The sequence below is a fragment of the Corvus moneduloides genome, chromosome 19 (assembly GCF_009650955.1).
Source record: "Corvus moneduloides isolate bCorMon1 chromosome 19, bCorMon1.pri, whole genome shotgun sequence".
Taxonomy (NCBI): Eukaryota; Metazoa; Chordata; class Aves; order Passeriformes; family Corvidae; genus Corvus; species Corvus moneduloides.
The window spans coordinates 5,061,285-5,174,896 of record NC_045494.1 but is presented as its reverse complement, the minus strand read 5'-3'; the positions used below and the strand labels follow the sequence as shown (position 1 = coordinate 5,174,896).

Here is a 113,612-nt window from a genome sequence, read left to right as displayed (position 1 = left end):
CAGTGCACCTTGGTAAAAGGACCCCTGAACAGTATAAAGATTTTTCGACTTTAAAATCGCCTTGCAAATTGTCTTTGCTAAAGAAAATAATCACACTAAAAAAAAAAAAATCTTAGTAGTCTATTAACCACTGGGTACTTGGTTTGAAAAGAATCGGACTTCTAGGCCACATAACTGATCCCAGTGATGGAAACAACCATTAGCAGAAATATAAACATGGGTTGAGATTTTTTTTTTTTTTTAATAAGGCACCCATCAAGGTATTTTCAATACAAAAACTAAGCAGCTGCATAGTCCTTCATAAGCCATAAAATAAACATTTTATCGGTGAATGCTAAGCTAAGAACACATGCCAAAAATTGTATTGCAATTGGAAAATGGAGAAACTCAGGTAGTGTATCATTAGCTCTGTTTTGTCTTGGTTGGCTTTACCTGGAGTGCACCGTGTGGGGTCAGCCAGTGGTCAAAACAGCACGAAGAAATTGGGGGCCACCTTTGGAAAAATGTAGCAAGTAAAAATCAGTAATTTGTAGGTACAGACAACAACAGGATATCCTGACAGCCTCGAATTTAGGCTATTTGGGATTAAACCTGCCTGTGTAGCATGCCTGGAGTTAAATTACTGCTCCTGTTGTGTGAGACCGAAAACAACAGCTCCAGCACCCTGCTTAGGTACTCTGCTCAGCTTTGCTGGCTGGTCTATAAATTGGGAAGAGTTATTTTGGCTTTCTCATCTAGGAAATTCCCATGTCCTGCGTGTTGGGAATGCAGGGTCTGTAACTACACACAGAGAGGCTTCCTTTTGTTCCACACTTGCACTGACCTACCCATAATTTACTTCATTCAGTGCTAAGCAGTGAAGCAGTGCAGGTTTCCTGTCCTTCTGTGGTGTTGAAAATGCTGTTTCTTTCTGTCGAGTTGGGTCAATAATGGTAAAAACACAAGTAGTTGTGCTTAAGTTGATATTCCACCCAAAACTAATCTTGTTACTGGTGTTTCCCAGTGCCCCCATTACTTTTACATCTTCTGTTCTATCTACTCTTCTTTGCTGCTTATTATATTTCCTAAATATATCTATTTTTCTTTATTCAGCATAGAAGAAACATTCTGTACCACATCTGCATATGGATTGGCAATCACCCTAATCTTTGTGTCACTCATCTGTATCTCTGTAATTAAAGGTTTCCACTAACCAGCAATTTGGCCGTCTGAGGCAACGTTGGTACGTGTACAGTCATTTAATAATCCACGGCTTTTTTCCTTGCTTAGGTGACACTTAAAAACTCCTGTGCTGTTGCTATCACACCCCTGCTCCAGTCATGAACCGTGTGGCATCTATGGCATCCCAAGGTTCTCCCAAGCCCTGCTCAGCCATGCCCTGAGTATGTTCCTGTCACTTGTCTCTGGTTCTGCAGGGCCTGATGGTCACAATCCCCAGTCTTTGTGTTTTAGGTTGTGCCAGTGCAGTTTTATTGATTTGAATGTACTTTGGACATTCATCAGTTGCTTGTTTTAGGCAGATAATTTAACAAGACACTGGTCAGTGCACCTAATAATAGATCATAGAATTATAGAATATCTTGAGTTGGAAGAGACCACAAGGATCACTGAGTCCAACCCCTGGCTCTGCACAGACACCCCAACAATCCTACCCTGTGCCTGAGAGCGGTGTCCAAACGTTCCTGGAGCTCTGACAGCCTTGGGGCCGTGCCCATTCCCTGGGCAGCCTGTTCAGTGCCCCACCACCCCCTGGGGAAGAACGTTTTCCTGATATCCAACCTAACCCTCCCCTGACACAGCTCCAGCTGTTCCTGGTCCTGTTCCTGGTCACACACGTAATAGATACAGTAGATACATAAAGGGAGAACATGACTGTTCCTCAGGCAGCTTTTAATTCTAAATATTGGGCAGTTTGTGCACATAATTTATCTTTATTTGCGTCGAGTAAATATTTATAATAATTTATATCTGTTGATGGTTAAAAGCTGACTTTTGAAGAAAGAGTCACAAATAAACACAGATGGTAAAGCTTTGTAAAATGCGATCCAAAAGAAAATCCAGATGAGAAGAAGGGAGGTACAGGTGCCCACAGACACCTGAAGGGTGAAGTTACTCCTGGAAGAATGCATTTCTTGCACAGCCTGCATGGGCTGAAGGCCTGAGCAGGTGGAAAGTCAACTGTGCTTGAACAAGGATCTCAGTGTGAGTGGGGAGGAAAGTCTCATCGAAGCAAAAACGGGGCCTGGGAGTCTTAGTGGATGACAAGTTGACCATGAGCTGGCACTGTGCCCTGGGAGCCAGGAGGGCAGTGGGATCCTGGGCTGCATTGGGAAGAGAGTGACCCTAACCCTCTACTCGACCCTGATGAGGCACATCTGGAGTGCTGTGTCCCATTCTGGCCTGCTCAGGACAAGAGAGACAAGGAGCTGCTGGAGAGGGTCCAGCAGAGACCACAAAGATGATTTGGGGTCTGGAGTATCTCTTACGAGGAGAGTCTGAAGAGAGCTGGGCCTGTTTGGTCTGGGGAAGACTGAGAGGGGATCTCATCAATGCATATAAATATCTCCAAGGCGGGTTCCAGGAGGATGGGTCCAGACTCTTTTTGGTGGTGCCCAAGTGACAGGAAAAAGAATAATGGCCATAAACTAAAACACAAGAAGTTCCACCTCATTGTGAAGAAAAACTTGTTTCCGTGGAGGGTGGCAGAGCCCTGGAACAGCTGCCCAGGGAGGCTGTGGAGTCTCCCTCTCTGGAGACGTTCCAAACCCACCTGGACACGTTCCTGTGCCACCTGCTCCGGGTGACCCTGCCTGGGCAGGGGAGTTGGACTGGGTGATCTCCAGAGGTCCTTTCCAGCCCGAAGGATTCTGTGAGATGGTGAGAACGAACCCCACTCGCGGTGGTGATAGCGCTGTCACCGTGGGGTGACACCCGGCAGAGAGGCAGAGGGAGCTCCGTGGGAAACGCTCGCGTACCCTACAGCCTGTTCCCTTAGACACGGGTGGGACCCCCCGCAGCCGGGACCCCTCACACCGCGGCAGCGCCGGGTCCCGCTGCCCCGAGGGAACCGCCACACTCGAACGCCCCGAGCGGGGTCAAACATTCAGGCTCATTAACATCTCCTTAACACATTCCTCCCGGTTACCGGGGAGACGCTCCGGCCCCGCGGGGGGGCTCGGGGGGTTGTCCCGGGGTTCCCCCCAGTACCGGCCGCGCGCGTGCCGGGGCGGGGCGCACGGGGGGGCGTGGCCGCTCCCGGGGAGGGGTGTGGCCGTCGCGCCAATGGCGGGGCCGTTACCGGGCGTGACGTCAGCGGCGGCGGCGGCTGCACGTGGGCGCGGGGCGGGCGGGCGCAGAGCGGCGCAGAGCGGGCGGCGGGAGCGGCGGCGGCGGAGCAGCTGCGCGGCGGAGGGGCCCGACCCGCGCCCGGTCCGCGCCCTGTCCCGCGGCCCCAGCGCCCCTCGCCACCGGCGCTTGGCCCGGCCCTGCGCCCGGCTCACCCGCGCCGCGACAGCGGCCACAGCAAGGGAGAAGGAACCGCTCGCCGCGCAGCTGCCCCCCCGGGCCCCCTCCCTGCCGCCGCTGGCAGCCCCCACCGACCATGGCGCGGCCGCTCCCGCTGAACCCCCCGTTCCTGCCGCCCACCTACGGCGTGCTGAAGTCCCTGCTGGAAAACCCGCTCAAGCTGCCGCTCGCTCACGAAGACGGTGAGGCTTCCCCGGGACCCCTCGCAGCGTGCCCCGGTCCTGCCGTCACTTGGGGTCCGCGGCATCGCTTTCCCCTTTTCCCTTACCTCCGCCGCCCCCCCTCCCACTCCCCCGGGTTCTCCCCCGGCGATGGAGCCCCGGGACGGCTCGCTCGGCGCGCTCTGCGGGGAGCGGCGGCCGCCCCGGCCCGATGTAACGGGACGCGCTCGGTGTTCCCATCGCCGGTCCTGGGGAATGGACGCCAAGGGCGCTTCGTGCCCCGGGTAAAGGGGGCCGGGATCCTCATCCCCATCCCAGCCCCACAACAAACCGCGTCCCCCGGTTCAATGGGAGAAAGTTGCGGTTTCCCCGGGAAGCGGCGAGAGCCCGGGAATACGCGCACCGGCTATGGCGAACGGATCCAGCGCGCACGAAAAGCAGAAACCAAGGGAAGGTCGGGCAGTTCCTGTCTCCTCGTTTTTCCGAGTTCCACTGCCAAGCGACTCGCAGGATTTCACCGGGGCTGTTGTGTGAGGTTAAAAATAAAATGCTGCAAAGGCTTGGTAGCTGACAGGAAGCTTTATGAGTTCAGATTCTTGCAGATCTTGCAGAGAAATCAGGCGTTTCCCTTATAAAACGTGCACTGAAATCACTGGAGGCTGTAGAAATGAGGAAGCCTCAGTTTAACTTTTTCTTTGCGTCTACATTTGAATATTTTGTTGCTTCTTGTGCACATCAAAGCTGTATGCTGTCAGTTACTAACTGTGTGTTAGTAACGTTTAGAAGTGTGGAATTTGAGGACTACTTTGCTTCTGCAAGGTCTAGCAGGATTGGGACCTTAATTTAGAAGAATTACAGGTTAACAGATCCCAGGGATTTTAGGCTAAGACTGTTCCTTTTCAACAGAATATTTGAATAGCTTTCAGTTTGCTGGAATACTTGAATGTTCACTTTTAAGTCTGTTGATTACTTATTGAAGCTGACATTCAAAGCTGTGCATGGAGTGGAATTGTTAACTCAAAACAGAGGGCAATCTCAAAAATGTGGTTGGATCCAGCAAAGGTGCTCGGTGACATGACCCCTCGATTCTCTTCCAAGTAGAGTGAGTCAAAGGAGTTACTTTTTGAAGGGAATATTCCTTTCTTACACCTGAGAGTACAGCAGAAATACTGGAAATAGTAGTAGCTAGTGTTTTAATTACTGAGCTCTTACGTGTTTGTTATGTGTTTTTGTTTAAGCATTCGGTAAAGAAAAAGACAAAGAGAAGAAGTTAGATGATGACAGCACCAGTACCACAGTCCCTCAGTCAGCTTTCTTGGGTCCAACATTATGGGACAAGACACTGCCATACGATGGAGACACTTTCCAGTTGGAATACATGGACCTGGAAGAATTCCTCTCAGAAAATGGCATTCCACCCAGCCCAAACCAGCATGAGCCTAGCCCACACCAGTCAGGTCTCCAGCAAGCTACCTCAGCATCACCTTCTGTCATGGACCTCAGCAGCAGGGCTTCTACTTCAGTCCATCCAGGCATGGTGTCGCAGAACTGCATGCAGAGCCCAGTCAGACCAGGTAAATCACCCCTTAGAACTTCCCTCTGGAATTTGGCGTGAGCCCCTCCTCCCCACTGTAAATCACTGCTTCTCCCTGTGCAGCTGACAGGCAGTTTAGAGCCCAGAGGATTGCTGTCACTCACACTCCAGCAAATAAAAACAGTAGCTCCAGTTATAGCTAACCTGCTCCACCAGGATTTTGGTTTAAATTATCTAAGGAAAGCTCTGGGAATTCCAAGGAAACTTGGCTATCTTAGTTAGTAATCTTAGCTGTTAGCAAGTCAAAAGACCACAGACAGAATGGCATAGATGCCACAGTGTTAAATGAGAAGGGAAAAGGACTGTGAAAGAGAATATTCCTTCAGCCAATATTTGATGTGAGAACACAGGAGTGGGCAGTTACTCTGGAGTTAAAGGTTAATGCTTCTTACTTGAAATTTTGGCCATAATTTTACTCTCTACTGAGCTAAAATTTGCCACGGGATCTGAGTTTTGGAACGACATTATAATCGTGTTTAAATTGGCATAAACTGAGTGTAACTCTGACCTGAGTTTATAACTTGCATCTGCAGTCACCTTAAGCTTAAGAAAACACCATGGAGTCCAAGGCCTGGTTGTAATGCGCAATTCCAGCCTGTCTGATGTCTATGGAAGTCTTCTATTAGTTTATTAGCACTTGAGATCATCCCTTTAGAGACACCAGTCCGAATCCAGAGTAACTGCTCTGGCTTGACACCAGCATGGCTGAGATCATGGGCAGTGGAAAAGCGTCAACATTGAAGTTTGGGAAACGTGGAGCTTTGCCTTTTTCCTTAAAAAAAAAAAAAAAATACAGAGAGTGACTTATTTATTGTGCTCCTCTGCTCACATGAGGTGTGCTAGAGCAAAGTGTGCTCTTGGCAGCAGGAAACCACTCCTCTCCCTTCTGCTTGATCATTTGCCATGCTCAGCGTGTGAAGTCATTGTCAGAATCATCTGATAAGGAGGCAAAATAAATAAATAGAGGGGCAAAAGTTGTGGAGCAGGATGAAATAGAAATGTCTTACAAGTCTGCAACATTCCTGTCTCGTTAAAAAGAAATAAAACATCCCCCAAAGCTCCTCAAACCCACCAACAAACTCCTTGGCCCCCCCATCAGAAGTGTGTGTTTAGTCATGGATTTCGTTTACTTAATTTTACTTTGTGTGGATTTGACTTTGCTTTGTGTTTCAGTTTCAAGGCTTTTCATGGTTAACTGATAACTTATAAGGGTGTCCAAAGTTAAAATATATTTGGAGTAGGCAAGAGCAGAACATGACCCCTTGCTTTTTCTGAGCCAGCTTTAAAAATAGTGCATATGTGCTACACCGTTTTCTGTCACCTGTGCACACATAAAATTAAAAGCAGATAATCTGTCCGCAGTCTCTTTTTTTTCAGAGGAGCCTGGTAGTGAGCCAGGCTTTTAATGATCACCTGTCAGAATTTATTTGTAATCAGCTGTCTGTTTGACTTTTCAACTCATCGATTTTTTTTTCAGTTTTTCCTGAGCCCTTTGCAGCTCAGGGTTACAAACTTATCTCAGTGTGCACTTTTTTACTGTTGTAAAGGATGTTATGTCTCTTGAGGTAGGATAAAACATCTAAATTTGCAGGTATTTTTCCCAACACCATCTTGCCTTAACAAGAACAGAATTTTTTTGTTTAATGTGTTTTTTGGTTTTTTTTTAAAAGGGAGCTCATTTCACTACTTAAATAATATATTCTTGTCCCCCATTACAGATAGGAACTGTGACTTAATGAACAGTAGTCTGGTTTATCATCAGGTCGTTGAAATTTTTACATGCTGTCATGTGAAAATATTTCTTTGACAGTCAGTACTGAAGAGAAGACCATCTCACAGTTTAGTGTTTGAGCAAGTTTGAGAATATAACAGTATATATTTTTTCTAAAATTTAGTAAAAGTAAAAATGAGCATTTAAGAGTTGTCATAGAAGTGCCAAGGCAAATGTGCCGCTTTGAAAAAGGGAGGTAAATGTTAAAGTCATTGTAGTGGAGCCTGTTGGTTAATATAGCTTAAGACATTTAAAATAGATTTTTTTATTGTCGCATAAAGAAAGGTTTTTTAATTGGTGTGAGCTATCATTCCAGTATGCATAGTATTGTGATTTGTGTTACTGTAATAAAGCAAAGAACAAGTAGTAGGAAGTCTACAATTTCAATACAAATTAATGTGATCTTACTACTTTCAGGAAAATGAATGTTTTAGGTGATAGTCATTCTAAAAATATTTCATTGGTGTGTTTTCTGAATTTTGCCTTGCAATGGGAGCCTGTTTGAGCGCATGGGGCTGGAGGAAGGGTCCAGTCCTGTGCTGCTGCTGTTCGTCTTTAAATGGCTGTGCAAGTTTGGCACCAGGGCTCATGTGCAGGTGGTCACAACTCCCACCCTGGCTGTGCCCTGTCCGGGGTGGGGGACATTCTCCCTGCACATGGAGCCCCAGCTGTGACTCTGTGACTTAGGGATGTGGTGCCCCACACCCCTCAGCCCCGGGGATGGTCCGTGGGAGAGCAGCATGAGGAGATTTAATTTTGTGCATGTGTTCCAGCACAAGCCTTATCTGTCCGTGGGAGTGAGTGGTGTTGCCCAAACGTGTTTTGTGCCATGTCTGGAAGAGATCAGGAGATCTGCACTGGCATTCCCTGAGTGTCATCAGGCTCAGCAAAGCTGTGCTGACCCTGACTGTGAACGTGACATTACCAAAATCCTCACTGATTTTCCTTCCCCCTGCTAAAAACATAATGGCAACAAAAAGGATCTGTATGAATATAACTTAATTCTGTATTTCCAGCTCAGATTGTCTGGTCAATGAAAAGATGTTCAGGCTCACCAGTTTATCATCTGCAAAGAACAAAGCAAGCACCTACTTCTCATATATTTCTGTTCAGGGAATGTAGTTACAGGAATTTCTGGTTTTGTTTTGATGAGGGACACAGGGTAATGACTTGCAAGAGTGAAACCATGTATTTATCTTTCACAGTGCTGGTTTTGTTAATAAAAAATAGTATTTTGATTTATTTTAGCATTGCAGACCAACATTCATTGTCATGTGTAGATGCATTTAAAACTTCTGTTTTGTCTTTGTATTGGATGCCGGTAGGTTGGTTGAAATCTGTGGTCTCCTCAGAAAAAGGTTTTCAGATTTTTTTGAAGCTTTTAAAGTAACCCATTACTGCAAACACACTTTTGTGGTTCTTCATCTATTGCACACCTCATGTAATCTTTTGGTGGAATGTCAATCTCCATTTAAATGCAGAGTCCTTAAGGAGATCTGGAGTAATTTTTAGCTGTTTGTATGTAAATGGAGGGTACATGCTTTGTAGGTAACTAGTTGGTTGTTGCTTTTTACCTGGCTCTTTTCCCTGTGTATCCCTGATGGAGGTGATTTGGGCAGGGTACTGTAAAGGGTTTGAAAGGTGTGAATTAGAGAATCATCAGCTAGACCTGATGGAGAATCCAAACTAGAAGGTTTTTGGGATTTTGTGGTTTAGATCGGAATTTTCCGTTTGCCACCAAAGCCTTGGATGTGGAGCTGTGTCACAGGGATGCTTCTGGCACAGTGATAACCAGGTGTTGTTTCTGCCTTGCTTCAAAGGAGGACAGGGCTGTTGGGGGCTCTGAGAGAACTCCCTCCTTCTTTGTGTTCTCTGGTGGTGGTTTTCTGTCTGTGTTGCCTGCATGGCTGGGTGCCTTAGACTACTTGCCAAAGTTTATTTAAGGAAAGAAGAAAAAAGAAAAACAAGCTTTGTAATCCACTGCAGAAATATACCTGTGTGCAATATCTGCAAGTCTTCCCTAAAAAAAGTAAAATTAGAGGCACATTAATCAAAAAACTGAGAATTATTTCCATGTGAAGCACACTTACACCTCCCACCCCCCCCCAAAGAACACAAAGATTTTTATGAAATGCTGTGGTTTATTTGATTAGTCCAGATATTCCATCTAGAGTGCAGTATCCATTACCTCTGGCTTCTTACACAGGCACTGAGCTGCAGTGACTGACACCAGCTACCATTGGGTGGGTTTCAGCGTTTTTTTGAGCTCTTGTTTGTGATAGGCATGGCAGCCAGCTGGGAGAGGCTTGTTCTTGTTCCATGCAGCCTCATCCCGGGATGGCTTGGTGCCGGGGCAGCCCCCAAAGGGTGTGTGTGCAGCACTCCCTGTATTGCAGCCTTCCTTCCCCTGCATTTCTTAACTTGACCTCCTCCTCCTCCAGCACAGCTTGGCAGAGTGAAGGGCAGCATTCCCGGCTGCCAGCTTGTGTGTGGAATCCTCTCCTAAGCTTTAATCATTGTTTACAAGCAGTCCCTGGGTGTTGCACGAGCCCCTTCTCTCTCAGAGGCCAAGGGCTCTCTACCTGCAGCACCCAGGAGGGAGCTGGGAATTTCCTGACCTTTGGTCTCCCACGTGACGATGGGAATGACCAGCTCCACCATCCCAAGGCTGGTACCAGGAGCTGCTCTTCACATTGAGCCTCACGTGAGGCTCCGGGTGCCTGCAGGACCATGTGCTCCAGGCACGTGTCCCTGCCCTGTGCAGCCAAGCTCAGCCCAGCTCCGCTCCTGCCTCTGCCAGCAAGGGCCCAAATTGCACTGAGACGGAAAAGCTGCGCCCTGCACTGCCGCTGCCAAGGAAGTGCACTCTGCGGGCAAGCCTCGCAAAACTGCTTTCTGGATCAAAGGGAGATGCAAAATATATTCAGGCAAATATTAAAAATAGCCTGTCACATGATAACGGGGGGGAAAAAAGTGCTGAACGCACAGGCTTGTTAAGGCTGGAAGCAAGAACACTGTGTCTCCTTCAAGAGAGCTAATTTTAATATTCACAGTTAAATGTTGATTATTGGTTAAATAATTGCTTGACTGCGTGAAAGAACTTGAAGTTAGTTCAGAGTTCAAACAGTAAACAGCATGCAATAATCTCGGGTGTTAGGCTGTATTTTTAAACATCCCTGGCCCGACTCTCCAGGTCTCATAGTGCATTCCATACAGGGAGAGCTCCTTGTGCAAGGAAGGGCTATCCAGACTTAGGAAGAGGGCACATGCAGGGAACACGTAGGATTTGGCTGGGATTTTTTTGTCCTCTTAAAGACATTTCAAGGATGTCTTGAGTGTCAAGCTTGTTACAGTTACTTAGAAAAGTACAATGTATTTTTCAGAGCTTTGCTTCCCATCTCAAAGTGCATTGCAGAGTGATTGAATGGTTCTCAGTGCAGTGATTTGATTTAAGGAGCGAGTACGCCCTGAAGTCTTTCATAAAACAATACATTATAGTGAAGAGAGAAGACCTCATCAGGAGATGTATACAAAGACACTGATATTATCTGATTAGATGAAGCTACATTAAATTGTTCAATCTCTACATATTTTTATGAGAGCAAATTGGCAATTGTGGAAGCTGCAGTGGCCAGATTCTGCCAATTAATCTCAGCAATAAGTACTTTGCTCCTCATGTGGTCTCCCTGATTTCTGTATTGCTCAGCAGGTAGGCAGCTTGTTGACTGCTCTCCGTCACCTCCCAGGTGGAGCAGCAAAATGTCACCATTCACTCTCTTGTCATTCATCTTTCTGGAATTTTTTTTTTAAGGGGGGTAGCAGCTCTCAGTGGCCAGTGGAGGTTTTTACAGGATGAAAGGACTTAGTCACCATCAGGTCACCATTAGGACTTTAGTGCGTTATGAAATCAGAAGTTTGGTTGCCTGGCAGTACACTGTGGAGCTGTTTAGTTTTATCACACAAAACGTGAGCATAGGTTTCTTTTTTTTTTTTTCTTTAGTAAAGTCTTCCTTTCATAACAAAATATATTTTCAATATTTTGTCTGAATTTCACTGAAGACTGGCGATCAGAAAAAAATATTTCAGCGAAGTTATTTCAAGAAAAGCTGTGGGTTGATCTCTTCTACCTTAAGCAGATAATGAAAGCTCTGAAAAAAAGCATTTACTTAAACCTCGAATCTATTCCACTTAATGGACTAAGTTATACATAATCACTTGGTGTTGAAAATGAGTGTAAAATCCACAACTGTGTCAAAATGAATGTATGACAAACACGTTTTTTGTGGCTTGTATACTCATTTTTTTTTAAAACAAACAAAAGTTGATAAAGAAGCTCTCTATCAAAAAGCTGAATTTTGTCCTGAGAGCTTGAGAGCTGCAGTGTGGAGAGCTAACACAGGTGGGTAAGGCAGCATGTGTCGCAGCATTTCTTTTCTTTTTTCTTTTTTTTTTTTTTCTTTTATTCTGGTGCTCTTCACAGCACTTCAGCTTTGCATGACTGAGGTGCTATCCATCAAGTTTTAAACAAATGCAAAATATTGTTCAGCCTCTCACATTTCTGACACACCTAAAGCTGTGATACAGTTCTGCTTCTCCTGTCCCATTCTCTCAACTAAGTTATGCCAGGGCTAAGTTTGGCCCAGATTTTTGTTGTGCACCCTCCAACACCATTGCTTAGCTTGTCTGATGTGGCAAGCTCTTGCTTCAGGGTTCTCTGCTCAACTTTGAGAAACAGCTCTAGCTCTTCATCCCACTGGCATTATTCTCTTGTTCATATTACTTGCAATTTAATGAAAACAGGCACTGAGCATCTTGGAGCTCTTTGTTTTGGTATATGGCTGTTGTAGGAGAAAATAAAAAACTCCAAATTGCATTAGGGTTCTAGAAAACTCAGCTTCTTGTTAGCTGGAACACAAATGTAGATTACTACACAAAGCAGGAACCACAGTTGTGTTTCCTACGAGCAGAAGCTACAGTGAACTGGAGCAATAACTCACCTGTCACCAAATGTCATCCTTAAATATGTAGGTGTATAAGCAGAGAAGCAAAAATACAGAGTTTGGCAAAGATTTGTTGAAGATGGAGAATGGTTTAAAAAAAAAAAAGCATTCTTTTCCAATTAGCCTGAGGGAGCTCAGCTTGCTGTAAATTCTTTGTTCTGGAACATGGCTATGGACAATAGGTCAAAGATTAAGTAATTCATTACAGAACTGGTTGGTTCTCCTGAATTTAATAAACAAATGAATGAACAGGGTTCTCTGTCCACAGCAAGATCAATTAATTTGTGTGGCAGTGATTGGATCTTAAGTTTTATTTAAAACACTTGCAAGGCCTCCCTGCTTACTTAATGTTTATGTGGACATTGGTGTCTTTGAGGTGACCTGGTCACTCAGCAATCATGGGACAGGTGAAAGCACACCAACAGAAATTAAATGTGGAGAGGAAGGAAACTGTAAATTGCATTTGGAAAGAAATGAAGGAACAATAATGTGAAACTTCAAAGCACAAAATACTGCAGAAATGCATTTAATGGAGCAATCAGTATTTTTAGGACAGCAAGATTATTGAAATAACAGCACTAAACCTTCTTGTAGAAGAGCACATTGCACAAGGCTGCAGAACATAAAGCACAGGCTCAAGGCTTGCGCTGAAGCAGAGGAGATGACTTAAAACAATTCAGTCATTTTTACAAACTCACCACTGCAACATTTCAAAATGAGTCTTATTCCAGCAAGATGTCTGCTTAAAAAAACCAGCTGTGTTCTTGGCTTAGTACTGCTTAGTAAGTAGGAACTAAGCACTCAAACCCAGATTCTGTTCCTCATCAAAGCAGAGAGGGTTAAACTGAATTTGAAGGGCCCTGCAGCAATCAGCCCTCAACCGCTGCCTCTCTTTGTACTGCATAGTGGAAATACGGATGTTGGTGGCATCTGCAGCCCCTGCAGCTGCAGCCCCTCGGTGGGGCACTGGCCCTTCTGGGCATGTAACTCCTGCAGCTCTTGCTTGCTGTGAGAGATGAGCATCGGGGTATTTTTTTGTTCCAGTTTTTCTATGAAAACAAACCAAATCTGGTCATGCCAGGTGTATGGCCTCTTGCCTGTTCCTGCTTGCTGGTTTTTGATTATATTGGCTGATTTTAACCAAATGTAGCAAGAAAGTTGTGATTTTGAAGAATTAATTACAGTTCTAAAATTTTCTGAAAATAAATGAGTGGATGTATGAGTGGATATAGGATGGGAATGTGTTGCTGAGCAGGAAGAGTAATGCAAATGTGCATTTTCTACATCAGAAAATGTACGTTAGACCTTTAAAATGCCTGATCTGTGTGAAATGCTTCTAGAAAAGCTGACACCCTTTTAGACACCATGAGATGCCAATTCACTTTGAGAAAAGAATCTGCAAGAAACCAAATTTAATTGGTTTAGTGTGTGTTGGAGGGAGGGGAGTCAAACTTTTTCCACCATTCTTCTTCCTTGGAACTCCTCAGCTTCTCAGGTTCTGTGATTAGATGAGACTCTGGGGTTTCATTTAAAAAGAGAATTTAGAAAATTAGCTGTAAGGTTTGTAAGCAAGATCTTGAAAGTTTTTATCCCATGCAGTGGAATGGTCTTGGTCCTCTCCAAAGCCAAGCACAGTTATTTTACTGAAAAATTTCCTCAACTTTTATGCATCCTTGCTGTATCCTTTTCTTCTTTTGCAGCAGAGTCACCCTAGCTCTGCTGCCTGGTTTGAAGCTACCTTGCGGTGATCTAACTTCAGATTTGTGGCTCTTATTACAGTTATTGCAGCGTCACATGCAGGCGGGCGTTCAAGTGACCTTGTGCGCGCATCCCACCGCTCATCCCGCCCTGCACACGGAGCTGGCTTGCTCTAATCTGGGAAATTTTTCACCCTGCCACCGGGGTCTGGACTGCAGCGAGGTCAGGAGTCAGAGGGGAACAGGGGAGAGTGAGAGTGGGCTAAAAATGTTGAGGGATCAAAGAGGAAAAGTGGGTCGTGGCAGGGTATGTGTGCTGGAAGGAGGGATGGGGGAGCACAAATGAGGGGAAAGATTTGTTTTCCTATTGGCTTTTCAAAGTTGTGCAATTTAAGAATTGGATTAACCTGATATTACTTTGTTTTTCTGCCAGATTAGATATGTTGAGTTTCTTGGCATTGTGGATTGTACAGTACATTGTGTGCTGTAAAATATGGGTGTGTCGGGACAGAGCTGTAGTGACACAACCCGCTCTTGGTGTAATGCAGTGCTGCTGGGTAGACTCCCCTGCTCCCTCTCCCCAACACATACTTGTAGGGCATTTACAAACCTGAGAGAACCTCTTTGTGTCCCTACATTTTGTTTCCAGCACAGCATGAAGACATTTTAGTACCATTTCTGATAAGGTAACACTTACCTGAGGTCCAAGAACCTGTTTGGTTTGGCTGTGGCATATGCAATATTAAATGTTTCTAAAAAAGAAAAAAACTGCTTGAAAAGACACTCGAGTCTCTTCCTGCTTCCTCAGGATTAAGTTGGAGAAAGTTTATTGGGAAATGCTACAATTTTTTCTGTCTGCCTTTTTTTTTTTTTTAATGTGTCTAAAACATTGCCTTCACCTTAGCTTTCGAAGAGTGAAAAAGCAGATACAGATCTGAAATAACTGCAAGTGCTGAGCTCACTGTTGTTTGAAGTATACCACAGCAGCATATCAATGTCAAAGTAAAATTTTCACAGGAGTGTATGTTTGCTCAATGGTTTTGGTTTTTTGTTTTTGTTTTGTTTTTGGTGCTCCATTCATCCTGAGATAATTTGGTTTGGGATATCCTTTTTATACACTGGGCTTGCCCTGTGAAACAGCCCAGTTCTCTCTGCTTATTGCTGGGTGAGGGTGGAGTACTAAAGAAAGGTGGCCACAATCTCAGCCCTGTCCAGCTGGGTGATCACTGCTCTGATTAATAAAGAGTGTGAAGACTTTGGGAAGTGAACTACAAATACCTTGGGGCACTGTTGTTTAATTCCTACTCTGGTTTTCCAAACTTTCCCAGGGACCTGAGCTACCCAAGCAGCTTGGTTGTGAGGGACTGACCACAGCATGGCCTTTGTCACCAGCTGTCTAAGGGCCTGGCCTCTGTATCAAGAGCTGTACACTGAAAACTGAGGAGTTCTGTCCCTCCCTGTAGTGAAGGTTGTTTTTCTTGGAAGAGAAGAGCGTAAATAACAGAGCAGGTTAATAAATTGCATATCTAGATTCTGTCATGCTCCTCAGCCATGTGTTGTTACTGTGTCTTACTCTACCAACTCAAAAAGAGAAAAAAAGCCACAGCGCTTGCTCACCAGCTGAAGGTGTTTCTGGAGTGGTAGAACATTTTTTGAGAGCAACACCAACTGAGTAAAATGGAGCAGGAAGCTGACCTTGTGAACACCTGCATCACTGAACTCTATACTTACATGAGAGAATTAGGGAAGAGTGCAGCATATTTAAAGTTAACCTGCATATCTGCCTTCTGAGGAGTTTAAACCACAAGCCTTGAGTAACACATGTTGGACAGCTGTGGTTTGGGTGTCTGCTTGAAACACCTTGCCTGTTGGTGCCTTGGCACTTAAAAAATCAGGGCATGGATTGTCCAGGCTCCAAGGCCTGATGTTGGTGCATCCATAGTCACGTGGCTGCCCTCAGAAAGGCTGTTCTTTCAGTTCGACCGTGCTCATCACCAGGTTTAAGAAACACTTTTCCAGTGTCTCTTATCTGCTCAATTTTCTCTGTGCGACATGGTTGATGTCATTGTTGAAAATTGTGGTAGTCTCTGTCTGAAAGCTGTTCTGGACACGTGAAAAGGAGTCATTAGCCAAGGAGAAGGAAAGAGCTGGAGGTGTAATTGTCAACTCGTGTGCGTCTCTGATTCCACCAGGTGCTGCACGTGTCTGGTTTATCAATTTATTCCTGTTAGAAAATAAACAAATCTCACTTTTCTTATGTACTCTGGTGACTGCTTCAGCCAAGTTGCTCTTATCTGCAGCAGGGATGTACTTCTGAGGTCTTGTGTTTGGGAGCTTTTCTTTCTGCATCCACGTGTAACCTGCTCTCAGGGATCATGTGCAGGTCTGATGCTGGCCAGGGATGCCGTTTGTCTCTTCCTAAGTCAGTTATTTAAAAACATTATTATCACTACTATCAAAATATAATACCTGACATGGGGGCAGGTGTTATCCCTCATGTTTCTCAGGTTGAATCCTTTGGCCAGGTTCTATCTCACTTCATAGATGTTTCTCTGTGTTCAGCAGTGGCTGTTCAAGGGGTGTCTGCAGTCTGAACCCTGGGGGATGTGCACCATCCATCCTGGGCCACATCCTGGCAGGCCTGAGCACCTCTGAGTCTCCTCAGTGTGGACTTCAAAATCACTCAGCATTTCACGTTTTTGAAACACTGATGAGTAGCTCCCACTCCTATCCAACGACGAATTTCCAGTGCCTTTTCCAAACCGGGTTCTCTCAGGATCTGCATCCTTGCAGGAGCTGGTGGTGTGTAACTCTAGTGGAGACCCAGCTGAACGCCGGGTGCTCAGCCCTGGGAGCCCAGTTAACACCTCATTAAAATCCACCACTGGCAACGCAAACCTTTAAGCAAACGCCTCAAGTAATTTTTTCTGCTGCCCTTCAGTTTCCAGCCCGTGGCTGGTTGTTTCCCACTTTCTCACGTTTTCCCAAGCTGCTGGTGTGTACAGTCTGAAGATCACATTTAACCAACACAAGGAAATCAGCTTGGCCCGACAGGCTTCTCCATCACGTGGCTGCAAATGTGTTCACTCTGTTCTGCCAGATTATGGTTGGCTGAGCAAAATACAGTGAAGCTCTGGGCTGCTGGCCAAGCTTTTATTTCAGTTTGGAGCTTACAGCCACATATTTGCTCTTTGGCAGGACATCCACTGGGGTATATTTGGATAGTAATCTAGCATTGTTTTGCTGCATTTTCTTCTTTTTTTTTCTTTTTTTTTTTTTTTTAATGCACACAGATAGTATAATCCCAACACTTTGTCCAGTCTGTATGAGATTTCTCAGTGTACACCGTTATGTGTGTGCGCTCAGAACTTGTAGCTGTGACCTTTGATAAATATAAGTCAAAGCAATTAACTTTCCTTTACTGAAAAATGCTGGATGTCCTACTCTTTGCCCCCTCTGTGCTGATAACAGAGCTGTGTTGTTACTCTTTCCAAGATCAAAAGCTTTACTAGGGTTTGATTGAAGTCCAATTATGGAAGGAAGTAACTGTGCTGGAGCCCTGAAAATAGCAGTAATTGTTAAAATAATAAAGTGTGTCCTTGTGTGTCTTTATAATATTTAAAACTTCTTTTGGGGTGGAAGGGGGTGGCTTTCCTCTAGCTTTAAAATGAAAATATTCGCAAATGTCTTGTGGAAATAGGAGTGTGCTGTTAGAAGAATTTCTTTTCTCTGGATTTCTTCCTTCAGTTCTCCACCCCAAGTTGCCGTCCTCAGAAGCTGTTTGCATGCAGCCTGACTCATGCAGGAAAATAAAGCTGGATTTGATTTTTAACTGTATGGGAGGCTTTGAGTTTGGGGGGGATAAAGGCTTTATGATGCAAACTCCTGTATTTCTCTGTGAAACAAAAATGGGCTTTTCAAAATACAGCGTGTTTAGGAAAGTTGGCTCTGGGTTTGAAACCCCAACATCTCCAAGGGCACACTTGTATGAAAAAGCAGTACAAAAAGACATCGTGCTTGGGGAAGGGGTACAAAACATGAGGGCAAGGGGCAATGTCTGATGGACAGTTCCTGTCATCTTCCAAAGGGACATTGCACTTCCAGTGTGTGTGGAGGGGTTTGGTTGGTTTGGTTTAGATGGATGGTATTGAGCCTTGAGTTGTGGGGTTTTGTTTACTTTATCAAAATCTTTGAGCTACGTCTGAACAGATCAACACTGGCAAAGCTGAAATACTTTTCCCCAAATCTTTATGTTGTTGTTTAGGATATAAATATGTTTTTGCTTCCTCTTAATCTTCCCTGCATCCTTAGAGAGGAGAGAACCTGGGAGAAAGCCCAGGCTCTCATCTGGAGTCAACTGCTTCAGCAAGAGCTTCAGCAAGGGAGAGCTTTGGGTCTTGATCTTAAAGCCCAGCATATCTAAATGCCTATTTGCCAGTTGTAGTGTTAATTGAAACAGTGATGTGAATAAATAGAAATGAAGATGATAATATGGACAGTGATTGCCATAGGGGCTGCTTTGGTGACTGTACAGCTGGGACAGGTTTGAAATTACTGCAAGATTTTACCAGGGTTTGGTTCTGTTTGGTTTTGCCTTTTTTTAACTCAGGTGCTTGCACACACATCTGATACAGGTAGGACAAGATAATCCTTACGTGAAAATCAATCTTTGTGTACTTTTATTTCAGCCAGCTGGACTCAAAAGCACTAAGTACTTGAATAAAACCTTTGCATTATGGATAAATGGTATCAAGTAATAAGCCCAGAGGATTGTACAGAGCAGGACTAGAATTTTCTTGGCCCCTTAAATTCTTAGGACAGAACCTGTTAATTCATTCATTTGAATTTTACTGTTGCACTCTCTCCACTGCAATAAAAATTATTTAGACTTTCTTTTGTCTTTTAAAATCATCTATTTATTCTGACTGTAAGACAGCTTTATGTATATAACATCTATAAAATACTCTCCCTTTTCAGCTCCCTGCTCTCACTGGGTTTGGATGGATCTTTGGCATACAAACTGCTTCATTGCCTTCTGGAAATTTTTAGTTATCAAAAGCCTTAGCAAGGGGCACCCTGTTGGTGTTTATCCAGTTGGCAGCTTGAGCTGCTCTCAGAAACAGCCCTGACTGATCTCGAGGAGCTGCTGAAACTCATCAAGCAGGTTCCTGCTCACCAATTATCCAGTTAAGCAGAAAGAGGAAAGGTGTTTCTCTTGCTTGTGTTTTTTTCTTTGCAAAGTTTAACTCGTTCTTCCCCAAGCCTGAGTACTTGAGGGTGTGTAACATGGCAACAGCAGCAGGGAGAGTCAGGGGTGAGAGGGGCAGAGGGGATCTCTGACCTTGCACAGTAAAATCACACCAGGATTTCATCCCTCAGGTGGGACAGACAGGCAGCTTCCAGCATAAATCTACAGCATTCTGATTCTTCGCTGAGTCCTATCTAGTGTCCCTCCACCAGCTTTTTGTCCGCATTTTAACAAATCTTAAGAAAATAAGAGATTCCCCCCTCCAACCAAACCCCTCCCTACTTCAAAGCCAATAATGAATGTTTCATCACTGCCAGAGCAAATTTGTTGATTCCCAAACACTCCGCTGTGTCTTGGTTGGAAGACTTAAATTGCTTGCATAGTAAGTGCTGGGGATAATATAAAATAAGCTCTTTCTAGTAGAGTTCTGGTTTTCAGTATATATTATAAGAATAAATAAATGCTCAGATGATAGCAGACAGCTGGGTTGTCCACATCTGACTGTCTTCTACATTGATTTTTAAGACAGCCCATGTGCATGACTTCTTGCTGGCTATCAATACCAGATGTGTCTGCTTGGAATTCAGAGGGATTGTCAAGTGACAGTGTAGTTGTAAAACAAATCATTTTGATCATGATTACTGAAAATAGTAAATGAGTGGGTAGGATAAAGTGAAGAGATATTCTCAATTCCAGTAGAGAACAAGAGGATTAATTGGCTTTCCTGACTGCCATTAACAAGCAGTGACTTGGTGAATATTTTTTTTCCTTCCTACCTCCTGCCCAAGGAATTGGCTCCATGAGCAGCACAACCCTGTGGGTTCTCTGATGTGTTACAAGGCTCCTGCAGCCAGGGAGGGAAGAGCTTCCTTCATTTAGGTTGTTTTCACAAAGCTTGTTGGTAGCACATGTGGATGCCTTGCTGCCAAATTTGTTGGAAATTGGCCAACAATTTCCCAAGCTTTTGGGAGGGGGCCGGGCAGATGTGCACAGCAGGACTGCACAAAACTCAGTTTTATGGGAAATTAGGTAAAGAACAACTGTCAGGTACTGGGGGCACTGAAATGAAGTTTGCAAAGCAATTGAAGGAACCAAAGGGCCATTTAATGTCTTAATTCTGTACATGTCCATTAACCAGGTGCATGAGATACAGTCCTTGCCCACAGGTTGGATCCACACTGGCAGATTTCCATCTGCCCAGGACCTGTCTGGAGCACTGAAGTGTAATTTGGTGACTGCACTGATTGTTTTGGAAGTGGCTGGAAATGCTCAGGAAGAAGCAGATCAAAATACTCATCAACTTAGGCTGTGGCAGAGCTTAATCTGGATGTCTGAGCTGTGCTGGCTGAGTGGTCTGTGAAATAACCTTTTTCTGTAGGTAGGGCTTTTCGTACATTTCCTGAGTAGCCCAAGGGTGTAACTGAATATTTACTACTGTTCAACATTGCTTTTTATATTTTTAAAAGGAAGATTTGTGAGTGCACGCGTTGGAATGCTTGTTAATAACAGAAGTTGAACAGAACCTTTCCATCATCAGGATTTTATTGAGTTTTGCTTGTGCACTGAACCCACAAAGACCTTTTCCAGGCAGCAAAATGGAGGCCAAAGAGGTAGAGCCAAATTCTGGGGTTACTGAGCAAGGCAACTGCAAAACTGGGTGACCACCTCATCCCTGGCAGCTTGGACAAACCCTCTGAACCAGGTAAGGGTGGGTTGGGACTTCTGCTTCAGTAGGTGCTTCTTCCAGGCTGCAGATAAGGCAGGTGAGGGCTGGGGTTGTGTTGTGGGTGGGCAAGAGCATCTGAGCTGGGTGTGAGTTGTGTGGAATGCAGGTGCATAAATAGCCTGGGCATGAGGAAGCAAAATGTTTTCACCTGTGAATAGATGAGTTACTTCTGCTGATGTGCACAGGAACACAGGCTTAGCTTCTGTAGAGAGAACACATTAAAAGTGGTATGAAACATCTTTATTGTGAGACTAGCTCTTAATTTATTTCTGAAAATCTGGAATACCATAAATCTGCCAGTGCCATTTTCTTTATTCCTTCTGCATTTGTAAAAGGAGAACAAATAAAAATGTTCTGTAAGCTTTGCTACATTTTTAAGAAATACCATTTATATGACACAGCTCTATTTTGTATAATTTTTTCATATCCAAAATACAGAGGGCTTTAGAATAGATGAAAAAAAGCTGCATATCTGAGTTTAAGATAAAATAAGATGATCCCTGTGATAGAGACAGCAGAAATGATGTGATACGACAGTTGCTGTAGCAACACCACCTACTTCATGAAAATCAGAGTTAACAGGAGTGTAAAAGGTAAAGCCCACATAATTTTCCAAGCCTATGAATTGCTGCTGCCCTCAGCCTGCAGTGCTTTCGAGCTCTCCAGTGCTTCTCCTTCCATGTGGGCACCGAATAATCACCTTTTTCCACATGGCCAACTCCTGCAGATCCCATCCTGCGCTGAGCAGGGGCACACGGTGGGAATTCTGCAGGTGACCTGGGAATAAGAGGGAGATGAAGGATTTTGTCCTGTCCTGTCCTGTCCTGTCCTCCCCCCAAATCCTCTCAAAAGCCCCGGACAACAGAGTACTGTAAGGCCTGTGCTGTCTCTGCAGAGAATGGGATGACCACCAGTGTAAAACAGAAGCCAAGCAGTCAGTTTACTTCTGTGGGACTCAGTTTGTAAAGGCCTGGTGTGTTTAATATGAATTGTTAAGTAGTTTAGACACAGAAGGTGTCAGGGATACGGGCACTTTCCCCCCTCCCAAATAAACCCAAAATAGTGGTGCTCCATACCTCTGCATCTATAAAATGCCAACTCCCATGTTTAAAAGCTCCCATATGCAGTGAATTGATCAATGATTTGCCAGTGCATATTGGCCTCAAGGTTACATTAAAATATATTATTTTTAATATATTGATATTTTAAAAATATATTGACTTAATATATTGATGGTTTTTGTCATTAATTGGCAGTGGAGGCCATGCTGTGTGTGATAGTAAGAGTAAATCTTTATTACTTGCGGATTGGGGGAAGAGTGTTTAGACGAAAGGGCAGTCTCATATGGAGTCAACTTTTTCTGATCCCTTTTGCTGACATGCCTCCTGAAGGCATCAGAGTAAATGCACTGCTCAATAAATGGAGGCAGGTTTGATTTCTGTGTCTTGGGGCATTTTAATTTCGTTTTTGACATCATTCACTATCTTCACAGATTCAGCATGCCTGTTGCATTGAGAACATGCATAGTAGTGTGTTCAGAGGCCTAGTTCAGGGCTGTGGGCAGTTTGCAGAGGAGGTCACAAGTAGGAATATAAATATTAGAATTCCAGGATTTCTTCAAGAGATATTCCATCACCAACCTTTTTCACTGCCTCTGTCTTTAAAAGATAAACCTGAAGGTTTTGGTCCATGTTGCTCTGTCTGGTCCATGTGAGTGCTGTTGTGAGCCACAGAAGTCTCTGGAGGCATTAGTTTGGGTTTGGAGGCTCCTCAGCAAAGCAGTTTCTTGCCATTTTCTGGTACTCAGTGACTCCCTCACATTTAGAAGTGAATTTACCAGTGCCCAGTGTTCAGTGCTGTAGTATCTTTTAATTTGGCTTGCTTTTTGAAGTTACCTGATTTTGCTTGTGTCTGACATGCCACCAAAACCTCCTTTATACAGCAGCTGTAAAGAAGTAGTTACAGACACAGGGGTAATGTCCATATTCAACAGCCTTTTCTCTTGGAATTTTCCCTAAGTGGTGACGTGTTCCCTTCCTTCCTCTGGCCCCCTTTTTCAGGCTACCCAGGCCTGATGCATCTGTATGGTTTATAAATGGAGATAAATGCATCAATAGAGAAAAAGCTACAACCACACACGCTTTATGTGTGCTCCTTGGGAATAAAGCTAGTATATCAAAGCAAGTTAGACCTCTGCAGTTATTGGGCTGTAACAACCCGAGTATAATTTTTTGGGTTTTGCTGTTTGTTTGGAGTTTTTTTTTCCAAAACATATTAGAGGATCCTAATTGAGGGCAGAGAGAAAATAAAATGTACTCAGCCTTGCTTAGGTTATGGGAACAGTGTGTTCCCATTCTGGCAGCTCTAATTCTTAAAACGTGATTATTTTATACAAATCACCATCTATAAATTGTCACATAAAAAGTGTGCTTCATTTTAGTGAAACGTAAAATGGAAAAAAATGGAAAAAAAAGGAAAAAGAGTAAAAAGTGACTGCAACAGTTCAGATTTGTGTGCACAGAGGAGATCAAAAGAGAAGAGGAGATTTGCAAGTTCCTGTAACTCTGCCCAGTGACCTCTTTTCCTTCAGGGATGTATTCCAGTGCTGCTGATAGCATCTGTTGTCTGTCTCTCGGGCTCCCCATTAGCTGCTGATTGGGAGGCAGAGGAAATGGACCTGTTTCACGTGGCTCTTCCATGCCAGTTGAAATCTCCCTTGACTGTGTTTTGATAACACACCCAGGCCAGCAGGGCTTGGGTACCAGAACTGGGTAATAGATCCATGAGTCATGGGTGGCATATGCTGTCAGGATTACAGGAGGGCTCTTTGCAAGACCTGTTTACTGAGAGCGTGCTGTCCTAGATAGACAAATAAACAGAACAATGGGAGAGGGACTGACTTGGTCTGGAGTGTTGAAAAGCACATTGGCAGTGGCACAGACACATCTTGAGGACAAGTGTTGTCTTTGTTTTGAGCAGAATTCCACATGAGGGCACATTTATGGGTGGTGAGGTTGTAGAGGTGAGCGTCTCCCAGGGAACAAGGGACAGGGCAAGAAGAAACAGCCTCAAGCTGCACCAGGGGAGGTTCATGTTGGATGCCAGAAGAATTTTTTCAATGAATGGGTGGTTTAGCATTGGAAGGGGCTGCCCAGGGAGGTTTGGAGTCCCCATCCCTGGAGGTGTCCAGGGAAGGCCTGGATGTGGCACTCAGTGCTTTGAGCTGGTGATGAGGTGGGGATTGGGCACAGCTTGGACTCAATGATCTTGGGGGCCTTTTCCAACCTCAGTGATTCTGTGACTGTGCTATATGAGGCTATTACCTAAACCAGGGGCTCTATGTAAAATCTACTGGTTTATTAAAGCTTGGTACACAATTGTCCAAGGAAAGGAAAGTGGATGTTTTTGTTTCCTTCAGAGCAGATTAATTCTGATGCTTCTCTGGAACCTTCCCTTTAAGAAAAGAATTACTGTACTTTCTGAGGAATCTTGCTGTATGTGAATTGCCAAGTAATGAAAATATGCCAAAGGATGTCAAGAAGCTCCAGTGTACCAGAGAATATAAGCATCTTGAACTGAAACATGCTTCTAAGCCAAGTGTAAATTAAAATTAAATACCAGTGTGAACGTTCTTCCCTGCAGCTCTTCTTCAGACCCTGTCCCCACTGAATTCCATCTTGGCTGATCAGCATCCTACAGAAAAATCAGAAAAGCATTTAGGAATGCTGTGGATTTCATGCTTTTCAAGAATTTTTAACTCCCTGTTCAGTGTCCTGGGAGCAGAATCAAACCCTCTTTTCCTCCATATAGCCCTTCTGCAAGGGAATTGTTCAGAGCAGGAACAACTACTGTCAGGCATCTTGCACAGGTAGTTTGGAAGGGAATAAAAATTGGATTTCTTGGTTGTTTTCAGAGATGAGGCCTTGTTGAGCTCGCAAGTGCTGCCTTCACACAGGCTAAAGTCAAGGAAGGGCTTTCAGAGTATGGATCTTAGAGAAGAGATGAGTCTTAAGTCCAGGAGATGTAGTGGAAGATTTTACCTGCTGGTGCCTCCTCTTTGTTTATTGCTTTTGAAGGGCAGAACGTTACTGGGCCAGCAGGCAAAGGGTATTCCATTCACTCCAAGTTAACCACAGGCAGGAGTTGCAAGTGAAGCCCTCAAAGATCTGCAAACACACAACCTGTCTTGGGGTGACTTCATGATGCTGTATCCCCTATCGCCTGCTCTATGCCAGACATGAATTGTGTGTCTTTAAGCTGGGTCCGAGAGAAAGTGGCGGGGGGGAGGGAGGAAGCCGAGTGAATTCTTCAGAGCAGTTTGTGTTTAAGGACTCACACACTCCCCACGCTCTCACCGCTGCAGAGCCGAGGGAGCACCGTCCTGCTTTTAGCCAGCTCTCAGCTCTGTTTCTCAGGAGAGAGACACAGAGTTAAAATTCTTTGCTTTTTAGCTAGCCTGCTAGCTGAGGCAAGAAAGTTTGCTGGCTGGCTTTTTCTTTTTCTCCTGAACTGTTCAGCTTTCCTCCGCTCTGGAACACCATCACCGGGAGGCCTCACACCACGGCCTGGAGGGGCCCACGCTGCACCCCAGCTCCAGAGAGAGCAGAGCCACACCTACAGAAAGGACTCTGAATCTACCAGGTTTTCTCCACAACAAGAAGGTTTATTATCTAACATTATTCTTTTTTTTTCTCTCATGGTCGTGTGCACCCTGCTTGTTAAATAAACAGCTTTTTTTTCACTTTTTTCCCAGAAAATTCTTTCCGAACCTGGGTAGGGGAGGGGCTGCTGAAACCTGCCTTCTATTAGAGGATACGTTCGTCTCAGATCTTTCCTCCTAATTTGTCTCAAACCGAGACACAACCGAAGGCCATGTGTGCAGCCTCGGATAGCAAGCCCTGTCCCTTGGAAATGCAGGCTTTAGTTACATTTTATCCTCTCTTTCCCCTTTTCCCATTTTGCCTGTGGAGCTCAGACCAGCTCTGGGCTGAATCAGGGCTGTTTCAGGAAGGAAGTGGTTGTCTGTAGGATCTTGGATCTTGACCTCATTTACTGCAGATGTGAGAGGATGCAGGGAACAGCAGGAGGAGAAGGGAAAATCTGGCAGGAAGGACCGAAGGATTTTGTCTGGAGAGACTGGACTTTGCATAAAGTTTCAGCAGAATTCTGAACAGTTAATTTGATTTTGTGGATGTGTCACACCATGTGTTTGCTTCCCTTTCTGTGAGAAGCCCAGTGTGACACCTTGGGTGGCTCTCACCTGTGTCCCACACCTGCAGAAGCCCATGAGAGAATTTGAAATGCAGCCAATGCGTACAACATTTGCTAGCCTGAGAGAATGGTGTTTTGATTTAAAATATCTGTACTTCTTCATCTGCAAAGAGAAGTGTTGCCCCTTCTTGCGTGGGAGTCTTGTTTCTGAAGCATACAGATACAGTAGTTGTCAGTGCTGGATGGAACTCCTGAAATTGTTTCTCTACAGGAGGTTGGAATAATTTATGGCAAATATTATATGGGTTTATTTGGATAAATCAAAATGGGTGAAACAAGTGTCTCCTCAAGGAGGAAAGAATCCGAGTAAGATAGTATGGGATTGGAACTTTGAAGGTTGTTGCAACCATGACTGTGCTTCTTACACAGCTCTTGCATTTAATTTTAAAAACAAATTGAAAAGCTAGGCTTTCTCATGTGCCACTCTTACAACAGGCACATTGGAAATGAGTAGAAATGGACCTGACTGCACACCACACTGTCCTGCTGCTGGGAGTGAGTAGAGGATGACACCTCACAGTAAGGAGCTGAAGGAGGACAGGGAGCTTTGCCACTGTATTGTTTGTTGAAGAGACTCTGTGGCACTTGGGAATCTGGAGCTGTGTTTGTACCATCAGCACAGTTACTCTCCTGCCCTGTTGCCTTTGACGGTGCTCTTCAACCTAATGCATTCATCACAACCTTTGCTGGAACAGCCTTCCCCTTCCAGGCTCTCTCCCTCTCATCTTTGGCTGCCAGTCTGTCATCCTCGCCTTCCTCACCTCCTTACCACCTTCTCAGATTTGAGTCCTAATCACTTAATGAAATTGTCCCCTTCTCCTCCAACTCGTCCACAGTTGGAACACGCTGCCCAGGGAAGTGGTTGCATCACAGCTCTGGAGGTTTTTAAGAAACATGCAGATGTCGCACTGAAGACATGGTTTCATGTGGAGTTGGCAGTGCTGGGTTAATGCTTGGATTCCATGATCTTAGAGGGCTTTTCCAATCTAAACTATTCTGTGATTCTCTGAAGTAACACTGACCCAGGAGCTGCCATCTCTTCCAGTGCACAGGCCACTAGCACACTGCATTGAAAAGTTTGCCAGAAATTTTTAACAGGTTCAAAACAAAGTATTTTTTGCGGAACCTTTTTCGGGAAACTGTAGAACCATTTTGGCAGAAACACAGCTGGCGCACAAGAAATACAAACAGAATGGTTGAAATCTGGCAAAGGCTGAAGGAACTGAAGACAGCATCCTCTAACGGGAAGTGTCAGATTATATTAATAAGACTACCAGTCCTGCCTGAAATAATACTGTAGAGGTCTGGAGCAGGAGGCACGCAATGCTGAGAGGGGAAATGACAATTCTTTCATAATTAAGTGCACAAGGTTTGTAAACAATGCTGATATCTTTAAAAAGTACAGATTTTAAAAACACTTTAGTGTGTCAGTGTTTTAGTGTGTGTTAAAAGCAGCGAATTATGTTGTGGTTGCATTGGGTTGAGATCCTTCTTTCTGTGGTGAGTGTTTGCAGTCACCCCATGTTCAGCAGAATCAAGTTTGTGTAAGGTAAGGAGCAGAGGAATGTCTCTGCCGGGTTGGAGCCCTGGTCAAGATACACAGATCTCCTGTTGCTTGGGAAGAAAATAAAGCTCCTATAACAACTGGTTGCATAAACACACCCAGAGGTGAAGCGTCTTCTTCACCCCAAGGCAGAGAGAGTGGTTGGGTTTGTCCTTCCAGTGTATGGCTTTAGTCCTATTCACCTAAATGGTTTAGTTTCTGGAAGACACTACAGTCTTAATAGCAGGGAAATTACATAGAATAAGATAGGATAGATAAAAGGTTGCTTAGAATATTGTGAGGAAGTGACAAGATGCTGTCCGTAGATAAACCTTGACCTCCAGAATACCCCTTTTACTTTGCTACTCATGGGGGTTTTTGCCTGTCTCAATCCCTGTGCTCTTGCTGTGTGTTCTGCAGTGAGAGAACTTCTCCTGAAGGCTGAAGCAGTTAATGCAGAGATGGATGACAGATTAGTCCAGGACAGGCTGTGATTTAGAGCAAGGGAACTATCCCAAATAGCTGGCCAGCTGCCAAGGGGATAGACGGCTTGGAAAACATACAGGGAGAGCTCTGGAGCAGCTCTGGGTGAGGATTATGTGTCAGTTTAACCACTGCACTTACAGAGCCTGACTGACACACACAAAGTACCTTCAGTTTGTATAAAGAAAAATGATTAGCAAACATATCTTATCTCTGGGCTGCTAATAAATTGAGTAAGAAACTCCTCTTTTATTTCCCTCCAATGTGTGTAAAAAATAGGGAAAAATATTTTGATTAGAACATTTTCACTCCCTTTTCTTCCTCTTGTCGCTGTTCTCCAGCTGGCTGTTGAGCTGATGAAGAGTGTAGAAGGGCTGTGAGAAGGGAGATTTTCTGAAAATCAGACACAGTTCTATGGGAGTTGAATGATTCAGAATTGCATTCCACATAATTTACCAGGGATTTCTCACAGTACAGATAAGAAGTCTGCCAAGCAGTGGTGCAGCTGAAGAGGTTATTTCCGTCTTCACTCTCCTGGGCACAGCTGGTAGGTGGGATGTTTCAAAAAGGGGAAATTAAGAGTCAGGATATGGTGATTGAACTCCCCATGATACCAGATCAGCGTTTGGGTTTTTGTAGGTATACAAAAATGCTGCTATACTTTTGAATTGTGAATTTTAATTATTGCAGGCAATTAAAAGCTGCTATTTTTTTTTACCAGCCATTTGGTGACCTAGATGACACAAGTGAATGGCCTCAGTCCATTTCTCTCTGAAAAAGGAACCACACTGAAAATATTACCATTACATTGGACTTCCTCACTGGCAGTCTCTGCCAGGAGGAGACGGAGGAGGACGACGACTGAAAGGATTAGAACAGCTAACTTTCTTTCGAGTCCTTTTTTCTGGAAAATTTTCCACCATGCTAATATCTGCCATAGCAACACCAAAAGCATTAGCAAAGGCAAGATGTTAGGGCAGCAGAACTGCTGGGGTTGTCAAAACCTGCTGGTCCCTTTGCCAGGAGACACCTGGAGCTGTGTCTGTCCTGGCATACTCCTTCTTGCTTGAGTGCAGCTCTACAAGTGGGAAAGGCTCCAGACAAAAGGCCAGTGTTGACATAGTTGTGGTCTCTCCAGGCCATGGTTGAGACACATCACTAGGGTGGTATGAGGGGAAGTTTCCATTAACAATTGTTCCCGGCTTGCTTCCACCGCCACCACCACCGTGGAGCTCTGCAGCTGGATTTCCAAAAGAGCTTAATGCTCAAGAGTTCTCATTTCAGCAACTTAAATAGAGGGGCTAAGTTCTTTCCAAAACACTTGGCAGTCATCAGCCCCCATTGAGAACAAAGCTTAAGCACATTAAACAGTCCAGCCACTTCACTGTTGTGAAAATTTGGCTGCCATTGTGAGCACAGTGTTTAAATGATGCAGAGCCTGGCAAAGGCATCTGGCTCCTGATGCTGGGCACTGAGGGGCCTTACCTTGCAGAGTAGGCTTCCTCCTTGGCTGATTGCGTGTGCATCAGAGCCTCTGAGCAGCCCTTTCTGTGGCTGTTGTGACAGCTGGGAAGCTTGGTGATGCAAGGATTAGTTGGCTGCTGGGCACATGACATTCAAATTGCTGTGCTTATTTGACCTACCTCTGATTGCGAGGAATTTAGTGCATAAAAATAACACCCCGAACAAATTTGGCAGGAGGATGCAGAGCGAAAGTGCCATGCACACCCGGAGAGAGGAGCCCGGGGAGCGATGTAACACGAGGCCATGCTCTGCACTCCTGCAGTGACAGCAGAGCCAAGGCCAGCGCAGCCCACGCTGTCATCTTGGATTACGACAAGTTCCAGCACCACAGAGATGTCATGGCCACTGGCCAGCAAACTAACAAAGACAGGTTCCTGGCTTGCACTATTGGCAAAACTTGATAGAATAAATAAAAAGATCCTGGGCGCTAGGAGTTGCCCAGCATAAAATGCTGGACCAAGCATTACTGGTTTTTCTGCCTGGGGCTTGAGATACCCTTGTTAACTCTGTTGGTCTTGATGGAGTTGCTGATCATTTGCAGGAGCATGACAGAACAGAGACTGGCAGAGGTGTGTGTGCCATGTGGGTGTAGGATGTCTACTCTTGGGGCTCCTAGTGACGGTGTTTAGACACATGGTTTGTTCAGGCTTTAGTGAACAGCATTTCCCTTGAACGAGCTTCTCACTGGCACTGGAACATCTTGTGTTTACTGAAGGGCCAGGTCTGTAGTCGTGAGAACTTCCTAGAGCAGGGGAGAGGAAACGTGTGCATGGAGGGAGCAAGGCAGGACCTTGACTGCCATGTCTTGTCCCAGATCCCTGTGGAGGTGCATCCTTCTTTATTTTGCTGTTGCATTGCTAAGATGCGATGCCTCGATTTCCCATGTTTAAAAGGAGCATTTTTGCCCTTTTTTCAGAGGGATATTGTAAAATTTCTTGAGGCCAGTGACTACAGATCTCATGTAATTGTGTAATATGGCACATTACAGATAAATGATAATATGCAAACTGATACTGTGTATCAAGAACTTCAGCAATATTTAAATACAGGCTCTCACCTGGACCAGATTTCACAATCCGTTTGACTTTCAGAAGCACCCTGCAGGCTCACCAGAAATACTATAAAAGTACTCAGAGCTCGTGTCTTGCTTAATTTTTACCTGTACTACAGAATGTGCACCATTTGTAGGTGCATACATATGTGTATTTGTCTGCAGTAAGGAATACCTGGCCGCTCCGGAACAGGCACTCACCCAAGGAGCTTTTCCTGTGTTTCGTGCTTTAAACGAGGTCGTGGGGCCCATCCGTCCATCAGCGAGGGATCGGCCCCCGCGGACTGCGGGGCTGCCGGGGTGCGCGTCCCTTGTCGGGAGGTGCCACCGGGGCAGGGAGGTGACTCAGACTCGCACGCCGCCGTCTCCAGGAGGGCCGAGGCTTGTGAGAAGCCGCCCCGCAGCCGCAGCCGTGCGGGCCGAGCCTCCCCCCGGCTGTCCCGGTTATCCCGGAGCGCTGCGCTGGGAGCGCGCACCCACCACCCGCGGCAGGCAGGGGAGATGCCGCTGCCGCCGCCGCTCCCGGCTGTATTAACGGGGGACAGCTGGAAAGGCCACGCTCCTGGCCCCGAGAGCGGGGAGAAGCCGCTGGCACCGCCAGTTCCCGGCTGGATTAACGGGGGACAGCGGGAAGCGCCACGTTTCCAGCAGCGCGTCCCGAGCCAGGGGCGGCAGCGCTCCGCAGTGGCACAATGCGTGCAGCAGCATCCTTTCCTCTCGCTCCTCTCCTGCAGCCACATCTATATTTTGATAACTTTGATCCTCCTTTTCTCCTCTCCCCGGCCCTCACCAGCCTTTCCTGGAAGCTGATTTTATCAGCTCTAAAATAGGAGGTACAAAAGCTCTCCCTTAGGAAGCCCTGCGCAGTGCAATTCTCCCAGCGCATTTTCCGTGTGGTTCCCGTATTATTAAAATAAAACCTGCATTGTTAATGCTGGTCTGGAATTAGAAACGACATATAATGTTTACTGTTTTACACCCTAAATATTGCAGATGTGGGCACAAGTAAGGAAATATTACGCAGCCACAGGATGTTTTTGTAGTTATCATGAAAGCCATCAGATCGCTAAGGTTGAATTAGCAAATAGCCAAAATTATAAAAGAATATCTGTTTCAATCAGAAGTCCTCCCTCTGAAGTCTGTGAGGCTTCTACTTCTGAGGCATGTGAAAACTTCTGAAAATTCTGCCCCCGGGGATAGTCCATGTTTAGGCAGCTGACTTCAGGATCCTATTTTTGGAACCTTTGGTTGAGATTTTAAATTGGATTTTTAGTGGGAATGGTGCCCGAACTGGTGCTGTAGGATCTTGAAGGCTGTATCTAAAATCAAAAAAAAAAGAAAAATGGGAGTGGTATCACTCATTTTCTGGGGATATGCTCCTTTTCATTAGATTTTATATACCATAAAAGAGAAATGCAGCATTGATAAGTGTCTTCTTCATTTCTGCAGAGCATCTTTAAGGAATCGTTGTAGCCTTTCATGTTGCTGGTTTCCTTCACTGTCTTTTAGAATATCCCTGGTAGGATTTCATGGAGAATAAATAGCAGTGTCCTTGGAGTACTTCAACACAGCTGAAAGTACACTTCCATGAGATGCTATCCATGGCAAGTACAGTACGTTGTTTGATTGTAAAATAAACACAGCCTCAAATGTATAACTGGGAGGAGTTACAGTGTGCTGATAAATCTGAACTAAATGACAGTACTTACGATCTGTTCCTGAGGATGGGATCCTAATGAAGTGGCACAGGTTGGAGCAACGTATCTTCTGCCTACAGTCAGTGCAACTCAATGTTGGATTCAGTGATGCTACGTGGGAATCCGACATTAGCAACCAGAGTTAGGAACAGATTCTGAATATAAAGGCCATGAGCATGTCTGGATCAGAATATATGCCTTGCAGAATGGACAATCTAATATTTAGCAAGAGTAGATACCAAATCTGAAGGGAAAGCTGAAACAATTACTACTTGTAAAGTATGTAGAGATCTTCTAAAATCCATGTCTTTTGATACAATTAACATATTTTTTCTAACCCAGCTGTATTTATCCTGTATTTCTGTAGGTCAGATCTTGCCAGCAAACAGGAACACACCGAGCCCTATTGATCCTGAGACTATCCAAGTTCCTGTTGGCTATGAACCTGACCCTGCAGATCTTGCTCTGTCCAGCATTCCTGGCCAGGAAATGTTTGATCCTCGCAAGCGCAAGTTCTCAGAAGAAGAGCTGAAACCCCAGCCCATGATTAAGAAAGCTCGCAAAGTCTTCATCCCAGATGACCTGAAGGTAATTTGGAACGGGTGACGAGGTGATTGCTATAGGGTCTCTAGTTCCTCACTGAGGTACAGGTTTGGAGTATTAATGTGTTTTGTCATGTAAGGTAAATCTTTCAATCTAAATCTGACTTTGCCATAGAATAAAACTGTTCAGGGTTCTGAATGAGACTGAAGGAAGGATGTCCCTTATTAGTTATGCAACAGTTGAAATTCATGAGCTCAATATTCATTTCCTTTGTATGCCAGAAACTTCCTGTTTGACCTTGGACAAGCTTGCTTTGTCCCATATTTCCCACTTATGAAACAGCCTGATCATGTTTCCTTTTTCTTCATCCTCTGTCTATTCAGCACAGGCTGTGAATCCTTCAAGGAGAATGGAGGACCCTGATGATGACAGACTGAAGTATATTGTGTCTTGTTTGGAAGTTCCTGTAGCTCTGTGTTTAATAATGAATGAGAACACTATAGTAAAAACTGTATTTCACTAATATATATTCAATAATACAGGTGAAAGAATCTAGACAAGTGGTAGGAAAACAGAAGAAAACAGATTTTTTCTGCTGAGAAGTGTTTTAATACAATATGTAAAGTACAATACTACATCGATATTTTAAAAGAAAGAGTCCGTGCCACTCACTGCTTCTGAGAAGGGAAGAGCAAAGTGCATGAAGATAGTAGGAAAATTGATCAACTGATCCAGGTTATCAAACACTCTGAACATTACTTGCACAGTTGTTTTCCTGGTATGTGCTTTCCAAGAGAGGATCTCTTTTATCAGAGGCAGTCAGGGCAGAATTACGTTCTGCTGTTGCTACTGCCCCCAAGACACAGCCTGAGAGCCTGTTGGAGTCAGTGGGAATCCCTGGCTGCACGTGCAGGGAGCCTAGGATACCATGTGTTTGCACCAGATTGATAGCATTAGAGAAAGAAGCTATTTTTATCCCTAAGCATGCTGTGGTACAAGTTAAAAGCACAGAAATCACAATTCCAGTAGTGTTCAGGTTGCTGTCACTCAGCTTTCCTTTGCAAAGGTTTGCCTGCACCTTACTGCTTGCCTGGGCAAGTTTTACTGCCTGTGATGGCCTGTTGGGCTGCAGTGCCCAAGGGAGAGGTGTTTGCTACAGGAATGGCTGGAGTTTGCTCCTCGGTGCCGTTTCTCCCTTTGTCACGTCTCCCAGGTACCCTTATTCATCAAAGCAGGCTTTGGTCCTGTTGGCCAGAGGTTGAACCCAGCAGTGCAGCACAGGAGTGAAGCAGGAGTTCAGGGTCTCTCATTCCCTGGGGATCATCCCATCGCTTGCCCTTGACTCACTGCAGAACACTTGACCCAAGTGCTGCTCCTGCCCTGGCATGTGGAGCAGCCTCTGGGTTCTGGGGGAGGGTAAGCAGATTAGACCAGTCAATCGTCTCTGGGCTGCATGTGATTTGGAAATGCCAGCCTTACCTCTTTCAGGCCTGGATTAAGGGATTTGCCATAGCAATTTGTTAAAATAAAGAGGGATGAAGCCTAGGTGGCACACTAATAAATTGCTTAAAGCTGATTTTTATGGAGTGGAATGAGATGGGAAATTATAAACAAGATTTGGGTCATAGCTTTTTGCTGCACGCTTGTTTTTTTGGAGGATTTTGCAGGGTCGCATCTAAGTACAGGTGAAGAGCCATTTAGAGATAATGCTGGCTCCAGATCAGCATTCCTGCACACTTTGTTGAGCCAAACTGGTAGAAAGCAGTTCAAGAGCCCTCCTGCCAGAAGTTGTTTGGCTCCTGATTTGCCTTGTGCAGCAGCAGAAAGTGCAGAGCAGCAGGATTCAGCCAGGCTGAAGGACCCAGGAGTGGTGGGTGTTTGCTCAGTGCAGCATAGGAGCAGCTGGGTCTCCTGCCCTGTGCTAGTCCTTGGGAGCTGCACAGGGAAATGGAAGCATGTTAAGATGAAGAAAGAGGAAATTTGAGCTCTGTGACTTGGCCAGGCAGTTTGAGGGTTGAGTGGCTGCATCACTCTTACTCCACAGGGGACAGAATTTCACTTTTCACGAGAGATTCTGCCCACTTTGTATTTCCTGAGTTGTTCCAAAGTTCTAGAACTTAATACAGTTACAAAGCAACATCAAAGCTGCCGTTTTGCTGAAGGCCACTTCATTGGAAGAGTGGAAAAATCAGGTGAAATTCAGTAGTTACTTCGAGTCATTGATACACCAATGCAGTGAGGTGATCTAGAGGCAAGTCTTCAGGGATAACACTTTGGGAATATGTTAGCTTATGGAATCTCAGGGGTAGTGGACCTATTTCTGACCAATGCTTTTTTTTCCACAGTCAAAGCCTATTGCATTAATCCCTGTGGTGGGTCCCAGAGCAGCCATCATCACTGTGCCAAGGAATCCTCTTGCAGTGACTTAGTAATGCAGACAGGAACATTTTGGGGTTCTGTAGAGTGCTTCGAACATTAAGAAAGAGTGGAACAGTAAGTGAAATGGGTGATAGCAACACAGAGAGTAAACCAGGTGTTGGCTGGCAGTGCTGAGCAGGGCCAGAGGTAATTAGTGCTGCTCCAGCCACTGTGCAGGGTGAGTCATGGCACGCCAAGGAGGATGTGCTAACTAGGTCAGCCTAGATGGGAGATGGATTGTACCTCCGGAACATTGCTTCACTTTTCCTTGGAGGAATTCCCTGTCAGGAGGATGAGGGAGTTAGTGTAAACATTTTGACAGAAACATGTGAGGGCATCTGCGCTGCCAGGGTGGATTGTGCCATGCAAAGCTGTAACTCCAGTGCTGCCGTGCCATGGGGTGACACTGGAGCCACCCGCAGTCTGGAGGCGGCTCCTGGGAGCAGCTCCCAGTGCACAGCTCTGGATTTACCAAAACCTAACGCCTTTGTTCGCCTCTCTCTGTGTCTCACGAGCAGGACGACAAATATTGGGCCAGGCGCAGAAAGAACAACATGGCAGCGAAGCGCTCGCGGGACGCGCGGCGGCTGAAGGAGAACCAGATCGCTATCCGTGCCTCCTTCCTGGAGAAGGAGAACTCAGCCCTGCGCCAGGAGGTGGCCGACCTGCGGAAAGAGCTGGGCAAGTGCAAGAACGTCCTGGCCAAGTACGAAGCTCGGCACGGCCCCCTGTAAATCCGAGGCGGGGGAAGTGGGGTGTTTTGGGTTTTTTTCTTTTTTCTTCTTTTTTTTTCTTTTTTTTTCCTTTGTCGCGGGTTGGCATTTGACTAGATGGACAATGTGTTTCCTGTTTGATAGCACCACACCCAAACCAACCTTTCTGTCTTCAGCACTTTACCAGAAGCAGAAACAAAACTGACTTAATGTTGGTTTTTTCGTTGTTTTTTTCCTTTGTGTTTGCGTGTACGTGTCCCTGCGTGTGTGTGTGTGCACACGTGTGTGCCCAGGTCTGTGTCCATGGGTGTGCATGTGCGTGGGTGTGGGTGTGCGTGCGCATCTCAGCACTTCCCATTTTTATCAGCCCTCTTCAAAGGGTGCCACATTTTTACCTGGACTGTTGAGAACCACCATAGTAAGCTTTTTATTATCTTTTTTTTTCCTTCAGTGCTGCTTCAGAGTAGGGGTTTTATGTTCTTGTAATCAGTTCCATCTTTCTGATTTACTTGGAAAGATCCCAGCATAAATTACAAAAAAAAGGAAAAAAAAAAAAAAGAAAAAAGAAAAAAAAAAGTAGATTTCAGGTTTTTTTGAGAGTAACAAGCTATGGTTTTAAGTCTGTCTAATCAGAAAAGTTAACATGCTAATAAAGTGCACAAATAATAATTTAGTACTACACTGCAGAACTATTAATTTATAGATCGCTTTTGTTGTATTTTTAAGTTTTGGTGATAATTGTCTTCAGATTTAAAAGTGCTGTTAGACTGAGTTTAGCTATACTCATGATAGATCCCATAATGGCTTCTCTGTAGCTACTAAGGTTCCTTTTCTCTCCACGGACCCCAGGTAGGTAGGTAGGAGTTGTTGGTAGAGCACAGAGTGTGTACCTTGCACTGCCTGTACCTGAAGCAATAATCCTGCGTGCATGCTGCCCGGATGTTCCCAGTGGACGTGGGATGGTTCCCTACCCAAAAGGAGTCTCAATGTCTTTAACAAGGAGTTCCAAAAAGTCCCAGACATGTTCCCGTGAGCATGCTGACCGTGTCCCTGCCGTGGGGGAGCGCATGTGTAAGGAGCAGGATCATTAGTTGAAAAGGAGAACAAAATTAAATAGTGTCTAATCAGATCTGATGTCAAAATCAAAGGGGCTTTTCTGTTTTCAGTTAGTTACTCCATTTTGTGATCAAAAGTTGAATAAATACGTAAATTCAGTTGGTTTTTCCCCATGTTTTGTAATATATTTTCTGTGGATTATACCTTGCTGTTTTAAAAAATCACTTTTATTCAGTTAGAAGAAGTCACTGGTTTGCAAAGCCCATTTTTTCCTAGTGATTGTTGTTTTGAGTGTGACATGAACTGATGGTTCTGAACTTTATTGTTTTAAGCTCTCTGCTTTTGAACATGTATGTTCTAATATAAAGTGGACTTCTGAAAAATGAATGTAAGAGACACTGGTGTATTTCAGAAGGGGATGGTGTTGTCATATACTGTGGTTAATCCAATCAATCAAAGTGTTTACTCTAGACCAAAAGGATAGATACTATAAAATGTATAAAGTTTATACAGAATAATTATAGTATGTTCGTTTTGTACAGTATTTTTCAAGTACAAATACTGACAATGTATTTTGAAAGACATATATATAGCAAAAAGGAAAAGCTATTCCATGTTTAAAATATATAGCAAAGATATATATTCTCCATTATTGTATAGAAAGGAAATGATTAGGGGTTTGCTGGTTGTTGTTTTCTTCTCTTTTTTTAAATCCTTAATATTTTAAGCCTGGCACACTGGCATGTTCTGTGCTTTAAATTAAATTTTTATGGAAGTAATATGGTTTTCCAGGGTGTTCCATATTACTGAAAAAGAGATACTTCATTATTTTCCATCAAAAACACATAAAGAAACTGGTTAACAGGGACAAAGCACAACATGGATTTTAGTCAACTATTGATTGGACAATACAATATTTTGTAATGGCAGAAAAATAATATGTAACACAAAACCACTCATAGTCATTTCCAATTTGCTGCTGCTGCTAGAATCTGTTTCCAGCTGATTTTTTTTTTTTATGAACAGCTCAGATCCTGTACACAGCTGTGTGTACTGCATACAGTTAGTAACGTGAGGAAAATACGGTGCTACATGTCTTGCTCACAGTTGTATAAGTGTTCTGACATTATTTTCAAATAAAAAGGTTGTTCATTCCATTAAATCATTACTCATGCTTCAGGAGATGGCTGCAGAGAACTCAGCATTTTGGTCAGCATTAAAAACACCCCTGCATGGATGGCATTTCTCCAGTATTTTTCCACAAACATACCTGGTTTGTTGGTGTTCCATAACGTGCAGTACTTGCCTGCGGATCATTTGTTCAGCAAATCGAGTTTCCATGTGCTACAGCAAGGTCTAAAGTGCAGTGAGTTATTCCCTAAAGGTCAGCAGAAGGCACTGGAGGAGACAGAAGGGTGTGGCACACTCGGGGCCTCTGCTGCAGCCGCTTGGGAGCACCCCTGGTTTTCCCTCTGCGAGGAGCCGTGGCAGCGTTCGCCCGCTCTGGACGCGCCTTTAACAGCAGCGCAGCAAATTGCAGCAGTCTCTAATCGCCCCCACCAGGGGGGTTTTTGGGGTGACCCAAGAGCAGAGGGAGGTCAGTGGTGCCACTGCTAGGGTGGGTTGTGACCACAAAACTTCACGTAACATGCAAACAGCAGCTTGGAAAAAAAAAAAGACAGAATTCTTCTGTTTCTTGGGGCAGGGAAGGGGTGGGAACTGGTTGTAGACTGGATATCCCAGGTTTATTGAGGCATGGCCACAGAGGAGCACAGAGGTTTCCAGGCTCTACCTCGTCCAGCAGTCCCAGAGCTGCTCTGGTGCCTCCTCGTCCCATCCTGGGACTGGGAATGCCACAGGCTGCAGCGTCTCTTTTGGGGTGAGGACTTTCTGAGGAGCCTGTGGGACTTAGGCACTCCCTGCTTACTGTGGGACTTAGGTACTCTGGCTGCTCTGAAAAGCTCACCTGGAAAGAAAAAAACAACAGGAAAAAAAAGGGCAAAATATGTGGGCTTAAAACTTGGAAAATCTCCAGGTTTGCTATCCGGGTTGTCTCCCTGAAATAACAGTGAAAATAAATAAATGAAAGTTCAGCTCATTTTCAGTTCCCAAGGACAGCTCAGCTGGGCTCATCACACCTCTGATGGCTTTGTTGCTCATGAAGGAGCTTGTAGGTATAAAAAATTGTAATTTTATAAAAATAGAGAAATATATATTTGCAGAATAATTAATAGCTTATCTAAATAATTCACTGACCTCTATTACACTATAAGCATTGGTAAAATGCTTGTCTTCTCTTTCGTTTTTTGCTGAAACTTAGAAGTGGATTTTTTCTTTTTACAAAAGAATGCCCTCTACAAATCAGTGAGACTGGAGATGGATTTGTGCATCTGAGCACCTTGGGGCTCTCCATGGGAAAGACCGTGGCAGAGGAGGCGGGGGGTATTTCTTTTTCTGTTTTGAGTGGTGCTGAAGTCACTAAACCAAGCACCGTGGAAATAAGTTCTGACTTGAATCCACAAAAGCAAGAAATTCAGAATGCAGGGAAGGGGCTGGAGCGAGCACCAGGGATGGGATCGGCTCAGACCCCTCCCATTTGAATATCTTGCCTCTGTGGGTTTGTAATACCCCCAATTATTGCTTTAAAATTATTTTTGCATGTAATTTTACAATAGAGATGTGCAGTTTATTTTTATTTTGTTGACTTTTTATGTGAAGAAAAAGGAATTATATTAAAACTTACATGTGATCAACCATCGTATTTCTGGCAACACCACAAGGCAGCATTAAATACAAGTTTAACAAATAGATCAAATTCTCTGTATGACAAGAAATGGTTTGCATCCTGTATGCTGTTCAGCCCAAATCTTTTTTTTTGTCTGTTATTCTTAATGTTTAATAAACTTTTAAATTTTTCTTCTCTCAGCTGTGTGCTTGTTTTAGTGTATCAGGGCATGGGGCTTTTGGGAGGGAATTTTTCTCCCCCGTCCTCTGGTCTGTCCCACCAGGGGATGGATCCCAGCTAATTTGGGGGGTGGGCAAATGTCCCCCAACCCTCCCAGCTGCCACCAGGGTTGGGTATAACCACGGCAAATGTGCATTTTCATGAGATTAAATAATTCAAATTATACTATAATTAGTGCTATTTACTATTTTAACAAAAATATTTTATTTTTTAAAATATATATATATGTAAGTAATAAAGTGGTACAGTGGAAGCATCATTTACATATATATATTATAGACTATATATCATGAGATATGATAATGTATTTGCTGTAAATTCATACAGTAAATTCATAAAAATGCTGCATATCAAGGAGTACTTTTTATTGTAGTATACAACATAACTCGTTAATTTTACTCTCCATTATAGCTAATATTTTATATAGACCACATGATAGATAACACATACTACAGGCTTTTAGGTATCTAGTTTATGTAAATAGCTTATCTAAAGAATAAGCCTGGGAGAGAAAAACTGTAACTCAGCACTAACTCTTCCTGTATACAAGTTATTAAATGTGTACATGTGTACCTATATACATCACTGGGTACAGGGCATGATACATAGGCACACGTATCTATAAAAGTCTGCATTTTAATATATATAGTATATATTACGCACAAAATGTGTTTTAATAACACATTGACTCAACCTTCTGTGTGTGTGCATGCTTTCATTAGTTTTAAATATATAGCTGTAATATAAATTCATATATTTTAATACACATATTAAAGATATGTGTGTATATAAATATATAAATTAAAATTGCATTTTCATATACCATATTTATCATAATTGCTTTTAGCTTCCTATTTTTATACACTGTTACAAATATATAAATAACTTTATTAATACAAAGGTTTTTAATGAGACAGAAAGTGTATTTGGTCTAATAACCACACACACATGCATCTGCACAAGCACATACATCTCTGTGTATCCGTAGAGCTATACCTTGGCTAATTATGCTTTCATAGAGCATATTTAACAGCACTTATTTTATTAATAAACCTTTTTTAAAATCTCTTTTTTTTAAATACATATATATTTTATTGTTATAAAGGTCTGGTTTTGCCATATATGTTTGCACAAACTATGATTGCTGTAATGCACAAACACAGTGTGGGCACACACATCCTTGTAGCTCACTCCCTCTATATGTTTTATATATTTACAGGTTTAATAACTGTATTTCATATAGCCTGCCAGAATTTACTACTTGAATAAACATTTTTAAAACACATGAAAAATATTTTATTGTTAGAAAGGTGCTTTTATGATACATGCCCTGAATTATGCACAAGTGTTGTCTTAATATACCCATATATAAGTACATTTCCACACTCACCTGTGTGCCTATATAGCTCTGGGTGTCTATAAACTGTGTGTGTATATATTTATATATATATACACAGAGAGAGAGTGTGTGTGGTTTATATATATATATATATATATAGCTATATATGTATATATACACTAAACATAGATATGTGTATATATATATGTAGTGTCATATACTGTTGTATACACTGATATAAATTCAATTATATTTTCAAACAGCATACTTAGCAGAATTTAATAATCTAGATTAATATTTTTATATTTCTAATTATGTATTTTATTGCTATAAGGGTCTGTTTTTACTACACTTTCTATATTATGCACAGACACATGTATGTACATGCACACACACGTGCACACTCCCCTTCCTCTCACTGTCTAGTCAGACAGAAATTTAATAATTTTATTTCCATATAGCATATGGAACAGAATTAATAAGGTTTCTAGTATTTTTATATGAAGATGCATCTAAAAATTGTCATCACTCACATGTAAATATCTGAGTATAAATATATATAGTAGATATTGTGCACCAAAAATGTGGTTTAATAACCCAGAAATACTCCCTGTGGCTCTTGTGCTCCCCGCCCCTGTACACACACATATTTCTTTCGCAGAGGTTTCCATGTACACTCTCAGGATAGAAAAATAGGTTTAAGAAAAATGGATGTATTTATGCAGAGACACATGTATAAAACAACGTAGTTTAAAGGTTAAAAAATTATATTTTAATTTTATTTTTAAAGGCTAAATTTATATTTTTTGTATTTTTTTCAAAAATATATAAAATATATTATTATGAATAGTAATAAATGTTATATGGGACACAACATGTGTTTCTTCTAATACACACATCACCCCTGTCTAGATGTTTCTGCACATTTATCTTTTCATGCCCACAACTAGAGACATTTAATAATTACATTTCACACTGCCAACTCAACAGCATTTTCTTCATTAATGTGGATTTAGAGCTTTTTGTATACACATTTTATGGCTACAAAGATTGTATTTGCTATCTATGTTATTTATTATGTACAAAATGTATTTGTTATAGTGCAGAAACACACAAACCCTCCTTGACTGCCTCTGGGTGTGCTTTTTGCAGCCATTTGATTATTATATATATATATATATAAAGTATAGAACAACAATACATAAAACATGCATTTGGAGATGTTTTCTTTTTTATATGCACTGTATGACAGGATTTTCACATATGATGAGGTATTTAGTAGTACACCTTTACATGTGCAGAGACTATTTAAGAAGCTTTATTAATATAGCGCAGTTAGTAGCATAACTGTAATAGGTAACTATTTAAAATAAACCATCTTCTCTCCACTGCAAGCCAGGAGACACCCCAAACGCATCTTTATGGGAGCCAAGAGCACATTTTGGAGTAGCTTTACAGGGCGTTTGCCACTTTGGGGTCCTAGCGCTCCCCTATTAATCCACCTGCTTTGACTTCAGGATAAATTTGGTGGATTTAACATTCCTGGGGTCATTCATGGATGAAACGATCCCAGAAAATCCGTGATTTAAAAATAATAATAAAAAAAGACTGAAAAAGTCCGGTCCCGAGGTGTTTCCTTGGGTGGACACAGCCCCGGCTCCGGCAGCTCTGGAGCATCCGAGGTCGCCTTAGGGCTGGGTTTGCTGCTCCTTTTTAACTTCTTTTACCCAAGTCCCAATTTTCATGAAATCTGTGAGAATTTAAGAATCTTTGAGATGCTTTAAATCCTCTATCACTCTTGCCCAGCTGCTTAAAAAAAAATTATTCCGGAGCAAAAGAAAGACACAGCCGTACCCATGGCCAAGTCTGGACGACGAGAAAACGAATCCTTAATATTGCATTTAAGCGGAATAAATAGGATTTGTCACTGTGACTATGACCGGTGCGTTTCCGCAGCGTATTGTTTTGGTGGGTTTTTTTAACATGTAATCATTCCCTAAATGCAAATGTGGGTGGGGAAGTGGGAGAGCTGCGTGGTGGGAATGCCGAGAGCCTTTCCCAGCTGACACAAGAGGTCACGCAAGAGCCATGAGTGGCTCCCGAGCGCTGGGATCTGCTCCGAAACACCGCCAGCTTTTCCTCTTTAATATCCCCTTTATCCTCCCTCGGGTGCTTCTGCCTTGGTGCAGCCGCTGCAGGTGAGACCCCGTGAAGATCCAAGTCACCGGTGGTCAGGGGACAAAGGCAGTGCCACCCCACCAGTGCCACGGCTCTGCCCAGCCCCGTGTGAGACATCGGGGGGCTGCAAGTGCCGGGGTGCCCAAGGTGCTCCAGCTGCTGTCTGGAAGTGTGAAACATACTGGGACTTAAAAGAATGATGCTCAATCGTTTTTCACATTCGCAGACCCAATTTTAACTGAAATGTGAGAATTAGCCCCACCTGCAGACAACAGCCAACAGCCAGGCTTCACCTGGGATGGATGAAACCAGCCAGACGTGATTTATTGTAACCAGGACTTTGGGCCAGCAACCTAATTCCTCTAACATGTATTTCTTTTCCGTCTCCACCTCTGCAGCCTCGAGACAGAAATATCACCCCTGGGAAAAGACACAGCCCCCTGCTCAGCTGAGTCTGAGCCCCAGCCCCACCTTGCAGATGAACTGGCTGCCCAGTACCGAGGTCCCAGTGGCCCTGGAGGAAGCATGGCATGAGCAGGAGAGTCCACGAAGGGAAGGAACCTATTTCCCTGCCCCAGTTTTGCAGCCCCTCGGGCCTTCCCCTGCCCTTTCCCCCCTGCCCTGCCCTGTTGGATGGGGCTGGAGGAATCAGCAGCAAAATGGAATCACAAAGACAAAGCCCCCCAGGGCTGAGTCAAAGGATGCTGCTGGAGAGGAGAAGGTTCAATGGGGAAAAGTCCCCCAGCAGGTCAGGACAATGAGAGGTTCTTTACTGTCTGTGGAGTGCTTTGGGGCTGGAGGGAAGCAAATGCGTGTCTGGTGAGGTGCACAGCACATTCCAGCTGGAATAGAAGGGACTTGTCCTGAAGATGCTGCTGTGAAGCAAAAGCAGCACTGGAGACAGGTGGGAGATTGCATTAAAATACTAAAAAATAATAGTAATTTTTAAACGTCCAGAAAGTAAAGAAAAAGAGAATTAGTTAAAAAAAAATCTCAAACCCACCAAACAAACAAGAAAACCCACCATCATCCAAAAAAACCAAAAAGCTGATCATGCATCAACAATAAAACAAACCAATAACCAGAACAAAGAGTTCTAAGAAGAAGGAAAAGCTGCCTTCCTGGAATGCTGTGTGTGCTGGTTTTGGGGTAATTTTCTTGCTTGATGTCCTTCTCCTGAAACACAGGATTACAGCTCCTGCTTCCACCTCTCCCTTTCTTCTGCACTGTCACTAATTTCTCATGTCCCTGTGTCACAACATCAGCTGGGAAAACTGTCTGGAGTTTGGAACACCCTGCTGGCTCTGTCAAGGTGGAAGGGAAGCAAGATTGACGGGACTGAGTTTGTTTAAATCTGGGGGAGAAGAAAGCAAGGGAAGAAGTGACAGTCTCCAGCTACAGAAAAACTGCCTGGAAGGGCTCTTATCTGAGCTGCTGCAGACAGGACTAGGAGTAACAGGCTTAAAGTACAGCAAAGAAAACTGTGCTTGGGCAGCAGGAAAAAAATAAAAATCAAGAGGGCAGAAGGTGAAATATTGAAATAAACTGCCTGGGAGGACTGTGAAATCCCCATTATTAGAGGCTTTTTAGAACAATTCTGTCAGGACTGACAGGCAGTCCATCCTGCCTGCAGGCAGAGGAGGGGCTAAAAATATCTCACAGTCCCTTCAATCTTTATTTTCAGTGTTTTAGCAGAAGGCTGATTAAGCTGCTCAGAACCACCATCAGCTTCAAGACAAAAGCCATTTCCGTTCAAATATATTCATATTTTAAGACATATATTAAAAAAATAAAATCCATATTCCCCTCCTAGACCAATCCTGAGCTTCCCATGTTCATGGGTTTTGATCAGAAGGCAGTTGAGTTCCCACAGCAACAATGTTCAATCCTTCGCTACTAAATCCTTGCTGGCTGAAGCCAAAAGTGCCACAGGTTCCCCATGTTCAGTAGGTGGTCTGGGTTGGGTTTCAGTGTTTCAACATCCAGAATAACTACAGCTCTCCATCCAAACATCCTGTGGGCTGCTCTGAATGTCCTGTTGGAGAATGGCTCAGTTGCTGGCTGGCTGTGTCACAGGAGCCACATCTGGTCACACCTCTGCGCCATCCCTGGAAGCCACCAGCGCCCACCAGACAGTGAGGAGGTGCCTGCTGGAGCTAAAGCCACTCATTCAGTCAGTCTCTACCAACAGCTTTTCACCTCTCTGTGAAAATTTAAGGGAGATTTGCAAAGCCACCTGAAGGATTTGGGCACTCAAATCCATGCCAGCAGGGCTGGGGCTGCTAAGCAACAGAGACATCTGAACAGATCCCTCTGAGAGCACAGGAGCTTCATTAGCCAATGATGTAACTTCTGTTATAAAACTGGCCTCTCTGCCAGCCTTTAGCAACAGTATTTTGGTTCCTCAGCTTATCCTTAGGAGCAAGCACCCTGGTTCTGCCAAGGGAACTAGCACTGCCACCCTCACTGCTCACCACAGACAGGAGGAGGATGCCTAGGGTGGAAACAATCCAGTGACAGACTCCCAGCTCAATAACAAAACACCATCCACCAAACACTACCCAAACAGGAATCTGAAAACTCCTTTATCAAGAGAGGCCTGCTTTCCCTTGGGGTTTGGACTGGTGAGTGGAACTTGTCTGTGTGTTCAGCCGGCACCTGGGACAGGTGCTCCCTGCTGAATTCTCCAGGCAGGCTGCAAAGCTCACACCAACCCCGAGGCTGAGCAGCCTGGGGATGTTCAGCCCCAGGGACAGTTACCACAGCACTGCTGCTTGTGCCGCTTGAGCAGTGCTGGGAATGCCAAGTTAAAGGCATCCCAACACTTCCAAATTGCCACTAGAGAACATCTCAGGTATCTTATGTCCATTCCCTTCCCTGTGACAGTGGTTGGTGTTTTTATTCAGACAAATGATGACTGAAACACAGCAGGATGGAGGAGCAGCCTCTGGCTGTTGGAGCACAGGCTGAGAAAGGAAGGCAGAAAGCACCCACACCCTGGAGCCAGCTCTGCTGTGCCATCCCGATCACTCTTTTGTCAACTATTTTTAGCTTTAACCTTATGGCACCTATTGATGGGTGAAAGCAATCAGCAGCAGAGCCCAACATCCTGCGCTTTTTAAAAATAGCAAAGCACAGAGAAAACATTCAGTCAAGCACATGATGTGACCATGATAGGCTTGGCCTTCAGGGACATCTCGTGGCTAAACACACCAGACCCAAGTAAAGAATTGTGTAGATGTTCTGAGCAGGAGGGGTACTTAAGCAAGAAAAAAAGAACTATGAAAAATTTTAGTATCTTCTCTTTAGCTTGCTCATTCCAGCCCCAACAATGTGCATTTTATAGAATATCCTGAGTTGGAAGGGACCCACAAGGCCACTCAAGCCTCCCACTTCCTTACCTAGAACTGGGAGATGGCAACACAATTTCTTACCATAATCACAAATAATTAAGAGGAATGTGGAGCATAGGATTGGAACAGCAGCCTGCTTTTAGAACTTTTTTTGGTAACAGGAAGAAAAATGAATACTGTTTAATTTAAACAAATACAATTCAAACAAGAGCACTCTAAGATAGATCCTTAAATGAAGCCCTTCGTTTAATAGAATTACTTTTTGATGCACAGGATATTGTGTTATAAAAACATGACCTAAGAGTCTATCCAATATTCAAACTACCTGCAGCATCCCAGACATCTTCTGGAAAGTTCCATCTGTAAAACTGAAATATTTGCTATCACTGTTTCATTTAGACTCAGCCTACTTGTTGCACTTCTAAAACCTAGAGGCATAGAAAATACAAAAGCAAGTGCTTTTAAAAACATTTGCCTCAGGAAGACCAAGAAATCCCATCTCTGTACTGCAGCAAACAGTACTAGAAAAAGCACTATCCTTACTGCTGAGAGGAATCAGCCTCAAGAGCTGTAATTAGATGGAAGGGAAAAAAGAAAAGACTAATTGATATGCTTGTTTTTCAGACAAACACATTTTTATTTCAGCTTGTCTATATTTTATGCAATGATACTCCTGTAGTGATAGGAGCAAAATTATGTATTTTTCAATGTTCTAAGCTGGAAAAAAAAAAAATCGCAACATATAATAGTATAAGAAAATTGATCCAGAACAGCAAAAAGGGAAAAGCAAGTTCTAAACAGACCAAAATTTAGACAGAAATATATTTTTTCCCAACGGAATGTTTTGGATTGCAGTCTTTCCTACTATTTTTAAAGCATTGGCTGAGCAGGCATGAGGGTTCTCAGCTTCAACTCGGGTTCCCTTTTGTCAGGAGTAGCCACAGCGTCACTCCCTGATGGCCCTGCCCAGGTGATGGAGGGGAAAAAAACACCACAAAGAATACAAGAGTTTCCAAATTGCACCAAATGTTTATTGTTAGTCTAGTACATTCAATATCATATTGACTAGAATACAGTAATTCAAAATATTTTTGGCGAATTGAAATTTTTTAAAAACCATTTCAAACACTCCAAAAAGCAAATGCCATGAAAAATTAACTTAAAATTAAAACAAATATATTCAAGCAATAGTTTCACTTTTGACTACAGAAAACCTTTAAAGGTATTTTAGTGGTTTTAACAGTACTGCATTTCAACAAAATACATGGACCCACAAAAAGTGGAAAATATTAAAATAGACACATGTTAAAAAACTGAGGCATTCACATGTGCGAGACTGTGGTAGCAGAATCACCTGTCCAGCTGTTCCCTTTGCTCTCTTTTGTGGCAGTTCATTAGTTTGCTGTGGTGCTGCCACTTCTCTGATCACCTGCTACCACCACACAGCAATTCTTCAATGTCTTGAATTTAAAGTTTTTTCCTCTGGTAAATTCCCTATACAAATGTAAATATTCTAAAACTTGCAACCCTCTGGCAAATCTGAGCGAAGTGGGACCTTTAAAACATCCCTATCTTGCTATTTTTTGTTTGTAGACAGGCAATATCCAGAACAAAATCTGAAAAAGGCAACGCATTTTGGTTTTGTTCTTAAATACTGACATGAAAAACTGAGTAAATTAGAAAAAGGATAAAGTCAATCTTAATATAAGACATTCATTACATAGTGGGACAGGATACAATTATTGGACAGACAGGATTACAATGACTCTTCTACACTGGTCATTAAAGTACATGTTCTACACTCATGACTTGCTACCACAGCTGGATTTCCTGTACAGACAGACAGCAACACAGACCAGTTGGACTCTGTGTGAAGTCCCAGGATGAACTGTCAAGTTCTCCAAGCTCTGCACCCTGCCAGGCTGTGCTTGTGAAGAACCCTGAGCTCCAGGTGCTCAGCAATGCTTGCCTGCTGCTCCCACCAGGATTTCCCAGCAGAACCACCCCACCAAAAGCTGGTGGGACCAGTCAGTTTAAGTCCCTTTGGAAACCCAAGCCTCAATGTCACATGTGTGTACATGGTCTGGGGAAATGAGTGACCCTGGCTTGGATGGAGGGTATTCCTCACACAAACCCTCACCCTGGGCAGCACGGGTACAACTGGAAACCTGGAGGAGAAAAATCACCTCAGCTATTCCTTTTACAGCTCTTCACCACAAATAAAGCCAACCTAAGGTCTGGTTCATGGTACTGCAAATGAGCAGAATGCTGCCATGTTAGAACTCAGCAGAATCACATTCAGGTTTTAGTTTGTAAAAGTGGTTATTACAATTACACCTCCAACACAACCTTTGGGAGAGGTACGATGTTCTCTCCTCAGGACCGGGTGTGGAATGTAACCATTTCTTGCAAGATTTTGCAACATTAGTAGCTGCATAGATGACAGTTGTGTGTCTTCAATAAATGTACTTTTAAAGTTTACAAAAAACACAAAAATTTTCTATAAAAGTCACATTATACCAAGATAACGGGTGGTAAAAGTAGATTAGCTGTCTCTGATTCATGTTTAAGAAATGACTCGTGGAAAGGTGATAGAAACCAATTTCAGGTCAAGAGAATTACATTTCCACTATTGCACTGACTTCACCATTTGAATCCCTAATTTAGAAAAATTCACGTAGTTAAAAATTTTAAAATTAAACTAGGATACAAAATTTGTTTGTAAACATCAGGTAGCCAGTTCTGCTAATGTGGAATGGATTCTTGGTTACTGCAGTACAGTATCTTGGTTATTTACAGCACTTGCCATGTGATGAGCAATGGCAGGACACAAACATCAGTTCACAGTAATTGTGTTCACAGAACTACCAAAGTCAGTGCAGTTTTGCTGTGCAATTTTTCCAATTCCCCCAAATTCCTTAAGTCAAATAATACTGTTACAGAGGCCAAGTGCCGATTACTTCTTTATATATATCTATATATCTATAGATATAGATGTATAGAGATATACATAATCTCATAAGTGACGAATGATGTCTGCAGGACTTCTGTAAAGGTACTTCCAAATGGCATAGTAATGGACAGCAGCTGCTGTGGCCACGAAGACGTGCCAGATGGCGTGGGCAAAGGGGATCACTCCGTCACTCTTGAAGAACACCACGCCCAGGCAATAGATCAAACCTCCCCAGGCCACCTCCTGCAGTCCTTCGGTGTTGCTCTGCCAGGGAACAAGGACAGGTCAGGGGCAGGGTGTAAAGGGGGCAAAGTGCATTTATGGACAAAATACAAAGTGCTCTTCTCCCCCAAGCAAAGGGAGCTGGCTGCAACAGCTCAGAATATCTTGAGTGGGACAGTGAGAAATGCAGTGTATTTATATTTCACTGTGAAATGCACAATAATGTGTTTATATACTATGTCCCCATAGCACTAGAGAAGTTATACTGGGATAACTCAAGAACTAAAACAAGTTTGATGGTTTGCTTCATCAGCAGAGCAGACAGAGACAAAAAACCCCACGTTACTCTGTGAAAGTGTGAGTTTAATGCAGCCTCTCCCAGCTGCATGAAACTCCCAGCAAGACTTTGATACAGCCAGTTAAGGCATTAACTTGAAAATGTGTCAGGTTTATATTAGCAGCAGAGAGGGTTAATCAACACTATTTAAAATGTATAACTATAAATAAGTTTGGAGTAGAATGCTTTTCAGATGCACCAAGAAACCCAAGCTCTCTTTATCTACACAATGCAGCCCAGATTGAACAGAACAAGGCAGCATTTCACTGAAATGTAAACTATAAATCCAAACTATAACTGGTTGTATTTGGTTGTTCTGCAGAGAACATTTACAATTACAGTGTACTAAAATGAACATCTCTGCAGAAGAAAGAGTTGCACTGGAATTGAAGCTGGTTATAAAAGGCACGTTTTGTTTGTTTGCACTGTTAATAGTCACATTCCTTACCATGGATGTCACTACCAGAGCAGGAGAAAATCCCATCGCTAAATAGAAAAAGAGTTCAACGATCTTATACCTAAAAAGGAACAATTTGAGTCATTTAAGGAGGTGTACAAAAGGATGAACATTTCCTTCAATAGTAAAAAAGAGTATTTTAAATTATGTGTTGGTATGAGGTCATTAGTCAAAAAGCTTTTCATGCAGATAGATAACCAGTGTTCTATGACAAAATTAAAACTTGTGTTGATTTCTGCATTGTAGAGTTGCAGGCAGTACCTTCTCTAAATACTGCCTGGATGCCCTCATTTGCAATAAGTACCAGTGAGAATAAAACTCTGAGATAACTTAAACTTTCTTACTTGATGAGAACCTTGGTAGCTCATCTCCAAAACAAAGAAAGTTTGGTCTTGTTCCCTGAGGATAATTTTCAGTCTAAAGTTAAATGCAAAGAATAATTCTTACTTTTCATGGTAGAGAAATACATAAAGGGTTCCTCCAGCAGCCATCAGCCAGATAAACCATCGCATGTGAGACGCCAGAGGTCCCAGCTCACGGAGATTTAACCTGGAGGCACAAAGATTCCAAGAGAGAGTAGTGATGAGTGAACGGACCACACTGACACAAAAGTAGTAGGGACTGATAAAAACAAATAATTACTCAGAGGCTAAACTACAGAATGATGGGGGAACAAACACTGGGACATTCTAGCCACAGAGAAGCAGAAGGTGTTTGCATTGATGGGTGGAAAGCATGAACTGAGGTATGTGGAATGTAAATAAACTGCTTTCTGATGTTTTCTAGCATCACTTTCTGTTCAGCAAGGCCCAGGCGATGACATTGCATTGTCTGTCACAACACAGAATGTGGTCAATTGCATCCAAGAAGGCATCTACAGATTTTGGAAAACTGCAATGACAAATTGTTTACTTTGGAAAAGCTTTGATTCTGCAGCTGTGCTTCCCATTTCTTACCATGGTGCATAGGATGCTGCAATGAAGACGTAGATCATCATTCTGTCACACATGTGAAAGCAATGCTCCATTGTCCTAGGGAGATTGAGACAGAACAGGTCACCATGACATATTTTGGAAAGAATTTTGCATCACCTCATTTTCCTGATGTGCTTTGGAATCACTTTGGGGAAAACATCATCAGCTCCATGCCTCTTAAAACCATGTGGAGGACCTGAGACACATAAGAGCTGAACACTTCTCCAGTTCTCTCCCCTTCTCCACCTACCTTGCATCCCTGTCACATCAACTCTACCTAATCCAGACACTGTTATGATTTAGCGACCACTGACTAAACCCAATTTGTGGCCCAGAATTTATTTAAGGGTCTTACATGGGACCAAAAATATAAAATAAAAAATAAATCACGACAGTTTTGCTATTTGCTCCCAAGGAGGTTTCCTGCTCATTGGCTGGGCACTGTATTCTCTTGGCAAAAGCTGTGTTCCTCAAAGCATTTGAGCATGCCATAGTCCCAGAGAGTGTCTTCATTTCTGCAATGGGCTATTATCCATCAACCACTTACATTATGTTTTTCCCATTCTGCTTTTGGATTAAGAGCCACTAGGGCCTACAAAACAGCAGAACTTCAAATTCACTGGTACGTGAGCTTGGCTCACTATTACTTCCAAAAAAATCAAGGGTGATTCAGTAGAAAGTACCACTCCAACCTCCTGTAAAATTGGTTTTGACTGAGAAACACAATGGGGAAACATCACAAGAAAGTGAAGCATTTTCTACTGCTACCTTAAGTGACTCTTTTTCCAGGAAACGATGTGGAACACGGTGGAGACGATGAAGAGGGCACAGAGCCCCACCCCGTACATCCATGCTGTTATCTTCTCCCAGCGGTCATCGGAGAGCCGGTGGAGGAGGGCACTGCCCACGATGGCAGGAACAATGAGGAACTGGGAAAACAAAAGGCCATTGTCAGGTCTTTGCCGTGGTGCCACCCACAGAGCAGCACCAGCAGACAGAGAGAGCTTGGCCCCAGCCAGAGAAAGTTTAGCCATTTAATTTTAAGTTGACACATCAGCACACCAAAAATTCAACAATGTCTCAGGTATAGTTTAGATCTGGTTTTTCTAAATTTCTCCCCCCATGGTGCCAGGGAAGGTTACTGACTCCTCTAGCCATGACAGCAAATTCTTTTGTCTAATTTTATAAGTACTAGCAGTGATTTTATTTTCATATTCTGCCTCATGTTTTAAAACTATGTTGATCTTACTCTAGGCTTGGATTTAAGCCACCTCTTGTGCACAGACACAGAGCACAGGACAGACCAAAATAAACTTGAAGCCCAAACGAAAAAACTTAAGCATTTAGCAAAGTCCTGTTGCAAGTACTAAGCAATAGTTTTGCAGAACTTGGGTTTAAGCTATCATAAATAAATTAGCCACAAACTTCTCTCATGAATAGATTTTTAATGCACAAAGATATTCTTCTAATGCAGTGTATCCAACTCTGTTTTCCTTCCCACCTCCCTCTCAAGCATATTGTGCCGGTTTGGACATCACCCCAAGACACACATTTAATTCATTTCTTCCAAAACAGGCCTTCTTCAAACATCATGATGGAATTACCATGCTTGCATGAAGCATCTAAGAAGTGGCTGCAGGCTTCACATACATTTAAAACTACACTCCCTTCCAGAATAAAATACACGATGTACCTCTATCTCCTTCAGGAAAAGGCAGAAAGAAAATGGGGGAGAAGGACAAAACAACCCTAAAACCCCTAAAAAACACCCTATGCCCAACAAGTATTTGAAGAAGAGAGCTCACTAACTCAGACATTTCTACCCATCTCCTTCCACTATCGAGGCCAATCTTTGTCAGCCTTCTAAGTTACAAAGACTGCACAAATTCCCTTCCAGGCCCTACAGCATGTCTTAAGATGTTAATTTGTTCCCTTGAATTGCAAATGAGCTTCTTAGGTTAAATTCTTGGTAATTTAACCCAAGTCTCATATGTTAAACAATAAAGCCAGGAACAAGCAATATTTAAACAAATCTGGCCACTTTGCATTACAGGTTTGATAGCTCAGACTGCAAAGTTCTAGTCTAGACTGACCTGTCTGTCCTTTATCTAATTACAGACCAGAGGAAATCGAGGTTCTGCTCAGTGCACAGGATGCAGAGCAAACTGAATGGATCTGAGAAGAAGCTGGTTGAGCCAGAGAATAACAACAAAAAACAAGTGGCTATTCTTTCTGGCTTTGAAGTACATCAGCTGTAGCTTCATTACTATTAAATTTCCTAATGTTTTGCAAAATTTAGTATATTCCAAAAGCTGCAGAGCCGTGGAAATGAAAAGTATGGCATTGATACATTCACAGCACTGGGACTAGAGGTGAAAACACTTCCTGAGCTTTGTAATGAAATGATGGAAGTTGACATCGTGCACTTTAAGGCCAGAAATAGTCTGCCAGCCTGGCTTCTCATTTATCACCAACCCTAAGTTTCCATGCACACATCCTGGATAGTCCCCAAATTCAGGGAAGGTTGAAATGTGTCACTCCTCAGGAGATCAGTCACTCCTGTTTTCCACACATGACACACAGTGTGAATGAAGTGTGGCTGAAGCCCCTGGGACAGCCAGGAACTGATGAGATGTGACAGCTGTTTCATTAGTTTTTGCAGGGGACAGGATACTCAGCTCCAGAAATGGTGCTGTAGCCATGGCCCTAAGCTGTGCAGTCCCACCGTATTCACATTCCTCGGTTTCCTTCCCCATTTTCCGTGCAAATTTCTGTTTTGACTAAACTTGACAGAGAACTAAAAGGTTTCAGAGAGACTAAGTACTCATAAATACCAGGTAAAATACTAAAATCCTACTAACTCTCTACAACAGCCCAGGCATGAGCTGCTCAGGGCCTCTGACAGAGACCATTTTATAGGAAAGGAGCCCTCTTTGGAAACAAGAGTTAGATATTACACAGAATAACCTGCCTTTCTTACACAGACACACCAGCTTTTTACTAATCTCCTCAAATATTTCACAAGCTAAGCTGTGACATGGGATGCTCAAATGGACCAACACAAAGTTCAGTGTCAACCACTTTTTCCAGTAATTATTGTGTATAAAATAATACAGTTGAAACAAAGATGCAATTCTCTTATCACGTCTCTCTTTGCACCTTCAGAATCAAGAGTACAGCACATGAATGAAGACCTTAATCCCTTTTTTGCTTTGTCCTGGTTTTAAAGAACAATTCTACCTCTCACAGGCAACAGCACTGTATTCCATAAGAAGGACTGATTGTTTTTTCTAAGTGCTCTTTTTGGAAACACTTTCCCCTCTGTGCCTGACAGGCACCATGGGAACAGTCCGACAAAACAAGAGATGTTTTATTACTCCTTTTTTTGGTCAAAAATAGCTAGATGAAATACAAAATCCAGAAATTATACCCTGCTGTTCCAGCCAACTGGATGAAAGTTCTTTAGATGCCGTAACAGGTAACATATGGTACAATGGGCTCTACCCATCTTACAAAAGAAATACAAAATTTTAGTTAATAAAAAAAGGCAGACTTCCCCATGTTCATTTGAAAAAAATCACTTACACAAGAATTGCATTTTAATCTCCAGTTTTCAGAATGGAAAAGCCATCAATCAGCCCTTTAAAAGGAGATGAATTCACCAAAAAAGCAGTAAGGGAATCAGAACTAACAGAATGAGTGGGATTGTGCTGTGTCATTTTACAGCATGACAAAGCATTTCTTAGTTGCCAATATTCCTTGAAAAAAAACTCCAGCTACAAGTCACAAAATCTTTGCTTATTTCATCATGGAGTGCAAGTCTTCCAAGTGAGTATCATCAAACCCAGTAACTTAATGTACTGTGAGCAAACCCAGAACTGTGATGTGCCAATTTACTAATTTTAGTACCTTGATTAATCCTGGCTGCATCAGAAGTGGGGCTGGAAGAGAGATCTGCAGAACAAGAGAGAAGGCAACAGTTTCCTAAGCTTTCTAGAGAAATGCCAGAACAAAATGAGAGAATGAAGTGAAAAGCTCTTTGTAATAAGGAGGAAGATAAAGGACTAAAATACGGTTTTTTACAGCTATAGATAGGAATCTTTCAGAACAGATTTCAGCACAACCCCCCGTGTGATGTATTTTGGGAAACCAACTACCACAAACTCTGCTGTCACAATGAGCAAAGAGCCTTAAGGCACAAGGAAGGAGGCTGACACAATAAGCTGTGAACCTGATCAGGGTCAATTCAGGGAAATTACACTCTGGTTACCAACTTACAGCAAAATATCCAGTACCTTCCACCTGTCTGTGTTGCTTAGGGCACTGTTCCACTGTATTTTACCTGTATTCTTTCCATAATTCTCTAGACAATCTCTGCCACAGAGAGCTTTAAAAATGTGTTGGAAGTTTTGCTTTTGTATATAACATTCATGGAAAATGAAGTTACTTTCCTTGCACATCATGCAGGCAGCAACAATGCCCTTCGATGCACGAGCCACTGCAGCAGAGCGTGGTGTTACTGCTGCAGTCTCACGAGCCTCTCACTGGGAGGGAAACACCAAGGGCACAAAGGTGGTCCACGCACTTCCTTTTTGGAAAGGAAGGCAACAGAAAGATCAGTAAAGCTGCCAAACACCACCCCCTGCCAAAAATGTGACACTTAGAGGGAACCACCTCCAGCTGCCTGCTCCAGGAGTGCACTCCTGTCACCATCTCTCCCTACTTTTCAATTTTCCCCTAATTTTAGGAGACCAGTAACATGGAGTGGGAGGCCCACAAGCAACTTGGGCTGTGCAACATACAGAGCAGAGAAACTGCTCTATTCCCACTGTCAGACATTTTCATCGGGAGAGCCCTTCTGAAATTCTGATGACCCCTTCTTCCATGCTCAAATGGCCTTCTAAATGCTCTAAGTCTCATTTTTAAAATATTTATACTCCTTCTGTTTTTCCATGCACTTCAAAAACCCAGCCTGGAATACAGACTATAATTCATTTTAGGAATAGTTACTCCTTTTAAGGCAGTTGGAAGAAACATTTAGAGCAGTATAAAGCAAGCCATATCTAAATTCTGAGGTTTTAACACAGCAGGGTCTATCTTTTGTCTGATAAACCTTACACACACTAGAAAGCTTCATGATAAAAGAGCCATCTTTCCCCTCCAATTCTTACAACCCCTGCATTTCTCATGCACTGTTTCCTTCCTGTTCCTCTAAACACAGAGAACAGTTTTTCCTGTCTGTTTTCAACTACGTTGCTGTCATTCCTCTCTCACAGTGTCTGAACACAAGTCAGTGCTTCATTTAAAGCCAAAAAAAAAAAAAAAAGCAAGGCATTTAAAATAGCCTTACAAGTTAGAAATTTGAAGATACCTTACGATGCCACACAAAGTTACCTTCTAAGTATTGTACCAAAAAGTTGTGCCGGGGATTCTATACCCTCCTTTATCCTTGCTTTTTTGTTATTTGTTTTTTTTATTAAGCAGCTGCCTAAACTGATTCCTGCGTATTTTTAAGTCCAAAACCCTACTGAGAAGTACAGCCACACTCAAAGTAGAAGTTGACTGCTTCCTGAATTACAAATAAAGGTTTGGAATAAAAATATATTGGAAAACCATTGTTGAACTCTGTTCTGTAGAATCATCAATGTCTAATTGAAAACTGGCACTGTAATCTAGCAGCAAAGACTCAGGCATTTGACCATCTCACATTTAGTAAGTCTGCAACACAAAGGAGATGAAAACATCCCCCCCATCTTTTTCTGTGCTTTCCCAGCCTAGACTCCCATTTCAGGACTTCAAATATTGATCAAAAGTTACTGCATATTTATTTTAACAGTTCATGGTAGGTTTTAGCAGGTAGTTTGACTGCTCAAAAGTAATTACTCAGAGAGTAATTAGACAGCTCCACCACAAACTACAGCCTACCAGAAAACACTGATCCATCTTGGCTGTCACCTCCTGCTGACAGGCAGGAGTAAAACATGCCTGTTTTTCAACTAGGTGAAAGCTGAAATTGCTAATGAGCACACCAACTTCTGCCAGATATTTTGAAATCTAACTTTTTGGCCAGAGCAAACAAGGTTTGCACAAGGATTATGAGATAAACTACATATTTGTGCTAACTAACAGAATGTTGCTTCATTCCCTAGGCAAATAAGCATATATTTACATAATGCTGTACATGAGACCCTTGGCTTAAGAACACAGAAGCTTCAGTCAACTTTTCTAAATGCAAAACCAAGGTGATTCTGTTTTTACCAGCACCATGGAGCTGTCTGTTGGTTATTTATGAAGTACACACAAGGGATCCTTAAGAACAGAGCTCCTTCTAGAACTGAAGAGTCCTGGGCAGTGCTTTGAGCTTTCATATCTACAGCTCACTCAGACACACTGGAGATAAGAGACTGAGGACATAGTCAAACATACTTCAGATGTTTGGAGTAGAGAGACTGAGGAGAAGCACAAGCTGCTTTTATAAAAGGGCAAATGCTATCTTAAAAAGCAAAAAACCACATTTTTAAGTCCTTTTCAAAGTGCCAGACAGCAAGTTAAACTTCCTAATTACTAAAAGAAAAAAACAAATCAAAGAGGACTGCTTTTGTTATTCTTTATGTGAATACCATATACTCAAATCTAGAATAAGTCGTTACATTATGAAAATAAGGGCAGACTCGGAATTTCAACAGGGCTGTCAGCATCATCGGGGCCTCTTGCAAAATAGCAGATTTCTTGAACTAAACCACTCCAGCTCCTGTAGCTCATACCCACAGACAGTCTGATGAAGCCTTCCCATTTCTTACATGGATAAATCTTTCTTGTACTTCCAGTATACAATTTGCACAGTATTATGTCAGCACAGACCTGGGAAATCCACCTTGCAGGCTAACTAGTAGTGGCCTATACCCCTTTACTGCAGGCATCCTTTGACTGGAACAGAGGGAAAATATCAAGTTAATGACCTGTAACATTGGTGAAAAGGAATCTTATGAAGTATCTGGAGCTCCAAGAGATTCAGAACATCACCAAACATCTATTTTTCTGGAATGTTATAGCTAAAGCTTATATGCATAAAACCAGAGAGGTTGTAGATATGAACAAAGTGAGGCAAAGGTAAGCATTTAGCAATCCAAACCCACAAAAATTTACTGAAACATCTGGTAAAAAAAAAAAAAAAAAAAAGGAAAAGAAGCCAGAAGTGTACTTACTGCATGTGTGTAACAGTTAGCAGCATGTTCATAGCAAGTGGGTTTGTAGCGGCTGTTGGCTGGAGCTGGGTGGTTCATGAACCTGTTGAATAATTAAGAAGTACTTTTAGGAAACTTACTAAAACATCTCTCTGAGTGTCATGAAGGAAATGAAGGAATACCTCCAACCTAGTAGTGTTAAGAATTATAAGTACAGACATGTTCAAAGTAACTGTGATTGAAATTCCAAGCTCTCCCAAGTAAAGCCTCTTACCAGAAGCACATGTTAAATAAATTCCTGGGACTGCCTGGTGCAGGGGATGGTTATCTTTAACCAAGACTTCACACAGAGCAGTCACACTCCCCCTTTTCTGATGGTTTGGTCAGATGAAGAATGAACTATTTCCTATTTAAATGCATAGCAAGAACTCAAATTACTCTTGAAATATGGAGTTCATCATAGCTGTCATGGGTTACTCTTCTTTTCAGAAGTTCTTAAAATTGCAGCAATATTCCAGTTTGAAACAGATGAACACTGACTTTTTGACTCTTACAGCAAGCAATATTTGTGTTTGGAGCCTGAAGTGGCTCATTTTTTCCAATCTTGTATCTTTCACCAAGATCCAAACTACACAGGGATGATGAAAGGAGACTCTAATGGTCAATTCCAAAGAGGAAGCATTTCAAGAGGTTTGCCATAGATATTCCACCTTTTTCTCTAAGAATTTTCAAACATTCTAACAACCATCAATCACATGAAACACAGTCCATGCAAGCCGAACAGAATATGATGAAACCTGAGAAAGTTTTGGAAGAACTTGCCAATACAAATGTTTCATTTAAGTATATTAAAAAACCCAAACACTTGAGTTGTTTCTGTGAAAGCCAATAATTTAAATCTGTACAGGAACAGCTGTGAAAGACAGCACACACCTATATGCAACAGTCAGAGGAAAGCTGTGAACTTCTCCAGCTCCAGTCTGTTATCCCAGCACTGCTGACAGTCCTATAAAAGTGATTATCTTTCACCAATAATTCCAGTTTACTCCAGACTATTCTAAAACTATGCCCTGACAATTAGTCAGGTATCCAAGAAGCCAGGAACAGCTTCACAAGCAATACAGAACATGTCTGTATGCTCAGAACTGAGAGCAGCTTTGTTACCTAGATTTATACAAAAAGCTTGTTAGACAAACTTTGGTCCTTCCCCATGTCCCCAGTGGTTTAAGTCAAAACGAGTCCTATTTTTATGACATCCATAAAATATTGGCAGACCTCAAACCAGGGAAAAACAAACAAACAACTAAAAAAATCCAATCCAAATCTTACGGTTGGCATAAGCCGTTCCAGATTTCTGGGATATTTCACGTGGTTTTCTTGTCTGATTTATTAAGTGACTTTTAAACCATTTTTTCCTAAACTGATACATGAAAATGTAGCAGCATTGGGAAAATAACACAGTGTCATGACCCCTCCCCAAACTGTGGCAATTTCAAGAAACAGTTTCAATTGTTACTAATACAAAGGCTAAGAAAAATGTGGATTTAATTCACAGACAGTGAGCATAAATGGTTGTTAGCAAATTAATAACCCTCCAGGAGTTAAGATAGGGTTAAAAATAGCAATTCTTTTGTCAGCGACAAATGGCACCTTGCTCTTCTCTCCAAGAAGACAATTACACTGTCATCACAAAGGCTCGTGGGATATTTGGATTTTTTTTTTTTTCCCAGGGCTTGTAGGTCTTCAACAGCTGCTGAACACCATCTCTGCATCCTCTAAAGATGGAACATTCAGTTTGCTCAGTTCTGCTTCCAAGTTAGGAAAATGTTTAAAAATAAAAGCATCTGTTGGCTCAGCGAGTGGCCAGGCTTGGACTGCCCTTGTCCAACTCCCTAAATTCAAAGTCATGGGAAACTCTGCACTTATCACATCTAGAATATCATTACATTTCTCTGTGGTGGTACCTTGGAAGTCTCACAAGAAGTAAAAAAATAAAAAAGAAAATCAAACAAACTCAAACCTGAAGAACCAAAAGGAATAAGCTTACACTCTGTAGTAGCTTTATAATTCCTGTTGTTCCAAATTTCTATATAAGATATTATTATCGTATAAAAATCTATAAATAATTGAAGCCTCCCAATGTGATCTTCTATTATCCAACATTAGACTACTTTTAATCTTTTTTTCCTTTTTTTTTTTTAGTAGAAAATACACGGCATCTTTCTAAAGCAATCACATTGGATCTAGGGGCAATGTTAGATTTTAGAACTATGAACAAACACTTTAGAAATAGGACCTCTTCCTCTCACTAATTTAAAGACAGTTATTAGCCACAGAACAGAACACAAAATAACAAATCTATCCTTGCTCTGTTACCTGCATACTGAGTTGGGTTTTTTCCCCTGTTTTGTTTGTGGCAGCACAGAACAATTCAAAGCACCACAGCTCCAGCAGAACTCCAGCATTAGCAACACCTCACCCATCCCCTTCATATCCATGTTTATACCAATAACACCAACACCACCAGTGTGTTTTGGCAGGAGGGGAAGAGTTCAGCTTTACCTCTGCCTTGCAGAAATGGGTCTCACAACGTCCCAGCAACAACTTTGCTGTACATTTGATGGATCTGCACCTCTCTTTTCTGGAAGGGATCACCTGCAACAGGCTGCAGACCCTGATGCCAAATGCTGGAGAACATTTCCTCTGCACTAATCACAGGCAATGCTCTTAGTAAAGCAAAGTTTCAGTTATTCCCCTGTGCCTTTTGATAATTAACTATTTATAAACGTTATCAGGAACAACTTCAGAGGGAGGATCACTAACGAGGTGGTTGGAAGGGCAATAATTCCAGCCAGTGCTTCTCTCGAGCTGGTTTCATTTCCAGCTTGACAGTTCAGGTTTAATGTCTTAAGAAACAGATGTGAATTTTGAAAATAGCTGCTCTGTGATATTACTGATGTGCTCATCAAAACCAGGAAAATTATTTTGACACATACTGTTAAAGTCAGTCATATACTCCTGCAGTTATAGACACGTATGACATTGCAACACAAAGGCAAAAGAATGTGCTTGCAGACTTACAATCTAGAAGCAAAACCAGCTCTGCTCTTTCTTAAAGATAAATAAATAAACAAATAAACCCCATGCCATCACCAACAATGGATGCTTCTTGTTTCCTGCCTCATGAATACTGCAACACAGGGACACTGTTCTTCCTCCTATCTACAGGTCATGTTTGCCTCTTCTGGAAAAGATAATTGTGGGAATTATCATCTCACCTTCCTAAAAGTGGAAGCTCAATAAAGAACATTCAGATGCTGTTTACTCCTAAACAAAGGCTCTCTATAACACAGACATTAAGGTTATTATCAAATGCAGGACAGTCTGACAAAGTCCCACTGAACTGGACTACAGTTTACAGGAAATGTCTTTAATTGAAGCCTTTTGATTCTCTAGCAAATCTCTAATGCATTCTTTAATAGCAGATCTGGTGAAACCAGAGTCATTTAATCAGAGGATATCACAAGGATGCAAAAATAATTCTCCATTTAAGATACTGACAATCCAAGATATCTAAGATAAAACATTAATGCCCTCAATACCAGAATATGGAAATTCTGAAATTAAGAGACTAAGAACTGCTTGCAGCCAGCCAGGAGAACAGAATCCTTTTGCACTGAACTGAGCTGTGAGTTCCTTTTCACAATTTAAATTCTCAATGCTCAGGATCTGCTCAAGGAAGTCCAAGATTCAGAGTTTCACAGCAAGCAAACAACTTTTGATGAACACATTCCTAACATAAGCAGAAAAGAGATATTGAGAGAGACATATGACAATTTAAAACAAGAGGGAAGAAACTCATACCCCTCCCTTCACACTACTTGATCTTTCATCTTGAAATACTCTAAATATTTTAAATATTTAGCATAGAGACTGATCCATCCTTTGTGACAGACTCTAATCTCAAGCTCCTATTCATTTCCAAGGAGCAGATGCTGTATGTTTCCCAGAGACTCCAGAATTAAGAGAAGACAGTATTTGGGAGACAAAGCAGAAGGAAAATCCAAGAGTTCTTAATGTTTTGTCTTTGCATGCAAAGCCAGCTTAGAAAAAATAAATTACAAAATCCCAAATCTATTGCACGTATCTGTATGGCATGTGTCTGGCATCACAGCAAGCTTAGACCCAAAACTGCAAAAGGGAAATAAAATCTCGCCTTATTGATGGTTTCCAACTGCTGAATGAATTATTGCTTTAAGCATGAAGCAAAATGTCAGTAAAAACAGCAAGCACTGATAATGGCCACAAAGATCTGGATTTTTTTTACTCTTTTCAGGAAGTATATTTCCTTTATTCAGCTCAAAAGACTTCATACTTCCTTTTACCAGCTTAAAAGCACATTCCTCCTTCTTGTGTCTTTCTTTCTTTGCGCTTCCCAGCAGCAGGAGAAGCCATTTAGACCTAATAAACCACAAATAACAGTGTATGAGAAACTGCAACAAGGCGGGTGTAACTCCACAAAACTGGCAGTAGCATACATCAAATGGGGTTAAAAATTGCTTCATTATTTAAATATATGCTTCGGTACCTAGGATGTCATCTAGACTCCTTGTTTTCGAGAGGAAAAACAAAAAATTACAAGCAGGTCAAAACAGATTTGCACTACATTTTCCTGACGACCATTTAGATTAGATTTTGAAGAGAAACGAAAGTATTTATAGAAAGCTTCTTTGCTTTAACCGAATTGGCTGATATTTCCTCTTTACAAATTCATTCAAATAAAAGTAGATCCATATTCCTCTGCATTAGCTACCTTCCTTCCTGGATTTGACAGTATCTAGCTGTGGTTTGTAACTGTTCACATAATCTTTACTATCACTGAGCATCTGAGGCACAGAAATAATTCAGATCAGCACAGAAGCAGTTCCCTTATTTGGAAATATCAGTGAAATCACACGCTGTGTGAAGGTTCATGTACTTACAGCACGATACTAAAGATAAAAGGAAACCTGCAATACTCTGAGAATCCACAAACAACTCTGGTATCATACATAGATTGGGTCATGGAAAAAAGTGTCTGTGCATCCCACTGACCTCCCCAGCCTTCTGGCAAGTACAAAAGGCAGCAATTCAAGCAAAGAGTGGGCAGCAATCACAAGTCACCCCAGGTGCTGCAGCACATCTGAGCTCAGAGGCAAGGGACCAACCAACCGAGGTGTGAGCTAGCACAGAAACCACATCTGACTGCATTCATATTTTTCTGTTTCAGTTTTATTTCCCGTTTAATACTTAGATTATAGTTTCTTGAGTAAGTTGATGAAAGGAGAGCAGGGCAGCCCTATGGCAGGTACCTGGTCAGGGAAGCCACGGTGAAACCGGCCTCACCCAGGGATGGGCTGTCCATCAAGTTATCGGCCTGGCATCTGGACTTTGGGCAGTGAAAAACCAAAAGCCCACAGATATTTATCCAAGAATCACGATTGCAGTTAGCCAATCGACCCCCCCATGAACATGAGCAGCATCTTAAGCTGAACGAGGGTTGATTTTTAAGTTGAAAAAGCATAGATTTGCATTGGATACTAGGAAGAAATTGTTCCCTGTAAGGGTGCAGAGGCCCTGTCACAGAGAACTCGTGGCTGCCTCATCCCTGGAAGGGTCCAGGGCCAGGTTGGACAAGGCTTGGAGAAACCTGGGATAGTGCAAGGTGTTCCTGCCCATGGCAGGGGGTGGAATGAGACAAGCTTTAGGGCGCTTCCAACCCAGACCATTCCGTGATTCCATGATATTCAATGCGCCGTCGGAGGCAGCAGAACAAGGAGCTCCATCGCCCCGCGGGGGCACACGGAGCCGGCGGGTGCTGACCCAGCCCGGCCCAGGAGCCACAGGTCGGGCCCCGCGGGAGCGCTGCGATGCGCGGCTGCGACACACGGCCGGATGCGCGAACCTTCACCCATTTACCGGCGGCGTTGAATAAACAAATACACAAACAAAAGCCACGCAGACCCTCTTCACCACCCCCCTCCCCCCACTCGCACCCCTTGGGACCCCGCTGCCCTCCCCGCCCGGCAGCAGCGAGAAAACCTCGGCTCCCCCACCCATCCCTCACCCCGCCCAGGGGTCCCATCCCGCGGGGAGCAGCTCGGGCAGGAAGGGGGATCCGATTCCGGCCGGGGGACGCGGCAAGCTTACCTCCGGAACCGCTCCCGGAGCCGCCGCATGGGTCCGGGGCGGGGGGTCGGGCCGGGGGGCTGCGGGCGGCTCCGGGGGCGGCTCGGGCTGGGCTCCGGGCCCGCATTGGCGAGCGAGCTGCCGCGGCGCGCAGGACGGCGGGCGCCGGGCGGGCTGAGCGCGGAGCCGGGCGGGCGGCGGCCGCTTTAACCGGCCCTGGCTCCGCGCAGCCCCCGCCCCGGCCCGCCCACCGCGGCCCGGCCCCGCCGCCGAGAGCGGGAGGAGCCGGCCCGGCGCGGGCTCCCGCGGCATCACCGCCTGCGAGAGGGGGCCGGGCGGCAGCGCCGCGATGGCACCGGGGAACGCGGCCGGGGCATCGGGAGATGGGGCTGGGGGGGCAGCGGCGGGATGGGAACAGGGAATGGGGCTGGGGGGGCAGCGGCGGGATGGGAACAGGGAATGGGGCTGGGGGGCAGCGGCGGGATGGGAACAGGGAATGGGGCTGGGGGGGCAGCGGCGGGATGGGAACAGGGAATAGGGCTGGGGGGGCAGCGGCGTGATGGGAACAGGGAATGGGGCTGGGGGGCAGCGGCGGGATGGGAACAGGGAATAGGGCTGGGGGGGCAGCGGCGGGATGGGAACAGGGAATGGGGCTGGGGGGGCAGCGGCGGGATGGGAACAGGGAATGGGGCTGGGGGGCAGCGGCGGGATGGGAACAGGGAATGGGGCTGGGGGGGCAGCGCCGGGATGGGAGCGGGAGCCGCGGCCTGGGTCCCGAGGCCGGCCCGGCTGAGCCGGGATGCCGGGGAAGCAGTGGCAGTGGCAGCAGCCGCGGCGGTGCCGGGGCTGGCCGTGCCCAGGGCCTGGTTGCAGTTCGTCCCGCAGCCTCGCAGGGCGATGGAGCAGCGCCGGGGGGCTGTTGGGGACAGTGGTTCAATTGCCATTGTCTCAGCTCGTTCATCGGAGAGGAGGGCTTGGCGGTGGCAAGACGCCTCTTCTTCCCGGTCTGGGAGCTGTAGGAGCCTTTCCACAAGGGATTCGGCACAGACTGATCCGGGTGACTTCACCCACCCGCCCATGGGGTCCGTCCCGGCGTGGCACAGGAGAGCAGAGCAGAGCGCTGTGGCTTTGCTGTCACGTAAAGCTGCACATGGGATCATTAACTCCGCTCCAGATCGAGGTCACAGTGGCCAGACTGCTTGTGATAACCTGGCTGGCCGAGTTCCCCCGTCGCTATGCCCTAGTCTTACCTACTCAAACCAAGCTTTGCCAAGCAAAGGCTATTTCACTAAATGAAGGGACCATGTCAAGCATATTTCTGTAAGGTGAACGTAGTGTTGCCTTGTATAGCACAAATCAAGGCATGAATTAGGAGAATATTAAGTTTTATTCATGCTGTTTTTCTAATATCTTGTCTTGAAGTGTTCTAGCCCTCAACAAAAGCCGTTAGTAGAGGCACACCAAAGCAAACCACGGGTTTACACAAATAACCCATACCCAGTGTCAACATCTTTCATGGTAGGACTGAGACAGATAGGTTTGTAAGTCATCTCCCAAGCTAAACGTGTCACCTCTGCCAGGCAACCACCTCCGGCACAGGCAGCACAGGGAAGTGTGAGCATCATGGTATGGCTGCATGTCAGGCTCAATCTGACTGTTCATAGCTCTCAGTCCCATTTACCAACTCTTCCCCTGTGCCAGCAGTGAGCAAAGGATTAGGTGGTAACAGTTTTGTAAACTGCCATGGCAAGACTTGCCCCTCAGTTTCTGTAGTTCTAATAAAGAATAAGCTCTTCTGATACAAATTGCAGGTTTTGTTTTCCAGCAGGGGCTTGCTTGCTGCTAGGATAGCTGAGGCTGGGCCAGAAGACTTCTGCAGACAGTTAGCTGCTCAGCTTCTCTGAAAGAGGAGGGTGGAGCTTGATGGTGGAAAGGAGAGCTCCTGAAATGCACAGCCAAGCTAGTTCCCTGATAAATATTCCCATTAATCTCAGTGAGGTGTCACTGTTAATATGTTGGTACAATCTGCCATCCAATTTAACCAGTGTCACTGGTAATAAAGTTTCATATTGCCTATGTTATCTGTTAATCCAAAAGGAGCAAAGTTTGAGGACCCTGCAGAAGAGCCCGGACCTGCACACAGCTGTATTTCAACAGCTGAAGTGCCAGCAGTATTCCAATATCCTGGCTTTATTTTGAAGTAGGTCTTGTGGTGATGCAGCTGCCTTCCTGCTCAGTACCACACACCCATCCTTGCATTCCTCTGCAACTCACCCAGTAATTTGCACTTTAAGGTTGTAGAAATGTTCAGGAACATGTGATGTGGACACCATGACCGGAAGGCTGGCTGCTTTGTGGTTCTGGCAAAAAGCTGGACTGACTCCTGTAAAATGAGTGTGCTGATACCTTCAGAGGTGCACACAGAGGTGTTGCATCTTGTCTCCATCTCCTCTCATTCCCTCTGCTCCTCTCTGACTCTTTCTTCAGCCTTCTCCCAAGCCACTGCTGTTTTCATTTCCTTCCCTGCTGCCTTGGACATTTGATGTAGACTCTACTCACAAATGTGTCAGAGTTTTTCTCCACACAGTTCTCAAAGCCTGCTGTTCCACCTTTGTTCTGTGGACATAGATCTCAAACCAGTGTAACTTCCTGTTGCTGGAGCATCAGATATACAGATTCAAGATACAGTTAAAAAAAAAAAAAAATCACTGTTCAAACTGGTTTACTTTGAATGAAAATAAGAACATTCATAACATGAAGCTTGACTGAGTGGAACTAGGTTAAGAAGACCCTAATCATCACAACAGTAGTGAGGAAACTGGAAGATTTTTTACTGGAAGTCTGTGTCTATTAAGGAGAGCACTAAATTACACAGGTATTGTTAGAGCAGTCCTGACCAATAACATTTTTAGTACCAGTGACTCTTGTTGAACTCATCTCTGTAATTGCTTTTGATGATTGAATGAATCAGAGTGCCTTAAAATCACAGTAAAAGAAACCCCTTATTATGGACCAAGGAACCATTAAGTCTAAATCCTAAAAATTGGCATTCAGCATACAAGATTAAGGAAGCAAAAACCTTGTTAGTTTGATTACTCTTATTTACAAAGTAAGAAAATACAGAACCTTCAAATACCTGAAATAGTTTTGATTAAAAATGTTCTTAAGACTAGAAATATGTCATCGTGCACTCAGCCAGAAAAGTATTTCAATAAAAGAGCTGGGGTTACAAGAAGGGTGAAAGAACTTTTCTTACTGAATGCATCCCTGCTGTGGGGCACAGTCATGTAGTGTGCTTGGAAGGAGCAGTGTACTGAACATGAACAGCCAAGGACTGATTAATAAGACATTTAACCTATTATTTTTTCATGCGGCAAAGAGACGTTAGTTCTGTAAGGTATTTGTAAAATGGGTTTCCAAAATGAACCAGGCAATCCCAGTCTGATACCCAACAGACACCCATTTGGTACCTCATAGGTGTTTGCATAGCAAATCTGTTACTAAGTACAATTCTTGACAGTCAGGAGTACATGAGCTGTGTGGTTTGCCCTTATTATTTTTAAGTCAAATTTTACCCATGTACAGTCTCCTGCCAGCCCTTCACAAGCACTGTCTACTTGTCTAGAGGTGGAGGAGTTCGTACTCCTGGACTATTGATGAGCATTAAATTGTCACGTAAAGACATATGTAATTTCTGAATGAGACATTAAATACCCGTATAGGATTATGCAAAGAGGGACACAGAAGTGGGGTCTGTAGTTTTCTCTGCATTGCAAAATTGTCTTGGGTTGCACAAATCCAGGAATAGGCAGGATTTGCTGAAAGCTTCCTTTTCCCCACCAAAGATGAAAAATTTAATTGCCACTTGGGATGCCAGCAGTGAATGAGATTCTGTCAGGAGGTTACATTGATAAAAGTAAAAATCTTGCACAAAAGCTGAATTTCTTTTGGCTGCTTGGCACAGATGAGTTCTTATTATAAGTCTGCACAATAACCAGTCCCCTGATTTGTTAAACAGATAACAGAGAAGCAGCTCCACAGTTGCCAAAACGGATGTATTAGTGATAAGACACTGCTCATGCTCCCAGGTACTCACTTTTTGGAGCTGGCAGTGGTGATGGGCTGGCTTCAGAGGCAGCAGAGCAGAACACCACAGCTCAGGGAGCCAATTAAATGCAGTGGGGAGGGAGCAGAGCAGCACAGGCCTTAGTGAGGCACAGGAAACAAGTTTGGCAGGTGAAACTCCTCTCCACTCCCAGTCTACACCGGAGAGAAAATCAAGCATGTGGGGTAAATAAGGGGGAGAAGAGTACCCTTCTGCTTTCTTTTGACTTCATAAGAAACAGAGTATGTGGATTTAGCCTTCCTGTCTTAGGGGTGTGCACAATAATGGAGGAAGGTGGTGATTTCATTAAGGTTTGATTTAGAAGATTTAGTGGTAAAGTTCTTTTCTTGGATTTAGAGAACAAAGGCTTTGGGCTTTGTTAGCATGTTCAAGGACATGTGGCAGCAGAAGTATCCTGTAAAAAGTTATGCTTTGGGCCCTGCAGACAGCATGGATATAGCTTTTTTTTTTCTTGCTGCAAACTGACCCAGATTTCTGCTTTATTTGACAGTCTTTTTGAGCATAGTGTGAAGGAGAATCATCACTTACTGAAATGCATGTCAATGGTCTTGTGAAATGAGCATGTTTCTGTCCCTCAGCCTTCCCCCAATCTAATTAATAAGGTCGTCCCGATGAAGGCAGGCTTATAAATAGCTTTCCAAACACTAATGGAATTAGTTCTGGCTTGGACAACTTTTCCAGGGTGACACAGGTATCTAAGAAGGGCTGGCTCCTTGGCATAGACAGCCACTTACAGTAGAAATGTTGAAACATAAACATTTACCTGATGTCCCAGGTCTTGCTGCCAGCACTAAACCTTAAATGGGATTACAGCATTGCTACTCACATCATAGAAAGACTTCCTGCAAGTGAAACAAGGGATTTTAGAGGGATGGGCCTTGTATTAGATTACATTAGTCTGGATAGTGAAACGTCAAATTCTGCTGAAGGTTTCTCTTTTGTCACTATTTCTGAGGAAAGTGTATTTTTCATGTCCCACAAACCCACAAGAGTTTGTGAGGATAATAAACATTTACCATGGGGAATAACATCGAAGTTCTTCCAGTCGATAGGAATCTTTACTAGGACAGCAATTAATGGAAAGGAATAGCACAGCTATGAACTCCCAGAAGACAGTGATGATTGAAAATTGACTATTTAAATCATCAGTGAATTGAGCCATTGAACCCCTTCAAAAGCAATGGTTGAATTATTAACAATTAAAATCTGGCATAAGACTGGAATTTTATAATGAAAATAGAATCTAAATGTGTCATAGAAAATGTAAGCTCTGATTGTTTAAAAAACTTGAACCAAAATGTAAAGAGGATGTATCTGATTCAGGAGCTTCAAATCAGTAAGCATGAAGCTCCTGAAAACATGAGACAAATGTGAAATTGTAATATGATTATCTATGTGACTCATGAAGTTTAATTACAGTAAAATCATGGAGAAACATTATTTCACAGTCATTTGGCCTGTGTATCACAATAGTCCTGCCATGTACTGCATTTCCAGTAAACAAAAGGACATTTCAAAGATTTCAAAATGCATATTGGGAAAACCAATGAAGGTCAAATTTTATATTAATTCATCTTTTCAATCAAATTCCTTGCTGTTGCTTGTTCTGAATATAACCTTCTCCTTAAATGAAGAAGCTGACACGAGGGCAGGAGGTGCTTCATGTAACCGAGAAAAGATCACTTCTTTAGAGAAGGAGAGAAAAGCAGCACTTTTCAGTCTCTGAAATGGCCTTGGACCAGCTGCACAAATTCTGAGTCATCAGATCAATCAAGTCTGTTAATGACTACAGAGAACTTTTACTTCAAAAATGCAGAAGTATCCTGCTTTCAGATATCGATTCTGTTGTGCTTCCTTTAGGAAGCTTTAGTCATAAAGGTGCCAGATTTCAAGGCTCTTTTAGAAGTAAAAAATGTCACAAGGGTTTGGCATTTAGTAATTGTACCATAAAAATGATGGTGGCCCATAGCCCTTGGAACATCTATCAGTTCCTCTAGCAGAAATCAGTATGGAGTTTTGGCTGACAGGCAAAGAGGGAGTTATTAAAGGTAAAATTCACTCATAAAGAGAATTTCATATGAAAGGCCAAATCAGGACAACCTGACTCAGGAGCTAAGCAGCTGCCATTGACTTCAGCTTCAGACTGGAGAACACCTGAAAAATCACAGCTCACTTTCTTAAACCAAAGGGATAAGAGTCATGAAGATCTGTGTTGTAGCCTGCCTTTAGGAAGTCTACAACAGAGAATAAAGAATTACTCTACTGTATTATAACAGTATATATTCTCAGTGTCATTAGATCCTAAGAGATGAGGTCTCTCACCCCATCCTCCAGCTGTCTCGTTATTGTGGCCTGAAAAGAAAAGCTGTACCCAACCCTTGGGGAAAAAAAAGGCCATTGTTGCCCTCTCTCAGATGTTGGATTTTAGCACTCAAAAGCGGAGGTTTTTGAAGATCTTTTTAGCAATGTGTTACCCATGCAGAACCAAATTATTTCTCTTTGGACCCAATATTTTAATATATCCCCAAATTCTTCCCTTTTCAGAAGTAAATGAAAAAGGTTCTCCCTTATACCAAAGCCAGGATAAAGCAGTTCTGTGTTTGAATCCCTGTCCACAGCGGACCATCTTTAATTGATGTTTATAACATTGACACATAAAATCTTTTCCCCTCCATTCTTCTCCCCATCACTGGGTTTTGCTCTGCAAACGTGTCTGCCATCCATAATCACTCTTAATTCCTCATCTTTGACATCACAATCAATGAAGGGAAATAAGCTGTTACTTAATGGGGCTGACACAAAATCCATTTAAGTTAACGGAAAGGCGTTCATTGTTTCCTATCAGCCTTAGGTCAGGCCAAAGTGAACAGAGTGGGTGGAATTTAGCCTGTCATTTGTCATCTGAGAGGAAATGATTCCTACGTCCCATTTGGACTGCTTAGAGATTTTAAACATATTTAGCAAAAGAAAAACTGATTTATTCTCAGTTGTTAAATTGTTGAAATTTTACTCTGGTTGGATAGCCTCTCACTTAGCTTAAAATGGTACTTAATTTTCTTAATAGTTAAAAAAAAACCCAAAAAAACAAATACAGGAGAGAAAGATCAAGGTGAGTGTAAGTCAGTGAAACTGAGGAGGTGCCTGACTGCCAGCTAGCTGACAGCCTCTTAGTTTTATTTATTTTAGGTTTCCTAAATACATTTGGAAAGGGAGAAAACATCTGTACTCCAATGTATGGCATTGTCTCAGGCCTTGTAGGTTTTGTAAACAGACTTAACAAAATATGAATCCATTTTTCTCTATTGCTCACAAATGTTCACAAATATAATTCAGAAGCAAAATGAACATGTTCTTTAATAGAGCCCAACAAACATCAGACACACTTTCCCTACTATATCTCTCAATCTGAATAATGCTTGTTAGCCTTGGGGAGAAGGAGCAGAGTGTCTGGCAGGGACAAGAGGATCTGAGTGATTGTCTAACTTGCAATTCCCCTGATAAGTTTAGAGACTGTTTTTGCAGTGTTTCTGCAGAAGTAACTTCTGTGATTCAAGGACAAAAGTCCAAATGTTCTGTTTCTTGGTTATGGTGTTCTAAAGAGTAAAGGGAGTTTCACCACATCCCTTCTGAACAACAGGAAACTCTTGGGATATATCATTCAGTCGCTGATGACCAGGCCAAGTTGCTGAGAGGTCAGATGACTTGCAAGAGACAGAGATATCAAGAAGTTTGATTCCAGTGCAAATTTGTCTGCTCTGCTCCAAACAGAGTGATTGCAAAACAAGTGTTACTGCTATTGGCAACCTTTGTGAGGCCTTACATCCCTCATCCATGTAATTCTGTCTGTCCTTGAGTTAGAGTTATAAACTGTGTTATCTTCAATGGAAGGGATAAGTTTTCAGACAGACTCTGACCTGACTTCTCTTTCTGCTGTAGTAGATGAAAGTCTACAGCATTCCAGTGATATAACTGAGGGATTGGACTCACATAAATGAGACTCTGACCCATCACATCATTGCTGGAAGGACTAAAGGGGAAAAAAAACCCTAATACTTGGGAAATTTTTTGGAGCCAGTTGGACAGCGAGTGAGTAAACAACAATCCAGAGGGGCACAGGAGTCCTTCAACCTGTTTCTAAGATTGGATCCTCAGACAGCAAATTCCTGTCCTTCAGATTCCTGGGTCTTGAGGCTCAGTAGCAATACTTATAAGGAGAGGCTGGTTGAACAAAATCAAGAAATAAACAGACAATGCCCCCGATGAAGAGCTGAAATAGAGATGTTTGTGGGCACAGATCATGTCTTTCCAGAAACTGGTCCTTCCCTGGGGCTGTCACTTCTGAGCTGCTTCTGGTTACCCACAGAAGGGAGCAGGAATCCTCACCAGGGCCTAACCTGGTTCTGCTGCGCTGGGCATTACAACCTTCTTATCTGTACCTTGTGGGTGCTAAATTGCAAGGCCACATTTTTGGGAACAGAACCCAGAGCCTTGGAGGAAGGCTATGCTTTCAAACTCTGCTTCCTTGGTAGCTTCCCCAGTGTTGGGGCCACGGTGCTGGCAGCGGATCAAAGCCCAGGAATTCCTGTGCTGTGCTCAGACTGTTCTTCCTGAGGTCACACCACTCTCCTCCTTTCTGTTTGGTTTTAGCAGGATCAATTTTATAAATTACAGGGCAAGATACAACCCTGGTGTGAGAGTGGGGATGGAGAGGGCACTGTGCTCTTCGTGTCCCAAACAAACCACCATGGAGACATCTGCCCTCGGCTGACCCCACTGGGCAGCTGTGCCCTGTCCTGCTCCCACCAACTGCCCAAGGCTCATTTCAAACAGCCTCATGTCTGATATAAATAGGAATGGTGGTTTCTGAACTACCTCCAATTCTTTGGAACTTCACAGGAGTCTTGTAATAGCACTTTACTTAAATTCTAGAAAACAACCCCAAAGCTATTAGCAACCTGGCACTGGAAAAACCTCTGTGGAGGTTTAGCCAAAATGACAAAAGTCTCTATCCAAAATTTATGAAGGCATTTTCAGTTTTTCTGTGGAAGTCCAAATTCCCATATTTTGGCAGTAGAGCTGTGCTGGGTACATTTGCACTAACATTAACGATTTAAAAGCTCCTTGGTGCCCTTAGCAACAAAAAGGAGAATGCATCCTTGGAGGAAAGATGCCCCTTAGCAGAGGAGAGGTGATACTCTAGAGGAGTTAATTTCTTCCCTTTTGTTCTGGAGTTTTGGGGGGCAGAGGCCCAACTTTTGGATGGCGACATTAATCCCACACAAACTGAGGGAAGACCCCTACTTGCATTCCTGCAACATGAAAGGTTAAAATAAATGGTTGTTAAACTACCTACAGGCTGTATAGTGCACGACACATTAGTGCTGCTTTTAGTCATCAATATATTGCTATTTAAAGATGACCAAGACTTTTAAGTCTGCTGATTATTCATATTAAAAATGTTTCTTTATCAATTGAGATTTTATACTGTCATGCAAACATCTCCATAATTAAATGTGTGCTTGACTCTTTCTGTCTCCAGTTAAGTGGATGTTGATGGGGAACCTACCAAAAGCAACTGCCGAAATGTTCTTGCACTTCATTTAAAAAATATTAATATCAAATTACAGTGATGATAAAAGTGCAGTATGAGATCCCTAAAGGGAATCAAGGCTAAATGGTTTTGGAATCATCCAAGGTAGTTTGCTCAAACTGCTCTTTTTCTCACAGTTTTTCTATGGTCACAGCAGAGACCTGTTCTCCACTGCATGAGGAGGGGTTTAAACATAAACACTTTAAAGCACAAAATCTCTCCACCTATAAAAGCGTAGCACTGAAGTTGCAAAATCAAAGACCTTAAGGAGCACCAAAATTCAAGTCAATTCTGTATTAGCCTGTCTGTATCTGTCTAATATTGCACACTATTTAATGCCATAATCAAGCAATATTTTCCTGTGGGAAAAATCACAAGACTGAATGGACTATGTTCACTTTGGGAGCAGCTATTCAATATTTCATTTTTCAATATGTGGCATAGGGTTTAATCCAAGGTGGGAGGGAGAGGTCTTACACACTGCAGTCTTGATAATCTGATCTGATCCTGGGTCATTTACAGAGCAGCCCTAATCTAACCTGTGCACTGAATCCACATGCTAAAACTTCCCTGTGAACTTTTTTGTCTTTAGAATTTTCTTTCCTACAGTAAGAACAAATCACCTGATGCAGTGCCTGCAGGAGGGAACTGGCTCACTGAGTAAATAATCACCTGGATGCTTGTGGCTTGATCCCGCCTTCCCAGGGAGCAGATGGATGCTTGAGATAACTTGAGATATAGATGGAATTGTAGCAGTGACTGGAGATCCCAAAGGTGTGCTTTTTACAGCCACTTTCCTGGCCAAATCCCCTGTGCAGGAGGATTTCCATCCTTGCAGCATTGCTCTGTCATGACTTTGCCTCTGTCCCAGGCTATGGAGAGGGGCTGAGCTACACCTTACACAACCTGCAAACCAAGCTGGAGGCCCATAACACAACCAAAATTGGGTCAATCTTTTGTAACAAGTGAGTGGGACCTTAAATGGGGATATTGTTTGTACTCATCCCTTTGCTGCTATGGAGCAGAGAACAAATATTTGTACAACTGCCTTCACAAATCCAGTTCACATAAACCCTCTGCCCTCCCTGCAATAAAAAGCTGCCAAAAAAGGTTGGCTGTTCATTAGATTTTGCTGTGGGTGATGAATGGGGCTGCCTCCAAAAGCAGTCCTGCCCTCCACACTGAACATGGCCTGGCAAGAATGACCCAGCTATTCTGCCTGGCTTGGAGGGCAGACCCTCAGCCTCTCTTGGGAGCTGTGACTCCAGTGCAGCCAGGGCTGCTCTCTGGCCCTTTATTTCAGCTGGTTAGCTGCACAGCTTTACATTCCAAATCCTGCTTTTTACCCTGAAATGTGAAAACCCAAGCCAAGCAGCTCAGAGTCTCTGCTTTGGTCTCAATTTACCCACTGCAGCAAGGGTTTGCTGGAGGAGGGATGGAGAATTGCATCATGAAGGTGTGTCTACTCCAGGTGGAAATTTCTGCACCGTTCCCAGCTTGGAGGGGAATGGGACAATGTCCATCCTTCTGTCGACAACCATACAGAGGAGGTGGCAAAGCTGCTTGTATTTGTTGTCAAAAATGGGTATGCTAGCAGGGGCCACAGCCTGAGCTAAGCCCATGGGAATGTGGGCAGGCACTCTGCATGCCTGCCTGGGGAGCTCTGCCAGCTCACCTCCACCCTGACCTCACACAGCCCCTGTTATTCCAGCTCTGAGTCCAGTTCCGAGCAGCAGCTTTGTCCTCAGCGCAGAAGAAAGGTTTGTTTTGATGGCAGAATAAGTAATGTGCCTCAGCTCCATAGCTCTAAAATCCCTGGGGAGACGAGGCATGTCTAATTTGTACTGTGCCACAGCCAGGTGAACACAGCACCAGGTCCCTACTCGGGCATGACTGTGCTCAGGCTCAGTATTTACCTGACTGCAAAAACTACAGCTATTTTCCTCATTTTTGTAGTGGCAAAGCTGGTATCCACTAACCATTCCACTTGGAAAAATACCACCCAGCTCCCTAGAGAGGCCACAGTGAGAAACCATCAGCTATAGCAAACACTTTTTAATGGGATCAAGGAAATTGCAAACGCTTTTCTTACACTGGGACTTGAGGCAGCATTGAAGAAGTCTTCTGCTTCTGTCTTCTGTTGTCCTGCAGGTGAGGCAGTGGAACTCATCTTTTTTGTTATTAAAAATGGGCTAAAACCCGCGTAGGCTAAAGGCATCCTTAATCAAAGAAGCCCTTGGCTGATGGCAGGCCCTGCCCTGCAGAGCAATCCTGGCCCGGGGCGGCATCACTGCAAGACTCTTGTGATTTAAGGCCTGAGGGTATTTTGTATTTGCACATTCATCCTTCACGTAACCATGCCATGTTTATGTATTGCTGCTCCGGATTTTACCCCGATTTCACAACCAACAACCCCTGTCTTTTCCTCCTTGACTCACCTCGAAGCCAAACTGTTCAGTGCTGGTTTGGGAGTGCTCAGCATTAGTGTTGGATAAATGCACTGAAGCAGCAGCAAGGACAGCCTTGGTGACACTCATCCCATATTCCAGCGTGGTTTATTTTATGTTCACTATGGTTTATTTTTTATTTTGTGCTAATGAACTCTGTAAATATAAATATAGAGCCAGACTGGTTTGTGTGGGTATTTGACATTGATAGAATAAATTACCTTTCCTACATATTTTCCATTATATATCTGCTTCCATTATGTGCTGCACAGGGACACGAGAAGGAAACCTTTGCCATCACTGCCCTTTGCAAACACAGTTCTCTTCCAAGCTTTCAGTCTTACTACTAAATAAATATGCATGCAAGACAGCACTGGTATAGTACTAAAAAACCACTATTATTTATACAGCTTTCAAACCTATACAAATTCTAATTTTTCACACAGAAAACTTGTTCTAAGGCATGGAGCTGCAGAGAATCTTCCACAGCTGTGCTTCCACCACCTCCAGGACCAGAAACCCAAAATGCACAGCAGAGACCAAACCTGTGTTTTTCCCACTGAACCCAAATGAAGTGTCTTGTCACCTCAGAGGGAACAAAATCCACCTGAGATCTGAATTTCCTCTGGAGGTACCCAACCCTCTCCTTTGGCTGTGAAAGCAGACTGAATTTCTAATGAGGCACTCAGGTTGGGAAAAGAGGAGCAATTCCACAGCCATGAGCTTGGGCTTGAAGTCTGTTTGACACCGTAACACTAGTTCCTGAAGAAATCATCTCACCCAACAAAAAGGGTAAAATAAGGAGATTTTTCAATACCCTGAAAGATAACAAGATGCCTGGCCAGTTTTGAAGCTTTTTGGTAAAAATCAAAAAAATCCAGCTGAGTTTTATCAACTTCTGACAAATATTTTATTTTCATTTACAAACTCCTGCAACTGTGGGTACCATCACTCCTAGAGCAGCATCACTCTGGCTCTGAGGCAGAAGTCCTGTCCCATCCAGGGTGAGCACTGCAGCTGCTGGGCTCTGTCTCCACATCACCCAAATTTCAAACCTGCACTGAGCACAGTTCAGACCCATATGGCCAAGAAGGGGACCCACAGGGAGGGAATCCAGCAGAGGAGAGCCCCAAACCCAGCATCTCCTGATCTCATTCCATTCTCAGTCATTTCTATTTACTTCATTTTCTTCCACTTCATTTCTAGGCTGGCCCTGCCAGGTTAGACACAGCTCCTGGAAGCCTTGCAGAGATGTTTTTATATTGCATCTTATATCATTATATATTCTATAAGAATAGAATTGTTCTTATATTCTCTGTGTGTGTTTGTATGTATTTATATACACACACAGAGGCAGGTCACACTTGGTTTGCCACCTAGACTGGACTGCAGAAGTGACAGAGAGGGGAGCAAAGGCTAGGCTGATTCACAAATCTTCTCCATATGTCGCAACAAACCTCATGCAAAGTCAACACGGCCTTGCATCATAAAGCACAGGCTGGAGCCAAGAAAGAGCTCAGCTGGAGAAGCCACAGAATGAAGAGAGAACAAGCCTGTTCAGGTAAGAGCTCTGCATCTAAAAACATGTCCTGACATATTCACAAGAGGAAGTTAGGTATTTTTGAAGTCGATTTTTCTTTTCTTGCAACTCCCCAATCCTCTGAGCTCATTAAAATGAAGACATTCTAATTTCCAGGAGTGGCCATCAGGGAAAGGTCAAGGAAGGACTTCTTTGTAATGTCTATTCTCAAATTCCAGGGAGAAGATCAGCAGGACTTTCATTAAACCACTGTCAAATTATAAATTACTGCACTGTCACAGGAAAGTAGGACTGCCATTACCTTATATGCAAAAGGAAGTGAAAGAAAAGACCTGATGATTTATAGCTTGTGTACAGGTCTGCCTGAAATGGGATCCTGGGCTGACAAAACAAGGGTCTGGTTACCAGCAGCTGGCCCTGGCTGGGCACACAGCAGCCAGAGCTGCTGTATCAGTGGTGTTACACATTCCCTCTGCACAGGAGGTTTTGTGGGGGTACATTCATAGAACCCCAGTTCTGAAGATGCAGAGTTACTCAGAGAATGTTCATAACATCTTCAAAAGAAACAAAGCAGCGGTTTTTGCTGTTGCACCAAACCTCAAAGAAAGGAAGCCCTGGGAACCCAGTGAGATCTGTACTGAACAGGACACTCAGTTTCTTAGGGAGGGACTCCAGTGTAAAATCCAGAGCTGTTGCTTGCTACTTTGTGCTTTGTATTTCCATGGATAGACACCAGAGGAAGACAGTCTGATTAGACAAATTACTTTTGTTCAAATGGAAACAAATATTTGATTTTATTCATCCCACCTTCACTTGAAAAATGCCATCTGTCCACTACAAGGCATCCAACTTCTGACTAAGAAAAAAACATTGCTCGAGGCCCTCAAAGGGAAAACAAAGTGAGGAGCTGAATCTCCCAGGTGCAGCTCTAATGACATGAGTTTAGGGTGTTCAGAGCTGTAGCTGCCTTTGTCTCTCAGGAAAGCCTTTCTGATCCATAGGTTGGATCTGAAGACCAAGACACTGTCTTTTAACAGTTAATTAGCTGCACCAATTAGTGGTCATGTTGTACAAAGAGTGACAAAATGAGTATGAAAACCAACAGTAAGAGAGCAGCTGGATCTGAAAGCAGGGAGGGATAGCAGAAAGCTGGGGCAGCACATCCAGCAGCCAAACTGTGGCTTGACAGAGGCTCTGAAGTGTGGCAGCCAAATGGAAATCGTGGTTGTACCCACGCAAATTTGGGCCCCTCTCCTGCACTGCAGTTGCACTCGTGTCACCTCTGGGTATTTCCACTGAAATCCTGTTCAATTACCTTGAGTAACCTCCTGCCTGCAGCAGGGACAGGGAGAACAGAGCACAGCACATGGGCTTCAGACCTGGTCCAGGGTCACACCCCACTCCTGAGCAACAGAATCTGGGCCCTGCAAATCCAAAAACTGGAGCACAGAAAGACCAATGGTTTGTGGGCAGACAGCAAGTGCATGTCATGTGCTGTACCTGTATCCCAGAATGTGCTTTTTGGAAAGTTGATGCTTAGGGCAGCAGTTGCTTGTCAATGTCAAATTATCTGCCCTGTCCCTTGAGCTTCTGGAGAAAAGGGGTGACCCAAGATGAGGTGAAGAATGAGAATCAAGCTGGGGTGACTTCTGTATTGAATTTAAGGCACTGTAATACAGGGTTAAAATAGAAGCACCTGCAGCCTTTATGCAAGAACCTGTAATTATGTGCACAAAGACAGGTCTCAGCGTGTGGAGCTGTATGCATGCATTATACATTAATATGGGGCTAACAACCAGGGAAGCTGATAGGGTTGGTTAATTATTGCATTCTGTATTATCTTTTATTAGGAGACATGCATTATGATGGTTTCATTTTTTAAAATCCAAACATTAAAGCATTTTCTGACTGCACCACATGCAAGAGGAGCCTGCGCTGTGCCAGCAGCCAGGGCTGCACCTACAAACCCAGTTCTCTCTCTGCAGACTTGCCCTGCTCTGGTCATCTGGGGCACTTGCACTCCCAGGCTGAAGTCATGATCAGGCTCACTGTGAGTGCTAAGCCCAAAGTGCCCCTTTGAACTCAGAGCTGATCTGAGCCCTTGGTGCCTGCTGGCAGGTTATACTGGGAGTGTGCGATGCCGTGATCTGGCCAGCAGAGGTTTATCTGCTAGGACAGAAAAGTTGGTACCTTGCAGGAGTAGAGCTAATCTGGCAGGGTGGTACTTCAATCCAACGAGAGTGGCAAGATGCTTCTGTCCCAAGAGGATGCTCTCAAGCTCTGCACTGACAAGATGCAGTGACAGGAGCTGCCCACACTCACAGCACTATTACACACTGGTAACACACATCTCGCCTGGTCCTGCTCAGGGATGTGCATTCCTGCCATCCAGCCAGGTCCTGGTGCTCATTCTGGGGGAACTGGCCTCTGAGGATGGGCAGGGGGCTGCTGAGACCTAGCCTTCACTTCCAGCTGTCTGCACAGGATAGGAAGTACCTGGACATCTAAGGGTGCCCTGCGCACTGCAGGCAGGTGAGTGCTGCTGCACACCTGCCTGGAAAGAACTCATAGCAAAAGGCTGGACCTGCTCCAGTCCAGGTAAGGGCAAGATTTTGCTATGTGTAGAAACAAAGAGAGGTGCTTCACCCTCGTGTGATGAGAGCACAGCCTGGGCTTAAGCCTTTTGCCTTCATCCATTTCATCCAGTAAGTATGCCTTGGCTTCTTCTGCTGAAATAACAAAAAAGGAAATGATCCAGCTTCTGTAACATCTGTGACTCCAGATCACCCTGAATGCTTCCCAGCAGAGAGGGCACAGAGAAAACATGGTCATCTCCTCCCTAGCAGCTGTTAAATGAAATAGGAAAAGGCGGCCCTACAGTATGACCGTGCTTTGAAGTTCTGCCCTGTGGGCCAGGCTTTGGCCACCCTTGGGGAAGTTTTAACAGCACAGTTCACCCACCTCCCTACTGGTGAGGGGACTTTTCTTTGCCTTCTTGCCTCAAACATGACTGCCCTCTCCCCTGGGAGCTCTACCCCAGGTTGGGGCATCCTCTCTTTCACTGCACATGAAGAGCAAACAGGCAACAAAATAAAACCACACATTCACCTTCAGCAACTGAAGAAGGCAAAGCATTTTCTGTTTGCAAAAGGGGAAGAGCAGCAAGTCCATCTGCAAACCAGTTTCCCATTACCAGCCCATGATAATATCTTACACTCTCCCAATGGCAGTTTAACTGTCACCCCAACAAACAGATGGACTTTTGTAATACCGAGAACACAAATTCCCAAGAGGAGGGGAGCCTCGGGATCTGACGGCATACAGAGTTGGTTGGAGGGGAAAAAAAAAAAGGGCCCTTTGTCCCTTCAGGTCTCCAGAGGCAATAATGGGGAGCAGCATGTCCCCTCCCAGGCCCAATAACCCTGCCAAGGCAGTTACAAAAACACACGATGTGGCAATGATGAGCCCTATCTTCTCCTCCAGCCATGGCTTAGCACTCCCACCTGTCCCAGCAGTTCTCTACTCTCTACCACCAAGAATTGGTGAAAACCTCCCTCCTGCCAGGGAACTCAAAACACCAGCACGTTTTGTAAATATGCATCCCAAGGATGTGGTGTTAATACTTCACAATGATTCTTTCCATGCCAGAACGAGTTAAGGTAGGAGTCTCTGTCCTGGCTTCAAATTTCCTGGCTTTCCTCTGTCTGCGTCACAACGTAATTCTTTCCAGCAGCCTTTTCCTCAGATGTTCAGAGTTAGCATCGGGATCCCTGCCAGCTCTCCTTCCCAAAACAAACACGGAGCCTCCTGATGCCAAAGATTTGCCTTCTATTCATTTCTCCAGGGATAGAACACTTGGCTTTACAAGCAATGCTCCAGTTTTCAATCCAGCATATGTATATAAATAAAAATGCAGCTTTACAGAGCCTTGTCTGCACTAGAAAAGACTGGATGGCGTGTCCCTAACAAGCTGTCTCTCTCCATTAACTGTAAATAATGCTTCAATTAATTAATGAGATTATCTGCCAAGTTAGTACACATCACTTCAGCAAGGAAAATAAGGCTTATTGTCAAATTAATTTTTGCTGGTGTAATCATGTCAGCATCAGAATTTTTGCTAGAAATAAAAACATCCACCCATTATCAAACCCCTCTGGTTCCAGTGTAAACCTGGTCTAAAACACCCTGAAAAGTGATAAAATACCATTCCCATCTCAGTAAAAAGCTTTTCTTTCCCTCCAGTGTCCCTGGGCTCATAACACCTCCCCTGCCCTGGTGACCTGCCGGCTTTGCCTAGGGGGCTGGAAATTGCAGAGCTGCTGGTGGCTGATGAGAAATGATTTAAAGGAAGCATTGCAGTGAGCCCTGCAGAGAGCAAACCACAGCCCTGCACTGCTCCCCGCAGGGGACAGCTGAAATCTGGGTAGATTCTGTCTCACTAAGGGACATGTCCTTCAAGCTCAGGACAGGTGGAGTGTTTGTCCTCCAGCAAGCCCAGGCTGCTGCTGTCTGCTCTTCTTTTGGAAGGAAAACAAGTAGGTTTCCTCTTTTTGAGGAAACAAGTGCGTGACTTATGTCAAATCTGTGATTAAGATGCTCCTGAGAGAGGAGAAATGCAGAGAATGGGAAAGAAATCACCTGTAATAAGCACTACTAATATGCCTCCATCAAGTATTGTCTTTTTTTGGTTGTTGTTGGGAAGGGTATGAGGTGCAGTGGCTGTACCAAATGGACAGGGCACCTGCAGACATCTACTCATCTGCTGCTACTCATGGATTTTTTCAATACACCTTTTATGCTCACTATGTTCCTTTTATGTGTGTCCAGTTTCCAGCAATAAACTTAAGGCAACTCCCATTAATCCCTCAGAATTTCAGAGGGTTTATCATTTGAAAAAGGTAAAGGTGGATATGCCCAATCCCTGCCTCCCCTCCTCTTTCTTGAAAGGTTTAGCCCTAGAATTGGCCTGAATTTGTACGTTTATTTTACATGAAAGAAGTGGCTGAGATAAAAATAGAACATGAAAAATATTACCTAATGAAGTGATAACATATTGATTATTTAGGCAATATAATTTTTACAAATAAAGGTGGATGCTAAGCCTATATTCCTTGCTCATGCAGAAGTCAATAGCAGTTAAATTCAGGGTATTTTTAGAGTAATAAAGAGCTCTACCATGGGTGCAATCAGCTTCAATACTGAAGGAGTGCAAAATGAGAGTGCTTAAACAATATGTCCAAGTCTTCTAGGCATTCAGGAAGAGACACAAATATATAATCATTCATAATTAACAATTTCTCCACAGCACCACCCGTGAAAGGATCTCACGTTCCTTCATAAATACTAATTAAATCAACCCTACACCCCACTTGTGTAACAATTATTACTGACATTAACAGATGGAGAAACTAGGGCACAACTTCATTGCCCACACAGAGCATCTGCTGCAGATCTGGGATGAGACTGACCCATCCGCAGCCGGGGCTGAGCCATCAGATGCTGGATTTGGATGCCTTGTGACAAGGATCTGCCTCCAAAAACTGCTCCTGATTTGTCACGTTAGGGTGGAAATGCCTCTTTGAAACATTATTGTCAAACACTGTCAGACAGGAAAACCAAGGAGCTGTGTCTCCAAGGAAACCAGCATACGTGAGGAGGAGGAAGTAAGGAAACTAAAGCAGGAGCAGAACAGAAGCTTGAGCAGGCAGCTGTTCCAATTTCCTGTTTTTTATCATTCTGCTATGATTTTCTCTCGTTAAGTCAGATAGCTTTCTGCTGTGGATGTCAGAGCAATTTATTTATAAACAATTAATTTAGCTTTCCATCACTCAAGCATGAAGAGCCAGACCTTCACCTCAGAGCTCTGACAGCTGCCCCACGAGTCCACCTGCTTTCCTCCTGGGCAGCAGTCACCAGGAGACTCCAGCACACGTACCCCTATGCCCCACATCCTCCCCACATGCATATCCTTGCTGAGGCTCCAGCTGTCATTTCATCCAGGAGCCACTCAGGGACCCCAGCAGGACACATGGATTCAGTTTCAACCCCTGGAGCCCACCTGACAGAACAGATCCCACACAGGGAGTCAAGCACTTGGGAGAGCCACAAAGTCATTTGGGCTGGAGCAGGGCCAGGAGACCCAGGTCAGTGCTTTGCCATATAAAAGGTACACAGGTAGCTCAAGAGACTTGGGCTTGTGGGGTTTGATCTGTCTAAAAGACAATAACTGGGCTGTAGGGCTCCCCAAAGCAGCATTGGCTCATGGCTGGAAGAACAGTATTTTCAATTAAACTCCCAATACCAATTCTTACTTCTTGGCATTCCTGCCAAAGCACCAACATCACACAAGCTGAATGACTGATAACTCAAGGTGATACAGTTCTAGGCAGCAAAAATCATTCTTAAGTTCTTCTTACAGCCAAGGGTTTTGACTTGGACATGTCACTGTGCTTCTATACGCAGTACATCCTCATCAGAGGATGAAATAATGTGCTGATAAAAAAAATGAGACAAGATTAACCCCTTTTCAAATTCAAAACGATCACTGCATGGGGAAGGAATTCTCCCTGGCAAATATTGGTTAGTCTGTCTGGACTAATCCTCTACTCATATGTAGTGGCTTATTAGGGATTTGAAAAAGAAATCTGAAGGCTTAGACAGTTTGTTTACAGTGGAATAGCCTCACAAGAAAGATGGATTTTCAGTGAATTTAATGACATGCTTGACTTGAATTAATATTGGAGAAATCTAGAAATCTTTTTTTCTGTTGTTTCTGTAAAACTCTTTAATAAAGCCTTTACAGAAGCAGTAATTTGTGACTTTAAAAGGGCACTAAGCCAACTGTAAGTGAGCCAGTGCAGACTGAATTCCTGCTTCCTGCAGAACAGCAATAAATCCTCCCAGCACCCCTGAGTTCCATGGTGAGCACAGCTCACCCAAAGCAGGTGTTGCAAGGCTGTGCCCAGGGTTTGCCCAGATTTATTGTGACTTGTTCATCGACTTCTCTGATCCACCTGCTCCAGGCATTGTTTGCGGGAGAATATTTTATTTTGTTCTCTTTGATCCTACTGGGGTTAGTCCATGGACTGAAATTCAAGTGCAGCCCCTGTGTGCCAGTTTTGTAATAATAACCCCCTTATGAATGGCATAAATGACTAAGAGAGAAATCTCAGTGCAGGGGGCAGAAGAGCAGAGAAAATTAACCAGAGACACGTGGAGCAAAGCACAGAGGGGACAGGAGCTGTCCAAGGATGCCCCATAAGCCAAGGGCAGAACTGGGAACAGAGCATATTTCCTAAATCTCTGTCAGTCCATCCAACGTCCTTTAACTCATATTGTTTCTGGATAAATGTTAATACAATTTTACCCACATCTCACTCATTTGCAAAGGGCACCTGCTGCAGGACAGTATTTCTGTGCTGGATATCCTGGCCTGAAAATCCTGCCTAATCCTCTGGGCAAAGCACATGTCTCCATGGGCACGGGTAGGATTACACAAACCCATCCTCGACTGAACAGGGATGGAAGAGTCACATTCAGAGGATGTGCAAAGAGCTGCATGACAAGTCTTTCCCTGGAATCCATGGATCCCCACAGCCACATCCTGGTGATTCCCCATGTGGGATGGAGCTTGGGAGATGCTGCAGGTGTCCCAAAGGGATAGCTCAGTCTCTGTGGGGCTCCTCTGCATGGCTCAGTTTGGGATAGATAGCAGCAAAGCCTGGTTCAGGATGTTTTGTACCGTATGAGTTCCAGCAAGGGATTCACATCTTACACACAGCTTAGGGAAACAACAAAGCTGCTGTGGGAGTATTCCTCCCTGTTTTTTTACAACGATGCAAATGGCGTGGCAGAGGACTGCAAGCACTCAAAGGAACACAGCTTCAAGGCTGATTTCTGGCAAGCTTGGCCTGATAAAAGCCCATTTGCATGCATTAATCTTGACACAGCCATTAGGTAAATTGTGGCAGCATAGACCTCCCCAAAGCAGTAATTTCACTCACAAGTACTTGATTACTTGGAATTCTCAGTGCATACTCAAGGGCTCTCTCCAATAATAATACTCCAGTCCTTCTCTAGTATAAACAATATTCCAATATTGGTTTAGTATAGACAAAGCTGAGAAAGCCATTTTATTCCTCTTGGGAAGGAAAAGTCCCCCTGCACTTTAGTTTCTCATTTTCCAGAAAGGATTTAACCTCCATTTACCTTCCTGCTATCAGAAGGAAAGTATCGTTTGCTGCTTTTACCTCCACATTTTGGAGCAGAGTCCACCAACTATCACAACTGATAAACTTCTTCATGAGTGAACAAGGGAAACTGCTCCTGTGCCTGCAGCCTCCCCTGGCACAACTTCTAAAGCTTAAGCAAGAAAACTTACCCTGCCAAAATCAGCAGCTTTGCCATTGACCTTCAAGGAGCCAGGGATCTGTGGTTCATGCACACAAAACTACGTATCTGGAGAATTTCAGCTATCTAAAAGTATTTATTAACACAGCCTTGCAAGTCTGTTTTACATACAGAAACAAACACAGTGGCAATGATATGGTGACGTGACATGGTGTCATTACATTATTTGCATGACCTTCAGCAAAGAACCACAGCTTCTCTGCTGGCACTGTGGCATTTGGTGTGACACGAGCTGTGACATGCTCTTTGTGATATTTTTGAGCTCTTTTTAGTCCCCCCCCCCAAGGTTTTATTAACAAAGGTTATTATTCCTGTTCTTTAATGCCAGGGATCCCGTACCACCAAGAAGGCTCCTAGGATGTTAAACGATACATGAACACACAAAAAACTTTAAAGACCTTACAGGCTGAAGGGAATGCAGATGGGAGAGCCCAAGGAGAGATAACCCAGCCTGAGTGGGTGACAGCAGCCATAACATATGAGCAGCTCAGTCACTGCTACATCTTGCCAGAGCAGCTACAACTAACTGCACTTTTTCAGTGCTAAATAACCAAAAGAAGACATTAAACATAGTTATTTCAGCATGATACATGGAAGAGGATCATGGTGCCAACTTCTGATTTACCAGTTTCATCACATCAAGGGTTTTACTCCAGCACCCACCCATCAGGAACCTTCCTTCCAATTCAGGCTTCCTTCCCAAACCAGGCATATCCATAACTCCCAGGGTGCAAAGGATAGCTCGGAAAAAAACCCTGGGTTCACTCACAAGAGTTTACAAACCAAAAGAAAAACCACTAACCATTTTGGCTCCTTTTCTTAAAGTACAGTTAAATAAAAAGTTACTCTCAAGATTTCTTTGCCAGTGCCAGGATGCTCTGTGGCTGATTCATAAACTAGCACATCTGGGGCTGTAGCACAGGCAGACTGCTCCTACCCAGCTGGAGTACAAACCACGCAATCCAGCCAACAGCTTTGTTCAACTGTGCTTTGAATTCACTGCAGTTTATTTCTGGAAGTATTTAAAATACCCGTCCTGAAGGCATTAGGACCACTGCATCCAGTGAGTCATCCTGACACAGGTAATAAATCTCACAGTATTTACTAAAGCTTTCTGTAGGACTCTGTGGAACTTCACATGACCATGATGTAAAATAGCCTATGGGACAGGCACCTGCAACAGTCTGGGTCCAGTGCTAATTTTCCCTTAATAACCAGCTAAAATCCAACTTAAATAATATCACATATAGGAACTTGAGCACTATTTAGAGGGACAAAATAACCTGGTGTTAAACATCCCATTGAGCACTCGGAGGAAGAAAACCAGCAAGATGCAGAAGAAACTTGTTAACCAAAAAGGCCTATAGCTTTATAGCTCTGAAATTATGGGAACAGCAGAACCTGATGCAGATAGCATTAAATTTACTGGAGATACAATAACAGCCTTCCTGTGGCCCAGCAGGAACATGATACAGCTGAAGGAAGGCTCAGGGTGAGAGGCAGGGTCAGACACGTGGAGATGGACGCTGAAATCCAGGACGTGGGGTCAGAAATTCCTGTTCTAGTGGATTGTGGTGACTCACACGTTTCACATTACTGGCAAATTCACCTCAGTTCCTGCTTTCCTTTGGGCAGGAGGCATTGTACCCAGCTTTCCCAGGAAGCATATTGTATCCTGTCAGGGGATCTGTGCAGGGAAAGGGGTGCTCTGCCCCATAAGAGCAGAGCTTGCGTTCTACCTACAGAAAATAAGTGCCAAGACAGGCTTGGCACTGCCCTCAGGGGAGCTCGCAGACAACATGGAAAGTATTAAATTCTGATGGGAGCAGCAGCTGGCTTCTATCTGAAAGGCATTATCTATCCTTTGAAAATCTTCAGTGTTTCTTTTCTCCCTAGGGAGGTGGGAACAGCCTCCCAAGGTCATTTGCATGACTGAGGAAGATGTGCCAAGGCTGTGGGGCAGCATAGCTCAGCCCACTGGGGTAGGATGCCCTGGACAACACTGTGTCCCTGACAAAATAACTGCACCAGGCACAACTCGAGATTAAACCAAGGCCCCTCATCAGTGCCTGAGTGGATAACAGCGTCACTGCTGCCGGCTGCCAGTGGGCTGCGAGGCAGCAGCAGGAATGGAAATTAGTCTCTTTATGGCTGGCAAACAGAACTGCGAGCTCATATCAATGCAGAGCACAGCTCAACATCAAATGACCCCCAGAATGATGGCACCACATCAAATAAATCAGCGTCTAAACTTACCGGGGGATCACATTATCCTTCTGCAAACGGGGAGTAAACATAGCAGAGAGGCAGGAACTGGAGCTCCAGACAAGGTCCCTCACACAACTGTAGTCCTTTTCCCAGGCAGATCAGCAGGGTTCTCGTAGGCAGAGATGAGCCCCTTTGCCCAGCGAGTACCAGGAGCGCTCTGCTGCATCACCACCAGCCGGATCGGGGGCTGGGTGTCTGCAGGGACCTCAGGAGCATATTCCTTGCTGGGATCCTTCCCTCTGCAGTCATAGAGCACGCAGGAGATCAGGAAAACCAGAAGCAAAATAACATAGCTAGCTACCAGAATGATGAGATTCAAGGTAACAGGGTCAATCTCCAAATAAAACTCCATTTGGTCCCATACTAGTGAGTGCAAACCCAGAGAATGAAGTTTCATATGCACGAATGAGCAAGTGCTAACTGATCAGAATAGATGTATTGGCTTTGCGGTAAAAATACACTAATCCCCAGGTCTCCTGTAGCAATGGATTTCCCCGAACGGGACGATTAAAGCAGCTCAGTTTAATAACTTAAGCTCTTTCTTTTAATGCCGCATTGCCTACAGTGGCAGAAGCTAAATTTGATTGCTATATTGACAGGAAAACATCCCCCTTGCCCAGGGACCATCTCTTTCCTTGGTGGGCAGGTAGCAAACTGGGTTTTCTCTAAAGGCATTTTGCAGAGCCTCCCTTCCTCAGGTGGATTTGGACTCGTGGGCTGAAAAAAACTGAGCTGTGTCATTAGTAAATGAACACAGAAATAATTAGAAAGTCATTTGCAAGGAAACTTTTCTCAAAATCTCACAAGCCTGATCCTGATTTTGATTAAGACCTTTCTGCCCTGGGCTAGTTCTACAGAAGTGTTTTAAAGTGAATTAAAGATGTTTATTGCCCAGGTCCCTATCAAGATTACAAGGACACATCACACTGCTGTCACGCACTGCCCAGCGAGTCCTTGCACAAATTCCTCTGTAGGATCCTGCTTCCCACAGGCTGCTCTGTCTTATTTGAATCTCCCACGTGTGAGAAGGTACAACAAAACTGCAGCGCTTCTGTAGCCTGGGCACTGCTAATTTCTTTTTCCTGAGTGGAGCCTCTGTTTGCTGAAAAGAGGGTGACATTTGCTGTGCCCTGCCTGGCAGCAGGGCCAGGCTCCTGAGCACACACTCTTCAAGTACCTTTTGCACCTTCCAGACCTACGTCTCTGAAGCTGATGAGGGAGTAGGGACACACAGAGCTGCCACGTGTCACCCACACAGTGCTTGGAGAGAGACCACCCTGGTTGCTTGAAGACAGATGTGTCCAGGACACCAGGGAGGCAGACACAAAGCACAGGGGATGGTGCCAAGGAGCACCACAGACCCTACATCAGCACACTCACCTCTCCATGCAAAACCCCAGGGTTTTGGTTACTGCACAGGAGGCTCTTAGGAAGAGATTAGGCTGTCCCAGCTCTTAGCACTGCCAGAGCTGCGGAAAAGGGCTTTACGTGTCAACAGGAATCCGATCTGGCGCGTCTAAGCTGTAAGAAATATGTCATGGGGGCATCCTGCCACCTCGACCTCAACACAACACATGCCACTCGTTTTAAGGTCAACATCAGCTGCGTCCCCCACCCACCAGCTGCCCTCACAGCTCTTTAGCTGAGGAGAAGTTTTTGTCAGGAGTAATCCTAAGGCTGGCACTGCCAGTGGCACGTTTGACAGCAGGAGGGAACCCCACGGCACCTGGAATGCACATTTGTGTGTCCCTGCTCTTCTGTGCCTGTCACACACCACGTGCTCTGTCTGAAGCACAGCATTTGGCTGTCAAATGGGGTTTAGATGAGGCTGAGATTCTTTTTTCAAGACAAGCTCTTAATTACGCACTTCCCTTCCAAAGCAATGGGGTGACGGGAGCTGGGATTTAGTTTCAGTGCTTGTTGGGAAACTGAAAGTCTTCTGGAAATCCCTCCAAAATTCTCAGAAGCACCAGCACATTTGAAGAGCAATAGGGTTCATGGCCTTAAATTTCAATCATGTTGTGCTACAAAAGATCAATATCAGAGTAATAAATATTATATAGTTTCCATGCTGAGACAGAGATGGGATTTTACATTAAGTCTTTTAAACTGGTCCTCAAATGGCAGACTGGGTTCTGAACTTAGCACTGTGCTAAGAAAAAAAAAAAAGTTTATGGGATTTCCAAACCTGAATTGTCTCCTCCAAGGTCCTCCACATGAATAGCTTTGTTTCAGATTAGTCTAACATCGCAGCAGGGAGATACATGCCATAAAGTGTTTAATTTAGACAGGCATCATGCCAGCTTTTAGAGGGACTTTTCAAAATGTAAAATCTGGTACTACGTTGCCACAGCACCTCCTGTGTTGCTTCAGACGTGCTCTCCTGGAGAGAAAAAAGACTCCTTGTTTCTACATCTTCACAGCATCTCAAAACATGCTCTTAAGGGTGAAAATAGATTATACTTTCAAGAACCCTCCTCCCAGGGCCTAGTTTGCAGCAAAATCTCATACTTACGCTTGTATTACCAGGATTCCTGTCCTTCAGCCTGAGCAGCTCCCAGCAGCCTTAGTCCAAGTCAGTGTGCTGAAAACTGAAGTCCTGGAAGGGATTTTGCTGCAATACCATTTATTTCCTCCTCTCAGCCCATGTCCAGGGCAAATCACAGATGTTCACCATTTGATATTCCTGTGCCCAAGGATTGCCAGGGTCTAATCCCATCTGCCAGAAGCCCTGTTGCAGGAGAAGGAGCACTACAGGAACCTCATCTGCACACAGACTGGAGCTTTTTATAGAGGAGCCTCACACCAACAGGCTGGCCCTGCTCCCAGGATCAGTGTCCTGGAGTCCTCCCCTGCCCAGCACTGCTCTCTCCTACCCATCCAGCAACCTCAACTCCATCACTGACCATCCCTCACCAGCCTTTGGCATCTCACCCTCCTCAGGCTGTTCGTGCCTGCACCCCTTTTCTATAGAAAAGTTGCTCAAATTCCTGTTTGCACGTGCACTGATGGAGTACTGAGAGCTGCCCTGGCTCTGCAGGGAGCAGGAACACATTTCCCAAGACACAGAGTGTTGGGAGCTTTGTAGGATTGGGAAAAAGCTCAGGATATTGTGTGTGTGCTTCCCCAGGCAACCAGAGGCAGGAGATGGTCAGGGCAAAGCGCTGCCTCAAGCAGGCTCTGCAGTGACTGGTGAGACAGCACCTGGAAGACACATTTTCCTTGGATCTCCAAAAATCATCTGTGCTACAGTTGCTTCAAAGGCCAGACCAGCTCTGTCACCAGCTGTGCCAGGGTGCAGGGATGGTGGGTTGCACAAAACCTCCCTCTAACATCTCAAAGGGGATTAGCTGGACCACCTTATTTATTTATTTTTTCCAGTATACAAAAGTAATGTTTGTAAAACATTGTTTAATGTTTGACAAAAAGCCTTCCAAGGGCAAAAGCCCCGGGTTGGAGATCCAAGGCAAGCAGCTGCCATTGGTGCAGTCAGTCCTTCCTTCAGTTTTTTTCCTCTTATTTTGTCCACCTCAGTTTATAGACACTTCTGGACAGAATGCACCTTTTCTTCTACAAACACCCAGCTCAGCTGGGATGAGAGACAAGGGAAAAAGATGCATGCAAGAGAGAACTAGGTATTTTCTGTATTTTTGCTTGAAGACATTGCACAGTGAATTTCTCAGTATAAAAGTTCAGATGTTAGTGAAACAGCAAAGAACCTCCCTACAATCAGAAAGAAAAAAAGATTTTAAAAAAAGGGTTCTGGTAGGAGGGAGCTATAAAAGCTCTGTTCTGAGAGCAGCAACAGCAGAAGTTGCAAAGGAACTGAAGGCAGCTGCCAAAGAAGAGAAATCAGTCTGCAAGAAACTACATTGTCTCACCCCATACAGGAGTTCACACGAAGTCCCTGCTGCGCCACCTCCTTCAGAGCAGGTTAGGGCTGCTCACAGGACATTATTGTCTGGCAGACCCAAGGCAGAAGCTCAGAAGGGTGACCCAGCAAATGAGGCATCAGACAGATGCACAGAGCAAAATATTCAGGCTCTACAGGACTCAGACACATGGAAGCCAAGATCATTTCCCTTCCTGGTGCTCCCCAGCTGAAGCCTGAGGTGTCAGCAGAGCCTCGTGTGCTGTGGGAAGCGCTGGCATGGTTGACCCCATTCCAGCTGGCTGCACCTTGGAGCTGAACCGAGGGACAGCCATCGCTGCCAGGCCTGATTGGCTTAACCATGGTGTCATCTCTAAAAACAACTCCACAGAAAGAAATCATTTCAATGCAGCTCCAGTGAGAAAGAGAGGAATAGGGACCACAGCAATACTAGCATATTCCAACAGAAGAGGGAACAGGCTGAGACGGAGTGTCAGCAAGGACAACAGCAGCATAACACCTTATCCTGCCATGTCCCTGCTGCCCAGGACAGGGAAGGCGAACACTTAGAGGTTGCAGGCAGCTGCCTCAGCCCATTGCCTTCCTCATACAAGTCAATTTAAGAAGGAAATTGCAGATATTTCGGGACCACAGGGAGAAACCTGGTATGATCAGGAGCCATAGTTACTCCAGTACCTACAGTCCAAACCGAGTGCCCAGAGCAAATCCAGGGAAAGCAGATGTGTTACACGCTCATGTGCGGACACCAAGGGCAGAACCACAGCCACTGAGACCCTCTGGGGTGCCCAAATGCCTGTTTGAACAGTGCATGGTGTTTGAGAGGGGCCATACACGAGTGTGTATGTAGCTTATGGCTTTTGAGGTCGTGCCTTCCCTTAGCACAAGCTCTGCCAGGGTATGGAAGGGCCTGACCCCTTCCCCTACTCCTCCTGGTCTCCTATTGCCTATGTATTTCCCAAGTGCAAGAATAATGCAATAGATCTGAGAACTTTGGTGAGCTGGAGCTGGAATTCACCAGCACCACAAGAAATAACGGGAGGTGAGGCACAGACAGAAGCCGGCAGCACCAGAGACCTGAACTCACAGAACCCAAAATGTACAAGGTGACAGCGCGATTTACATCTGGGTTTGGTGTTTTTCCCTGCAGGCCTCTTCCAGCTCGGGTTTTTTAAGCTACCACAGCGTTTCCCAGGTCTGATCCCGGCCGGCCACACGTAGGAGCTGTTGCTTTCCTTATGGAGCATCCCGGAGGGAGCCGGGCCCGGCAGGCGGCCCCGGGGAGCCGCGGGCTGACCCCGCTGCGAGATCCAGCGGCGCCTGTCAAAAAGGAAACCTCTGCTTTTTAACCTCTTCTGGTCAATGGTGTCAAGCCTTTGCCAGCACCCGGAGAGAGTGGCAGGAGTTCCCGCGGTCGCTGCTCATGGCTCACACGATGCCCACCCTCGGAAAGTGTTACCACAGCGGTTAAACTCTTTCCTGCTTTACAGGTGCATTTGTTCTGAGTTTCGTCTCTACAGCAGCAGAAAACAGCTGTGAAAATGCTGCTTTTGAGAAAGGAATAGAAATTCAAGAACGAAAATTAAAAGGTAAACTAGAAAACAGCTCTTAGGATACAGAATGGGTTTGATTAGTTATTTGTACTCAGTGCCCTCCTGGAACCCCAACCCCCCACACACATCAGTCAGGGAAGCGTCTGAGACTATGAATAGGCCTACAGAGGTGAGCGAGACAGCTGGCACTCGAGGTTAAGCGTATCCTGAATAAAAGAAGCTCAAAACAAAGACTAGGTCTTATCAGATTAAACTCACAAACCTTGCCTGCAGATCTCTACTCCTCTCCCCAAAAGCTCAGACACCATTGCTATCACATCCATGAAAACACTTCCCACTTACAACCCCTGATACCCAGCAGGGAAACATATGAACTTATATCCAATTTCCTTTATCACACATTAACTTACTAGAAAAGTCTCAGCTGGAGAGGATCTGATCCTCAAGAAAATTAAAGCAGTTGCCATGAGGTGGCAGACACTGATCAGCTATTTCCCTGATTGCTTTTTCTTTGTCTCAGGCTCCAGGTGAGATGTGTCCCTCAAACCCCTGCCCAGCTGAGATGTATCAAGCAGAATGGGGTGCTGGTGTTTGCTTCTATCCCAGCTCCCTTCTGGAGGGCTCTGCTGCCACCAGAACTGGCTCTGTTCGATACTACAAGGAGCAAACCCCTAAAGGAGCTGATTTTGGGCCATGATATTTTTGCTTTGGATAAGGACTTTGCAAGCAAAAAACCCCTCAATTTTAATTTGGAGTGTGTGCATGAGTTCAGGATGCTGCATGACAGAGGATGGATTAGAGGTTTGACCCACACCAGTAGGGTCACAAGGTGTGACAGTCAGGCAGGAATCCTCTCCATGATCTCCAGTAGGATGTAACTAAAATGATGTTGAATGCTCATATAAAATAGCTTAACATTTAACTGACTTTTTTTTTGTTAACCAGAAAGACAAATTTGATGTGAAAGATAAAACTCATTACTTGATTCAGAACAGTGATCTGAATCTTCATGTCAGATAAATCCTTATAACTTTATCAACAGTACGGGGCTGATATCAACAGATCATGGGTGAACTTCAGTCAGTGCTACTCTGCAGGGTGAAAAGCAATAGAAGATTAATACCCGGAAGAAGGAAATATCCTTATTTTTCATCTCTAAGTAACTTTCCAAGGAAAGCTCAATTACCCCAAACTGTGGCAAATCTATTTTGATGTGCTGTGAGATATTTAGTCAGTCTGCTTGTCCTTATGCATGAAATTGTGGATTCCTTCTCATTATTAATGGTGAAATAACTTAAAAACAGGAGGAAAAAACATTACATTCTTGATATTGAATGCAGGTGTCCTGGAATGGGTAAAGTTGACTCAAATGGGTTTCAGTTATGCTGTAGCTGGGCTGCTTACCTGATTTGTCTTCTGTCCCATAACTCAAGAGTTAATCAAGATGATGCAGATATAAAATTAGTGATATAGCTATACTTGCACCAAATTCAGTGAAACTCCTTTTGCTTACCCCATCTGAGTTTTCTATCAAATTCAAAATTGCTCCATATAAACTAACCTATCCTTTCTATTGCTCTGACTCGGTGCTGCACAAATAACTTTAAGGATTCACTTCCCTTCTTTCCCTGGCCCTGAAGTCCATGCTGACAGTGCTTTGCTGAGCTGGGATGGGTTTAGGTGCACACAGTGTTCTGCTCAGGTGTGTGTGTTTAGCTGAACGGGGGCTATGAACTAATTGTCACTGTCAGAAATCAAATTATTATTGTAGGTAAAAAAGCATTTAATCTGAGAAATCACAAAGCAAGAGCTACAGCTTCTTGTTTTATTGCTTGTGAAGATTAAGAGTTAGACTCTTTCTCTCCTCATTCCTAGTAAATGAAGATTTTTCTGGTCTGGCTCAGCTGGTGTGGTAGCAAGAAGCACTTGGTGTGACCAGATCCGGGGTGTTGCTGGGTGACCTCCCCACCAACACAGCTGTGGCCTGTAAGAGGAAAAATAGGTGCTGGCACCCTCCCAAAAAGTCAGAGGCTACAGACATCCAGGAGAAGCTGCTGTACCCAGGAGCAAGAGGGGAACTGAAGACTCCAGTTTTGGGCAGTGCTACTCACCAATTTCTGCCATTGCAGACAGAGCTGCTGAAGAGTCCCTGGTTCTGTTTGCCAGTAAATCTGTGTGTCCTCCCTCAGGGTGATATGTGTGTGTTTGCCTCTCTCTGTTTGCCTTGAATAAACCTCCATGGGGCAGGATGTCAGGACTACATCACTATTCCTGGGGCATGTTGGAGCGCTGCTGTGATCGTGTTACCAATCTGGGGGCAATAAATCAGTTTTGCTCCTGAATTCAGTCTGCTTTTTCTCAATTTGCATTCAAGACTCTGCTACCTTGGGATGACTGGAAACATGTAGCTGCTTTTCTAGGAACCAGAGGACTTCTGTGAGCTGGGAATGGGTAGTGGGTCTTGCCCAAGTGAGCAGGTTTGCTGGCAGAATAAATCATAGGAGTAATTTCCTCAAAACCAGAGGTCTCCAGGCCTGGCTCCTGACCGCTGCTTTGAATATGATGTTGGGTGAGGGAGGCAGAGGGGAGTTAGATGATGAGAAGAGAAAGGAGTCTCTAAAATTAACTTGGCAGGAACTGCCTAAAGAGGCCCTGCAGAGTTCTTTGCTCGATTCAGCTGGGGTGCAACCAGAAAGAAAAAACCCTGAGATTTCCTGGAGCAGCTTTTCTTGTTTGTTTTGCTTTTTCAGGCTTCTTTCAGATCTGCAAATCTGTGTCACATCATGTGTGAAGGCAGCAAATAAAGTGAACTCTGAATTAATTTTTTTGTTTTGTTTTCAGAGAATACAGGCCTCCCTCAAAAGAGGATACTTGAATATCAGTCAGACACCTGGTGAGCAAACCAGCTGTTCACAGCTGTTCTTTCCATCTCTCTTTTTCATTGTTTGCAGAAACAATGAAGGGATCGAGGACTAAGAGGGTTGAACTGCAAAAAAAAAAGAGCCCCAAGTGCCAAGCTCTTTAGTGCTCTTTGTAAAACCGAAATAAATGGAAAAATAAATCAAGCTTAGACTTGGGAAATTGAAAAGTTACATCAATGGAAGGACAGAAATATATACGTCAATCATTTGGCTGGAGATGTCGTGGTGTAAACAGATTTTATCACTTATAGCTCTCTATTCAAATAATTCTGTCCCAGATTTCTTTTGTAAGAGTACAGAACATAATTTTGCCAACAAGCCCCTCGGAACAAATACGAAAAATAGAGCAAGACTGGCTTTGCTCTCCCTGATTTCAAGTTCACAAAGTTTTTACAGCATTGGCTTAATTCAGAAATACAGAAAAAGCTTATACCTAACCCTCAGTCAAGGCAGCAGGACTTGTTTGATGCCAAAGTGGGCACATCCCAAAGTGTTTTGTTGGATGGACATGGACTCTTTGAACTGCTCCATCCCCACTATGCTCAAACCTAATCCTCACTGTCACCTCTGTTCTCCCTCCTTCACAGCAACACACATTTCTGTGAGTTGGTTCATTTGCCCACAGGGAAAGGTTGGATGTGACAGCAGACTGTCCCTATCCCAGCACCCCGAGCTGCCATCCCTGTCCCTGCACGGGGTCATCCTGGCTCCAGCTCCATCCCAGGGACATGGTCCCTGTCACGGAAGCCCTGCCGCTCTCGGGCGTGGATAACCGGCCCCTGCGGACCAAGCCTCTGCCTTCCTTTTGAGATACAAGATATGGGGTACAAACAGTCATAAATAATTGATCTCACTCCAAACAGAATCCTGCCTCACCCACTTCCACTCTGTTTACCACCAGGATTTTTTGTTTTGTCTCTGCTTCTTCCACACCTGCCAGTTGCTTTGTATTCCCTCAGACAGCAGCAGTACTCCAGTATGCAGCAAGGGGCTTTCCTGGGAGCTTTTCCTCTCTGACAAAGAAGGAACTATGTTCCCCTGCTGTTGAGACATTTAGGCCTCTGATTTCCTCCTTCTGACACTTGGGCTCTCCCTCTTGTCTAGACCCAGTGGTTGCACTGCAGTCAGTCCTGCCATGTTCCTCAGGTTTCTCTCCTGGCACCAGACAGAGTTTTCTGATGTAAACTTAGTCTAAATCATTTTTGCATTGTTCTTTCCTGGCCACTGTCTTATCATCTCTTCATTGTTGCCTCTTGGCTTCCTCTGTGGTTCCCATCTGTCTGCTGGCTCTGTGTGTATCACTTCAGGCTTAGCTTCAGTCAAGTCTTGATATCATTTATTAGACATCTCGTTATTACTTGTCTCAGCATCCTGGTTTCTCTCTGTTCTTGTCAACGCATTCCATGTATTTCAACCTCCCTGAGCAAAATCTCAGCTGAACTCAAGTCCAGTGTATCCAAAAAGCCCGGAGCTGAAGGGGAAGGCAGGATGGTGTGAAGGTGCCCATGAAAATGTTCACAAGCACAAGGTGAACTGAGCTAAGCCCAGCTGGCCAAAACCCCTAAGATGCTCTACAGACCTGTGTGAACTCTTGCCAAAATACAGTTCTGTTATGAAAGCAGGCACTGCTTAGAGTTTTAAACGATTTGCTGAAAAATCACAGGTTTCCTGTCTCCACGTGATTGCTGAGGTTCTGGTTTGCCAGTCTCCAAGCAGATGTCCAACTTGATGCACATGGGAATAAAATTACTTCATACGCTTTCAGGTAAGTAATTACCTATCTGGTAAGCATTTAACTGTACCTTGGGTCATTCACTGGAGACAAATCAGAAGCAAAATTGACACAAATACATGATATTCTGAGAACTTTTAGAAGTTGCTCAGCAACCTTCATGCAGCAAAAGTGGCCAAAGAGAAAATTTTAAAAGTTTAAGCTTTAATCCACCATTTGCGTCACCCTGTGAAGAAGGAGGGTGATACAAGAATTTATGCTCTTGGGCTGAGTGCCTCACTGTAAAGGGACATCTATTTTCAGTTTAATATAACAAACCTGTGTTTTGTCAAATGTTCAGCAGTTCTTGGTCACAATTATGCTCAGATGATTGATAATCCCTTGGGACAGAGGTGTTCTGGTCAGACTGTCAGCCCTGTGCCATCTCTGGTTGTGAGCCAGTGACATTTTCCCGCAGCCCAGCAGCTGCAACCCATAAAAAAAAGAAAGCTTTGTGTCATATGAGACTGGGCCATGCCAACCTCCTCTTCATTGCCCACACTTCAGTTCACAGGAGGGCTACATCTGGGCAGTGATGGCTGAGCCTCCTGACAGTCACCAGTGTGAACCCCACCATCAGCACTGTCCTGGTTTGGGCAGCACCTCAATAAACCAAGTGCAGCCATGAGTTGTTTTCATTCTTATTCTGACAAATCAGCTAATTAGAGTACAAAATAATATTCTCAGGCTTGGCAAATCCTTTTGACTTTGAAAGATTTTAAAATTTATTTTGGTTTTTCTTGCTCAGACAACATGGAGACTCAGTGCTAAACTACATAAAACAAATTAAATATCCAATTACAAACAGTTGGCTCTGGTCTGGAAGCACTTCAGTTGACTGCTGTGATTCAAAGGAGAAAAATGATTTCATTTTGAATACCGTAATGCTTTTTAAACAGCACATTGGCTGACCCATCCCAGATCACAATCTCAAGAACTTCACATACTTGTTTTTGAAAATGAGGTTTGTGTCTTGCCCTGTCAAATGGATGTTCATGCTGCAGTGATGGGAGAGGAGCTTCCCATCTGCCCTTGATGATGTTTCAAGGAAGACACACAGAGGTCTAGAGTGACCCATGTGTGTTATTCCAGGCCTAACAGCAGTCCTGACTCCCTGACCCTGGAGCACAAAGGTGTGTACAAGAAACTCCACAGCAGACATAGACAGTTCCTCAGGGAGGAAAGGAATGGCTCACTTGTGTGAGTGTGTCTGGAAGTGCAAGGATTTAAAGGGTGTTACAGCCCTGAGTCTTCCATGGCTATGTTCACAGGTGCTGCCATCAGGGACTGACAGAACAAAGCCATCCTTTTGGGCTCGATTCACACCAAAGTGTGTTTTTCAGATCCAATGCTCAAATTTCCTAAGAAGACACCAATTGTCATGGCTCAGGTGGACACTGGTATCCATCCTGAGTATTTGTCCTTCAGCTTCACAAAGGGCAGAGTTTTAAAGCAGCACCATATGGCTCTAGAAAAATCTTGGGGTGTAACAGGAGGTAAATTAGGTGCCTGATCCTGCAGAGAAGATATTTGTGCTCAGAGGTGTGTAAAGTTTCACAAGACTCAGCTCAATCCCCAGGCTCCAAGTGGACCACCCAGCTGCATGGCAAGAAACCCATTTTTTTCTCATGGTTTTGTCCATACTTTTGCTGTTTTGCAGCTTTTACAGCCCTTGTGTTTTCCCAGCTGGTTTTCCTGAGATCAGGTCAGAGAAAGCAAAGGGCTTGCTCAGAAGTTAAACAAAAGCTCTTTCAAGCTTAAAAAGAAGAAAGAAGAAAAAAAAACCACTTGCAGGGAGACCCCTTCTCCAATGAGGAAGAGTTTGATTTGGAGGCTTTTCTGCAAGAAATCCAAGGCTTACTAGACCCATTACTAGCACTGCCAAGGTGTGTGAGGTGGGTGAGATCTGACTATCTCTGTAAGGAAAGAGAATTTCAGGAACAGACTTCAGCAACGGAAATAAATACCCAGGATTTAAGACAAGGGATAAAATCTCCTTCCTGATTGGCAGCCATCAGAAGAAACAAGGAGGACATAAGGGACTGGCTAAAAGAAGATCAAAAACTCAAATGGATGGATCCAGAACAGAGAAGCTCAGTTCCTACCACAGCCATGAACTGGATGGGTGACTGAACTCAGTCCCTGTGAGGGTTAAATCCCAGCCTGACTGCAGGGTACCAGGACAGCCCAATCCACAGCACAGCAGGGTTGCAGGGCAATGTTGAGGAGCTGAGAGGGGCAGGTTTCCCTGGGCACATAACAAATGCTGCCAGTTTTACTCTTGGTCAGATTTCCAAGAACCAGACACTGTCATGAAGTAATTCAATGGCAGCTTCTTTTCATTCCTGGAGCACAGAAATCAAGATTTCCACTTGCCTGGCAGGAACTGAACAGGCTTTGAATGAACCAGAATTACTGGAGAAAAACATAAACTCTTTCATTTTATACACACAAACCCCACAACTCCAAGTGTTGTGTGAGCACATTGGGGTGTCATACATAGATCCCTGACATTTTATGCCCATGCAGACATAGTGTCCTGCATTTTAAACAACTGCAAGAACAGAAATTTTGTTCCCATGGAAGCTATTTTTTTATTACACTCCTAAACCTAATCTTAATACTTCCAAGTGTACTTTGGACAGTGGCCAAGCTGTTCACGTGTGGTAGGAAACTGCCTCGCACAGCTCTGTGCAAAACGGGACAACGGAGAGTGGCTCCACAGGTTCCTGTGACATCTAAGGCCAGGAGAAGCCGAAGGCAACAACAGCAGCTTGGCTGGCGAGGAGATGGTGAATGTCACCCCACAGGGGCCAGGCAAGAGGCTGCTGTTACCGTAACAGGGTGGAAAAGCAACATGTAGAGATTAAAAATAAAAAAGGGAGAGCGAGCTCCTTTGATAGCCTCAATATCACAATCAGGAGAGACTTCCTGGCCTCATATTTTCCATATAAACACTCTCCACTGGATAAAGTTAATGGTTCCCTAACTGCAAGGCAGAAGGGCTTGATCAGTTTAATTGACGTCACAGATTGAGTATTTTAATGAAATATTCTGTGCTTCCCCCATTTATACGTTTGACCCTAACCTTTACCAGATGTTCAATTCCTGCTCCCTCGCAGACACTGCAGCTCTGTGTTTGGGAGGCTCTCAGAAAGCTGAAATGCTGAAGTGGAAATAAAACCCTCTGACACGAAACCTTTTGTTTGAGCTGCTCCCCACCACAGGGACGAGCTCACGGAGGGCTCTGCTCAGCAGGAGTGTGCCCAGGAGAGAAGGGGAAAACAGCCAGAAGGATCGTATTGTGCTTCGCCGCCGGTGTGGGAGTGTGAAGGATACAGTGCTGCTCCCCTACCACTGGACAGGGATGAAATCACAGTCTTCCCTTCCAACCCCTCCAAACTGCGGCCCTGAGACCAAAAAAAGAGCCAGAAAGCCTGAATTGGGGATTTGGCTCTGCCATGACCCCTTGGGCACTCTGTTCCTGCCTCTCAGCCTTGTTTCCCAGGCATAAAACAGGACAATGTGCCTTTGCCCAATTACATCCTGTGTTTATCAGGGGCAGGGCTGGGCTGGGCTGGGGAGAGGCTGCAGGGCTTGGATTAGGAGTGCTCCCTCCTGTCCCCGGAGACAGCCCAGGCTCTTCCTTGGGCAAAAAAAGCAGTACCAGCACCACAGATCCAGCAACCCCGCGTTGCTCTGGATGCAACTCTGCTCTAGGCTGAGACCCCTCAGAAGTTAAACCTCCCTGAGCTCTGCGAGAGTGAAGCCAGCTGGAATAAATCATCAGGAAACGGGCATGTCATCAAAAAGATGCCATCAAAAGTTTTTTGGTGTTTGATGCTCATTTAGAAAGTCTCCTGCTCATTCTTTTTGCAAAGAGAAGATAAAATGCTGGAGCAAGAAGGGGTTAAAAGAAGATCCACATTCCCAAACCTCAGCTTTGTTTTTCAATCATTTTAGATAAATTGGAAGCTGGACCCCAGCCACCCTTTAGTTCTGGGTTTGGATTAGCAAATTACAAGTCACAGAAGAGGTTTTGCAAAACCGTACTCATATCCTCCTTGGCCTGCTCCTGGCTGAAACTGAGCTTGCCCTGAGCAAAAATGAGTGAATCACCCTTTAAAATGCATACACCAAAAATGCTGAACTCAACAACCAAAAACTGAGTGAAGGAGAGTACGAAAGCCTGTGCAAGGCACTCATTCCTTTTAACCCAGGAGAGACCAAACTTGCAGCACCAGCACTTTGCAGCAGATTAGGCAGCAAAAACATTTGGAAATGTTAAAAAAGAAAAATAGATGGTTTGTTTTCAGTAATTCCACGCACACACATAAAAATTATGTATTCTGTGGCCAAACATTTGTCCCTGAGCAGATGACAGTGGCTGTTAGCATGGCAACCTCAGACTTGCTCGTGTTTCACTTTGACATTGATCCTGCAACAAGGTTCAGTGGATTTAATCAAAGTGGGTCCAGGGTTCTCCTGAACCCAGGACAAAATCCAGTCCAGCTGCCCTGCCTCAAGCACAGACCCTGCTGTAATCCCAAACAATATTCATGTGTAGGTTGAGTCTCAGGTGTTGATTATGTTTTTGAAAGTCACATCTGCTTCTCAGACCATCTCATTGCAAAGGAAATCTTCCTCCTGCCTGGGGTGGCCAGAGGATGAAGAGATGCTCATGAAGGACGAGCCCTCCCCTTCAAGGGACACAGGACAAAATATGAAGTCCCTGCAGCACTGCCCATGTCAGCAGTGACTGCCCCACAGCACCACCAGCCTGGGGTTATTTTCCCAGAACACGCAAAAATAAGTGGGAAATATACAGTAAATCAGACCCCATCTCACAGCCACCAGCCCATTAACATCACCACACTTTTATTAGCAGGAATTCCTAAATCCAGCCATCAAGATGTTCATGTAATTGCAATCTGATAAAAACAGCAGGTAGGGCCCCTCTCAGCCCCAAGGTAGATGGAGGGGCTCCTCTGAGTTCCCAGATTCACACACAAGATACAGCCTGAGCATCAACAGTTAAGAGTATTTTACCAGTGGCAATGAGAGGGATTCCAGCAGAGTAGGAAATAACATCATTTTCATTTGAATCAGGGCTGAGAATGGGATGAGGCTGTCTTCCCTGCTTTAATATACCCATCCTCACAGACAGACATATTGAAAGTGACTTTTACAGCCAGCCAGGAGACAGCCACACAACCCACACCAGCTCTGGCAGGACTCACATGCCACAGTGTCCTACGACATCTCTGTCTCTCTGGAAGAAGCATGTGGAGGGTTGTTTTTCTCCTTAAGCCCATTTAATTTTATTTTCCTTTACTTACTGGCGATGAATTGTTCTACTTCTCTTGCTCACCAAACACTTTATGTTGTGGGTTTTTTTGTTTGCTCATCTGTTGCAACAGGAGTGGCAAAAGACTGTCTGGGCTCTTGGGAGCACACACCAAAGCTGACATGGGGCAAGCGGCTTTTTAGAGACACTTCTTCAACCCCACTTTCAGCCCCACATTCCACACCTGAGGGTTACAACCATGCTTGGAAGATGCCTGGACCCTGAACTGTCCAGGCTTTCCCACCTCCTGCCTGCCTACACATGACTTTTCCACCAGCACTTCTCCCCAGGGAGGGTAAAAGGACTGATGCATCTTGTCAGTACATGCTGTGTATGGATTTGTCGTGGTTTGACACTGGACAAATGCCAGGCACCCACGAAAGTCACTCACTCACCCTCCCCTGCCACAGCTGGGCAGAGGAGAGAAATAATTAACGAAGGCTTCATGAGTTGAGATAAGGACCGGGAGAAAACACTCCAAGGGCAAAACAGGTTCAGCTTAGAGGTACAAAGTGAATTTATTGCTAACAGAATCAGAGGAGGATAATGAGAAATAAAATAACCCCTCAAAAACACCTTTTCCCCCCAGCCCCTCCCTCCTTCCCCCCGACAGCGCAGGGGGACAGGGCACAGGGGTTTGCTCAGTCCATCACCGAGATTTCCTTCGCTGCTCCGGGAGAGGAATCTTCCCCTGTGAGGCCGTGGGCTCCCTCCCACGGGAGACAGCTCTCCTGAACTTCCCCGGCGTGGGTCCGCTCTCAGGAGCAGCAGCCCCACCGCCCCTGCTGCAGCGTGAGCCCCTCCCTCGGGCACACAGCCCCCCAAAACTGCTGCGCCGGGCTCTGTCTGCCACAGGGTGCAGCGCTCCAAGGCCAGGCTGCTCCAGCCTGGGAGCAGGGCCCTCTCTGCACCGGGACTGCCCCTGGATCCCAGCGTCCTGCAGGCACCCACCCGCTCCGGCACGGGCACCTCCCGCAGGGCTGCGGGTGGATCTCTGCATCCCCCGGGGATCCCCAGGGGCTGCGGGTGGATCTCTGCATCCCCCGGGGATCCCCAGGGCTGCGGGTGGATCTCTGCATCCCCCTATGGATCCCCAGGGGCTGCGGGTGGATCTCTGCATCCCCCTATGGATCCCCAGGGGCTGTGGGTGGATCTCTGCATCCCCCGGGCATCCCCAAGGCTGCGGGTGGATCTCTGCATCCCCCGGGGATCCCCAGGGCTGCGGGTGGATCTCTGCATCCCCCTATGGATCCCCAGGGCTGCGGGTGGATCTCTGCATCCCCCGTGGATCCCCACGGCCTGCGGGTGGATCTCTGCATCCCCCATGGATCCCCAGGGCTGCGGGTGGATCTCTGCATCCCCCGGGGATCCCCAAAGGCTGCGGGTGGATCTCTGCATCCCCCTATGGATCCCCAGGGCTGCGGGTGGATCTCTGCATCCCCCTATGGATCCCCAGGGGCTGCGGGTGGATCTCTGCATCCCCCTATGGATCCCCAGGGGCTGCGGGTGGATCTCTGCATCCCCCGGGGATCCCCAGGGGCTGCGGGTGGATCTCTGCATCCCCCTATGGATCCCCAGGGCTGCGGGTGGATCTCTGCATCCCCCGGGGATCCCCAAAGGCTGCGGGTGGATCTCTGCATCCCCCTATGGATCCCCAGGGCTGTGGGTGGATCTCTGCATCCCCCTATGGATCCCCAGGACGGCGGGTGGATCTCTGCATCCCCCGGGGATCGCCAGGGCTGCGGGTGGATCTCTGCATCCCCCTATGGATCCCCAAGGGCTGCGGGTGGATCTCTGCATCCCCCGGGGATCCCCAAAGGCTGCGGGCGGATCTCTGCATCCCTCTATGGATCCCCAAGGGCTGCGGGTGGATCTCTGCATCCCTCTATGGATCCCCAAGGGCTGCGGGTGGATCTCTGCATCCCCCTATGGATCCCCAGGGGCTGCGGGCGGATCTCTGCATCCCCCTATGGATCCCCAAGGGCTGCGGGTGGATCTCTGCATCCCCCGGGGATCCCCAGGGGCTGCGGGCGGATCTCTGCATCCCCCTATGGATCCCCAGGGGCTGCGGGCGGATCTCTGCATCCCCCTATGGATCGCCAGGGCTGCGGGTGGATCTCTGCATCCCCCTATGGATCCCCAGGGGCTGCGGGTGGATCTCTGCATCCCCCTATGGATCCCCAGGGCTGCGGGTGGATCTCTGCATCCCCCTATGGATCCCCAAGGGCTGCGGGTGGATCTCTGCATCCCCCGGGGATCCCCAGGGCTGCGGGTGGATCTCTGCATCCCCCTATGGATCGCCAGGGCTGCGGGTGGATCTCTGCATCCCCCTATGGATCCCCAGGGGCTGCGGGTGGATCTCTGCATCCTCCTATGGATCCCCAGGGGCTGCGGGTGGATCTCTGCATCCCCCGGGGATCCCCAGGGGCTGCAGGGGCACAGCTGCTCCACCCTGGTCTCACCACGGCCCGCAGAGGCATCTCAGCTCCGGTGCCTGGAGCACCTCCTCCCCCTCCTTCTTCACTGACCTTGGTGTCACCATGGTGTTTCCCTCACATGTTCTCACCTCCTCCTCTTCTCTGACTAGGAAAAAACTGTGTTCACTTTGTTTTGATTTTCTTCTTAAATATGTCATCACAGAGGTGTTACCAACCTCTCTCACTGGCCCAGGTTTGGCCAGCATCATGCCCATCTTTCAGAGCCATCAGAGATTGGCTCTGCCGGACATGGTGGAAACTTCCAGCAGCTTCTCACAGAAGCCACCTCTGTGGCACCCCCACTACCAAAAACCAGGCCATGCAAAATCAACACATGACCTAAGGACAAGAAGCTAAAAGGGAATTCTGGATTCCCTTTCTGAAGAAAATCCTTTATCAAGACCTCCATCCCAAAGAAACTCCTCTTTAGAAATCAGCTGTGGCATGGTCTGACGCATGGGCTGGAGGAGATAATTCACTATCACCTGGTGTGTGTTTTTTGGAGACCAATTAGCCTTTCCCAGTAAAATGTACTTTTCCTCCCTGATTAAAAAGGTACTAAAAGCAATACCCTGTAATACGCAAAGTGTCAGGATCTGAGCTGATCTCAGTTAATGCACAGCTCCTCTTGCAGCAACCATCTCTGGAAGGCTTCACTCAACTGCAAAAGGAAATTGCCTCAAGTGAAGGAAAGTGGAGCCAATGAAGCAGACAGCATATGAATTGGGGTTTTTTCCCGTTTTCACAACTGGACACCATGGACTGACAGTCTGGATTTATGGCAGGGTTTACAGCTTTGCTGCTTCCCAGCAGCTGCTGTGCAAAATAAACCATCACCCAAAACAAAAAATCACTGAGTCAAGAGCCTGAGAGAGAAGAAGTGCAGGATCTTCTTAATGAAATTAATAATTGCTAATTAAATATCCAAAAGGAAAATGTTCTTTTCGTCTTCTCACTGAGATGTGGCACTCCCTCCTTTTTGTATTCATGAATGCATTCATTCAATAGCATGGATAAAAGTAGGGTGACAGGGTCAGGCTGGCAGGAAGGTGCCACCAGCACCAGCATGGAAGTGACAAGTGCAGCGAATTTGGTGGCTCTGGCTCCCTGGCTCACACGGGAGGGGAAGGAAGAGCAGGAATTTGAAGATGGCTGTTGTCTTGGACGTGCTGAAGTCACTGCTGATTTTAGGCCAGGGAAGAATGATCTGATCTACTGTGTTCCCTCGTTGTCTTGGCTCCCACTCATAAAGGCACTTAAAAAGCTGTCTAGCTTCAAGTATGTGCTTAAGTGCTGAATTAGTGAATTAGCATATTTACTTGTCTGCAATCTCTTCAAAAGCCAATTGGAAGCCCTGGCATTTTGATGAACGCCTTCAATGGCCCTGGGACAGAGCACAGGTCCCAGGTTACCCTCCCTGATCACACCTCTGGCTGTGGCAGTCCTGCCCTGAGGAGCTGCTGCATGAGAAGAAGCTGAGCTTGGCTGCTCCTCTCTGGTCATCTCTAAGCTATACTGAGGTAATTTTTGGGATGGGTTTTCTCCTGTCACTTCCCACACTCAGTCCCATTTGGAAAGGTCTGGTTTCATGAAGCGGAGCTTGCTGTGTCCCTCCAGAAATGCATTGATATTCTTATGCTTGGAGTCTGCTTTTCCTGCTAACTGAGGCTCTGAAGTGCAGTGATGCTTTTCCTTTGATTTAATTAGGGGAAGCTGTTTCCAAGGAATCATACATATAGCTCACATCAAAGACTCCACGAGCAGTGATGCACCCCAAGATGCAGCGGATGTGACTCACAGTGACTCACGGGCTGTGTCCAGCTGCCAAATGAGTCAGCACTTGCAGCAACCTCATCACAGTCCTGAGACCTGTGGTACCCTGTCCATGCCAGGTGGAAGGAGGTGAGCCCCACATGTCCCCTTGCTCCTCAGACCACAGCAGCAGCCCATCCCAAGCATTGTCCCCTGTGGGACCTCCAGCTCTGCACCATCAAACTCCCCAACAGGGAACTTAAATTCTTGCCTTGTTCATGTCTTTAGTTTGTCCATGGACACTTATAACAAATAAGATCTGAGCTTCTGGTGAATATCAAGCCTGGCTGAAGAAGACCTCAAGTCTTCTCAGCTCATTAAAAGCCAGAGAAGTCAATTCCAAAGGAACTTGAAGCCAAATGAAGTGTTGAAACAAGCCATTTCTTTTAAAACTTCTGTGGGAGCAACATCCTTGCTGCTGCAGCCCCAGGGGAGGATCACAGCCCTGGCCTGTGTGCCCATTCCCCTCTCACTTTTGCCAAACTGCAGCAAATAATGGATTTTTTCCCCTTCTGTGGAAAGTCTAAGCTGAATTCTTGATGATTCTCGTAAAATCTGGAAGCTGAACAAGCCTGACTTCCCCACTCACACCCCCGTGTAATTTGTGATGTGGCTCTGCAGGCGCAGGGGAGGACCGTGACCATCTGTTTTTCTGGATGGGAGAGGGAAGGAGCCACAGGGAAAGTTCTGGTGCGGCAGCTCAGCTCTGGGCTGTGATTTATAACCGTAAATACAACAGATCCTCTCCAACTGCCCTGGCGGTGCTCAGGAACCAGAGTCCAGCTCACAGAGCAGGCTCAGGTCACTTGGGTTTAATGACAACTGACTTGGGAAGGTGAGGAAAGGCAGATAAATTGCTGCCCTTTGTCCAAGCTAAATCCCTGCAGGCTGCAGCTCTACAGCTGCCAGTTGGGATGGAGCGATGGACTGTGCCCTGTCCTGATGACCTGGCTCATAAGATGAGGCTTAAACTGCAAATGGAAGGGCTCATCCCTCTCTTCCCCATGCCAGAGGCATCGCTGGGACCAACAGCCACAGCAGCTCCATCCTGGCAGTTTCAGCACCTCCACTTGAAAAGAAGAGGCAAGATTGAAATTTTATTTTTGATTGACTGAAAACATAGCTCAAAAATCCAAATTTTTTTTTCACATTTTTGAGGTCTCCATTTTTCCTTTTTTTTAAGTTTATTTCTTATTTGGAGGAAATGCTGAAACTATTTCCACCTCTGTTCTAAGATGGGGCACCACCCTAATTTTGAGAATGTTAGAAGAGGACATTGAAGTTATTTTTAGAGGAAAACCTAAAAATCTAAACAAAAGCTTCAGCAAAATACAACATAGGCTCAGAAAACATCCTGATGTCTGCAAATCTGTAATTTTCACTGGAAAAAGATGCATGAGAAACTTTTGTCTGTGTTTACAGAGAGCTGATGGGAAGAGACTGGTTGCTGCTACTCCATAAGGGCCTGTTCCTGTCCCATCCCCTCCCAGCCATCCCCTCCAAACTGGGAGCACCCAGATCCTTTCATGCACAGCTCTGCTGGTGCAAATGGCAGCACCAGAATCAAAGGGATGAGTTAGAGGATCAGCAAGGAGCTCAAATTGCCCAGAGTCTCACCAGCTGCTCTCTCTGAGGACAATGTTGGCTCACAGCAGAGCACATCCTTGAAACCACTGTTGGAAGCAGCCAGCAGAAGCAAAGCCATCCTGTCTTCGGCGAATTCCATGTCCAAAACAACTGGGTGTGTTATTTAGCTTAAATGATAGATTAAATGTTCTTGGTTGTTTTCATATCCAGCAAGGCAGACTAGGTAAGTCAGAGCTAGGGTATTCACAAGTCAGTCCATTGGAATAAACAGCTCTTCCCAGAGCATTTTCCAAATTGCACCAGAACACAGGGAGACCCTGGGCTGGGTTTCCTCACGCTGCTGCAGTTGGGTGCTTCCCTCTGTGGCTGCGTTCCCCACAGGAGACACTGGGGATAAACACTGACACTGGCACCATGAGTGCCTGGCAGCCTGTAGGGATGTCCCAATGAGAGAGATAATGGGCACACTGATAAAAATCCAGTAAGAGGGGCAAAATCTCAGACATTGCTCACTCACTGCAGCCCTGCAGATCAATCACTGCTTTTACAAGGCATTATTGAGTTCTTTGCAGGCTGACCATCCAGCCCCTCCACAGCCATAGAGCACACTGGCACTGGGTCGTCCAGACAGGATATCCTCCAGGGAACAGCCTCTGCACAGCACAGAACAATAGAGCCCTGTCTTTGGAACCGTGGATACACAGTGTGCCCAGCCTCTTCTCCTCCAGCCCTCAGCTATCTGCTCTCAGCACAGCACCACGGTATCAGATCTACATCAGCATCTATTTCCTGCTGTTCGTGAGAGAGTCCCACCAGTGCTACAGGGAGCGGAGCAGGCTCTGTCCTGCATCTCTGCTCACCCTGTGGATGCTGCAGGTTTTGAGAGCTCAGGTATCTCCATGTTTGCTCTCTGAGCTCCCAGCGCTCAATGGCACAGCAAACTCACCAGCCAGTCCCACCCATGGCAACGGCTACAGGACCTTCTGCAACTCCGCTTCCATAGGTTCCCATCTCTGCTTTGGGATCAAGCGCATGTCCATAACATCATACCAAAGTCTCACATGAGGGCTTTAAATAAACCTGAGGACCGAAGTACCTTCCGGTCCCCTTGTGCACCAGGTGCAGAACATTTCCAGTGGTCCAGGGTAAAACACCCAGCCAGTTGCTCACAGTCTCCTTGTTCCTGGCAGCCAGTTGCTGCCAGCTCAGCTGCCAGGCCCTATTCTGCTCTCAATTATATAAATTTGGCCCATTTGGAACAACTTCACTTTCACAGCATAACCTGATTTAATGGAGAGCAGCATCTGGTGTGCTTTCTAGGTTCATGCTATGTAATAGGGAACGGACTTGAAACTCTGACTCATTAGCAAGGAAACATATATTGAAATTAAGCTCCCAATTGGTAAACTTCTCTTGAGCACAATTTTTTCTTGGCCTGGATGTGGAAGCAGTGTGACTTAGCACTGAACTTCAGCCCGATGCCCACTGCATGCAAAGGGCAACTTCTGTAGCACTGAAAAGTTTGTCTTCTGCTCGACAGTGAAACAGAGAAAGTCTCTTTAAAAGCCATTTCAGACTTAATGCAAAGCCCTGAGATCCTTTCCCTGGAAGCACGAGCACCCAGATGGGCCCAAAGGGATGGCACAGCACTAGCTCCAAGAGCCCCAAGGATATTTCTTGTGGTGCATCATATCTAGTTCCTCCCTAGTAACTCCATTGAAGCTGAGTTTTATTTGTTTATGTATTCATCAGAGTGGACACTGTTTATACAGGATTTTGGGAAGAAAACCCTTTACAGAGGGGTTTGTTACCATGGGTTGGCCATGTGTGGGGCCAGGTGACTCCTTGCTGGCTGCCAGTGTCCCCTGGCATGCCCTGCCCTGCAGCATCCACATCTTTCACAAGCACCTGAAGACAAAGTGCACAGAAAAAAGCTCCTTTTCTCCCACAGGCAAAGCAATCCCATGTTGCCAGCACAAGCGGGAGGTGCTGCTGGGAATGTCCAGGGAGGGGCACTCAGCCTGGATTTCAGCAACACATCACTAACTGGCCCACAATCACTTATATCCCAAGCCCTGGCCATTGCTGAGGATTTTGATCCTTTGGGATCTTTGTCATCTTGAACCATACCCCAGTTTCCCAGCCTCTGCAGCAGACAGTGTACAGCATCATGTCAGTGTGTGTGCACAGAATGGAGTGAAATCCCTGTGGCTGAGGAACATGTCTCAAAAGACTTAAAAGGCGCTCAGGCAATTTTTTTAGCACTTGTTCTTGTTTGAGCCCCAGCAGCCACTGTGTCTCAGGTGTTCCCAACTGTTTCTCCATTCCCTTGGCACCCCAAGGGGGAGCAGCCAGACCCACTCTCCCCACAGCCCTTGCTGTCTGAAACTCAGTTTCTGCTACTCTTTATGTGCAATCTTTTAGAAAATGTCTGGGTTTTGAAAACGATTCTTCTCCCACAAACTGATTTCTTTCTATATGCTGAGTACCCAGGGTGCTATCTGCACTGTGAATCACAAATAAGAAGCAGGTCACAAAAAGAATGTTAAACCCCCCTAAATAATCCCTGGTGACTGACTCCATGACAAACAGACTCCCAGCCTGTGCTGCTGGGTGCATTTCACGGCAAGAAAAGCCTTTTGCTTCATTCCAAGCAGGAAACAGTCATCCCAACATTTGCTTTCTTTGCCGGGTACTTGTCTTTCATTCTGCATCCCTGAGCCA

At 44.6% G+C, this 113,612-nt stretch overlaps 2 protein-coding genes across 4 annotated transcripts; one reads left to right on the top strand and one right to left on the bottom strand.

Moving 5' to 3' along the window:
• Nucleotides 1-3,440: 3,440 nt before the first annotated feature.
• Nucleotides 3,441-39,946, top strand: HLF (HLF transcription factor, PAR bZIP family member). The gene is made up of 4 exons (XM_032128731.1): nt 3,441-3,707; nt 4,925-5,260; nt 32,659-32,879; nt 35,771-39,946. Exons 1-4 carry the CDS (start codon nt 3,602-3,604, stop codon nt 35,984-35,986), a joined length of 879 nt encoding a protein of 292 aa, XP_031984622.1. The 5' UTR covers nt 3,441-3,601; the 3' UTR covers nt 35,987-39,946.
• Nucleotides 39,947-47,865: 7,919 nt separating this feature from the next.
• On the bottom strand, nt 47,866-89,893 carry MMD (monocyte to macrophage differentiation associated). Of its 3 annotated transcripts, none has more exons than XM_032128955.1 (8): nt 89,520-89,893; nt 59,005-59,086; nt 55,709-55,753; nt 52,568-52,728; nt 51,782-51,856; nt 51,273-51,374; nt 50,817-50,886; nt 47,866-50,073 (listed from the first exon to the last, which is right to left on the bottom strand). In XM_032128955.1, exons 1-8 carry the CDS (start codon nt 89,558-89,560, stop codon nt 49,873-49,875), a joined length of 777 nt encoding a protein of 258 aa, XP_031984846.1. In that variant the 5' UTR covers nt 89,561-89,893; the 3' UTR covers nt 47,866-49,872. The 3 variants fall into 3 exon arrangements, with proteins under 3 accessions (XP_031984846.1, XP_031984847.1, XP_031984848.1); XM_032128956.1 differs by lacking the exon at nt 89,520-89,893 and adding an exon at nt 65,173-65,290; XM_032128957.1 differs by lacking the exons at nt 55,709-55,753; nt 89,520-89,893 and adding an exon at nt 65,173-65,306.
• Nucleotides 89,894-113,612: the final 23,719 nt, after the last annotated feature.

What these genes read in the sequence shown, in the direction of transcription:
- HLF (XM_032128731.1), top strand. Translation starts at nt 3,602, where the DNA reads ATGGCGCGGCCGCTCCCGCTGAACCCCCCGTTCCTGCCGCCCACCTAC. An exon ending in GCCGCTCGCTCACGAAGACG is followed by an intron (nt 3,708 to 4,924) that starts GTGAGGCTTCCC and finishes TTTTTGTTTAAG; the next exon opens with CATTCGGTAAAGAAAAAGAC. An exon ending in GCAGAGCCCAGTCAGACCAG is followed by an intron (nt 5,261 to 32,658) that starts GTAAATCACCCC and finishes GTATTTCTGTAG; the next exon opens with GTCAGATCTTGCCAGCAAAC.
- MMD (XM_032128955.1), bottom strand. Translation starts at nt 89,560, where the DNA reads ATGTTTACTCCCCGTTTGCAGAAGGATAATGTGATCCCCCG. An exon ending in GCAGCATCCTATGCACCATG is followed by an intron (nt 51,375 to 51,781) that starts GTAAGAAATGGG and finishes TTGTGCCTCCAG; the next exon opens with GTTAAATCTCCGTGAGCTGG. An exon ending in GTATTTCTCTACCATGAAAA is followed by an intron (nt 50,887 to 51,272) that starts GTAAGAATTATT and finishes GTTCCTTTTTAG; the next exon opens with GTATAAGATCGTTGAACTCT.